Source organism: Anguilla anguilla, chromosome 11 (genome assembly GCF_013347855.1).
Source record: "Anguilla anguilla isolate fAngAng1 chromosome 11, fAngAng1.pri, whole genome shotgun sequence".
NCBI classification, from domain to species: Eukaryota; Metazoa; Chordata; class Actinopteri; order Anguilliformes; family Anguillidae; genus Anguilla; species Anguilla anguilla.
The window spans coordinates 38217676-38335175 of record NC_049211.1 but is presented as its reverse complement, the minus strand read 5'-3'; the positions used below and the strand labels follow the sequence as shown (position 1 = coordinate 38335175).

The following is a 117500-nucleotide window of genomic DNA, read 5'->3' as shown; positions in this document are numbered from 1 at the left end:
AGAAGCTCCGGAGTAGGCCGGCCCGACCCCGCCGTTCTTCCTCTTCACGTTCTGACTCTCGTTATGGCTCTTTCTCTCTGCGTCTCTGTGGTTTTTTTCGGTTTGTGTTCCCCCCCCCCCCCCTCTTTTTGTTTTCTGGATCGGTACTTACTTATGCCTGTAGTGGTATTTGTAGTGCATTTTTAGGGGCGACAGCTCAGAAGGTAAGAGCGGTTGTCTGGCAGTCGGAAGGTTGCCTGTTCGATCCCCCACCCTGGGCGTGTCGAAGTGTCCCTGAGCAAGACACCTAACCCCCTAATTGCTCCCAACAAGCTGATTGGTGTGTGAGTGTGTGTGTGTGAATGAGAGGCATCAATTGTGAAGCGCTTTGGATAAAAGTGCTATATAAATGCAGTCCATTTACCATTACCATCCATGAATTCCTTGCAAAGGTCTCTCTTAACCCTTTAAAGGGTAATTATGCCCTACAAGCAGCTTGTGCAGTGAAGTTATGTCTCCTGAGGTTGTTCGTAAGCATATTACTCGATTATTCTTGAAACAAGTGCAAATCCACAATAGCTGCGACCGCACACGCGCATGCATCCATGTGCGCACGCATCCACGCACACACCCTCACACAAACACGTGACCTCTTCTTTGGCTCATGACCAAGCTTTCCACAAAACCTTGTGCAAATCCGTTAGTCCATTCGGGAGTTATGCGATTTTTTGTGATAGGCCACGCCCCCTCTTGGTCAATCGGCCTGAAAAGTTACTCAGCTCTACCTTCGATCATGACCAACCTCCATGCCAAATCTCAGCCTCCTGGGGTGAAAACTGTGGCCGCTACGGGGTGGGACACTTTTGTGGACCAACCGACCAACTAACCGACCGACAGACAGAGCTATAGCTCTGAGCTATATGCGGTTGGAGCTAAAAATGACTTTAATTATGTATTTTTTTGGGTGGAACAGTTTTCTCTGACGAATGACACGTGCGTTTTCTCTACTCAAGCGCAGAAGCATCGGTGTGTTATAAAACCTGACGTTGGTGTTGCCTGATGGGTGACTGACCTGCGCTCTCCCTGTCTCCCTGCTTCTGGTTAGGCATGCCTGTGCTGTACTGGTTCTCTGGCAGGATGACGCTGTGGGGCAGCATCTCCTTCAACCTGGCCGTCTTCATCAACCTCATCATCGCCGTCTTCTACCCCTTTGACTCGGGGAAAGGTTAGGGAAACCGAGTGGTGGGAGAGGGGGGGGGTGAAGATTAGCGGTACAGTAATAATAATAATAATAATAATAATAATCATAATCATAATCAAATGTATTTGTATAGCACCTTTTCATACGTGGAATTCAGTGCAAAATAGTTTACAGTAGACAGACATGTATGTGTGAAATAACACTTTATAGTAACAGTAAAAAGAAAAAAAATAGGTTTTTAAAATAGCATTAAGAACACAGTAGACAGTTAAGTTAAAAAAAAAGAAAATGACGGTCATTGGTCATTCAGGTGTGTGAGCTGCTGCCATTGTGCCTGTGCGTAGGCTGAAAGCTGCTGATTGGCTGATGTTGGGTTGGGTACGTTAGCAGGGCCCGTGGACTCCTCCGTGCTCTCCATGCTGTTTTGGGGGTTTGCCGGCCTGTCCGTCATGGGCCTGTTCTCCCAGCGCTACGGGCTGCGCCCCCTCACCATCGCCCTCATCCTGCGCTCCATATACTACTTCGGAATCAGCCCCACTCTCGTCGGGCTGGGTGTCCTCAACGTAAGCTGGGCTCGCGCCGCACCGCCCTGCAGCACAGACACACTGCAGCACGGACACGCTGCAGCACAGACACACTGCAGCACAGACACACTGCAGCACGGACACACTGCAGCACGGACACACTGTAGCACAGACACACTGCAGCACGGACACACTGCAGCACGGACACACTGTAGCACAGACACACTGCAGCACAGACACACAGCAGCACGAACACACTGCAGCACAGACATACTGCAGCACGGACACACTGCAGCACAGACATACTGCAGCACGGACACACTGCAGCACGGACACACAGCAGCACGGACACACTGCAGCACAGACACACAGCAGCACGGACACACTACAGTACAGTCTGTATCCGCTGAAACTGCAGCACAGACACACTGCAGCACAGACACACTGCAGCACGGACACACTGCAGCACGGACACACTGCAGCACAGACACACAGCAGCACGAACACACTGCAGCACAGACACACTGCAGCACGGACACACTGCAGCACGGACACACTGCAGCACAGACACACTGCAGCACAGACACACTACAGTACAGTCTGTATCCGCTGAAACTGCAGCACAGACACACTGCAGCACAGACACACTGCAGCACGGACACACTGCAGCACGGACACACTGCAGCACGGACACACTGCAGCACAGACACACTGCAGCACAGACACACTACAGTACAGTCTGTATCCGCTGAAACTGCAGCACAGACACACTGCAGCACGGACACACTGCAGCACAGACACACTGCAGCACGGACACACTGCAGCACAGACACACTGCAACACGGACACACTGCAGCACAGACACACAGCAGCACGGACACACTGCAGCATGGACACACTGCAGCAGGGACACTCTGCAGCACGAACACACTGCAGCACAGACATACTGCAGCACAGTCTGTATCCGCTGAAACTGCAGCACAGACACACTGCAGCATGGACACACTGCAGCACGAACACATTGCAGCACAGACATACTGCAGCACGGACACACTACAGTACAGTCTGTATCCACTGAAACTGCAGTACAGACACACTGCAGTACCTGCAGCACAGACACACTGCAGCACACACACACAGCAGCATGGACACACTACAGTACAGTCTGTATCCACTGACACCTGCAGCTCTGTCTCTTCTCTCTCCACTCAAATCACAGCTGAGACACTGCAGCACTGACCAGGCACTCTGAAGGCTAAATTTACCATCAGTTGGCAGCACATATTTCATATTTACTGATTACTAATGGCCAAACACATAATTCTGGCTATATTTATACTGAACATGCAGGAGGTATTGTGAGGGCTAGGAGCTGTGTGGACATCATATTTCAGTGTAATTGCTGTATAATTGCTGTTGTGTAGTGTTTCTCTCTCTGTCTTCCCTTTATCCTTTTGATTTAACTAACAGTTTCTGTCCTCCGTGTCTCCTCTGTAGCTCATCAATAAGATAGTTTTTGTGGTGAGCTTCGTTGGAAACAATGGCACGTTCATCATGGGCTACCGAGCCATGGTGATGGATATGGAGTTCGTTTACCACCTGGCCTACGTATTGACCAGCGCCCTGGGACTGTGTGTGCATGAGCTCTTCTACAGCATCCTGGTGCGTATTCAACACACACATCTACAGCATCCTGGTGCATATTCAACACACACATCAACAGCATCCTGGTGCATATTCAACACACACATCTACACAGCACTGTGTATTAAACACACACACACACACACACACATATCTACACAGCACCGTGTGTTAAACACACACACACACACACACACATCTACACAGCACCGTGTATTAAACACACACACACACACACACACACTTCTACACAGCACCGTGTATTAAACACACAAACACACACATCTACACAGCATTGTGTATTAAACACACACACACACACACACACACACACATCTACATAACACTGTGTATGAAACACACACATCTACAGAGCACAGTTTATATACCACACATATACAGAGAATAGCGTTCTGCGTTCTGCGTGCAGCTGTTCGATCTGATCTACCGGGAGGAGACCCTGTTCAACGTGATCAAGAGCGTGACGCGCAACGGTCGCTCCATCCTGCTCACCGCCCTGCTGGCGCTCATCCTGGTCTACCTCTTCTCCATCGTGGGCTTCCTCTGCCTCAAGAACGACTTCATCATGGAGGTCGATCGCCTGCCCAAACTCGGCGAAGGTGCGAAAGCCATGCGAAACTCAAAACATCTAGTGTAGTGTAGTGTAGTTCTGCTGCTGCTCCTACTTCTGCTTCTGCTTCTGCTGCTGCTGCTGCTTCTTCTTCTTCTTCTTCTTCTTCTGCTTCTGCTGCTCCTGCTGCTGCTGCTGCTTCTTCTTCTTCTTCTTCCATTTTTGCCTTCATTCGTCTCACGATAAAGTCTGTACGTCGAAACCAGTGGTTTGATTGGAATTTTAGGGAGGAACAAAAATATTATAAAAAACGTCATTTCGCAGTAGACGTTTGAAACGGTCAAGCCGTAATCATGCAGCAATAAGCTGTTGTTCTGCTGTAATAAGATGGTGTTTATGCTGTAACCAGCTTTAATTATCTTCTAATGGCATGCATTACTTTAACAAGCGGCAATTTTGTTGTGATTATATGTACTACTTTAATAAGCCGTAATTATATTGTAATTATATGTACTACTTCAATAAGCCATAGTTATGTTGTAATTGTGTGTACTAGATTAGTAAACTGTAATTATGTTGTAATTGTATGTACTACATTAGTAAACTGTAATTACATTGTAATGAGGTGTAATAGACTGTAATAAGCTGTAATTATGTTTTACGGAGGTTTAATAGACTGTAATAAGCTGTAATCACACTGTAATACGCGTGGCTTTGCAGACACTGGGCCAGATGAGGTTTCCAGGGACGTCCTGAGCTCCTGCAGTGCGGATGGGGTCAGCTGCAATCTGGAGGAGAGGCTACAGGAGGGTGAGGACCGTTCAGACACAAGCCCTCGTTGCCATGGACACCTGTCTCCCCATGTCCCGGCTCACACTGTTTGTAGTTGTAACGTGTGTGTGTGTATGGGGTGTCTCGTGTGGCACAGCCCGTAGAGCGCTTTCCATATGCTCATTGCGAGCCGCGACGTCGGCGGTTCGAGTCCGACCGCCGACCTTTATCGCACGTCTCTCCCTCTCTCTCCTCCTAGTTTTTCCTGTCTCTCCACGCTGATCTGTCAAACAAAGCTGAAAAGCCCCCAAAAAGAATTAAATAAAAAATAAAAAATTGTGTGCGTGTATATAGATCATCATTAATGATGATGAATAATGGAAAAGGATGAACTTGCTTTTTGTTTAGTCATATAGCAGACATTAAGATCGTGCAGAACCCAGAATAAATCATAAATTGTGTTAATGCTCATCCAGGAGTGCACTGGGAAGGTGAACTGAACTTCAGTGATTATTCGCTCCACGTAGAGGAAGAGGTTTATAGGTTCAGGGTTTGGAGGGTTAATAAAGCGTTTCCGTCCATATTTCCTTGCAGAGGAAGAGGACAATACGGAACGTACCTGTGACACCCTGCTGATGTGCATCGTCACGGTGATGAACCATGGGCTGCGGAATGGGGGCGGGGTTGGCGATGTTCTACGCAGACCCTCTAAAGACGTGAGGACACGCCCTAACAAACGCAAACGCACACGTCATTTAGCCAAGAATGTGTCATTCTGCATGCAGTACGCAATTGTGTCTGTAAAGCGTGCGGTTCTGCCTGTCCTCTAGGAGTCGCTCTTCACGGCACGTGTGATCTACGACCTGCTCTTCTACTTCATTGTCATCATCATTGTTCTCAACCTCATCTTTGGGGTGATCATCGACACCTTTGCTGACCTGCGTAGTGAGAAGCAGAAGAAGGAGGAGATCTTAAAGACAACCTGCTTCATCTGTGGTGAGGGGAAAAGAAGCCAGTTAGAGCACAGCTCTAACCTGTGTTCTGTGTCCTGCCTGTGCTGTTATAGAGCACAGCTCTAACCTGTGTTCTGTGTCCTGCCTGTGCTGTTATAAAACACAGCTCTAACCTGTGTTCTGTGTCCTGCCTGTGTTGTTATAGAGCGTAACTCTAACCTGTGTTCTGTCTACTGCCTGTGCTGTTATAGAGCACAGCTCTAACTCGTGTTCTGTCTACTGCCTGTGCTGTTATAGAGCGCAACTCTAACCTGTGTTCTGTGTCCTGCCTGTGCTGTTATAGAGCGTAACTCTAACCTGTGTTCTGTCTACTGCCTGTGCTGTTATAGAGCACAGCTCTAACTCGTGTTCTGTCTACTGCCTGTGCTGTTATAGAGCGCAACTCTAACCTGTGTTCTGTGTCCTGCCTGTGCTGTTATAGAGCACAGCTCTAACCTGTGTTCTGTGTCCTGCCTGTGCTGTTATAGGGCACAGCTCTAACCTGTGTTCTGTGTCCTGCCTGTGCTGTTATAGGGCACAGCTCTAACCTGTGTTCTGTGTCCTGCCTGTGCTGTTATAGGGCACAGCTCTAACCTGTGTTCTGTGTACTGTCTGGATGTAACACACAGTATTTTGTCCTAAACCAGGCCTGGAGCGGGACAAGTTTGACAATAAGACGGTGTCCTTTGAGGAGCACATAAAGGTGGAGCACAACATCTGGAACTACCTGCAGTTCATCGTGCTGGTGAGAGAGAAGAACAAGACGGACTACACCGGGCCCGAGAGCTACGTGGCCCTCATGATCAAGGTGATGCCCGTCCCGTCGTCCTGCTTCTGTACCTCTGGCTCTTTTCCGTAACAAAAATAAAAGTTCCGTTTTTTGGGCGCGCTGGGCGGGTTTGTCCGGCTAAGGCACCACTCTCATTCTCGCGTGCGGACGAGCCACACGGCCTGGCATCGAATCCTGACCGCGCTCGCCCCGACTCGTTAGCTGCGGTTTAAGAAATAGCGGCGGCTGACATTGCATGCTTTGGAGGAGAGCACATGCTTATATGCGCTCTCCCGATTGGCAGTGGAGGTAGCAGCACTGAGCATCGATGAACAGGATTGGTCATTCTAAACTGGAGAGAAAAGGGGAGCGATGCATTAAAGAAAAAAATGCAAGGGACATGCCTTATACGAAAGCATAAAGGATGTGTTTAACATGTTTAAAATGTATCCTGTCATATAAATTACTGGTTGGCATTCACTTAAATTCACTTAATTCAAAAATTTCACAAAACTGCATAATATTGCTCAACTAAGGCCATTGGTCCAGAGCTGTAGAAGTAGTTTTTAAGAAACTTTAACGCTTCTTTGCAGTTGTTTGGCTGTGCATACAGATGCTTGACCTGATGCCTAGGCGTGCCTTTAGTGTGTGTTCAAATGGTGATTTTTCTTGTGGTTCTTCAAATGGCCGCCAGAGCAAGAACCTGGACTGGTTCCCGCGCATGCAGGCCATGTCGCTGGTGGTGACGGACAGCGACGGGGAGCAGAACGAGATGAGGAACCTGCAGGACAGACTCAGCTCCACCATGAAGCTGGTCGCTCACCTCACCTCTCAGCTGAGCGAACTGAAGGAGCAGGTAATCCTGCTGCATTGAGCGGTCAGATAAAGCAGAGAGACACACAAACTCATACACACACACATACACACACTGACATACAGATACACACGCACTCACACACAGATATACACACGCAAACACACACACACAGACACGCATACACACAGACACACACACACAGATTTTGTCTAAAGAATGGAATGGAAATTTAAATTGATAAACTATTTATGAGAAACATACTAACTTTTCTGCACAGTCAGAGGTTTATACATGATTTATAAGATCAATGTTGTTATTTTGTGTGTTATTTCGTATGTTGTTATTTTTGTGTGTGTGTGTGTGTGTGTATGTGTGTCTGCGAATGTGAGTATTAGTTATAAATACAATATAGAGGAAACATATAGCACAGCAGTTGCAACATTGAGAACAGACTGTTTTCAAAGCTTCAGCTGTAAGTAAAAATAGCTAGCTGTACTCAAAACCCAGAAATTCCAGAAATGTTAAAATTGTAAGCAGTACTGTAGGAGTGAAACAGACTCAAACAGGTGTGTTTCGCCCAGCGCCATTCCTGTTCTGTCAGTGAGTAGCAGTGTCTGAGCCTGACAGAGTGTCTGGTTTCCTGTGCGGCAGCAGAGCCATAATGTCTGGTTTCCTGTGTGGCAGCAGAGCCGTAATGTCTGGTTTCCTGTGCTGTAGTAGAGCCGTAATGTCTGATTTCCTGTGCTGTAGTAGAGCCGTAATGTCTGGTTTCCTGTGCAGTAGCAGAGCCGTAATATCTTGTTTCCCATGCAGATGACAGAGCAGAGGAAGAGGCGGCAGAGGATGGGCTTTGTGGATGTGCAGGCGGGGTCCAACTCTGTGGCCCCTACAGGGGCCGGTGGGAGCAGTCACCAAATCATTAAAGCTTGAAATCTGCAATATCACGATGTTCTGGAAGAACATGGATCCTGCTGTTGCTCTGACACTGTTGCAACGTCACTGAAACACTGGTCAGACATTACACATTGGCTTTGAGCTTTGTCTCAGGAACCCCTAGTGGACAGCTCAGCGACTGGGGCTTTCCTGGTCTTTAACCCTTTAAGATGGGAGATCATAAATGTGTGATTAGAATGTTCTTAACTGAACATTCTAATTCTGATGTAACAGTCACTACTGGTAACTGAAAGCAATGGAGTTCTAGAACATGGACATGGAATTTTGAAAAAGCATTCCATGAAGCCTGCTCTTCAGAGAGATAAATTGACTTGCTCAACCCCCTGTGGTGGTTTCTGACGAACAGGAAATGCTCTGGACTTTGGTTCTCACAAAACATTTGTGAGAACACAGAGACAGGACCACAACCACATGTCACAGAACTGTGCGCACTTTTCCTATAATTGCTACCTGATGCAGTTCCCAGTGCAGAATGACTTAACACTGACCACTCCTTATGGAAACTGAAGTACTAAATGGTTAGCAAGGTTACATACTGTATGTTCAAGATCTCTATATATTTGTTTTGTTTTTTTGCTACTGAATGTGACACCATTCTGTGTTTGTAAATGTGAGTTTTCCCAATTTTCCAATGGGATTCGATTCTTCTTAGGTTCAAATGTAACACTGTTTTTCTTTCAAAGGAGAGGTTCACTAATTTCAAGGCCCCCAATGGTTTTTCATAACTTGCTGTGGCTTGTATACAGTTGCCATCTTTGTGTTCTGTTGCCCAAGCAATGAAAGTTGAGTTCAGTGGTGAAGCTTTAGTTAAGAGTCTTATGGTGCGTTGCGGTGTTGAATGTTTTTTAGTGTTCACTTTAAACGCACTTCCTGTGTTCAACACCCTGGCCTTATGGGCCCGGCATTCTGTTCTATTCTCTTTTTAACAACTCTGTGTGTGTGTTTGTGTGTGTGTGTTTGAGAGAGAGAGTGAGAGTCAGAGAAGGAGAAACATTTATGTGGCCTTGCCAATAAAAATCTTGACATTTGAGAAAATTTGCCATACTGCTTATAGCTCATTGGGAACAGTGGTGAGAACTGCCTCACCTATGCTGTCTGTTCATCTGGGGCTGCATTCATGAAACACATCGTGTATCGTGGTATTCAGAGGTTTTGTTCATGAACCAAGAAGTGAATTGGCTATTGGTAGCAATCACTTAAATTTCATGATCGCTAACCAGCTAACAAAAAGCAATCTTTGTGGATAAAATCAGTTTTCTTGCTGCCAAGTCAGTTTGAAAGCTCAACATCAGGCTTAGCTCATAACGCTATGTAGTTATGTTTCTACGTTCAGGGTACATCAACAGCAAGCAAGATAACACGAGTTAACATATTGTTTAAAAAAGCAATGTGCATTTTATCTCACTTCAATGCTTTTTAGGGTTGATTGAGTCATGTTTCTAGGTCACGTTCCCTGCCTTCCCTTAAGATAACTCAAGTTCTCCTTTAAGTAGGAGCAAAACAAGTATATCCACTGTCAGTTTTTTTTTTTTTTGTCTGGGCCCCTACATCCAATCAGATTATTCCATTATTGAGGACTTGACCTTAAACCCTTTACAGTGTGGGAAATCACCTAACTATTTAGGAAAGACATTATGGAGAAGGACATTTTAACACTCTTAAAATTTGGCATTTCAGTCTGCCCTCAGCTCATCGTTGTGAACTCACCTACCCACAAGTCTAAGTCCTGCCTTGAGTGACCTAACTACCAGTCTGTCTTCATCTGTTGGCATTCAGGGGGGTATGTACAGCCCCTCAAAAGGCCTGGGCTAGAATGTTTGCTTTGGGAAGGGGTACCCCAGAGACTGCATATGAACAGAGCCCAGAATTATGTGCGACACCCCTGATCATCCAATCATAGATGGCTCGGGTCATACAAGGCTGGGTCAAAACAGGTGGCCGGACACCTGTCTCCAAGGTGAGGGGAACTCCAAATAATAAACAGGAAATCCACACCGGACCAGGGCGTCTCGAATTCATTATTCTGTACTGACGTCCCTCTAAAATGGAAGCACAAAGTAGACAGTAAGGTGTGCGTTTCCTAAACAAACACTGAGTGGCTTTGCGATATCTGTGTCATGACCTTATTTTAGCACTGTGACCTTCATCATCTGCATAGTTCAAACATGTACTTTTTAACCTGTTGTCTGTACTACTCTGAAAGAAATCCTGTTGTGTACAGTTGTCATCCATTCAGTGTATATGCAACAATATTATAAAACTGCACAGATAAGATAATGGATAGTATATCATAAAGGTACAAATTAACCTAAGTTTGAACTTGTGTAATCACTATAAAACCAGATACCTTAGCCTTTTGCTGTCTCTGATAGATGTATGCAGTGTAAAAATGAATGCACTACATAGCAACTGTAATGCTATCTGTAAAAACACATTATCGTGTAATCCTGTTTCCAGTGCGGTGACTACATGAGAGGCATGTACTCTCCTCGCCTTTAAAAGCAAAGGCCCCTAGCTGATGCGCTCGCACACGAATGGCAGGGGGTGGGTGAGGGGTTGGGGGTTTACAGTTGGGGGGGGGGGCTTAGGGATGGGGGGATGCCCTCTGTTGGCCTTGGTGCTAGGTACAGCAGAGCGGTATGGAGTTACACTCCCAGTCAGCTGTGAATACTAAGCTAAGGAGAGGGCTAAGAATAGCCGGCTCCCTGCCAGAGTATTGACAGTGCATGCCGAATCAGGGCTCTATTCTGACACAGCAGAACAGGGCACTGCTGCACAAATCGCTTTCTCACGCAACTGCCATTACCGAAAACACCGTTTCCCATGAGCCAGAGCTGCGTGTGGGAGAGCTTTCTGCAGAAGTGGATCAACACTGCATGCTGGGATGGAACCTGCTGTAACTTTGTGCAAAGCGCCTCATGTAAACTGTTTCATTGAATACTCATGGATTTGAACATTTGAGTCAACCAATGGTGGCTTGAGAAGGTAATTGAAAGGGGGAGGTTCCAACATCAGTGAATTTCACATACTATAGTACACATGAGTTAAACCAATAGCAAACTGGCAAAAAATAAATAACTGAAATTAAACAATCTGCCATTCCTTGCTATGTCATCTCCCTTTGCAGAAATGCAGGACCAATCACATATCATTGAGCTCAAGCCCCTCCCCCACCCACCGGTGATTAGTCCGGGCCTTTTTATAGTCAGCCTGGGAGAGACTTCAGCAGCTGCTGCCTGTCCTGCGTCTGCTTTCTGTCCCGTTCTTCCTGTCTGCAGCCACTTCTCTCCTCATAGGCTCGAGCCAGCACCCCATGCGCACACAGAACACACACACACACACACAAACACACGTGCGTGCCTACATCCACCAGACCAGCTATGGCAGACAACACTGGAGGGCAGACTGCTGGTCCAGTTCCGGTACAAACGGCGGAGAAAAAGGTGGAGATGAAAAGTGAAAAGGACAAAAAGCCAGACCAGGCAGGAGCTGAGGGGGCAGTAAATGGAGCAGCAGATGGAGCAGTGAATGGACCAGCAGATGAAGGAGCAGTGGAGAATGGGGAGTTTCTGCTGGAGCCCTTTGACCTGCCTCCACTTGAAGTCATCGCTGGGTGAGTACAGCATCACTGTCAGACCTGTTACACACTTACCTGAGTGAGTACTAACACTGTCAGACCTGTTACACACTTACCTGAGTGAATACAGTATCACTGTCAGACCTGTTACACACTTACCTGAGTGAGTACTAACACTGTCAGACCTGTTACACACTTACCTGAGTGAATACAGTATCACTGTCAGACCTGTTACACACTTACCTGAGTGAGTACAGTATCACTGTCAGACCTGTTACACACTTACCTGAGTGAGTACAGTATCACTGTCAGACCTGTTTCACACTTACCTGAGTGAGTACTATCACTGTCAGACCTGTAACACACTTACCTGGGTGAGTACAGTATCACTGTCAGACCTGTAACACACTTACCTGGGTGAGTACAGTATCACTGTCAGACCTGTAACACACTTACCTGGGTGAGTACAGTATCACTGCCAGATCTGTTACACACTTACCTGAGTGAGTACTAACACTGTCAGACCTGTTTCACACTTACCTGAGTGAGGACTAGCACTGTCAGACCTGTAACACACTTACCTGGGTGAGTACAGTATCACTGTCAGACCTGTTACACACTTACCTGAGTGAGGACTAACACTGTCAGACCTGTTACACTCTCACCTGAGTGAATGCCAGCATTACACACTTACTTAAACATGTACTAGCACTGTCACCTGTTACACTCTGTTCACTAACTGTAACTCCAATGAGTTGGCAGTTCCATGGTGAAAATACAAGCTGAGGGATGACTGCGCCTGTGCTGTCTTAAAACTCATTTTTATTTGACAGCTTTTGAGTGTCGCTGATTAGTTGGTTTATAAATAAATCTGATTGATTTATTGATTGATTGAGACAGTGAATAATGCCTTCATGTAATAAACACCATTCCCTGTGAATGCTGAAGTGCAGCCAACAATAAGGACCGAAGGAATTAACTCTATTAATATAGGTTTGGCATTTGAGTGTGGGCTGGGAAGAATGACTCATTCAACTGGTTGGCGCCTTGCTAGTTAGCCCGTCTAAGAGAAAGTCAACAAGCCACTTCAGCTAAAAACAGCCGATACTCTTCCCCAGAGAATCGGATTATCACCATAGAGCCTCGTCTCAGCTGTCTGCCCAGATTCATTCAGAAAGCTAAAATTAGAGGTGCAATGTATGATAAATGAGTACGCCTAATCATAACTGTCTTTAGCGGAGATTTGCGGGCAGCTCTGTACTGCCGGGGTGACAATACTGATTGGCTAATTGTTTTGTAGGCCAAGGGGTCTAATGCTAACATTTTTTCCAAGGAGCATATGTGCTCCTAAATAGAAAGATTTGCACTAATAATAATCTCAATTTGTTGATGCACAGGGGACAGGGGGTGACTGGGGAGCAGGGTGTAGGAACTGGGAGCGCTGGGGGGAGGCGGGGTGAGCTGGGGGGGTGAGCTGGGACCACAAGGGGGGGGAGGTGAGAGGGTGCAATAGCAGTACAAAATTTTCCTCTGCAAGAACATCTGTGCATGAAGAATTGCTGCCAGTGGGAGAGGCTGGCAGTGTAATGTTGATGGTTCATTTCTGCACCTTATGCAAAACTCTACGTGTTTCTCCTATTTAAAAGCTATTTTTGTCCCTTTTTAAACAATTATTAAAGCTCGTCACGTCTTCCACAGGCCCAGTAATGGAGGAAAAGCAAGTTAACCTTTTCTCTCACCTCCTGTTTTTTTTTTTTTTTCCCTCCAGGGTGAGGATAGACCCTTTCTCCTTCAAGTTCCAGTTCAGGAACGTGGAGTACTCGTCCGGCCGGGGCAAGATCTTCCTGTGCTACATGGTGGACTCCGAGGGCAACGACAGCCGCGGGCTGCGGGGGTGCCTGGAGGCGGAGCACCTGGGCCCGCACCCGGAGGAGGCCTTCTTCCAGCGGGTGCTGCCCGAGTACGACCCCAAGGTCAAGTACCTGGTCACGTGGTACGTGTCGTCCAGCCCCTGCACGGAGTGCGCCGCCAAGCTGATCGAGATCCTGCGGGCGCGCCCAACCCTGCGCCTGGTCATCTACTGCTCCCGCGTCTTCCTGTGGGAGGAGCCGGAGATCCAGCAGGCCCTCAGGGCCCTGGCCGGGGCCGGCTGCAAGCTGCGTATGATGAAGCCCGCCGACTTCCTCTACATCTGGGACGCCTACGTGGAAAACGAGGGCAAGGCCCTCGACCTCTGGGAGGACTGCCAGGACAACTACGAGTACTACGAGACCAGGCTGGCGGACATTCTGCCCTGAGGGTGAGTCCGAGCCGGAGGTTCTGGAGAACGAAATAGGATGTGTGAACACAAACAGTGTGGCCCGCTGATTGGGTAGCTTTCATGTCTGAGCCAGCTCAGATTTGTTTACGCACCCCTGTCAAATCACCATATAGCAGGGGTCCTCAATCTTATCCAGAAAGGGCCAGTGTGGGTGCAGGCTTTTGTTCCAACCAAGCAGTAACACACCTGCTTCTACTAATCAACCACTAGAGTCTTTGCCAAGGACCTCGATTAGTAGAATCAGTTGTGCTACTGCCTGGTTGAGATAAAAGCCTGCACCCATACCGGCCCTTTCTGGATAAGATTGAGGACCCCTGCTATATAGTTTGTCCCATTTTTTTACAAGTCACATTCTACAGACATAATTATCAGAGGTGGAATCTCCAGGGGTCAGAAAGTAAAAGTCCTGCCATGTGTTTCTTCCACCCTCAAACTCAACCAAATGATCTCACTAATTAGTTCTACCTCCTGGTTGAAGAACTGTGTTAAATTAGCAAATACAGATTATTGGAACAAAACACTATGGAGGGCTTTTACTTTCTGAACCTGGATTTTCTACCTCTAATAATTATATGAAAATAAACAATTGCACGTAGCAATACTCCCATTCGTCCAAATTCATGAATTAATTTTTAACAGTGAAGTTTATGGGTTTATGATCAGCATGCATGGGTCATAAAATTTTGAAGGGGAGTGTACACTGGCATCATTGGGTACACAGTTCTGAAATTTTACATGAGCATTATGTACACAACAGCTGCATACATGCATCTAACTAGGCATACAAACCTTTCGATTAAAGAACGCTAAAGTTAAACTGGGCTAGTGTACTTGGAATTTTGTTTGTGTATATCTGTAGTGTAAAGTACACTGAAGTCTATGTACTATAGTCATAGTCAAAGAATGGTTATTGGTACCCCTGTTTGGAACACACACACGTATGCATATAAATGCAAAACATTTTCCTGCACAGTCCAAATCGTATCTTATTCTAAAAGTATATTTTAAAATAAAAATTAAAACTTTGCATGACACAACTCAGAAAGCATAACTCTGTGGTCAGTTTGTATTCCTGAGCGTCTCTGTCACTGGCGCCCCCCTCTGCAGGAACTGAGTACTGCAACAGCATGTTTGACATACCAATGCACAGTAATGGTGATACAAAGCAACTATGCACCTCCAAAGACCAGGAACTGGTCAGCGCATGAAGGACAGCACTGTTTTGAAACGGGGAATGATTTCCACATTATAACACATACACTGTGTCTTATCATGGAGAATGATTCCCACATTATAACAGATACACTGTGTCGTATCATGGGGAATGGTTCCCACATTATAACAGATACACTGTGTCTTATCATAGGGAATGATTCCCACACTATAACAAATACACTGTGTCTTATCATGGGGGTTTTTCTCATTATAACACATACACTGTGTCTTATCATGGGGGGTTTTCTCATTATAACGCATCACTGTGTCTTATCGTAAGGAATGATTCCCACATTATAACACATACACTGTGTCTTATCGTAAGGAATGATTCCCACATTATAACACATACACTGTGTCTTATCTTCAGCTTTGTCTTTCTCAGGGCTCGGGAATCCCAGCGCACCAGAAGAATCTCCGTGGTGCCACCTTTCCCCCCTGTGTTTTCGCTGGGCCCGTCGCTCCTCCTAAATCTGTTCCCCCTGACTGGTGACCTGTCCGGACTCGCTCGCCCAGGGGATTTTCCGGTGCCCTTGCCCAGGAGATTTTCCGAGCTCAGCAGTGGAGCCTCCTATTGTGGCGGGAGTTTATCGCTCAACAGTGCCAACTTACGCTCCAGGAATAATTCGGCATTTGCGATCTGGGCTTCTCCAGCGGCTGTACATAGAATCCGACACTGATCACACTAAAAAGGAACTCGGAATATCAGCAAAAAATAAATAAATAAATAAATAAAAAAAGAAAGAACATCAGAAATTCCCTTACTTTTTCTAATCTTGGCTGTGCTTTTAAAGCCCGTCACTTTATGTGCCAAGAACCTTGTTTTTTCACATTTTGTGAATTCTTTAAAGCTATAATCTCAGAATTGGACAGTAGTGTATCTGTCTAGCTTGTGCAAGTTAATTTTAGTAGCAAGACTATATTATTTTGTCTCACATCAGTCAAAAGCAAAAGCCGAGAATGCACTTTTTAAATGGCAAATTACAATTAACAAGTGACAACTGCTGTGTCACGAAGTATATTCTTCAAAGATTAAATGTGCAATAAATCAGATATTGTATACCACATGCACATTTTATTTCTTAAAATCAAGCTGAGTAAATATCGGATTATAGTTTATAGTCATGTTTTATAATACTTTCATAATACTTTTTTTTTTAGCACCTTTCATACAAGGAAAGAAGCAGTAGAAGGTAATTCACAGTCGGGGAAAAACCCAACATGAAACTAAAAACGGAAAACAAAGGTGAACTAAATACTAAAGTTCCAGAAGAAATAGTTTGCTTGCCATCTCTGCAGGAAATACCTCTCCCTCCCTCCTCTCTCCTTTATCCCATCCATTCCCATTCCCCTTTTCCTTTCTCTTTTCCTTGCACACCCCATACCTTCACAGGATTCGAACAATTAACATTTACACAATACAGCTGTACTAGTAAAACTCAACAATACACAGCTGATTATCAATATTTTGTGAAATTAAACATCTACAAGATTAATACCAGGTTGTAGTCTAAAACATAGTGTTCTATAGAACCAGTGGACAGCTGCTACTAGCTATCCACAAAATGGTCGTGCCCATAACCAAAACAAAGATAGTAGTGCTCATGTAATTGAGCCTAGCTAAGGCGGCTAAACTACTAGCTGAGCCACCACAATATTCACCAGCTAATATGGCAATGTGCTTAGAGTTAGCTGGCAGTCAGGTGCGACGCATATTTAGCCAGCAGGTTTGTATTTCAATATTAACAGTATTAGATTGTGCTAGGTAAAACAATGTTTAGTACATAACAAGCTGTGCTACTCTTGCACTGGCAAGAGGCTCTCTACCTTTTCCAGCTGATTTAGAGTTTGTAGTAAGTAGGAAACCTAGTTTTTCAGCAAGTTGCTACAAGTTTATCCACTATCTTGCTTATTATGGTTTTATATCAAGTTACGACTAAATGGCTTTCTATCTATTTTAGCTGTAGTTAGCAAATTAATGCTCAAGCTTCTTTTTAAATGACGGGAGTTTATAGCATGTTAATACTTAGGACTACAATATCTCAGAGTAGAGGTAGTAAATGTAGTTTGTCATCAAGATGGCAAGAATTGGGCAATTTTACTGTATTTGCATGGTAGCTTGCTAGCAAGTATTAGACTCAGAACATTCTTAGTTACCATGGTAATTATTGAGTTTATTTAGTGGCCAGTATGGAATTTTGAAGTGAAGTGAGCATGCATTTGCACTAATATGAGGCAATGGAGTATTTTTAAAGCTTTAAAAAGTATAAAGGATCTTGTTTAACTACATACAAATTATGTAACAGGGGTCGGGAAGTTTATGGTTGTGCAATTTGGTATGTGTAGCTTAAAAAGTCAGTTCAGAACTACTATAATAATAATAATAATAATAGTTTTAGTAAAGATTCTATTGGAAAACAGTAGTTTATGCCTTCCATGAGGAGACTAAATATATTAAATTCAAACGTATCCTTTCAAATTCTAAAACAAAATCTTCATCACATGATGCACAATGTACATCTACAAACAGTTTGAACTGGTTCCACAGGTCTATACCAGATCAAGTTTTTGGTAGCAAGTAGCATTAAAATATTACGCCTAGTTTAGAACTAAGACATTCCTAATACGAGCGCAAACTATTAAGATCTAAATATAAAAACCAAATTTTGCCTTGTTCCAGTTTTATTTATGCTCAGAGGACAATGCATAATCTTTTTTTTTATTTCAGCGAACACATTCTTCAATACATGCATACAAAAAATTTAAATCACAGAGCTCGCTATTAGAATAGCTGAAGAACACCTTGTTCTCTACGTTTGTTAAAATGGCTGAAGATCACCCCTGACTCAAAGCCACGTTGCATTAGACAGGCGTTCCGCAGTGATGAGACCAAGGCCACACACTGTGAGCCGTTTCTCTCCTGCTTAAGCTCTCGGTTATATCCGATTCGCTTGATTCAGCTCCTAATTGAGCATAGGACCGGGGTTCAATTTTAACATGTCACTTATTTTGTAAACGGTTTATTAGACCTGGTGTACCATTGTTCCGTATGCAGTCATCACCAGCCTAACTTTTTTTGCAGGTCTTGTGAAATCTGGCTGAATGACCTTCAGGCCACTGAATGAGGTCAGTGGGTTCCTTGCCATGTTATTTGGTGAGAGAGGGCAATTTCTCCCATCAGTGAACGTCTTCCAACAGTATCCTGAACTCTTAAGCAATCTGTTGCATGATACCAAGGGCTTTACCTGGCCTCACACTACTCATCTGGCGGTCTTATCCTGGCCTGGTGGTGTGTCTCTCAAATGTTCTCTAAACCTTGTTTTCGTTCTCGGATATTTGCCAGTAGTGTGCACATCTTCAAAATGCGCATCATTTTGGATTTTGGGTAATCTTCGTTTTTTTTGTTTGTTTTTTAAAAAAAATAAAAAAATTTATCCCAGTATATTGTAATCTTTGTTATGTGGTCTAAGCATACATTGCAGCATGTACAAAATTAATCTGTCAGCATGCAATACAAAATAAATGTTGGGATACAATATAACTCCATCTTAGCATTGGTTGTACATTCATGTTTCATTTCTCAACACTGTCTGTAATGACTATCACTTGATTGCTAAACTTAGGGTTCCACAGATGACAGAGGGAATATATATATAAGATTCAAGTTGATAGCCCAGATGGACATGTGCTCTATTATTTATCAAGGCCCACCATACAAATGAGGGTACATTTAGACACCCAGTTAAACTTGCATCAAGTTCACCAGTGTAAGACCTGGTTTAACAGATTACAGTATGTGATGAGATGTTTTGATTTTGTGGGCTTGGATACAACATGGATACACATTTGCTTGTTCCCCCAACCATATTACTTAATGAAGTTAGCAGTCTGTGTTGCTTTTTACAATCAGGAATTTATGTCCAGATTATCTGATATTAATTTCAGAGGTGGGGACTGTATTGTCTATGGCTCATCACACTTTAGAGACTTGTGACTTATGTTGTGAGAATATTGGTTGGTCTCGAATAACTTGGCCTTGTTTATTTGATAAGACAATATGATTTGAGATATTTCAGACATATTCCATAGGATATGTGAGCAGAATGTTCCTGAATTTATGAAAGCAGTATTTTTATCCACCATCATGCAGTAATTGTCCAAGAGCAGCGCATTTCTGCTTGGTGCACAAGGGACCATTTTGAAATTCACCCATGGAGAAATTCAGAGTAACAGCATGTGTTAGCTGGCTAGTGTAGAGCCGTGCTACCGGTCATATTAAGAGCACTTCCTGCCCAGAGCTGTGACAGTGACGGTGGAGAGACTATGACTGCGGTGCCGACATCTTCACCAAACATCCTCATGCGTAGTTACAGGGACTTCACCATCCAGCCCAACAGGTGTTCGGTGCTAAGCAGGTATTCAGCTTGTTGAGGACATCAAACTTTGTGAGGCACTCACACGAGGCTCCATCAGAACAGGTAAGCTAACCTTATCTTAACAGTTATGTGGCTAAATTGGTAGCTAGCTATTTTATAAACACATAAACGTAATAATCTACTTGATCTTATTACACATTAGCTCTTGGTACAGGCAAGCCAAAGTAACTTAGTCTCTCCTGCCCTTCCAGGTCTTTATAGATTGTTCTTGTCTTGTTATCACATATTACAAAAAGAAATGCAGCAGATATTTTTATGAGCTCCTTTAAAATCGTATCAACATTAAAATAAGTTGGTTGTAAAAGATAAGAACACAGGTGTTTTCTTGTATTTTCACTTGGTGCAAGATTTTAAAGCTCAGTTTGTCATCAGGTACTATTTAGTCCTCTCAATATCCACACCTTAAACAGAAGAGCAGGTAATGCATACCTCCTTTGCGCAACATATCAAATGTCATTTTAATGACACTTGTTGGATTTTAGACACTTGCTCTTACACATTCTGAACGCAAGTTCCTGTGTGTGCCATAATAGCTGAATACTTGGTGGAATTTTCACACCCAACAATCAGGGGAAAATAGTGTACAGAGAAGCAATTACAGAACACAAACACACTGAATCAATACTGCTCATAAAATACCACCATGAAAAGGCTTTTTTTAATATAAAATAATTAAGGATTGCCACTTTAAGACACCCTTACTGTCTATATATTTAATAGACTTTGTGATCACAGGTTTTCACCGATCATTTAGAATGTCACTGTTATACAAAAGTGCAAAAGGCCACAACTTCCAAAATCAACTACCCGAACGGTCTCGACAAAAAATGAGCAATTAGCAATCAAAACAATTTTGCTGAACAAATAGTTTGTTCTAGTTATTTTAACATTAAATAAAATATTTTCATTAATATTGAAAACAGACATTGGCATTCATTAGGAGAAAGGAAGGAAGAATGAAAAGAAAACAACTTACGAACATTTCGTATAAAAGTTCAAAATCATGAGTGGCATCAAAAATAGCAAAATTACAAACTGTTGTGGTTCTGACCACATAAAAGAAACTCACAGAAATTAGGTAATCGACTCGTTTAACAGGACATTGGAAAACAAATGCACTAAACTGACTGAAAAAGCCTCATCAGCTCAGAAAAACCTCAGTCAAAATGCTGGACAGCATCAGATTCAAATGGCAAGAAGTGTCCAGTAGAGGTCAGGCCTTGATCACACTGGGACCAGTCCGGGTTCTCCAGGCTCGGTATGTGTACAGTGTGTACACTGCAGACCTGGCTGAAATACGCATTTGTTTTGGATTCAAATACTTTTCTGTTCTCTACTGATCTTGCCTGGTGTAATCTAGCCTGCCAATATGACCAGAAGGCGGGGTTTGCACTTTTTAAGAGTATTTAATTGGTTCCAATAAAATGCTTGTTCCCCCCTCCCCCCCAATATTATTTAATGACAACATCAGTAAACATAGAGAAGTATTTGAATCCAAAACAAATACGTATTTGACCCAGGTCTGGTACACCGGGACGGTCCGAGTGCTCCAGGCTCATAGTGTGTACACCGTAATGCAAATGTCCGTGTCTCCAAAGACGTCCTCAATCATCAGAGACACGTTCTCCCACTTCAGACGATCCAGTCCACAGCCGATTCTAAGGAGGAAGCGGAGATACAATTTCAGTTTTAATTGGAAAATATTAGTGGTTGACTCATTTCTGTTAACTGTTACTGTGATGCATATGTTGTGGCAACGAGAGGTTACCCAAGTATCCTTATTCCTCCACAGAAAAAGTCACAATATATTTTTTGCAACACGTACCAGCTTGAACAAGTGCAAAGGTACGTAGCAACGGCCTACGGGATCTCCTAGCTACTACAACTTGTAAAGCAGCATCTCCTTATCGTGTAAATATTTTTATGCGAATGAGCAAAACAGTACACTGATGGATGCAAAAGCAAGTGTATCACCCAGGAAAACTAGCACATGTAGACGATTCCCTGACAGAGATTATCTTGAAGAAAATATACAACATAACTGTCTCCAGAATCAAATGTGTGTGTGTTACTTCCATCAGAAAGCCTGTGGTGTAAAGCTCAATATTGGGGTTTTGTAAATCTCAGCATTGGGGTTTCGTAAAGCTCAGCATTGGGGTTTCGTAAAGCTCAGCATTGGGGTTTTGTAAAGCCCAGTATTGGGAATTTGTGAATCTCAGTATTGGGGTTTTGTAAAGCTCAGTAGTGGGGTTTTGTAAAGCCCAGTATTAGGAATTTGTAAAGCTCAGTATTGGGGTTTTATAAAGCCCGGTATTGGGATTTTGTGAAGCTCAGTATTTGGCTTTTGTAAAGCTCAGTATTGTGTTTTATAAAGCTGGGTATTGGGATTTTGTGAAGCTCAGTATTGGGGTTTTGTAAAGCTCAGTATTTGGGTTTTGTAAAGCTCAGTATTGTGTTTTGTAAAGCTAGGCATTGGGGTTTTGTGAAGCTCAGTATTGGGGTTTTGTAAAGCCCATTGTCAGGGTTTTGTAAAGCTCAGTATTGGGGTTTTGTAAAGCCTGGTATTGGGGTTTTGGTGTGTACCGCGGCATGGATAGACGGGTCACGCTGTTCTCCAGGCAGTGCCGCTTCATGGCCTCCAGGCTTTGCCGCAGGCTATCGTAGGTGGGCTTCTGGCTGGCTTTTTTCTTAGTGATCTTATAGTGAGACAATAAATACAAAGAAGGGGGGAGAGAGTGAGGGAGGGGGGGGGGGAGGGAGAGAAAGAGAGGGAGGGAGGGAGGGAGGGAGAGAGAGAGAAGGGAAAGAGCCAGAGAAGGAGAGAAGAGAGAAAGATCAGTTATTAGTTAGGTTAGGGGTTAGTGAATACCAGGGCTGCCCAACCCTGTTCCTGGAGATCTACCATCCTGTTTCTACTAATTAGCACACCTGTTTCTACTAGTTAACAGCTCACAGAGATCTCTAGCTGTTGAATGAGGTGTAGGTACCATGGCCTACAAAAGAGTGTGAACTGCAAAGCTCATATATCTACCTCAGAGTGACTCATGTAACCACGCCCCCTTCAGCACCTCTCCTGTAACAGTATTGGCTCACTGTAAATTCGAAACGCGCAGCCTTCAATAAAAATGGGAGATTGCCGGTGTTTCGTTCTCTTTTTTTTTTTCTCTTTTCCACTGCTCTCTTTTCCATTCCTCTCGGTTCCTTTGTCCTCTCCCTGGACTCGCCACCTCCCACGTGAGTCCACACGCCAGGAACAGTTCGCAAGGCCTGCAACGGAGCCAGGCCCGAATATCCTCGGTGGCTGCTGGCGGAACGAGGCGCTATGAAGCGCTATTTTTAGAGGTGGTTCGAAGAACCAGGAGGGCCACGCGCGACCGACGCATCCTGCAGAGCGAGTCCCAAGAAGCAAGCGGCTAGCGGAGGATCCGGTTGCGTGTTTTGGGACAGAAAGGGCGACCAGCTTCCCCTTTCCACCACAACCTCCACAGACTTCGCACATTTTTTTCTAACAACCAACCCAAAGCAATGGACACTCAAGTAAGGCTGTAACTCTGGGCTTAGTACAATTAGAGACGGACCGAATTTAGCCACATTTATGATTGGATGTATGTAACTGTGACGGTTATTGTGTTTAATGATTAATGTAAACGTTCTGTTTGTTCGGTTGGCTCATCCACTGTGCTGCGTTAGTTTTAATATATGTCACGCACAGAACATATCTTGCATGTGATCTATTTTAATTACTAACCAGTCAAAACACGACATGCTGATCTCTATTAAACATCTATAGATAGCTATTCAGTTACCCTATACCTGTTTGGTATGCTTCATATGCCATTGCTTCTCACTATCTTTGTCTATATTCAAAAACCCCTCCATTCATACTCCATCTTGTTCCTTTGGCCTCCGTGAACACGTGTCCGCGGTACACAACCCCCCAGGTAGGAGAACATCCAACATTCCTCACTCACATACTCACACGCACACATACGCACACACAACACCTATACACACATGCACTCATAGTTTGTTATACATCATCGTAGAGAACTGTGCTTTGCCTTTTCGGTACTTTGTGTTTAATAAACCTTATTATATTTACACAGTTGTCTGTATTTATATTACCGTGTATTGAATTCAGTCAGCCGCTGCTAATTCAAAGAACTTAATGAATACCTTCGCCCCTTAGCTAAATCATTTATATTAATTTAGTATTAGCTGAATGATATTATGATTTGGTTAAGATTGACTATAATGTGTAATTTTAATAATAATGAATTGAATTATTAATTTGAATTGCTAATTTATAGTTTGTATAATTATCATGAGACTGATTATTACATGCTGGCGCCACCTGTGAGGATATTTATGTATATCTTCTACAGTTTGCTGCCCCACTATGAGAAGTAGCGGCATGTCCCCTACAGAGGTTTGTTAGGGTTGGAGTAAAACTCCACAGGCAGTAGATCTCAGGGTTAGGCAGCCCTGGTGTATACTATACAGTTGGGCAGGGCTTCATGCCAAGGCTTACCCTACCCAACCCCCCCCCCCCCGCCCCCAACGGTGACAGAGCCTCGCCACCTGTGCCAGGTGCCCTCTTACCAGGTAATACACCCATCGCTCGCCACGCCTCAGCACCGCACAGTCTCCAGGGGTCTTCTCTGCGTAAGACAAGGGACACGTTTTACACAGATTTTTTATTACTATTATTTTACATCAGCCACACCCATTGCTAACAGGTGCACAGCATCAAGCATACAGCCGTACAATCTCCAGAGACAAACACTGGCTGTGGAATGGGTCGTACTGAAGAGCTCAGTGACATTCAACATGGCACTGTCATAGGATGCCACCTTTCCAACAAGTCAGTTTGAAAAATTTCAGCCCAGCTAGAGATGCTACGGTCAACTGTAAGTGCTGTTATTGTGAAGTGGAAATGTCTAGGAACAACAGCTCAGCCGCGAAGTGGTAGGCCACACAAGCTCACAGAACGAGACTGCTGAGTTCTGAAGCACTATCGAGTTCCAGACTGTCTCTGGAAGCAACGTCAGCACAAGAACTCTTCGTCGGGAGCTTAAGGAAATGGGTTTCCATGACCAAGCAGCCGCACACAAGCCTAAGATCAACACGCGCAATGCCATGCGTCGGCTGGAGCGGTGTAAAGCACACCGCCATTAGACTCTGGAGCAGCAAAAATGCGTTCTCTGGAGTGATGAATCACGCTTCACTATCTGGCAGTCTGATGGACGGATCTGGGTTTGGCAAATGCCAGGAGAACGCTACCTGCCAACCCTGGCCTTACATCCAACATCAGTGCCCAACCTCACTAATGGTCTTGTGGCTGAATGGATGCGAATCCATGCAGCCATGTTCAAAAAATCCAGAGGAAAGCCTTCCCAGAAGAGTGGAGACTCTTATAGCAGCAAAGGAGGGACCAACTCCATATGAATGCCCATGGTTTTGGAATGAGATGTTCAGTAATTACATATGGGTGTGATGCTTGGGTGTCCACATGCTTTTGGCCTCATAGTGTATACACCGCATGTTCCCAAACTGACATTACAACCAGTTCCTGAAACCACCACTTCCATACACCTCTACAGCTCTGCTGTGCTAAAAAAATAAAGACTGAGGAAGCGCTCTGGGACTCACGTTGAGCTTTCAGCTCAGCCACGCCTGCAAATTTTTTCTTGAAGATGGTGGCGATGCCCGCGCCCATGCGGCAGTCTTCGCTGATGCAGTGGGCCAGCGCTTCATCGGCGGGACTGGAGAACAGGTCGCCTGTCACGTGGCACAGGCTCCACCCCTTGGAGGCAGGCGGGAGAGGCTGGACGGGGGGGGGACCAAAACAACAGTTACCGCACCTGCAGTTCTGAATCCCGTATGTCTGTCCACCTACAGAAATAAGAATGACATCTGGAAAGGCTTTTAGCAATGTGAACAGAGATATGTGCAGGGCAGTGGTGAGGGCACGGAAGAGCACACACACGCCTATTAGAAAATGATCACTTAATTAGTCTGAACAGGAAAAGAAAGAGCACGTGGATATACACTCTGCGAAGAATGAAGGGAACACACAAATTGATGGAAGACATGGCGAGATATACCCAGGCTGCAGCAGGGGTGTCCAATCAAAATGGAGGTCTACTGAAGTTGCAGCTTTTGTTGTAGTCCAACACTAAAATTAAAAAGTGAACCGAATCGTCAGCTTGGAGTTTGCAGCTAAAGCACTAGTTCAGGGAGTACCTAACCCTGGTCCCGAGTCGTCAGGTGCGCTGGTTCTTTGTTGATACTCAGAATTTGAGGGATGGGTGTCTTAATACATAATTTTCCTCTGCGTTTTCCCTTTGAGCCAGGATTATTTTAAAATTAATCCTTTCCATAAACCCAGTGTTGTGAATCCCTTAAAAATTAAAAGTTGCAATGTAAATGTAAAGCAAGAAAACCAACTTCAAGGAAGTCCCAAAGCAGCTTGGAGGCAACTTAAACACCACTGCAGGTGAACTACGAGTAATATGACCGCGACTAAAAAGCTTGATTGTGAAACCGAAAGTATTCTGGTTCGTACATAAAGTGAACTAACGAAACGAATTCGTTTGCAAATAAATTCAAGATACGTTAATGTGTTCTACCTAAAAGAAAGCGGACAAATGAGCTTCAGTAAAACTCAACCAAATGCCTAATGGACAACAAAACTGTGGAACTCGGAAAAGCTACCTAGTTTGCTCTTTAGCATGCAAATTCTTGCCGTTTGCTATTCTAACTAGCTAGTAACTTACGTCACATTTGTCTTCCTTTTGGTCACATTTGTCTTCCTTTTGGTCACATTTGTCTTCCTTTTGGTCCTGAAGCGCTTCAGAATGCATTGCACTGAACTTTGAGGGTTACGAAGAGATTACTTCGATAGCAACATTTATCTGTCACAAATTAAGGCTAGTTCACTTCACGGTTACACTCTACGGATAGTTAATTTGTCCATGTTTTAGGTGGACATGCCTAAAAAAGGAAGCACATTATTTAACTTCCGGTGTCTGCCACGAGCGAAAAAAATTCAAATAGCGGCCTTTGTGGACTGATCTGAATTGTTTTAGAAATTATTTTAAATAATTGTCTTTGAGAGTTTACACACACTGTTAGGCCAATTTATAATGTTAATTTATTGGGGGTTTTAATTTATTTTAATAGCCTATTATTATTGTTTTAATGTTGGTTTATTCTTTAATCTCAGAAATTAAATGAGGGCTCATTCCATCAATGCATCACTATTTCAAATATTTCTTTAATTAAATTCCTGGAAAATGTTCTAGCCTTTTTCCATTTTAACGTGAGTTATTACACAGAATGCACGTAAATAAATTCTACAAATGAACTGTTGGCTATTTGAAATCCTGCAGGTCCGACCACTTACTGTGTTTGAAGGTGCAGATGTTCCCTCGCTACCGTGTATGCGTACAAATTTTTCAAATATGATTAATCTTTTAGGAAAAGTAAATTATTTAATGTTGAACAAACACTTCTGAGGTGACCGAATAACAATTTGTAATAAAATTCTTGCATTAAATTAAAAATAATTTCTCTTTTATTGAAAACAGACCTGCACACTTTCAAAACAAATGTGCTTTAACACGCTAGATAAGGAAAATACATTTTGTGTTTCAACACACTATGTAAGTTCCCCCTTATAACATAAATTGTACATTTGTAATGCAAAAGTAGTAACTGACACAAATTGTGTTGAACATGTTTAACATACAAAAAGTATGCTAAAAGGCTATCCTAATAGGCCTGTACATTCTTCTTGAGTGTAAACATGGCTTGAATGTGCTTGACATAAAATAAATAAATCTGTATTTAAATGTTGCTTTGAATGTGCCTGTATATTTTATATTTTGACTGATAAAATAAATTTGTAAATAATTTTATTTTTACCCATAGTTGCGTTCAGCAGTTCAAAATACATGTTTCAGCTTCACTAAATTATAGGCTAGAATGGGCCTGCTAGCTAAGTTATGTTTGCTACAAAGCTTGAGCGCAAGGGCAACAAGATGGCTAACGTCAGTGCACCTAACTGAAAGAATGTAATTTTCAGGTTAGTCTGACTCAGTCAGTCAGGTTGTTACTGGTCCTCATTCCTTGACGAATAATTTCTGTTAACTTCACCATCAGCTATTATAAAGCCATTTACAGTATAATACTTAAGGGACTCAAACTGGGGAACCATTAAAATGATCACTGTAGTTATCCCCTGTATGATCTCTTTGACGAGATCTCATGTAGCGCAGAAACAAAGGCAGTGACCTCAAACTGCAACAAATTTAATAATGATGGTATGGCTATCTTCTGCCAAAAATGGTGGCTCATAAACTAATGTGTCAGTCAGTGTAATGATAGCTAGATCTCAACAAAAGTCTGTTCATTTAATTTCTGCTTGTTGCTTATCACAAGTTACGCATCTTTTAATTACCAACTTAAACACTTTTTTGAATTCACCATTTTTTGGTTGTCACTAGCTCTGCAAACCACTCATACTTCATAAAAAGCAATACTTGTCTGACATCAAAATGGAATAATATCCAACAGAACATGTCACTTCTATGAGAACAAGGATTTATACCAAGTACACCATAAAATTTAGCCTTGTAATAATGACAAAACTCATTTTCTTCCATTTCTTCTTTGCTTGGGTAGCCAATACATTCCTCTACAAGCCTGTGTCACTGATAAACTGCCTGCAATATAAACAATTCCGGGTATATAAAAACAAACAAAATATCTAATTAGATTGAAGAACTATGCTCCCCAATAACCAAATTCATCAGAATCAGAGGTACTGCGTGGATGCAAAATGCAAACAGGAACCATCATTTCAAAAATGTCCACAGTGTGCTATGAAGCATTTTAGACGAATCACCAGCTGCTAGAATAGTATGCCACAGCAATAGCATTCTGCTGCCATGAACATGTTTTCTGGTGGCTAAGTCACCGGTTTGGTTGGTGCACTGTGCTATTGCAGGAGCATGGGATGTGGTTCACATTCTGCCGCACAGCTCACAGAAGAGTCCGATTACGACTCATTAAGAGTGCCAAAGCGATGCTGCTTATGCCTGCACGAGGCCTGACTCCACCGTCAGCGCAGGAAGAAAGGGAAAATGCTACGGGTTACGCGCTGCTGTCGATCATATCATTCTCTAAGAGTTTTCCCTGGTGGTCAATGTTTAAGGGGGTTATACGAAGGACAGTGACCACGTGGGTTTGCTCTCGTCTTTAAGCCTGATCAGTGCTAACGGAAAGATTAGAGTAATGGATAACTACAACGTCCCACACTGTGGTTGATACATGCAAGCCAACACAATATTTTAAGACTGTAAATGGTAAAACATCTTGAGTTCTTTAGGTTCTAAAATAAAACCCAAATTATTGGAGCATCAGTTTTTTTTTAAAAAAGGGGACATTGTATTAATTAAGAGTACTAACACAGGATTCTTCTTTTTTTCGCTTACTTGTGAATGAGTTTAGTTCCACCATCTAAAATATTAGCATTCCTGACATACGTTTACATGAATGAGGTCAAACAGAAGAACTCCGAGAAGTTAATCTTGTACAGGTGGGCAAAGATACCAGTCCTAAATTATTTAAAACAGGAAAATATTTATCACAGAACTTGAAAGCCCCAAACCCCTGAAAGTTGCACATTATGTGCTATAGAGTATATGCAAATTATTAAAGACACTTTACCTTGCCACACGATTTTATTTTTCAGTTTCAGTTTGTGCCACGCAAGTGCTGCTTTCCATCTCTAAGCACTCATTAGCTCTGTGTATCTATGTGAACAACACAAATGGCTGTAGATCAGTACTTAAGCACCTGCAGTCAGCACCCTCTGTTGAAAGGGAGCAGTCCTCCCTTGGTCCTCTTTTCAAGCCGCTTTAGTCAATAGGTGATTTTATTGTGGGCACACATAGCATACGGGCTCTGGGGAGATGTGCAATGTAAAGAGTATGTGTTCTAAGTAAGCACATTACTGTATTTTTCTGACACACCATAGCAGGTCATCGTGTTATGTCAGTTTATTCTGTGCATTCATTTTTCTCAACACTGTCCACAGCACCCAGGTGGGAAGTTAGATTCGCCCGGCTGGGGCTTCCTTGTGGACAGGTTGATTTTTATCCCCGTTATTCTAGCTGATAACACTGTTTTTTTTTTCCATTCACAGTGAGATGGCTAACCTCAGAGTTTATGACCCGCGAGGTCAGCCAAACGAGACACTACAGAAGATGCAGTAGACACAGTTATGAGAAATCAAACCTCTTCCTGTCACTGATGCAAAAAGTCACGCATTGCACATTTCCCATGATACAATTATAAATATTATCAGAAAGGGCGACTGAAAAAACTAATCTGCAGCTTAAATGTAGTTAATTATTTCTGTTAGGGCTCAGAAGACGTCTTGCATTGTGGTGTGGTTCCTGCCTTACCGTACCATAGAGCCTTGTATTAGTCCAGTTATGTCAGTCGTGTTTCTTACAGACTGACGGATTGGGAGCGGGTGAAGATAAGATATGGTACCCGAAGTAGGTCAGTGTGGGAGAGGTAAACGACCTGAGGATTACTGAATGAATGAGGTGTCACTTTATGAGTGATTTTCGATTATTTATGATGACCATGTTTAAGCAGTGTGATGTGTTACTTGGGGGTAGTTGATTTTTAATTTTGAATCTGGTTCAAAAACTATGTGTATAAAGTTCTTTCATATTTTTTTCAAAATATATTTTACAGTAAATATCAAAATAGTGAATCATATTTTAAAGTTTTTGTAAACTATCTGAAGTGCAATTTGAAAATATTTTGTTTTCTTTAGAAAGTATTAAAATTCAACTTTTTCAACTTATACATATTTGAATTAAATTAAATTTCATAAACCCTGTTCATCTTTTTTATCTGAAAGATAAGTCTCTCCTTTTAGTAAATTTGTCTTGAAATAATTGCCGATTGAATGACTTTGTCTCTGTGATACCTCTTTCGACTGCACTTCACTGTGCAAAGCAGTCTGTTTTAACATATGCACACAAGCATGCAACGTGCAAACCCAAGCACTTCATATTGAACAAGTTCATCATAAAGGCTAAAGCATGTGATCCCATTTCCTGTCTGCAGTGCCAGAGCGTTCTGTTTCATGATGACCTCATCAAAGTGATAAGTACTTATCAGTTCAAGGATCCCGAAGTCCCAAATTTAGTTGTTGATTCCAATCAAGTAATCCAATGGTTTGTGCTCATGACCTGCACTTCATGATCTGCCCCCCCCCCCCCCCCCCCCCCCCCCCCCCCACCCGTGGCCTACTGTTGCCTAGTGATGCGCGTCTGCAAAGCTGCTCAAGCAATCCTATTAGGAGTCCAAGTCAAACCGGTCCATTTTGCCAGCTGCTCTGAATTAGCGAGCCGTTCTCATTGGTCATTGGTTAAAGTGTTATCCTATCACACTGGTGTAACCTTACAGACTAAAAGCGTCACGGTGCAAATGTGTTTTAATGAACTGAGCCCTAGGAAAAGCTAGGAGTCAAACTGTATTGTGTGAAAACTAGTAAAACAGTGTTCTGGCTGAAGCATACTAAAACTTAATAGTACACACTCTTAGTGGGTTTTGGCATATTTGTTTATTGTATGTTGTTGTCAGCATTATGAATGGTAATGAAAGCACGCCCGCAGTTAAATAATGTTCTGTAATATATAATGACATTTTTATGGAAAAAAATGTCATTTTCATGGAATAGCACTGATGCAGGACAAATGCTATGCAAGAACATATTTTTATTGGCAGCAATCATTTTGCTTTTTTATCCAAAATATATATTTACATAATACTGATTAAAAATAATTTCAAAGAAGGAATGCATTCAGAGGAAATAAAATTATTTTGGTTTCGGGCCACAGCAGCCACACAAAAGCATGTACAAAATCAGCATATCTCTGGAAGCAGTGGTCAAATTCCTGAATCTCAAGCAGACACAAATCTGTGACTCTCTGTGCTCCGATGAGCTTTGATTGAGTAACACAGCTGCTGTGGTAGGATAAAGGCATTTATGTTTGCCATGCAAGCCATCTTGGTTTGGAATTGGTGTTGGACAGCACAATATTTCCGGCATACATTTTACCTTCGTTTTTTTATGTATGGTGTTTTTACTCCACTGTGAAGCACTTTGATTTCCACCTATTAAAGGGGAAAATAAAGTTTAAATTTGTATTATTATTGATGTTGTTCTTATTATTGTTGTTGTTGTTGTTATTGTTGTTCTTATTGCTCTTATTGTTGTTGTTGTTATTATTATTATTATTATTATTATTATTATTATTATTATTATTAAGGGAATGTGTGGGATAGACACATCTTTAAGGAGTCATGAATAATTAATTTATCTTTACTGTTGAACTGTGACCTCATTCTGTGCTGTACTGTACTGGTTCAGAGACTGTCTCATTGATGATCTTTGGCTCGTTTCTGCTGAAATGTCAGCACATAAAATCAATTCAACGGCACAGGAAGGGTGACTGGCCTGTTTACCCTATTTTCTGGCTGAATTATGGGGTGTCCTGGATCCGCCTGTTGTGGTGGGATCATTGCCACGGCAAACACAGCCATTGGCTGAGTGAGTGGAATATGTTCCCCTGTCTGAGGCGACTGCCCTTGTTTGGTCGATGCCGCGTCGGGCTCAGTCATCAGTATCCGCAAGTGGAAGACGGTCAAGGTCCTGAAATTGTTATTTATACATGTAACCTTTGATTTGATAATGATTTAAATGTTTATATTATGGGCTGAAACACTTGTTGCAGTCAATTCTTGACTGGCCTGAAAACATGTATTGCATTTTTAAAATTTAAAATTTTTAAATGTATTTAATATGCATGAAAAGAATTGGAAAGAATAACCTTTTCTGTGAATTTCTTGTTGTCACAGTACAGTTGCTATTATAAGTTGTTTTATTACATTCTTTACATTCTTGTTGTTGAGCCATCTTTTAGCAGCACTTTTGGCATTGAACAGAACTACCTTCTAGTTTCTAAGTGAAATATAGGGTTTTTGAGACTTAGAGACAAGACAAATTTTCCCTGGCAGGGCTGTTACCACAAGGACAGACCTGAATTCAATTATATTCAATGAAATGGAATGAGGCTGTTCTTCTGTTCTAACCCTATCCCTAACTGAAACACAATGTGAGAGACGCAGAAGCACTGATTCTGTCTCACTGCCTTATGTGCTTTGAGAAGATCTGACTACTCATATTAGGGGTTGGCTGAATTGAAAAGGTTTCTCTGGCTCATTTTAAAACATAATAAACGCAAGCGATGTAAACAATGCATCATGCAGCTACAAACCTTTTGCTATGCAGCATAAACACATTACTGGCACATCAGCTAAATTAGATAAATAAGGGATTTAATTTAATTAATTATTTGAAATAAGTGCTGTACTTTTGCTATCATAATCCAGGTTTGTCCTTCTTCCAGTTTATTCTTTCACATCATTAATTGCTTTCATTTTTTATGTTGTAGTTCCTTTCATTCTAGTTTAATCTCTGAATTAACCTCATTATACCAGAAATAAAACGAGCACTGACAAATAGAGAGTGCAAACTGAACATGTACCGTCAGTAGGCTACCAGTTTACACCCGTGTGTCTGGCTACAGGTCTCGACCAGCGGAGGAGCAGACGTGCGGAGAGAAGGTGATTACCGTGCGTGTGAACTTGAGAAGGCTGCGGAACTATGTCAGGAAACCGAACGCAAATTCAGGGAGACAGGGGTCACCTGCCTTCCCGAGCTCGCCTCTGTCCCACACGCTGGACGGGGATCCTTCCTGCTTGTGTGATGCCGAAGGTGTGGATCCAATTTTGCAGGATTGTGGATTAGCGCGTGCAAACTCCCGGGTTTTACGAAAATCTCGTTAGGGGCTATTAGCGCCGCTAATCGGATGTGCGTAGCTGCCTAGACCCTTCCAATCCCCCTCGGGCGTGTTGCCAGCTAATCTTAGAAATGAAGTTACGGCTTTCTGTCTTCCCACGCTCCCTTTTATGATGCAAATGATATTTCAAAAGAATATTTCTTATGTTTCGGTGTTGGCGAGTTGTCGACATGCATTGGCGACAGTCGTACCTTCATGAACCATGTGTCTGCCGCATGGTGTAGATGTGCCCGCAGGATTCCTTAAGCAAGGTCAGCCCACCTTTTCTTATATGCGCAGGTGGCTCCCCAGTTATATCTGAGATGCAGGCCATTGGACAGTGCTTAAAGCTAAATTGCACGGTCACAGGTTTCTCTCGGTTCTGTGAAGGTTTCTGTGCAATGTAGACAACAAAACGGCATTGATGCAGTCAAATAAATAAACACTGTAAATGTTAATCGCACCAAAAAGGACAACTTCGTCCAGCAGATAAACTAAGATTGCAGTTGTTACTTTTATGCCTCAGGCAATTAGATATGTTTGCAAATATGTGGCACAAATTTCAAGTTAGTTTTAATTTGACACTGCATTTCCTTTCTGTAGGCTATATTTCAGGTTCACTGTGATTTGAACTCATTGGCCACTGGTAATAGGACTGTACGGTGTTCTTATGGATCTACTGAAATGCATGCAGGTTTTACTTTGCGATCCTGATCCTGTGCTGTGCAGTTTATCGTGCCGCAGAACACTGTAGCTGCCGCTGGCAGACTGTATGGTAGATGGCCACTGCAGGAGCCAGTTTCGAGCAGATCCCTGCTGATTGGAGGATGCCAATTACGTCTCTGTGACTGGGCCTGTTGAGCACAATTAGATCTGGCATGGACAGGGTGTGATTACAGACCATGGGGTGCCTCCTTCAGCACGATATATTGGCTCACAGCCCACTATAAATCATTTAAAATTCAATATAACCCTGTCCATGTTGACAAATTAAGTTAATTTATTTGTTCCATTAACTTGTCTGTACACAAGACATGCTTGCTACTTCAGAAAGCACTCAGCGTGTAGTTATTGTTTACTTTTTCTTTCAAACATGTCATCAGAGTTGATAGAATCAGATGATAGAATCACTCAGAAAATGATCCGTTGAATTTAGACTGTGTCGCCCCCAGCCAAGTGCTGGCATGCACTGTTCATAAAATAAAGTGGCCTGTTTGGAATAATAATACCTGTAAGCACTTATCATCATAGTTAATGTATATTTTAGAGCAGAAAACAAATCCACTAACTCTGTTATTAGTATCTCCAAGATAGCAGACAAAGTACACGAGACTTCCATTTTACTCAGACTCCTGCAAAAAGTGGCCCAGTTCTGATTTTTATGCTCTTATGTGACATGTGTGAGTGAGTGGAGTACACTTACATGTGTATACAACATGATACTTAAAGTGTGAGTATAAAATAAACAATACAGACCTGTATTTACTGTAATAGTTTCTTCTTCATTAATTTCTGGTGTACAACATATGATCATATCATATCACCCTCAATTGGGTATACTGGATACTATCTGAATTAAAGTCGCCCAAACCATATGACAAATTTAAGATTTATGATTGTAACAAATAACATAGGTTTTGATTTTTTTTGAAAATGCTGTGCTCTATAGCACAACCATGAGCTTCAATTGGGCCAATACTTTAGGTTTATGCTCTTGATGGGAGTGCCAATATAGCTACTAAGTTTCATCAATTTATGTCAATCTGCTTGGGAATTATTATCATTTTTGTGATAAGCCACACCCACCTTGATATTTATTAGCTTACTGTGGCCATGTTTTTTGGATTAACTTTCTTTCTTTAACTATCTTTATTTCGAAGAGGGCCTTCCAGTGAACAAAATGGCAAATGTTTCATATTGGCATGTGAAATCGTTTAGGAGATGGTTTTAAAAGGTTTTTTTAAAATTATTATTATTATTACTTTTAATCGAAATAGCAGACAATCCAATATGGCAGACATCATGGGTTCTATGGAATTATTTATTGTTCATGAGAAGTCTTATCTATTGACATTGGTCTCATGTATCTAATGGGGCAGAAGTATTTTTTTTATATATATTTTGCATTTAACTGTCCACTATAGTGCCATCGTGTGGCAAGTTGGGGTGAAATTCACTGCATGGCTACTGTCCCCAAGGATCTCCCATTGTGAAAAATCATCGTTATGAAGCGGTTTTGCTTTAATTGCCAAAAACTGCACAAGACATAATAATAATACCAGCAAAAACAATAGGGTTCATTCAGCTTCACTGCATAGACCCCTAATTACCTGAGAACTGTGTTTTAAATACCATTTATTGTAAGATTATAATACTGTTGTTTTGCTGGAAGAGTAGCATGCATGTGCAAGGTAAATAATCATAATAATGATAACAATAATAATCATAATAAATCTTTATTTACATAGCATTTATACAAATCAAACTTACAAAGTGCTTCACAGAGAAAATAGAGAAAATATTTCAAACATTGAACAAATAAAATATGAAGAATATTTAAGTATTTAATGAAATAATGAGATAATTAAATAAAATTGTATTATAATCTTAGAATCAATGGTGTTTAAAACACAGTTCTCTGGTAATTATAACTGTGTTATAATAATAATAATACATCTTTATTTATATTGCACTTCCAAATAACACTTACAAAGTGCTTAACAGAGAGAACATTTAAAACATATTTGTAAAAATATCTAATGAAAAACAATAATGAGGATAATGAAATAAAATAAAAGACAGAAGCTAAAAGCAAACTGAGAAAATAACAAATATAACTATATAAGAAAGCTAATTTAAACAGTTTTTTCAAAAGCATATATTCCCCATTGTACATGAGAAAAGTTAAAGCACTTAACACTTAAGCTTAAAAAGAGGCTAATTGTCCTGTGGTAATGCATGCTGGGATATATGCAGATTAAATTTAAAAAATGCCATGTGCAGTTCTTCCAGAAGCTACAACCACAAATGTTGTTCTTTCACATTTCACACTGGCTTTTAAACATTGGTTTTTGTGTTTAAAAGCCGTCATCCTTCTAGCACCGTTTCTCACTTGCCGATCTCCAAATACAGTGTTTCAAGTCACAAAAGTGGTGTACTAAAGTAATTACTTTTCACAGAAACTGGACAATACTTCCAGCTTCCAACATTAGCTCACTGCAAGTACATCAGGTTGCACAGCATGCTAACTATGCTCACAACACTGGTTCCAGGAGTGACAGGTGCACGTATACAGTGAAATGAAACCTTTGTAATCTAAGACATTTTTAAATTTAGGTTTAGAATACTATATCTTAAGGATGTTTTCAAGTTTTTTTTTTTAAAGTACATCTTATTATAGCCTTAGGCCTACCAATATCAGTGGGAATCTACAACAGCACCTTATCTGTCACAGGAAGAAAATATGTTGGATCTTTTTTTAAATAGTTTGTAACAAACTATTTAAACAATTCATGTGGTAACGGTAAATGGCACTAGAATTCGGATTCTGCAGAGTTGTCAATTAGCTATCAAGAACATGAGAAAAGAGAAAAGACATTTAACAATGAAAAATGAAGCAACCATTAAGTATTGCTAGGATGCTATTTTACTAGCTTCTTCTACCACCTAACTAGCTGCAAGCCACACACTATATCACTATTAATATTTATAAAAATTTAGCATAAAATAAAAAATGTTATAACTGTTATAAAAGAAGATTTTCAATTCAAAATTGGCATACTATTGTATGAAGTGCATTTGGCTACCGAAATTGTGAAGTGTTATTGCAGCCAATCGGCTGTGTCAGTCACTCTAATCCGCATAACTATGGCATGTTAATATTTCCAAATTTACTGCACCCCTGACCACAAAAATGCTTTGCTAGATATAACATGTTGCAACTAAGATATTTGCCTGATAAAATGCTTTTTATCCAGATATTTAACCTTATTTATTGGTTTTGTAAATTGACTGTTATAACCTGTTGCTAAGGTTGCATTTTCTTTTGTTTATTTGGGATTATGGATACAAAGTTTCTGCATAGTGATTTTGAAATGTAGCGAAGCAAAGTACCTGGATTACTGTACTAATGCACACTTTACTGTGCCTTTCAACAAACATAATGCATGGCTGTCAACCAATCAGAATTGAGTACTTATCCAAGCCATGTTTTAAATTTGTGAATATGCATGGTAGTCTGGGTACATTGCCTCATTGCTGTTCAAAATCAGTATGCAAAAACTTTAAAATTGTTCTAAAGTTTTATCATAAATAAGTGAAATAATTACCAGCTTAGAAATCGAATAAATCTCAAAATGGCTGACACCTTCAATGTTTCTGCGTCCATATCCCCAAATCAATCAATGGAAATGTAGCATCATAGCACCATGGGTGATATGGGTGTTTCACCCATGTGAAAAAGTAATTGTCCTCTCAGTTATTCAGTCAACCAATGAACCAAATGGAATTGATAATTATATTCAGCTGATTGAACACAGTCAGGCTTGACTGCAGTCAATCATGTTGAATATAAACCTCACTCATATTCAACCTTACCATCAGTGAAGTGGTAGTGAAGTGGTCACCACAAGTTTCTACAATGCCACGATTAAAGGAAATTCCAGAAGAGATGAGGGAAAAAAAGTTGTTGAAATTTATCAGTCTGGAAAGAATTATAGAGCCATTTCGAAGGCAATGGGACTCAAACCGGACTGGGACTAAAGCCGCAGTGAGATCCGTTGTCTCTAAATGTAGAACGACTGGAACGAAGGTGAATCTTACCAGGAGTGCCCGGCCTGCCAAAATTTGTCGAAGGGCACAGCAACAACCCATCCAGGAAGACAGAAGATCCCAGAAGAACTGCAAGAATTGCTGACCTCTCTCCCCTCAGCTCAGGCTAGTGTTCATGACTCCACAATAAGAGACTAATGGAGAGTAGCAAGGCAGAAACCACTGCTAACCAAGAGAAGCATCTTACATTTGCAGGAAAAGTACTTGAATGATCCCCTAGTTTTTTGGAGTAATGTTCTATGGACAGATGAGTCAAAAGTGGAACTTTTTGGACAACATGGGTCCTATTATGTCTGTCATGAAGTAAATGCAGCATTTCACAATACGAAAATCATGCCAACCGTCAAACGTGGTGGTAGTGTGATGGTGTGCCATTATTCACAGAACCATGAACCATGACAGAACCATGATTTTTTCTCTGTACCAGAAAATTATTTCGGAAAATGTCTTGTCATCTCTCCATGCATAATTGGGTTATTCAGCAAGACAATGATGTAAAGCACAAAAGCTATTCAACATCTGAATAGCTGAAAAGAAACAAAATAAAAGTTTTGGAGTGATCTGACTTGAACCCAATAGACATGCTGTGGCAGGACCTCAAACAAACTGTTCATGCTCAATAATCTATTGGCTTATCTGAATTAAAGCAGTTCTGCAAAAAAGAGTGGGATAAAATTCCTCTACACTTATGTGAAAGACTGGTAAAATTACAGGAAGTGTTTGGTTGAAGTTACTGCTGCTAAATGTGGTGCAACCAGTTATTAAGTTTAAGGGGGAAGTTTCCTTTGGTTAAATGCGTGTTTGGTAACTCTTTTCATTAAATGAAATCACTTTTAAAAATGTGTTTTCTGTTTAGTCAGGTCCCCTTTTGCTAATATCACATTTTGTCTAAAGATCTGAAACCATCAATGTGGCAAATATGCAATAACAGAGGAAATCAGGAAGGGGGCAAGTACTTTTTCATGGCAATATATGGTGACAGTATTCAAGTGCCACTACCAGCTGCGTCATTGGCCACCTGGTGTCTATAAAGGTAGGATGACCTTAAGTAGAAATTAATGCTTAAGATAAATTCAAACAGCAAGCAGTCCAGCAAAGAGTGTTGGGTCTATGGATATGACTAAATCCATAATGAAAATGCAGTGCATGTTCTATTGGATTTGGCACGCACATTTTAAAAATATGTGTGTATATACCTCTGTATTTGTGAACTGCATCTGTACTGTTTGCAGCAAAAGCAGCAATAGGAGTGTCATTTGCAGAAACATCATTATGCTCACACAAAAGCAGATCAGTCCCAGTTCAGAATGAGGTAGCAGAAAAGCACTCACAATACAATATTATATTGAAGAGGCCAACACATTCTGGAACCGTTTTTAAAATACTTGAATTGGAAATGGGGGAAACACATTAGTCAGACAGACATCTTACATTCATGTCTGATCATTCAACATAATTTCAAAACAATCAAACCATATGATTGATTTCTTACTATGCCTCACATTTGGGGTTGACAACACAGAGTGTAGCCTGCATATTTTCAAATGCACTGACACTTGAAAAATGAAATCCCCCTTCTCCCAATTAATTAAATTCCATTTCGAGCAGTTATATTATGATTCTTCACTGTTTTAAAGTATGTGTATTTCTTGTTTTCTTCTTTATATTAAAATGCTTGAATTTGAATGAGGGTAGCAAAGAAGGCATTTTCAGGAAAAATCTGAGGAAGTTTATTCAGATCCTACATGAATGCAGCTTAACATCCAACTCGCAAAGCCTAGATTGGTAATCATGTAAGAACAAGACTCAAGAATGAGGACAAGGAGCTGAGGACAAGGAGCTGACAGACAAGGAACTGACAGACAGATGGACAGCTGCTGTCATGTCCATGCCAACACCTCATTTGCTCTCTGCAAATCTCAGTGGCAATCCTTGGAACGCAAAACCAGAAGTCTCAACAACCAACGTGAATGTCAAATGGCCGATTATGACCAAACTTAACCCTGTCAGTTTGTCTCAATCTCCTTCTTGCTGGCAACCTCTGTGTATAATCCCCAGTGAGACTTCTTAGTAGAGTATAAAACCACACTCAGGGTACCTGGAAAGCACAGGACTGGCACACCACAAGAGCTGACAGTCAGAGGAGACCTGACGTCCCTTCTCCCCTCCATAGATCTTCTCCCATCCTTTCTCAAGAGCCCACACAAGCCAAGATGAACGGCACTGAGGGTAAAAACTTTTATATCCCCATGTCCAACCGGACGGGGTTGGTGAGAAGCCCATTTGAATACCCCCAGTACTACCTAGGAGAACCGTGGCAGTACAAGATGCTGGCTGTCTACGTGTTCTTTCTCATCTGCTTTGGCTTCCCCATCAATGGCCTGACACTGGTGGTAACAGCTCAGCACAAGAAGCTTCGGCAACCTCTCAACTTCATCCTTGTCAACTTGGCTGTGGCTGGCTTGATCATGTGCATCTTTGGGTTTACAATAACCTTCTACACCGCCATTAATGGCTACTTCGTCTTTGGGCCCGTGGGCTGTGCCGTTGAGGGCTTCATGGCAACTCTTGGAGGTGAGACCATCCTCTAGACTCCAGAATTCCAACCTGCTGTGCTGATTGTTGTTGTGCTATATGAATATGTAATAGCAGACTTAAATGATTCTTGCATTCTATTCTAGTGCGTTTACAACTTATTGCTGGATGTGTGTTTATAACATAACCAATGGTGAAGGGCATTAAAACCGAGGTGAAGCATCTTTGAGTAAATTAAATTAATTGAATTACTGTCCTTTTTGGACTGCAAAAGGATTATATCCCTTCTCTATGACATTGTTTCACTGCTAATGAAAGTTTTTGAGCAATCAATAATAATCACACAACAGAGTGGAAAACCAGCCAGGCTGCCACTGTCAAGGTTGAATTGGCAATCTCTTATCAGTCCCTGCTGTACATTGTTAACCACCACCATCTCTCTTCCCTTGCACAGGTGAGGTGGCTCTCTGGTCCCTGGTGGTGCTGGCCATTGAGAGATACATAGTGGTTTGCAAACCCATGGGCAGCTTCAAATTCACCTCCACTCATGCTATTGTTGGTATTGCATTCACCTGGATAATGGCTCTGTCATGTGCTGCCCCACCCCTTTTTGGCTGGTCCCGGTAAGTCAGGCATTTGATGATAAATCAGCGGCCACACTGCATTTGTATTTTTCTATTGAATATGTATTTTTACAATAGCAACAGTTAGGTGTACAACTTCACAAAGAGACCTGACCTTTCCTCCCGTTCAACACAGGTACATGCCTGAGGGATTGCAATGCTCCTGTGGACCTGATTACTACACTCTCAACCCAGATTACCACAATGAGTCCTTTGTGATATACATGTTCGTTGTTCACTTCTTTTTGCCTGTCCTCATCATCTTCTTCGCATATGGCAGCCTGGTTTGCACAGTCAAAGCGGTAAGAATCACACTAAATTTTTTGGGGCAAGTGGGAGCAAAGAACACATTTGTGGGAAGTGAAGTCATTGCTGTTGTTTCCTGTAAATATAGGAGCCCTGAGAGAGCGGCGCTCCCTGCAAAGATTTTGTATGTTAGCTTGGTTCCATGAGCGACCATATTACATCACACCTATTGCCCATTTATTTTTTAAGTACAAGTTTTGGTTTTACAAAATTAAAAGGTGGTAATATATAATTTTGTGTGACAAGCAGTCCGATATAGATTGCCAGTATAAGGTGCCTGTAGCAAACAATACTATTTCTTGTGTGTTTAAATAGTTGACTCTGTTGTACGGCTCTCTTGACCTTGTGTGTCTGTCCTACTCTCTTCCTCCTCAGGCTGCCGCCACCCAGCAGGAGTCTGCCTCCACCCAGAAAGCAGAGAAGGAAGTGACACGCATGGTCATCTTGATGGTGCTGGGTTTCATGGTGGCCTGGACCCCCTATGCTACCATGACTGGCTACATCTTCTTGAACAAGGGAGTAGCATTCACTCCCCAGAGCATGGCTGTACCAGCCTTCTTCTCCAAGAGCTCAGCGTTGTACAACCCCGTCATCTATGTGTTGCTAAACAAACAGGTGAGTCCGGCATTCATGGCAATATAGATTATAACAGACTCTCAATCCCAGGTTTCCACAAATTCCAGGTTATTTTTCACTTTTTATACTGAATGACTACTCAACTCTGGACCTGGAGGGTTCTTTAAACCAGTAACATTCAGTAATCAGGGATCAAATGTGTTCAGTTCAGACTTGTATCAGGTCATTATGTTCCTGGGCAGAATAGAGCCTTGACGATAGCAGCATAAGAACCTGTAGTGCTGATATTTTAACGTCTTTCGTTTCCTTTAGTTCCGTAACTGCATGCTGACTACTCTCTTCTGTGGAAAGAACCCAATGGGTGAGGAGGAGACCTCTACAACCAGCAAGACAGAGGTCTCTTCAGTTTCTCCAGCATAGAAACATCCCTCTGTCTCCACCTTCACTCAGCTCTCGAAGTTCTCACCCTTTTTATTATTTTATGAACTGTATCAAAGAAACTTCTATTTCTATGATTTAATGGATATATGTATGTTTTTTTAAATATATATATATATTGATTTGACTTTGAAATGAAGTGTTGATATTTTCAAGAGATATGGCATCCTATCTTTCAAATATTATATAATCATCTTGCCCTGACCTGTAGCTCTCCAAAGCTCTGGCTTTCTGTTAGCATAAAGGGAATTTGTGACAACAGCTTTCTAAGGAACAAAGCAAAATTATTTCTTTTTTTACTCTTTTGTTACTTGCTGTTATGGGAAGCAATGTCATTCCAGTTCACAGACATCTTCCATGGGTTTGTTGCTCTTGGTCCAGGATGCAAAGCTAGCAGAGCCTTTTAACAGGATGGGCAGTGAATATCTTCACCTGCACCAAAGAGTGACAAAGAAAGTGGGCAGCACAGGACCTAAATTAGAGTTAAGGCTCAATTAGAATCTACTTCTTGGTGGTTTAAACTCCAAGGCTGAGAAAATAGAGTCTGCCCACAAACACAGGGGCAGGGCAAACCCAGCATAAGAGATACATGATGCAGCCTCTTAGCTAATCTACACGAAACAAGGTAAAGTTGAAGATCCAGAGCTGGTCTTTTACATTTTTCATGTTATGCCACACAAATTGGGAGCGTAGTTCGCCACAGCTCAATGCCCTCTTAGTGGTGAGGCATTAAGGGAGACTGACGGGTCCACACGCTTGACTCAGAGGACTGCACTAATGTTTCGGTTGGTTTTGATGAAGTTTGTGATTTTATTTTTGTGTAATTATGGGGCTGTCAATTCTTTTGCTGGCCTGATCAGGCCATTGATTGCTGTACATATTTTATAAATGAATATAAAAAATAGTAGCCTACTAGACTAATGAATTCATGCATCACAAATACCTGTCTCTTGTTGTTTATTGAAGCATCTGCAAATAATTACACATAATTATATTCCAATTTTCAAAATTTGTTCTGAAGAAATCGTGTTTAAACCGTTTAAAATTATGTTACACCTTCACTTCAGGCAATTTAACTGTAGTTGTGATCTTTGCATTGAACAACCAAGTACCGCCAAGTCTAAATCTTCTATGCTACAGAATCCGGATAGCTGGGCCAAATGGTACAACTGTCCTTATTCAGACACAACAAAGCTGTCCAGTTTATGAGAGCTACTACCTGGACTACGTCGTTGGGCTGTGTTACTTCTCTGGACCCGTGCCTCAACTCCGACATGTCCAGCTCGCTCTGGCCTGTGGTTTCCGGAGTTCAGGGAGGAAGTAGCCAATCTCCTCGTGTCTTGGGAAGCTGTAGCCACCCTTGGCTTGGCCAGGTTCCCTTGTCTGCTAATCCGTGGTGCTGCATGCTCCTTTCCTGCTTGCTCCTGCCAGCGCCCTCTGCTGGTTCCCACTGGTGCTTGCAGGCTTGACAAGGACTACTCGCTGAGCCCAGGCTGTCTTTCCCTGCCGAGTCTATACGGATGTGCTCGTGTTAAATCACGACTGAAACAGAGAACACACGGCCCTCCCATCCGCTGTTTAAATTCCCAAATGATTAAACTACTGCTTTCTTTGGGCTCTCTTCTAATACCCCTCAACAGCCAACATGGAAGCGAAGTACCCCATGTTGGAACTGCTCAGTCTACAAACACGCTACTGCAGGTTTCCTTCTACACCCCGGCCGCCCAAAGACTTGGACGTTATTCTGTGCCCGAAATATCTCCACCGTGGCAGCTCAACTCGGAACTTCTCATATCACAAGTCAAACTCTATTCCACCCTTCTGGTCTATGATGCAAAACTGACCTCAGCTCTCTGCGACCAGTTCCTCCAGCACCCGCTCCATTTTCAAACTTTCAAACTGTTCAATGCGTGATCTCTGAACATTAAATCCCCCTTGATTTGCGATTTCATAAATGACAAACATATAAATGTATTGTGTTTGACTGAGACATGTCAACTGCATAAAGAATTTTTTCATCTGAATCAGGCAACTCCGATGGACTACCCTTGCATTTATAAGCCCCGCACTACTGGCCGAGGTGGCGGTGTTGCTGTTATTTATTGTTGTGATGTCAAAGCAAATGTAACTATGCCAACTGGCTCGTCTTTTGAATGTCTTGTTTTTAAACTGTCTGGTTCTCAGGTTGGCGGGTGGTGGATGTTAATATCAAGCCCTGTAGGTAACACCGCTTTAAACACTGGAAAAATGAGTCAGAATGTCCAACCTTAGCCGACGTTTTATAAGATTATTTTGATATCAAGCTGCTCATTATCCATTGTAAGCTGACAAATTGGTCAGCATAAAAAAATAAGCCATATCTTTGCTGTCACTTGATCCTTGTCTTGGTCCACATTTGACTTTTGACATTTTTATGAATATAGCACACAGTAAAATTCCTAATAGAAAACATTTGATCACACATTCCAGTGTGGTATCAAATGCTATCTGCTAAGAGCTGAAATAACACTGTTAGAGCTGAAAGAACACTGGACATTTTACTGTGCAGCTTCTCAGTGCCAGGCTGTATCATTTATCCAGTGGAGTACTCACCCCTGAGGTGAGTACTAATTAACCTGGGAAGATGCTGAAGTGTGTCTATAAACCTGTGCAATGTAGTCTAGTACTTTGGTTCTGGTAGAAGGGCTCCCATCTTCTCAGCATTCAGTTTCAGGCCATCACTATTAAGTCAGTGACCAAATATAGCTAATATAAAAATGTCCTGATGTTGTATTTCTGTGGTGTCTTAGACTGAAAATACCCAGGTATTTGCCATTGCAACATCTATTTCTTCAACTGTGCAAAGTGGGTTGTGTGCTCTTTTGATTGCTTTGTTTATGTCTTGATCCAAATGATTTGCTTGACCACTGTAACTGCAATTACTGAACCTTTCTATTCAGTGCAATTCCTCTTTATACTTCGCTTTGTGTACTATAAAGACTCTCCTGGGTGTAGGAAAGTTCCTTTAGCAACTGGAAGGACCTTGACACCAACTTCAATGTGGTGGTAAACAGGTAAGCGTCCCAACTCTGTGAATAGATCTTTAAAATAATGGAGAATATCATATGCTACACATTTGAACTTCACTTCAGATTTTCTGCATCAGGCCTAGCTGCTGAAAAGTGGCACATCCCAATAAGGTTGGAACATCACTTTTCATGAATGGCAGCTGAATATCACACTTCCTCCTGTGTTCACAATTCAGAACTATTTGATCCAGTGGTGAAATCTGGTGGCCAAAATTGCAAAACAGTCTGCATTCAAACTCAGTGAGCCAAGAGGATATTTAAATTTAACTTACATTTGTGTTTATCCATTTATCCAAAATTTTGAATACCATGTAATGAAAAAATAATGCTGAATACTCTGGTCGTATAATAATAATAATAATAATTCATTAATTTAATTATTATTCTGTTAGGGATTTGTCTAGCCTAGTCATTAGCTTAAGCTCAGCCACAAGCATCTGTATCCACTCAAAAATATTTTAGGTGAAAGAGTAATTTGAGTAATTATGACTCTTAGAAAATGAATTCCCAAGGGTTACCTTTCAGAAGAGATCAAGATTATATCTGTAGTCAAAAAGGTTCCAGAACAGTAACCATTTTATTTTTGGTATGTCCTTTTCAGGCTTCTGTTAAAAAAGCGGACGATTGAGAAGGGGGTAAAAATACTGAGAAATAAAATCACTATAGGGCTCCTATATTTTCTGGAAACAACAGCAATGACTTCACTTCCCATGAATGCGTTCTTTGCTCCCACTTGCCCCTACAAATTTAGTGTGATTCTTACCGCCTTGACTATGCAAACCAGGCTGCCGTATGTGAAGAAAATGAGGAAGACGGGCACACAGAAGTGGCAGCTGAACATGTACATCACATAGGACTCATTGTAGTCTGGGTTGAGAGTGTAGTAATCAGGCCCACAGGAGCATTGCATGGATGTATCGGTGAAAGTGTCCACCTAACCATTTTTTTTAAGTAAAAATATATGTAGCTTATATAAAAATACAAATACAGTATGGGCTGTTGATGATCATCAAATGCCTGACTTACCGGGACCAGCCAAAAAGGGGTGGGGCAGCACATGACAGAGCCATTATCCAGGTGAATGCAATGCTAACCATAGCATGATTGGAGGTGAGTTTGAAGCTGCCCATGGGTTTGCAGGCCACTAAATATCTCTCAGTGGCCAGCACCACCAGGGACCAGAGAGGCACCTCACCTGTGCAAGGGAAGAGAGATGGCGGTGGTTAACAGCAGGGACTGTTGTCAATTCAACCTTCAACAGTGACAGTCTGGCTGGTTTTCCACACTGGTTTTGTGATTATTATTGATTGCTCAAAAAATTTCATTAGCAGCATGGACTGCTGGTAATGCCATAGAAGGCAAGATAATGTCATAGAGAGAAACTATGCATATAATTTGTATGCAGTCCCAAAAGGAAAGTATTTCAATTTAAGCAAGGATGCTTCACCTGAGTTTTAACGCCCTTTAACATTAATGATTTTGTAAACACACAACCAGAAATAAGGTGTAAACATGTTAGAATAGAATGCAAGGATCAGTTAAGTCTGCCGTTAAATATTCATATAGCACAAAAGTCAATAGGTCAGCACAGAAGGTTGGCATTCTAAAGTGTGTAAAGGATGGTTAAATATCTCACCTCCAAGAGTTGCCCTGAATGGCACAGCCCATGGGCCCAAAGGCAACATTGCTGTTAATGGCAGTGTAGAACGTAATTGTGAACCAAAAGCCAAACCATGATCAAGCCAGTCACAGTGAAGTTGACAAGGATGAAATTGAGAGGTTGCCTGAGCTTCTTGTGCTGAGCAGTTACCACCAGCGTCAGGCCATTGATGGGGAAGCCAAAGCAGATGAGAAAGAACATGTAGGCAGCCTGCACCTTGTACTGCCATGGGTCTGCTAGTTAGTATTGGGGCTATTCGAATGGGCTCCTCACCAACCCCATCTGATTGGACATGAGGATATAAAAGTTTTTATCCTCTTGAGAAAGGATGGGAGAAGATCTATGGAGGGGAGGAGAGAAGTCAGGTCTCCCCTGGCAGTCAGCTTCTGTGGTGTGCCTGTTCTGTGCTTCCCAGATACCCTGAGTGTGCTTTTATACTGCTCTTAGTCTCAGTGGGGATTATACATGGGGGTGGGGGCTAGGGGGTTGTCAGCAGGAAGCGGATTGAGAAGAACTGACGGGTTTAAGTTTGGTCATAATCAGCCATTGGTCCGCGTTGGTCATTTGGCTTATGATTTTACCTTCCTAGGATTGCCACTGAGATTTGCGAGGTTTAGAGCGCAAATGAGCAGTTAGGGCATGGAAAGGACAGCAGCTGTCTATTTCTCGGGTCAGCTCCTTGCCCTCATTCTCAGATCTTGTTCCTACATGATCGGAAATCTGGGCCTTTCAAGTTGGATGTTAAGCCGCATTCATCCAGGATCTAAATAAACTTTCTCTGATGTTTCTTGAATATGACTTATTTGCTACCGTCCTTAAAGTTAGGGAATTTTAAAAAAGAAGAAAACAAGAAATACACATACTTTAAAATTGTGACCATTTGTTAATTCAATACTGTTTGAAATGGGATTTCATTAATTGGACCAAAGGGGATACACACACACAGACACACAAACACACACATACATGTATTTGCGTGTGTGTGAGCGTACGTGTGTGTGCAGTGAACATATTTTTTGGGACAAAGACATATTTTTCTTCTTGATTTGGCTCTGTACTCCACAATTTCAGATTTGTAATCAAATAATTCAAATGTGGTTTTTGCATATGCTTTGCTTGCAATGCTTTGCTTGCAATGCCTGCTTGCTTGCTGGCAATGCCTGCTGTGACCCAGACACATCACCAGGTGCTTTGCCCGGCCTTTGCAGCAGCCATCTATAATTCCTGCTTGTTTTGTGGTCTAGTTGTTAATAAAGTTTTCTCTTCAGCATATGAAACACGTGTTCAATTGGGTTCAACTCAGGTGTATAACTTGACAAGCCAAGGGTTTTTCTATTTTTGGCTGTAAAAAACTTCATCAATCTGTTGAATGATGCAGCGTCCAATGAGTTTGGAGCCATTTGGTTAAACTCAAGTGGATGAGATGCTTCTGTACCCTTCAGAATTTATTCTGCTACTATCAGCAGTTGCATCATCAATAAAGAAAAATGAGTCAGTACCCGTGGCAATCACACATGCCCAAACCATAACACTCCACCACAATCTGTGTGGAATTTACCTTTTGCTAATTTACATTTATGCCCCTTCCTTCTACTAACAGAACTCAACCTGAAGAATCACTTGCAGCTCACTTTGTTAATCCCTTTTATGAATTTAAAAGCCTCAATCAAATCACCCCCGCGTCTCCTTAAAGTTTCAAGTTTAGTTCCTAAACTTGAAGAGGTTAAGCATCTGAAGTCTTCCCTCGTGCGAGGCGGTTTATGGAAGTGTGCCCCGAAGGGAACCACTTTGTTTACTGCGCTGACGGGGAGTCAGCAGGCTCTGATAAAGAGACTGCGCTCAGCCGTGAAACATCTCACTCAATCACATTACGTAAAGCTACGTTTCTTCATAATACAGTGTAATCGTGTTTTGTATTGTTGGATACCCGATGTCATGGGGAACAATTTGGTGTCTCAGCAACAAAGGCTAACCCAGTGTAATATGCCTACACAGATAGAGCAAGAAGGGTCATTGATCTGCACTGTTGTGTTAAGATTATGTCCTCATTTGATGACTTGGTGTTTGGCTTTAATCTTTAAATATATGTATGGGAAAGGTGCAGTGGTTCTGGGAGACTCACTAATATGACCTCCTATGCACCATACGCATCTATCCATCTCACTGCACACACTCTTTTGCATCTGTATATTGTCATTATTAAAATACTGTACAATAAATTGCATTTACTTTAACCTGGTGTTCCACTTTGACTCTTACTGCTGGGCCTAGCAGTTTTAAGGTCCTAACATACACATAGAACTAACATACACATAGGATATCTGCACCCCGTAGTCACTCGCCTATACACTAGTACAGGATACACAACTGTATTTATGCAGGCTACACAAGCCAGACACACGTCCTGCATCTACCAAGCTAGATAGCGACCCGTATAGAGCCACACTACTGGCAGAAAGCAGTGTCCTGCTTCTATGCATAACAGTTAGCACAGAAACATTATTAAAACCTACTTTTGGAGTCAGATAATTGAGATAATTAAATGAATCCCATTGCAGTAGCTCCGGATAAGACTACATGCCTTCCTTTGCCATTCAGATGCTTCTGCGGTTTGGTGTATCTGAGGAGTTTCTTACACTCATAACTTTTATCTTTCATACCAGGAACCAATTTGGTTGCTATTCGTTGAACCCTTACCAGTGTCTCTATACCTTTTTTTGTAGTACGGTCCCCGGAACTTCACACAATACTGTAAGTGAGATCTGACAAAGGTACTCAAGAAGATAAGTATAACTTCTTCGGGAATGGTGTGTGTGCTCTGCAATGGATTGGCGATAGATTGTTCTAACAATCTTAAGCTAAAGGTTCCAAGAGATAATAAAAATGAATATAGAAAGAATTAATAAAAATAATAAAAAATAAATGTAATAATATTAATAAATAATATTAATAAGTAAAATTCAAACAGTTCAATTCAGTCAGAACATTTGCATCCAAAGGTAACCAGTTTCTTGATCAGAGTCCTGAATCCTGCCCAGTTTGATTTGGCAGCAGTGTGAGCACATAACAGGAAGCAGGGCAGATATGGAGTGAGATTGGTCTCAATATTATTGATAAATTTGTGTATCATGATCCATAAATAAGAGACAAGTGTGTTTTACTATCCACAAACAAGTATCATTCAACTTGTGTCCTGTAAATTGACATTTCAATGAATGTGCACTGATTTGTACAAACGCATACATATTTGTGAATACATATTTTCTCTTTTACACAAAGGCCTCATACTTCATATATGAGGTATGAGGTATTTCTCCATTGATACCAGGGTTGGGTATCAATGCAGATCAACACAGATTTCGTTGTTTAATTTCAGTGCTGTCTGCACTAACTCGCTCGGTCGACTCGTTAGCAAGCTAGCTAACACTCAACTCGGTCAAAATGTCAAAAGCAAAACTGTCAAAAGTGTGGCTGTATCGAGCCATCTGTACCCAGAAGGATTCAAACAATGGGACGCACCTTTGCAATAAAAATATGTTCTTTATGTCATCGTTCCTTTTACAGAAGGTAACTACAAGTTCAGGTTTCAAAAGTGTTCTTTTAACAGGGGTATCACTTTCAATTGTTTGTCATTTACAGGAAAGGAAAAATGACTGGATCCATGCCTATGTGTTTCTCGGAGCCAGAATGTATGTGTGCTTGCACAAAGTGCCTTGTATGTGTGAGCAACTTGGCCTTTTTATACACTGAAAACAAAACATTTTTCTTCAGCTTTTACATCACCTTAACCAAGCAATGGAAGGAATGTTGCTTCAGTAATCCTCCTCCAACTGTCAAATGAGAAACAAGATCTATTTCTATATAGGAGACCAGGTCTTACTTGTAGTTTTTCTTTATTAATTTATCAATATGGATCTTAAAGTCAGGTTTCTATCAATCCAGATGCTCAGATATTTAAAGTGTTCAAATTGAAAGTATTTAAAGATTCACTCAATATGGGCACCATTAAGTGTGCACATCTGCAGATCAGTATAGTCTGTCCTGTTAGATCTGGTAAATAACGTGTTTAGTTTTGTCTGTATTTAAAACTAGTTTGTGTGCTAAAAGTGCCTTCTGCAAGACAATGAAGGAGACCTGCAGATTTTTGACAGCTTGGGTCACAGTCGAGGCAGAGCAGTAAAATACATTGTATCACCCATTTATAAAATTTGTAAATAATGTGGGACCTAAAACGTAACCGTGAGAGACACCTTTAGTTGTATTAAGGACATTAACAGTAGTTCTACACTGAGACCCGTCAGATAGGTTGTTTTGGAGCCAATTACAAGCAGTTGTATCCAGCCCAATGCAGTTCAGCCTATGCAACAACGTGGATTGAATGGCCATATCAGATGCTTTAGCAGATCCACAAAAAGGGCAGTGCAATGTAGCCCATTATCTGGAGAGGTCACTATCTCATTTAACACAGAGTTGTAGCAGAAATTGTACTATGATCAAGCTCTGAATCCTGATGATTGATTGCTCAAATGGAGTACCTGGGGAGAAAGGCTTTAAGCTGATTCTTAACAATGTATTCTAGAACTTTAGCCAAGCCGGACAGTTTAAAAATAGGGCGATAATTATTAAGGTCACAAGGGTCACCACCCTTATGGAGTAGTAACACATGAATAGCTCCCTGTACTTTAGGGATAACACCGGAGAGAATAGTGAGATTAAAAATATGAGTCAGGGGCTCTACAGTCAGAGGAGCAGAAAGCCTAATAAAAAAATGGGCCAAGTATTTGGAGAATCAAGAGTTGCTTCAGATGTAGGCTCAGACAGATATAAAAAGCCAATATTATTATTACATTCTCAGAAAAGATGCAACAAAATGCCAGTGAAATGCATCGGCTACTAAACTCTGAACCGAACCAGTGTTTAGCCTAATTTGGTAAGGCAGCAAATTAGGACCTTTTTAGTTAACTGTTTTCCAGAACATTGCTGGATCAGCATGAGAGCCAGCAGGAGCAACTTAATTAATTTACTGATTTGACATTCCTTTCAGAGGTGGAGCATTTGTTTCTTAATCGTCTGAAGGCTGGATAGTCCAAGGAGCTACAGGTGCATCTGGCTTAAGCTTCATTTCTCAACTAAATCAAGTCGGTGAGCTCAGATGTAAAACAGGGATTGAACTCTTGAACTCTAAGTCGTCTCGGGGGTGGATGTTTGTTTGTCAGGGGGACAAATGCAAATAAGAAATGGAGAAGAGTCACCTCAGAATCGGGGATACTAGAAATACATGACGAATCGGCAGGGTACAGATCATGCAGCAACCCTTGTGCCTCAAATTTTTAGAGGCTCCTCTTTGTGATAAAATGGTATTTTGATTTCGGTAGTCTAGTCTTAGAATTACATCAGTATGGGTAGATTTCGAAAAGGTCTTTCACATGTATACAGGTAGGAACACTAATCAGTTGACTAAATCCCAGATCAATACTGGTAGACTTCAAACAATCCGAGGATGGGGACAACAAATTGAAGTAAATATCTCTTAAACTACCCACCTCAGAGGACAGGAAAAGAGCCAATATATCTGCTGTAATATTTATGACATCAGCAGCTGCAGATGATGGGTGATAGACTGGCACCACAAGGAAGCTAACATTATGACTTAGTTCTGTTTTAGTGACTAGCAGTTCAAACTGTTTTGGAACAGATACCCTCAGTGATTTAGTTGTATGTAGGTTATTTTAATCAATCAATTCAATCAATTACATTACATTACAGGCATTTAGCAGACACTCTTATCCAGAGCGACTTACACAACTTTTTTTTACATAGCATTTTACATTGTATCCATTTATACAGCTGGATATATACTGAAGCAATGCAGGTTAAGTACCTTGCTCAAGGGTACAACGGAAGTGTCCTTACCCGGGATTCTAACCTGCGACCTTTCGGTTACAAGCCCAGTTCCTTACCCACTGTGCTACCTCCGTCCTGTCTAAATTACATTTATTTAATCAGGGAAGGCCAGTTGAGAACAGAGCTCTCGTTCACAATAGTGCCCTGGCTACAGAGTAGGGCAGATAAAGGTAATAATGAAGCAGTTAAGACGTTTTCTAGGCCTGTTGCATCCGAAAACATTACATCCCTTTGACACAATGGAATCATCGTCAACAGAACTGCTTAGCCACGTTTCAGCGAAAACAAAACATCAAGATCAGTATTGTTGTTCAAAATGTCCACTAAATCAGTTTTGGGAAGAATTCTGCGAAGATTAAGGTGCATCCATCCAAGCCCTTGAGGGCATATACAAAGAGGGGAGCAGGTAACAGAACTAACAGGTGTAGGATTTGGAAGAATAACTGAAATGAGGTTACTGTGTCTCACACCACTTTGTCTGGATACGCTTCTGAAGCTGTGCCGATGTGCAGAAACAGTGGATAAAATAACCTGGGGTCTTTACTTGTCCAGGGAAGTTCTTGGACCAGGGATACACTCTAAGGGGATAGAGCCCTGGCATCAATAACAGTCATAATTCAATCCTTGACTAATATTCCTAACAGGATGCAGGGGCCATCAGGGCTGGGATGAAGACCATACAGCTTCTACAACCCAGATTGTCTCCAGAAAGGGGGCCAGTTATTTATAAAGCACCGTTATGAGAGCAGTTTAAAGAGCCTGCTGTACATTTAATCACCTTCACCTGCAGAGAGAGGCCAAGATAAGATGACCTCTTGGCACATTTTACATGCTTGCTTGAAGGCAGAGGCAATGTTCATTTTCAGAATCTCGGACTGTCTAGGTGTATATCATTTGTTCCAACATGTATGAGTATTTTTGGGAAAGTTGATTATTTCTGTGATAACATCTTCAATTTTGATTTGATATCAGGGATGGGTAGTATACAAAGGATGGTCCAGCAGTTTCAACTCTCACATCACAAATGATGGAGTCTCCAATAATGAGAGCCACTGGAGAGGGAGTCTGACTTATGGAGGAAGAAGCAGGGGAGAAGGTTTCCTGGCGGGGTTGTGGTGGAGGAGGGGAAGCAGGAACCCTGAGTGGAGAGAAACATGGTGACAAACACCAATAACCATCAAATGCCTAGAATCAAGATGAGATACTGAAAGCTCTCTAATACCTGCACTAAGGAAACAATTAAATATACCAGACCAATCAAAAGCACAGACTAAGCCATTGGTCCCAAAAGTCCCAAAACCTCTGGCACGGCAACTTAGTAAATATGGAAAACACTATTTGTCTCATTGGCATCTATTTTTAAAAAAAGAAGCAATTCCTTAGTAAATATGCCCAAAAGTCTCCATTAACTAAGCTTATAGAAATTAAACATCTTAAGTCTTTCCCCATAACTTTTATCTTTCATACCAGGAACCAATTTAATTGCCTATCTTTGAACCTTTTCTAAAGCCTCTATATCTTTATTGTAGTACAGTCTGCAGAACTGCATACAGTACTCTCAGCTTGTTCTGACGAAAGTATCATATAACATTGAATTCCTTGAAATGATACTCAATACTTTTGGCTATATATCCCAGCATCCTGTTGGCTTTATTTAATGATACAGCACAATTCCTAGAACCTGAAAGGCTTCATTTCAATTTTGTTCCTCCCATAAAGTAGTCCTGCCTAATGTTTTTATTTCCCACATGTAGAACTTTACATTTAGCTGTATTGTGTTTTATTTTCCAGCTTTTCCACCCACTTCTGAATTCTGTTTAAATCTTCTGGGATTACTTTAGTTGATTCCAAATGGTGAACTGACCCTCCCAGTTTTGTGTCATCTGCAAATTTAACTAATGTTCCAAACAGTTGATTTTAGTTAGCCTAAGTTTTGGCTTATGTCTCTGACTGCCTTTTTCTTTTTTCTCAGCATCACAATATGGCTTCCTTGACTTTCATTGGTACAACTCTGGTTATCATGTTGACAAAGACTAATCACAGACTCAAAAGGCAATCAAAAGCCTAGAATCAAGATTCGAGACTGACAGCTGAATAACAAGCTTTGAATGGAATCATCTGTTCTCAGAGTTGTGTCATGTCATTTGAATTTTACAACACCGATGAATACACCATTTTGTTCCAAAGGACACTGTTGATGTTGTCAAAGACAAAATGACAGTGACTGTGTGAGTTAATTCCTGGGTTCATTGGCCAGTTTTGCTGAATATCTATCCTGGTGGATTCCTGATAACCAGTTTGAACTGGTTTGACCAACACATGAAAGAGGAGACAATTCCGGCAGCAAGTATAATAGAGGTACTAAAAGGTAAACCATCAAATATCATTTAATATTTTATGAAGTTTGTTGAAATCTCAGTGGGTTGAGATGGATTCAGCGGAGCCGGCCAGAGATTCAAGCCAAATGAGGCCCAACTCCAAGGCTGGATTAGAACTGGGCCAATGGCGGATCTGCACTGGGCTGGATGTGGCCCACTTGCATTTTGGTATCTGGGTTATGTTCACACAGATCAGTAAAAAAAAAAAATACAGATCAGTTCTGGTTTAGAATGAACTAGCAGAAGCAGTCACAATACAATATTATATTCAAAAGATGTGAATGGCGCCTGGACAGTTTTGAAATATTGGAAAGGAAATTGAAAAAATATAGGTGAGACAGACAAATACTACATTTGTGTCAGATCTTTCAATGTGATTTCAGAATAATCAAATCATATGGCTGATTTTTTTTTACTATACCTCACAGTTGAGTTTAACAACACTCAAAGAGTTTTGACAGCATATTCAAAAATTTGAATGCGTTTCAAAAACATTCATACTTAAAACAATCAAATCTTCTTTGTCCCAATTGATGAAATTCCATTTCAGTTATAATGAATGAATCTTCAGAATTTTAAATTATGTGTGTTTGTTCTCTCCTTTTTAAAAATGTCCTAACTTGAATGAGGGTAGCAAAGGAGTCATATTCAAGTAACATCAGAGAAAGTTCATGAGTGTAACAACACTCCCCTTTGGCCCAATTAATTAAATCCCATTTCAAACAGTATTGAATTAACAAATGGTCACAATTTTAAAGTATGTGTATTTCTTGTTTTCTTCTTTTTAAAAATTCCCTAACTTTAAGGACGGTAGCAAATAAGTCATATTCAAGAAACATCAGAGAAAGTTTATTTAGATCCTGGATGAATGCGGCTTAACATCCAACGTGAAAGGCCCAGATTTCCGATCATGTAAGAACAAGATCTGAAAGCGAGGGCAAGGAGCTGACCCGAGAAATGAACAGCTGCTGACCTATCCATGACCTCAGTCATCTTTTCCTCACTAAACCTTGCAAATCTCAGCTAAAATCCCAGGTAGCTAGCATGCTAAGCCTTAACAAACAACATGTAGGTCAAATTGCTGATTATGAAACTTTAAACTTAAACCCGTCAGTTTGTTTCAATCCCTTTCACGTTGACAACCCACCCTGCCCATATGTAATTCCCAGTGAGACTACTTAGAAGGGTATAAAACTACAGTCAGGACACATGGGAAGCACAGGACTGGCACACCACAGGAGCTGACAGTCGGAGGAGACCTGACTTCTTTCCTCCACTCCATAGAGCTTTTCCCATCCTTTCTCAAGAGGCCACACACACCAAGATGAACGGCACTGAGGGTAAAGACTTCTATGTCCCCATGTCCAACCGGACGGGGTTGGTGAGGAGCCCATTCGAATACCCCCAGTACTACCTGGGAGACCCATGGCAGTTCAAGATGCTGGCAGCCTACATGTTCTTTCTCATCTGCTTTGGCTTCCCCATCAATGGCCTGACACTGGTGGTAACTGCTCAGCACAAGAAGCTCCGACAACCTCTCAACTTCATCCTTGTCAACTTGGCTGTGGCTGGCTTGATCATGGTCATCTTTGGATTCACAATTTGCTTCTACACTTCACTAATGGGTTACTTCGTCTTTGGGACCATGGGCTGTGCCATTGAGGGCTTCATGTCAACTCTAGGAGGTAAGACATTTAACCATCCTCTAGACTCTCTTGAATGCCAACCTTCTGTGCTGATCGACCTAGTTCTGTTTGTGATCTATGAATATTTAACGACAGACCTAACTCACCCTTGCATTCTCTTCTGGCAGGTTTACACTGTATTGCTGGATGTGTGTGTGTACAATATAATCAATGTTAACAAGCATTAGAACACAGGTGAAGCATTCTTGCGTAAATTTAATTCATTGAAACGCTTTCCTTTTGGAACTGCAAAAGGATAAAATCCCCTCTCTATGACACTGTTTCACTTTCAATGCAAGTTTTCGAACAATCAATAATAATCACAAAACTGAGTTAAAAACAAGCCAGACTGCTGTTGTCAAGGTAGAATTGGCCATCTCTTATCAGTCCCTGTTGTTAACCACCACCATCTCTCTTCCCTACACAGGTCAGGTGTCTCTCTGGTCCCTGGTGGTGCTGGCCATTGAGAGATACATAGTGGTCTGCAAACCCATGGGCAGCTTCAAATTCACCTCCAACCATGCTATGGTTGGCATTGTATTCACCTGGATAATGGCTATGTCGTGTGCTGTCCCACCCCTGGTTGGCTGGTCCCGGTAAGTCAAGCATTTGATGATAAATCAAGAGGGCTCATCGTATTTATTTTTATATTATATATATTTTACTATAGAAATGATTGTATTCATTGTAAATGAAGTGTATTCTATTCTCATTCAACACAGGTACATCCCTGAGGGCTTGCAATGCTCCTGTGGGCCTGATTACTACACCCTCAACCCAGACTACAACAATGAGTCCTTTGTGATGTACATGTTCAGCTGCCACTTCTGTGTGCCCGTCTTCCTCATTTTCTTCACATACGGCAGCCTGATTTGCACAGTCAAGGCGGTAAGAATCACACTAAATTTTTTGGGGCAAGTGGGAGCAAAGAACACATTTGTGGGAAGTGAAGTCATTGCTGTTGTTTCCTGTAAATATAGGAGCCCTGAGAGAGCGGCGCTCCCTGCAAAGATTTCGTATGTTAGCTTGGTTCCATGAGCGACCATATTACATCACACTGCCTATCTTTTATACTAGCATCTATGTAAGTTTTTGGTTATAATTTTGGTTTTACAAAACAAAAAGGTACAAGTATTTTACTTTCTGTGACCAGCAGTCCAGTATAAATGGCCAATATAATGTGTCTGTACCAAACAGTACTACAGTGCTTTGCCCTGTAAAAAAAATATTTGCCCCCTTCCTGATGTCCTCTATTATTGCATATTTGCCACACTGAATGGTTTCAGATCGTAAGACAAAATATATCAGACAAAGGGGAATTTTCGAAAATTATTATTTCATTGATTTAATGAAAATGTTATCAAAAACCCATATCACCCATGTGAAAATGTAATGAATTAATCAACCAATTAATCAAAATTAATTTATAATTAAATTCAGCTGATTAAACACTGCCAGACTTGATTGCAGCCAGCCCTGTTAAATCTAAAACTCACTCATGTTACCTTATCATCAGAGTGAAGTAGTCACCACAAAGCACACTATGCCACGATCAAAGGAAATTTCAGAAGAGATGAGAAGAAAAAAAGTTTAAATATATCAGTCTGGAAAGGGATACAAAGCCATTTATAAGGCTCTGGGACTCCACTGAACGTCTGACCTCTCTAGCCTCAGCTAAGGACAGCTTTCACGACTCCACAATTAGAAAGAGACTGGGATTCATGGGATTCAAAAATGGGATTCATGGCAAGGTGCCTGGATGATCCCCAAGCCTTTTGGGATAATGTTCTATACAGATGAGTCAAATGTAGAATTTTTGGATGACATGGGTCCCATTATATCTGGTGTAAAGCAAATACAGCATTTCACAGGAAGAACATCATGTCAATAGTCAAACATTTTGGTGATAGTGTGATAGTGTGGGGATGCTTTGCTGCCTCGGGGCCTGGACAACTTGCCATTTTTGAAGAAACCATAAATTCATAAGAAGAATGTGCAGTCTGCAAGTGTAATTGGGTTATGCAGCAAGGCAATGTTCCAAAACACAAAAGCAAGTCCACATCTTAATGGTTGAAAAGAAACTAAATTTAAATTTTGGAGTGGCTTAGTCAAAGTCTTGACTTGAACCCAAGAGAGATCAGGGCTTGAAAACAAAAAAGGAAACAAAAACCAAAACCAGAAACAAAAGGCATTTTTGCAGTAACAGAAACGAAAACACACACAAAATCAACATTACTGTTCCTGAGCAAAAACTTTTAGTGAAAATTTTTTTGTTTTCATTCTGTGCAATTTAACAAATGCCTACATTTCTACTGGCCCAGCTGCCAAAACAAATGACTTTTTAAAAAGAGATTACAGACTGTTTGTATTCAAAGGTGTTAAAATGTTGATCTACAGTACTGATAAAAATAAAATTGTATTCTTTATTAAATATAAATATCTGTCAATCCAAATTATGGGTGAGTTATGGATGAGCTTTATCTTTCTGAGTGGTTTTGACCAATCACAGACATGAAATGTTGATGAATCTGGATTATTCTCTGTTGTCAGAGGATTTTGAATTTCGAAACAAAACACTTGCAGTTTAACTAAGGATAAAACTATTATAGCAGTAAATATATTATCAGCTAATATATAGTCTAGTTAGTTCATTCTCTTAGTGCCTTCACTTGGTAGCAATAATACAGGTAGATGTATTATTTATGATTTTAATGTTACTTTGTAATGGTGCACTACTTATTTACCTGATTGAGACATTTGTCTGTAGGCTACAAAAATTGAATGAATGATAAAGCCGTACCATTGTTATTTATAAGCAATTTTCAGTAAAGAAAGCCTGGCTGTAGTGGTAAATGGTAAATGGACTGCATTTATATAGCGCTTTTATCCAAAGCGCTTTACAATTGATGCCTCTCATTCGCCAGAGCAGTTAGGAGTTAGGGGTTAGGTGTCTTGCTCAAGGACACTTCGACATGCCCAGGGTGGGGTTTGAACCGGCAACCCTCCGACTGCCAGACAATCGGTCTTACCTCCTGAGCTATATCGCCCCAAGCGAGTGGTGGGATCAACATTAACGGATGATCAAGATTTAACCTCGGTTTGTGGCAAGCGGCGATACATAAATGATCAAGTTGTAGCATAGCTTCAGTAGAGCCATCCTTTGCTCTTTGACCCGCGTAAGACTTATTTAGGCTGGGTAAGACTTAATGTAGCCTAGTATACATCGTTTCCTGGCATGATGGTGCAAAATCATGGTGGCAGCAGGCACCCCCAGTGTTAATTTCCCAAGTTGAACTTCTAGATAGCGAGACAGTTTGATTTGGCGAGACTGCCTTCCTGGCTTGCGGGACACAATGGATCGGTTTAATTAAAGTGGGTCTACAAAGCGTAAATGGACTCAGCAGCAGTTCTGCAGAAGGTAACCCAACCCTGCATCAGCAGTTTTTTTAGTTGGTGCTGCTACATGCTAATGCTACAGACGTGCATATTAGAGAAGTGCTTACTAATAGACTGGAAGGCATATTCAGTACTCAGAAAGTCTTATCAGATATTGTAATAGAGGATAAAGAAGTACTGCATTAATTACTTAAACTAAAGACAAACCAGGCAGCAGGTACTGATGGCATATACCCAAGAGTACTCAAAGATCTAGCTGGGATCATTTTTAAACCACTGGCAGGTATGTTTAGGCAGTCCTTAGAAACTGGAGAAATACCTGAGGACTGGAAACATGGTAATATAATAAATATATTTAAGAAAGGGGGCTGTACTGATCCAGGGAACTACAGGCCTGTAAGTTTAACTTGCATAATATGTAAAATACTGGAATCTATCATTAGAGACAAGTTGTAAGTATTTCTTGAAAATAGTAACATTCTAAGGGATAGCCAGCATGGTTTTCGTAAGGAAAGGTCATGTCTGACAAACCTTCTAGTATTCTTTGAAGAAGCTACCAAGTGTTTTGATTATAGCAAGTATGATTTTATCTACTTAGATTTTCAAAAGGCATTTGATAAGGTAACACATGAGAGACTTGTTAGTAAAATGAAGACAGTAGGAATTCGAGGATGTATTTCAGCCTGGATTCGGAACTGGCTACAGGGTAGAACACAAAGAGTAGTAGTAGGAGGGACATTATCTGAGCAGGGAGCTGTTAGAAGTGGAGTCCCACAGGGATCAGTGCTGGGACCACTGCTCTTCCTCATTTATATCAATGACCTCGACAGGGACATAGAAAATGCATTAGTCAAATTTGCAGATGATACAAAACTGGGAGGCCCAGCTAATAGTTTGGAAGGTACTAAAGTGATCCAAGAAGATTTAAATAAAATCCAGAAGTGAGCAGAAACCTGGCAAATGAAATTTAATATAGCCAAATGTAAAGTTCTGCATGTGGGAAATAAAAACATTAGGCAGGATTACTTTATGGGAGGAACAAAATTGGAATGTGCTCAGTTTGAAAAAGACCTGGGAGTAATGGTTGATCAAAGCCTTTCTGGTTCTAGGCACTGTGCTTTCACAGTAAAAAAAAAAAAGGCCAACAGGATGCTGGGATATATTGCCTAAAGTATTGAGTATAAATCCAAGGTTATCATGCTTATCTTATACAATACATTTGTAGACCACACTTGGAGTATTGTGTGCAGTTCTGGGGACCGTACTACAAGAAAGATATAGAGGCTCTGGAAAAAGTCCAAAGAAGAGCAACAAGATTGATTACTGGTATGAAAGTAAAAGCTATGAGGAAAAGACTTAAGATGCTTAACCTTTTCAAGGTTAGTAAAAGGAGACTCAGGGGTGATTTGATTGAGGCTTTTAAATTCATGAAGGGGATCAACAAAGTGAATTACAAGAGATTCTTAAAGTTGAGTTCTGTTAGTAGAACAAGGGGACTTTAAAATGGAAATTCTACAAAAGGTACATTCCATACAGGCATTAGGAAGAATTTTTTCATGCAGAGAGTAGTCAATGTGTGGAATAGCCTGCCAGGTCACGTAGTATTTTACGTAGTAAAATATGCACATTTTAATAAATATTTTCCCAAGACTTCTGGACCAAAACAGCCATTGTTTCAGAAACTGCTGCACATAATGAAACTTATGATTCCAAAAAACAAACCAATGAGGTTTTCTTTGGTTATGAAATCATCTTGGATTTCTACATTGAATTCAATGGGCAGCAAGTGCTTTTGCCCTCAAGCATGCGCAGTAGAGGCCGTTTCCCGCTACTTTCTAGGCTTCACCGCCTGGTCCCTCTTACTGGTGTGGGCGGACCGATTCTTCTCAATGTATCAAATGTATCAAACCTTTCAAACCTCTCGAGTTTTGATACTTTTTCTAAAAAATGGCATCAGTTTCTACATGATACTACATCAATTTGTCGTTCTTCCTGGGCAAGTAGCAGACGTCCTAGTTTGAGAGAACGGTTCATTCGATCTCGTTCAGTGAGTGCACCCTATCTGTCTCAACTCAAGTCCGATTCAACTCGCTCATTCATTGACGTCCTATAGTTCGAGACAGCGGTTCATTCGATCTCGCTCATTCATTGGTTGTTCCGCTTGCTATCATTCAAAAAGATTAATTCTTTCATTTTCGCCCACCACTACCTCTTACCGTCTACAGTTCTTATGTGTGCACTATGGCCTGGCCCCTCCTACCCTCCATAGTTCCAATGTGTGCTCTATGGCTGCTACCAGTGATTACACTTCTGCTAGCTTGCCAATTATTAGGCATACGCAAACCACAATGGGACAGCAAGTGCCTTTAGTTTATCGATGGACGAGTCAGAACTTGTCATGAAGCTGGATTTTGAGGATATCCTTTGTGACCGCTTTTGGTAGGAGAAAGAAGACCTTCGAGGGTGAGTCACATTTTATTTATATCATGGTGATTTCATTTTGCATAGCCTAATATATTATTGGTAATGCTTTACGCGTACCTTCGGTTTTCTTACTGAAAATGAGTTGGCCAGTCAGTGCAAGTTATTGCTACGAGTACAGCTCCGAGTTGCTGTGCTGTTGCTCCGTTGTGTAACAATAAAGCTGGGTGATACAATATAATTTTTAATTTTAGGCTACTGTGTAAGTTATGTCAGTAGATTTGATGATGCTAACTATTAGCTCTCAACGTGGATAATGCTGACATTGCCATCCGTTTATGTTCATGTTGGATGTAATTAATGTGATTTATAAAGCTCGTATTTCAATTACCTCTGTACTACCCAAGACCTTGTAAATACCTGTTGATCAGATTATTTGCATGTGATGCCGTGAGTGATTTGACAGTAGAGTCTTTTCCAACAGAATTTCCCCCTGTTATTTCCCTATATCAAAGAAATTTGCACATGGTTATTTTGTCATGGAGCTGTAATGGCCATGCCAGGTTATTCAGTGCTAATGCAGTGTGATACTGTCTGCCCACTGTGTTTTTCACCATCCATAGGTTTCTTTTTCTAAACCGTGGGTGGTAATGGGGTAGGGGCTTCATGTAGGCAGTTGTGGTTAATACAGCAGTCAAAAACCACATGCATCTCACAGAAGGACTGCTGCACCTCTAAAAAAAATAACTGTTCCCTTTATTCTTCTTTATCATTATTTTTGGAAACATGATCACAAACAGGTTTTGAGACAGGCAACTGGGCTGGTCTCAATGCTTGCCAGGTGGGAGAAAAGGAACAAAACTGACCAGTTTCCGTTTCGTTCTAACCAGTTCAGAAACATTATGTTGCGGGTGGAACAAAAGAACAGAAATGTTAAAATTTTGATTCTGTAAAGCGCTTTGGATAAAAGCACTATATAAATGCAGTCCATTTACCATTTACCATTTGCTCGAAGCAAACAGATCAAAAAATAAATAAATCTGATAGAGATGCTGTGGCAGGACCTGACATGAGCAGTTCATGGTCGAAAGCAGTTATGCAAAGAAGAGTTGGCCAAAACTCCTCCATAGTGATGTAAAAGACTGATATCAAATTACAGGAAATATTTGGTTGCAGTTATTGCTACTAAAGGTGGTGCAACCAGTAATTACATTTAAGGGGGGAATTGCCTTTTCACATGGGCGATATAGGTGTTGGACAACTTTTTCAATTAAAAAAATGAAATACTTTGTATGTTTACTCCCTTTGTCTAATATTACATTTTGTCTAAAGATCAGAAACCATTTTGTGTGACAAATATGCATTAATAAAGGAAATCAGGAAAGGAATGTACTTTTTCATGTATTTCTTGTGTGTTAGATGGTTGGCTCTATTGTACGGCTCTCTTGACCTTGTGTGTCTGTCCTACTGTCTTCCTCCTCAGGCTGCTGCCACCCAGCAGGACTCTGCCTCCACCCAGAAAGCAGAGAAGGAAGTGACACGCATGGTCATCTTGATGGTGCTGGGTTTCCTGTTTGCCTGGACCCCTTATGCTAGCTATGCTGGCTACATCTTCTTTAACAAGGGTGTAGCATTCACTGCCCAGAGCATGACTGTACCAGCCTTCTTCTCCAAGACCTCAGCCTTGTTCAACCCCATCATCTATGTGCTGCTAAACAAACAGGTGAGTCCGGCATTCATGGGAATATAGACAAAATAGACTCAGTACTTTCTCTGCCTTTAAAAAAAAATCCTGATTATTTTTCACTTTTTGTACTGAATGACTACTCAACTATGGACCTGGAGGGCAGCAATACAGCAGGTTACTGGTTCTTTAAACCAGTAACATTCAGTAATGGGTACCAAATGTGTTCGTGTTCCGTTCCGTCTATGAGTTCTTGTATCAGGTCATCATGTCAGAATACAAGAAAACACAGAATAGAACCTTGAAGATAGCAGCATAAGAAACTGTAGTGCTGATATCTAAATGTCTTTCTCTTCCTTTAGTTCCGTAACTGCATGCTGACTACTCTCTTCTGTGGCAAGAACCCAATGGGTGATGATGAGTCTTCATCTGTATCTACAAGTAGCAAGACAGAGGTTTCTTCAGTTTCTCCAGCATAGAAACCTCCCTGTCTCCACCCTCACTCAGCTCTCCAAGTTCTCACCCTCAACCTATTTTACAAACTTTTTCAAAGAAACTTATATTTCAATGATTCAATGGATATATATATGTTTTTCTAAATGTATAAATATTGATTTGACTTTGAAATTAAGTGTTGATATATTCAAGAGCTATGACATCCCATCTCTCAAACATTACGTAACCCTTTTACCCTGAACCTTGTTGATCTTGCATTCACTTTCTATTAGCATAACGGGACTTTGTGACAAAAGGAACAATGTTTTCTAAGGAACAAAGCAAAAATGTTCCTTTTTTTACTTTTTTGTTGTTTGCCATCATGGGAAGCAACGTCATTCCAGTTCACAGACATCTTCCATGGGTTTGTTGCCTTGCATATAGTGAATGCAGGACATCAAGCTGAGCCGTTGTACTGTGATTCTTGCGGTATCCACTGCTGACACCCCTCCCCCTTTCTAAGCAGTCCCTTTAAGACTGCATCAGCTCTTGGTCCAGGATGCAAAGCTACATTAGTGCAGATCCTTTCAAGCAGATGGGCAGTGAATATCTTCACCTGCACTAAACAGTAAAGAAGTAAGTGAGCAGCACAGGACCGAAATTAGAGTTATTGCTCCATTGGAATCTACTTCTTGGTAGTTAAAACTCCAAGATTGAGAAAGAAAACAGAGAGGTAAGGCAAACCCAGCATAGGAGATACACAAGACAGCCTCTTAGCTGTTCTCCATGAAGCGAGGTGAATTTGAAGATCCAGAACTAGTCTTGAAAGGTCCACTGTTCCTTTGAATACTCTGTAAAGAATCGGTGGACCTGCCCTCATCAAGGGAGACTGCCAGGTCCACAAGCTTGACTCAGAGGACTGCGCTAATGTTTTGGTTGGTTTTGATGAAGTATGTGATTTTATTTTTGTGTCATTATGCGGCTATCAGTTCTTTTGCTGGCCTGATCATGTCATCGATTGCTGTACATATTTTATAAATGAATATAAAAATAGTGCTAGACTAATAAATGAATGCATCACAAATACTTGTGTCTGGTTGTTTATTTAACCATTTGCAAATAAGTACATATAACTGTATTGCAATATTAAAATTTTTTTTGAGGAAAACATTTTAAATTAACAGTTTAAACAGTTTAAATTAACTTCATGCCTTCAATTCAATGGATCTCATTTTTTCACCATTTCGGGTTCAGGCCATCACTTCTCTGGGGTCTTAGACTGAAAATACCTTGGCATTTGTCGTTTCAGCAACTATTTTTGCAACGGTTCAAAGCCCTTAGTTTTCTCTTTTATTTGCTTTGTTTATGTGTTGGGGATCGATGCATATCCAAATGACTGACTTGACTACTGTCTCGCAGTGACTGAACCATTCAGTGTAATGCTTCTTCATTCCTCAGTTTGTTTGCCATAGGAACTTTCCCGGGTGTGTGTATAACTGGGAAAAACCTTACAATTAACTTCAATGTGGCAGTTACCTGGTGTCTGCTCCAGATAGTGGGATTGACAAGTTGTCCAGATCTACTAAAATGGAATTCAGGAAATCCTGGATTATCGGTTTCAAACTCAAGGATCAGCGACAGCCTGTGTCACTTACTGTTGCAACTTACGCTCTGCTAGTGACCCGCCATCTGACAGGCCATCTGACGCGGAAGGTCAGACTAAACCTGACCTTCCGCGTTGCGCTCGGTGAGGTTCGTTAGGCAGACACTTTGCTTTGCATGTGAACCTTTTCTGATCATGCGCCGTGAAAAAAAAAAAATAATAATTTAAATCCTGTAAGAAAATAATGTCAGGAAGGCAGCAATGTCGCCAGTGAAAAAACATTTCATGAAGAGGGGAAAAAACTGTGAAATCTTGTTCTTTTATGGGATGGCCATTAAAAAAAGTGTTATTTCTGTTATTCTACATGAGCTTGACAGTGGTTTGAAGAAGAAGAAGAAAAAAACAGTGAAATACAAACATTTACAGTGTGGTGTGGCCTTCCGGGGAAAACCCTATAGATACGATAATCATTTGCCAGGCTTTACTTTGCAAAAGACCCCAAATAGATATTCTAGCTAGCTCATTCAGAAGCATGTATTCATGAATCCTCATTCGAGGCAACCTGTCATTTATCAGTTAACCCCCAAAAGCCTCACATCTCCAGTGTCCCTCCTGGTGGTTTTGCATTCACTCCCCCTAGCATTGCCTGGCGTTCTCTGCCTGTGGGAGCTTGACTGGGACACTGCAGATGCAGAGCGCATCGGTAAAGCAACGGGGTGCAGTATAAGTGTGCAGGTCATGCACTGTTAATCCGAAGAATGTGTGACACATTTAATACCCGAACAGCAAGTGCGCACAGGTGTTCAGGAAATGATAGTTAAACGCCAAATTTACCAATCAGTCTGTGCCTGATCCCAAAAAAGGTTTCAAACATGTTTAGATGATTCAACTCCTTGCCGGGTTTCTAAAGTGTTACAGAGAAGTGCTTAAGTCTGTGTTCAAATCCTTTTGGTTTTACAGTGCGGTAAAATATTATGAGCCAAAAATTCATACCTTGCAGAGCTATCCTTCATTTCAGTTTACCATGCAACGTGTTACTCTTCTTTACTGCATTTCCAATGCCAGCCACCTCACAACTAACGTGCAGCTCAAATGGCCTGACTCTGGGAGTCCACCTTGTTTTGTTGATATGAAAATGTTATGCCACTTTTCATAGAGTTATACATTTTTTGCATGAAATCTTTAGTGATGTACGTAAGTGAATTTTTAAAGTTTCCATTGTGAAACCTATGCTTTATGTACCATGTGAAGAAATAGGACAGTTTTTTGGCCTCCTACTTGGAGACAGAGGCTACCTCTGCCAGGCTTTTGCGATGACGTCCTACCCTGTCCTGTAGGCTGGCCCACAAGCCCACTCCAACTTGGCCCATAGCAAGACGCGAGCCAGGGTGGAGGTGACGAAAGGGAGCCCCAAGGTGTTGGCTCAAGGTGTCACCAAAGCGGGCATATGACAAAATTGTGTCAGGTGGTATACTACACAATATGGCAACCATGAGAGGAGAGAGAAGCCCCACACCATCACTTGATGAAGGGGATGATGATTCCCTACACCTCATTCTAGATCACACAGGTGGCAGGCTGCTGAGGGACGGCATTTGAAATAATCTCTTTAACTGTTGGCTGCACGTCATCACCACAATCCCCTCCCTCCCCCAGCAGAATCTGTTTCTAAACAAAATGGTGTCTTTTCCCCTTTATTTCCTGCAGATAAAATTTTTTAAAAGCATGCTATTTACATTAGCAGTGACAAAATATATGTCCAATGTGTCGTGCACAGTTTCAACCGGAGTTGTGACAAAATGCTAAAACCGCAGGGTTTTCAATCTGGGGTGCCAAATGTAAAGTTAAACACATCACATTTTTACTGTGTTTTTCCCCCTCAGATTTAGCCTAAATATGGCATTCCCCAAATATTTATGCCAAATTGTATGCGTCTTTCTCAGATTTAATGCTAAATAAGCCTTTTAGTTCATGCTTTCAGATTTAATCCACAAATCTCAAAGTATATAGGCTAAATACATAACTTAAATGTTAAATTATTTTTTAAAAAATATTTAAATAAAAAAATAATGTTTAACTTATACGTTATATCTCTGTTTTTAAGGTAAAATATTTGCACAAATTTACAGGATTTCATTCTTTTTTTCCAAAACACTGTCAAAGTCATGTAGAATAACCGCAGATACTCTTATTTAATGGCCATCCCAAAAAAGGGAGATTTCATACAGCCCCCCCCCCCCCCCCCCCCCCCCATTCTTCATTTAATGGTTTTTCAAAATTTGAAAAATTTTTGCCATTCTTGTGACTGTTTTCTTGTGGTATATTTTATTTTCAACAGGGAATGAGATACATCAGATAGTTCGCCTGTGAAGCAACGCGTCTGCCTAATAAATCTCATCAAATGCTACAGAGGAGGTAAGATTTAGTTCAAGACAATTTAACCAGGTTAGTTACTGATCATGAGTTTCTTGAAGTTGACACGAGCTTTCTCTGATCCTCTTGTTTGGAAGCAATAATCCAGGATTTGCCTAAACTTGGATTTAATAGATAACTTGTCAACCCTTCTATCCAGAACAGACACCAACCAGGTCACTACCACAATGAAGGTAATTTTAAGGTTATGGCACACAAACTGAGGAAAAAAGAGGATTTGCACTGAATGGTTCAGTCACTGCGAGACAGTAGTGAAGCCAGTCATTTGGATATGCATCGGTCCCCAATACATAAACAAAGCAAATGAAAGAGAATACTACGGGCTTTGCACCGTTGCAGAAATAGTGGCTGAAACCCCAAATGTCAAGGTATTTTCAGTCTTAAGACCCCGGAGAAGTACAAGAACAGAACATCTGAGATTAGCTGCATTTGGTCAGGGACTTATAGTGATGGCCTGAAACTGAATGCTGAGAAAATGAAAGTTTAACTGTTTAAACACATTTTCCTCAAAACTAATTTAGAATATTGAATTAAACGTGTAATTATTTCCAAATGGTTCAATAAACAACCAGACACAAGTATTTGTGATGCATGAATTTATTGGTCTAGTCCTATTTTTTATATTCATTTATAAAATATGTACAGCAATCGATGACATGATCAGGCCAGCAAAAGAATTGATAGCCACGTTATGACACAAAAATAAAATAACAAACTTCATCAAAACCAACCAAAACATTAGTGCAGTCCTCTGAATCAAGCTTGTGGACCTGCCAGTCTCCCTTGATGTCTCACCACTAAAAGGGCAGGTCCACCAGTTCTATACAGAGCATTGAAAGGAACAGTGGAGTGGAGAGGAGAACTGTAGTGAACCCCCATTTTGTGTAACATAACTTAAAAAATGTAAAAGACCAGCTCTGGATCTTCAACTTCACCTTGCTTCATGGAGAATAGCTAAGAGGCTGCCTCGTGTGTCTCTTATGCTGGGTTTGTCCTGCCCCTGTGTTTGTGGCCAGACCCTGTTTTCTCAGTCTTGGAGTTTAAACTACCAAGAAGTAGATTCCAATTGAGCCTTAACTCTAATTTAGGTCCTGTGCTGCCCACTTGCTTTGTCACTGTTTGGTGTAGATGAAGATATTCACTGCCCATTCAGTTAAAAGGCCCTGCTAGCTTTGCATCCTGGACCAAGAGCTGATGCAGACTTAAAGGGACTGCTTAGAAAGGGGGAGGGGTGTCAGCAGTGGATACCGCAAGAATCACAGTACAACGGCTCAGCTTGATGTCCTGCATTCACTATATGCAAGGCAACAAACCCATGGAAGATGTCTGTGAACTGGAATGACATTGCTTCCCATGATGGCAAACAACAAAAAAGCAAAAAAAAAAAAAATAAATAAAAAAAAATAACATTTTGCTTTGTTCCTTAGAAAACATTGTTCCTTTTGTCACAAAGTCCCGTTATGCTAATAGAAAGCCAGAGCTTTGGAGAGCTGCAAGATCAACAAGGTTCAGGGTAAGAGGGTTACATAATGTTTGAGAGATGGGATGCCATAGCTCTTGAATATATCAGCACTTAATTTCAAAGTCAAATCATTATATATATACATTTATAAAAACATATATATATCCATTAAATTGCTGAAATATAAGCTTCTTTGATACAGTTCATAAAATAATGAAGATGGTGAGAACTTGGAGAGCTGAGTGAGGGTGGAGACAGAGGGAGGTTTCTATGCTGGAGAAACTGAAGAAACCTCTGTCTTGCTACTTGCAGATACAGAGGAAGACTCATCATCACCCATTGGGTTCTTGCCACAGAAGAGAGTAGTCAGCATGCAGTTACGGAACTAAAGGAAAAGAAAGACATTTAGATATCAGCACTACAGTTTCTTATGCTGCTATCTTCAAGGTTCTATTCTGTCCAAGGACATGATGACCTGATACAAGAACTCATAGACTTAACGGAACACATTTGGTACCCATTACTGAATGTTACTGGTTTAAAGAACCAGTAACCTGCTGTATTGCTGCCCTCCAGGTCCAGAGTTGAGTAGTCATTCAGTACAAAAAGTGAAAAATAATCAGGATTTTTTTAAAGGCAGAGAAAGTACTGAGTCTATTTTGTCTATATTCCCATGAATGCCGGACTCACCTGTTTGTTTAGCAGCACATAGATGATGGGGTTGAACAAGGCTGAGGTCTTGGCGAAGAAGGCTGGTACAGCCATGCTCTGGGCAGTGAATGCTACACCCTTGTTCAAGAAGATGTAGGCAGCATAGCTAGCATAAGGGGACCAGGCCACCAGGAAACCCAGAACCATCAAGATGACCATGCGTGTCACTTCCTTCTCTGCTTTCTGGGTGGAGGCAGAGTCCTGCTGGGTGGCGGCAGCCTGAGGAGGAAGAGAGTAGGACAGACACACAAGGTCAAGAGAGCCGTACAATAGAGCCAACCATATAAACACACAAGAAATAATATTGTTTGGTACAGGCACATTATACTGGCCATCTATACTGAACTGCTTGCCACAGAAAATGATATATTACCACCTTTTAATTTTGTAAAACCAAAACTTGTACTTAAAAAATAAATAGGCAATAGGTGTGATGTAATATGGCTTCTCATGGAACCAAGCTAACATACGAAATCTTTGCAGGGAGCACCGCTCTCTCAGGGCTCGTATATTTACAGGAAACAACAGCAATGACTTCACTTCCCACAAATGTGTTCTTTGCTCCCACTTGCCCCAACAAATTTAGTGTGATTCTTACCGCCTTGACTGTGCAAACCAGGCTGCCGTATGTGAAGAAAATGAGGAAGACGGGCACACAGAAGTGGCAGCTGAACATGTACATCACATAGGACTCATTGTTGTAGTCTGGGTTGAGGGTGTAGTAATCAGGCCCACAGGAGCATTGCAAGCCCTCAGGGATGTACCTGTGTTGAATGGGAAGAAAGTACACTTAATCATTTCTATAGTAAAATATATATAATATAAAAATAAATACAGTGGGGTCTGCTGATTTATCATCAAATGCCTGACTTACCGGGACCAGCCACCCAGGGGTGGGGCAGCACATGCCATAGCCATTATCCAGGTGAATACAATGCCAGCCATAGCATGGGTGGAGGTGAATTTGAAGCTACCCATGGGTTTGCAGACCACTATGTATCTCTCAACGGCCAGCACCACCAGGGACCAGAGAGACACCTGACCTGTGTAGGGAAGAGAGATGGCGGTGGTTAACAACAGGGACTGATAAGAGATGGCCAATTCTACCTTGACAACAGCAGTCTGGCTTGTTTTTAACTCAGTTTTGTGATTATTATTGATTGTTTGAAAACTTGCATTGAAAGTGAAACAGTGTCATAGAGAGGGGATTTTATCCTTTTGCAGTTCCAAAAGGAAAGCGTTTCAATGAATTAAATTTACGCAAGAATGCTTCACCTGTGTTCTAATGCTTGTTAACATTGATTATATTGTACACACACACATCCAGCAATACAGTGTAAACCTGCCAGAATAGAATGCAAGGGTGAGTTAGGTCTGTCGTTAAATATTCATAGACCACAAACAGAACTAGGTCGATCAGCACAGAAGGTTGGCATTCAAGAGAGTCTAGAGGATGGTTAAATGTCTTACCTCCAAGAGTTGACATGAAGCCCTCAATGGCACAGCCCATGGTCCCAAAGACGAAGTAGCCATTAATGGCGGTGTAGAAGGTAATTGTGAATCCAAACATGACCATGATCAAGCCAGCCACAGCCAAGTTGACAAGGATGAAGTTGAGAGGTTGTCGGAGCTTCTTGTGCTGAGCAGTTACCACCAGTGTCAGGGCATTAATGGGGAAGCCAAAGCAGATGAGAAAGAACATGTAGGCAGCCAGCATCTTGAACTGCCATGGTTCTCCTAGGTAGTACTGGGGGTATTCGAATGGGCTCCTCACCAACCCCGTCCGGTTGGACATAGGGATGTAGAAGTCTTTACCCTCAGTGCCGTTCATCTTGGCTTGTGTGGGCTCTTGAGAAAGGATGGGAGAAGATCTATGGAGGGGAGGAGAGAAGTCAGGTCTCCTGTGGTTGTCAGATCCTGTTGTGTGCCAGGTACCCTAAGTGTGGTTTTATACTCTTCTAAGTAGTCTCAATTGGGATTATACATGGGGGGGCAGGGAGGGAGAGGGTTGTCAGCAGGAAGGGGATTGAGACGAACTGATGGGTTTACCTTTGGTAATAATCAGCCATTTGACCTACACCTTGGTTGTTAAGGCTTTTGATTTTGCCTTCTTAGGATTGCCACTGAGATTTGCAAGGTTTAGTGAGCAAATGAGGAGTTAGGGGATGGAAAGAGAGCAGCTGTCTGTTTCTCTGTCAGCTCATTGCCCTCAATCTCAAATCTTGTTCTCACAATCTCTTCATGATCTAAAATCTAGGCCTTTCAAGTTCGATGTAAAGTTGCATTCATCCTGGTTCAGAATAAACTTTCTCTGATGAGTATGTCTTCTACCCTGTAAAGCATCTTTGTGACAATTCTCTGTAAAAAAGCACTATACAAATAAAAACACAGCCCATAACGGCACTTATACATGCACACACAATGTTTGAAACAAAGACTTTTTTATTATTTGGTTCTGTACGCCACCATTTTAGATTTGTAATCAAACAATTCAGTGGACATTCTCAGCTTTTATTTCAGGGTATTTTTTTAATACATTTTGGTTTCATCGTGTAGAAATTACAGCACGTTTATAAATAGTTTCCCCCTTTCAGGTATGGAGGACCAAAAAGGCCAAAATTAAAAATAAGTAAACAAATAAATTACTCAATAAATGAATGAATTAATAAATATAATGTAAAAAATGTAAAATGTAAAAAGATAATGAATGTACACACAGAAATAAATTAATTAATAAAATCTGACATAAATGGGTATTCCTGTATTTATTTATTTCTTGATTCATTTATTTATTTTAATTTTTGTATTTTTTTGTTCATATGATAATGAGTGGACACTACATTTACATTCAGGCATCAGTTCCTAGATAAGATATCTGATCGTCCAGAACACCGGTTTATGGCCGAAAAAAACTTGAGCTGTGCACCATACCACAGTAGCCTAAATCCAGTTGAGATGCACTCGTACATCTGGGTGAACTTTACGTGACTGGAGGCTTTTGTTGCCCTAAAATCTCAGAATCACCTGCTCTGGCATCTGGAGGTAAACTGTTCTCTCACCAACCCCAGAAAGAGTGCCAACGTTGTGGACAGATGCACCAGCTAATGAATGACTCTCCACAGCTTCCACAGGCAGCATGTGAGAAGGGCATTCAGGCGATGAGCCACTTCCTCCAAATTGCAGAACACTACAGGGTCAACCTCTGTGATGCATATAACTGGAACAAATTGTCAAAGCATCCACGCGAGAATCCAGGACTAGCATTTTTAGCTATGTCAGCAAGTCCCAAACCTCTGGCTATCTCTTGCCAGCATAGACATTCGGGTAGGGGAGATCAGGGAAAACACAGACTTTACTCTATTTATTGATTACATTTAAATGTTTCTCATAGCCTAAAATATGCATTCAGTGAAAACTTATCACAAGACTGTACATTATGCTCTGGTTCCTGTTCGATGTCTTCCCTTTTCAATCCAAAAAGCTATATCAGTTCACACATAAAGATTAGCTAAGCTATTTCTCACTGATGTTAAATTGAGTTAAATATGTTTTATGAAGATAAGGTCTGAGCTGAATAACTGCAATCAATTAGGTAGACAATAGTCTATCGACAACAAGCTGTTAATTTAAAAAAAGTTTTGTTTTATTTCCAACATATCAAAGACCTCCCTGGAGGCCCATAATGGTTCTCTTTCTATTTCTTATTTTCTGAAACCAAATACAGACTACTTTTTTGTCTGAGCTAATTATTCTGCATTGTGTAGCTACATGTTTGTATGTCTTTCACTGTGTATAATTCACACTGTTATGTACATTGTAATGTATATAGAAGCTTAAGAGATGTCATGATGGGATCGATTGAAAACACTCTAGTTGGCCTACTGTATTTTGTCATTGACAGCATACAATTTATTAGTGGAAAACTCTGCTGCTACAAGTACTTTCCATCACTGGCGGCATATGAAACACTGCATTAGATTTAACCCGCCTGGGATGTGTCTGCACTTTCGACTGGCTAGCAATCCCAGCAAGCTGGCATGCTATTGTAAAAATCCCCTCAGATACACCAAACAGTGGAAGTGACAAAGGGCGTAGTCTTACCTGGTGCTTCTGGAGTGGTATTTATTTAATGATCTCGATTATCTGACTCCAAAATAATGTTTTAACCTTTCCTCTGTGCTAACAGCTATATATAGAAGGAGAATGCAAATTATCTGCCAGTAGTGTGGCTCTATGCAGTCCGATACCTATCTTGGTAGATGCAGACGTGCCTCTGGCGTATCGATACTATTGTGGATCCTGCTACGTAAGAGTTAAAGTGGAAGGCCAGATTAAAGTGAATGCAATTTATTGAACAGTAACGACAATATATAATGGTGCAAAATGTGTATGTAAACGCTATACTCAAATGGCATGCAGGAAACAATGTTGACGAGTCGAACCATTCCACTTTTCCCTTATATATCCAGCCATCAAATCATCAAATAAAGTAATCAAATAAAGGCACAATCATAACAAAGCAGTACATGAAAGATCCTGCTTGTGCTATTTCTGTTAGCCTGTCACACCAAATTGACCTTCATAGCTGGCTGGGCGCTGACACATAGATATCAATGTCTTCAGTCAGCGCCCACTATACCACACCATCTAAGACACCAACTTATTCCCCATGACATCGGCTTTCCGACAATACCAAACATGATTACACTGTATTATGGAGAACCAAAAAGACGGTTTTACGATAACATACATTTGGATTCCTTCACATACACACAATACAGCACCTGGAAAATACTTCATGGTAAAAAAAAAAAAAATCTATTACATATACCCAAAACAGACTTTTATTTTGCAATTTTATATCCCAAAATATTCATTGAAATTTCTCGCTGTTTGTTGGAGACAAAGAGAGAGAAATTTTGAGTATTTAATTTGAAATGCATTATTCAAGCTCCGATGCAACCACTTGTTCCACTTGTTTAACACAAAAATTTGTGTTACATTTTGCCCCGCTCTCCCCTACTATAGGGCAGGAATAGTGACTTTCAATTATTTTACAGATCGAGAGATCGCATAATGTGCTCAATTCCAAACTGATTCCTAGCATGAGTAAGCATCTATCCTTAGAACACATCTTGGCCAGGCAGCACCTCTGGTTGTATAAAAAATTCATGAATGCAACGCATAACAATGCACATCAGTACCCAAGTCTTTCCATCATAATACAGTCTTAATGTTTAGTTTATTGTGTCAATAAACAGTCAGTGTTGAACATGACACACAAAAAAATTATTTTCAACTCACAAATGTTGCACACCCACAAAACCAATACACAATGGCTTGGCTGAATACGATTGGCTGGGACATGTGTATTATTTCTCCATCTACCACTACTATGGAGTAGCTCCTGCAAAAGTTCAATCATTGTTCTAAATGAATCCGATAAATCCGGTCTAACTCGATAAATAAAGTGGAAATTTGTAAGAGCAAGCAAGCCAACAGTTACAATATCATACTTGCAATAGTGAAAGCTCGATGTCCATGAACGACTGTATAGAGATTAGCTATGCTAGTTACAGATTTACTGCGTTTATAGTTCAGCCTCTGTTTCAAATATAAATCGGTAGTTGACTAGATAGCAATTAGTGATTTTAAAAAAAAAATGCTGTGACACCATTTTGACCTAAAACCGAACTGAATTTTAATATTAGGTAACCCAGTTGAGGCAGTCAACTGGTAAAAGGCGTCCATTGCTAAGTGCTAGCCTATAGGGTATGGGATATTTTCTAGAATACTTCAGTAGGATAACGTTTTCTTTGTAATTGAATCACATATTTTGAAACGCATGCTTTCATTACAATTGATGGAGGTATTATTACAATCATTACAATCTGCCTCGGGCAGTTTCCCTCAGTGCAGAGCTACTATGATAAATTATGATAAATGATAAATTAATAAATGGAGCCAAGCTCCAACACATAGCCTAGCCTTTGTGAGAAAATAAAAAGATAGAGTCGGCATGTATCTGACGAGTAATCGATCAATTCATTATTCGTATCCTTCCCTATGAATCCTTCCCTATGAATATACAAAATCAGAGTAGATAAAGCTACTAAATAATAAATAAATAATAAAGTGCACTCACAGTTCAGCAATGTTACTTTTTACTTCAGAAGAAATTATTATGCTAATTATTATGGTAATTTGTTTACATGCAAATGTATTTATCACTTCACCAAAATCAATGTGATTATTACAAAAAATTTAAGCAAACTGAAGGCATTATTACAAATTTTATTACAAGAAAAACTTTTTTTTAAAATTTTGATGTTAATCTGTTATTATTTATTCATATGTTGGTATATTTAAGTGTCTTAAAAACATTACAGCTACCTGCGTCCTCAGGGACTTAAAATTCTACAGCCATTTCAGAAGCAAAATGGCACCAAAATTTTTTTTTGTTTGAATGGCGCTCACTATCTTATTCAAAAAAAGCACGGAAGGGGTTTTGTATTGGTGAAATTAAAAGTTATTCAAATTGTGGCCAACCCCTGTCTTCACTTTATCTCGATTATTCAATTCCGATTCATCCAAGTTATGGCGGGAGAGAGGCCCTGACATGGCTAGACAGCTGAAAACAGTAAAAGCAACCAGTGTTGAAGCAAGGCATGTGCAATCAATCTACACACTATGGTATTCATCAACCAATGGAAATAACAATGACACTATGACATACATTGATTGACAGTCCCCTCATTATCATATGGATGAAGAAATACAGAAATAAATTCATAAAGAAATAAACATATACAGAAATAAATGAATCAAGAAATAAATGCGGACAAAAATCAGATATAAACGAATTGAGAAATAAATACAAAAATTAATATATAGAGAAATGAATGAATCAAGAAATAAATAACTATGAAAATAAATAAGGGCAGAAATGCCCATTTATGTTTATATTTAATCCATTCATTTATTTATTTCTGTGTACATTCATTTTATTTTTTTTTACAGTTTTCTTGCATTCATATTTATTTATTCCCCCCCCCCCCCCCCCCCCACCCCTATCCCAGGGTCATTAGGGCTCACTGTTCCTTATTGCACGTATGAAATGATGGCCACTAACCGCTTTTCGATTATTGATACTCTAGTTCTTCCGTCTATCCAGCCTGATCAGACTTTTTATATATTTCGCATTTTTAGAGGTGACAAGTATGATGTCCTTTCCTAAAATCCTGAACTTAACCCAGCTCCTGTGCCCCTCCCCAACTCCAACCACACTTCCTTTTATAACTATATCTTCCCCTTCTTAACCCTAAACCTAACCCCACTTTCCTTCCTCTAATTCTCACCCTAACCCCACCCCTTCTTCTAACTCTAACCCTGACCCCACCCCTCTCTCTAACCCCCAAAGTTTAACCTTTGACCACTATCCTTAGCACCGCCCTCACTCAGCGCTTATCCCCACGTACTTTTCTGACTCTAACGTGGACCTTTCACTAGCTCGTATCTAGTTTGCACCGTAAGCGTTGGTTGCGTTGCGATGGTGACCTTATTGGAAATTCCGGGTGTACCTATAATGACTGGCTTGGTTGCGCTCCCTGTCGGGGTTATGGCCAGTGTTTCTGGGCTAATATCTTCTTCCCTTTCCCCTGGATGTGACGGGTATTCAACAGGCCCGTGCAATTTAAAGCTGAATGCTCTTTACAATAATGAATAACAAAAGGAGTTGCTCCAATGGCTTAGTTTACATGAATGAATGTTAATAGATTAGTTCATTCTCTGTTCAGGTTAGTTAATGAATGAACTCATGCTGGTTAATGGAAACTTATTGTGAAATGTTACCAAAAAAGTGGATCATCCAAAATCTGTTTTATCATCATTTTCCCAAACTACCTCCCTGTACAATATTCTACTGTGTTTGAAATTTGCTAAAATTGTTTTTATGATCATTAAACATCAGAATATATTTTGCCACCAAATACTTGAACTATTATTTCATTGTGTACAATACAGTGATTTAATGGTAAATTCTACTTCTACTGTATTGTACTTCTAAGAGCTTTTTTCTGATGTTATATTCTTTATTCCATAAAAATCATTTTCTACCATTTTCACGCACCATATGCTCCAAATAATTAAGAGAACAACTAACAATGACTTCACTCATTAGTTTATTTGTGCCTTTTAAAATGTATTCATAAAATGTATACATGAATCAAGTATGATTTTGATTCCTCATTCTTTGTAAACCTCTTTATTTAATAACATATTTAATTCAGTTTTGTATTAATATCTTTCAAAACCTGGTTTTGTTGCATATGCTCGTAAACTGTGACAATAGTCGGGAAACTGTAGACTAAAAAAATGTGTAAATAAGTGCCTAAAGAAACTAAAAATAAGTAAAATAAAAAATAATACCTCCCTAAATATTTAATTCAGCAAGCACTATAGTGAACGCACAGTCAGAAAAAACTTACGGATTAACTTAACCTTGCGATTTTTTGTTCCCACGGCAACTTGCTTTCCTTTGGTGCTGCTGATGTATTGCTTTTTTATTTATCATCTCCTGCTCAGTAGGCGTGAAAAAATAATTAACGGTGTTTCACGGACTCAGAATCTATGTTGAATAATTTTTTTCGACGGGAGACTGGACATAGCTTTGCCGTGAACTCGAATGGTTTGGGCTTAACCTATCCGAGTTTGATCGATCATCTCATTTGGAATCCGCTGTTGCGGTACCAAGAAATATGGACAGGCGAAATATGACTCACTCGTGTCAGGCTTCATGTTTGAGCTTAAGATTTCTTGAATCTACTTTCTGGAATGGACCACTGGTAAGCAACCCATCCCTCTGAACAGACCTTGAAAAGCACAGAGAATATATTTTTCTACGCATTTGAACTTCACTGATTCTCTGCATCAAGCCTAGCTGTTGAAAAGTAGCACATCCTAATAAGGCTGGAACATCATCTTTCATGAATGGAACTGAATGTCAAATTTTCCACCGTTGCGGTCACATTTCAGAAATCTTTGATGAAATGGTTACATCTAGTGGCCAAAAAAGGTAAGGAGTCTGCATATGCAATTCAATCAAACCACACACACACACACACATATCTTGTCTTTCAAGTTAACATAAATCAAACAAACCTTAATGGTGGCCTCAAGACTGTAAATTTTAGGAAACTGGGAAAGGTATAGCTTTAAAATTGCATGGGCTGGAGAGGGGGCTTTTCATGAAAAGCAATTGAACTTGCCCCTTGCAAAGAAATTTGTCTCTGTTCTCTCAAATATTTGGAGCACATGGTATATAGAAAATTATTTTTATGGAATAATGAATATGAGAGAAACAAGTATTCAGAGTAAAAGCTATGGGAAGTAGAAGCAGAAGTAGTAGAATTTACCATACATTGTGTTCTGTATTGCACACAATAAATTAATAGTTCAAGTATTTGGAGGCAAAATATATTCTGATTTTAATTATTAACATTTTTAGCAAATTTCACATATATTAGCTAATTTCAAACACACAGGTAGCCTATTGTACAGTGAAATGCTCAGGGAAAATGATAATAATGGATTTTGGATGATCCAAATTTTCTAAAAATTTTCTTTTTGTTCTGTTGTAAGAAGATCTATTTTGAGTGAAATTTCTCTTAATAAATTATTTCAAACACATTTTCTGGTGATTATTTTATTGAGATGATTCCAGTTAGGTTGTTTTTCAGCTATTCTATGAGCAAAATCCAATTTTTAAGAGTTCTCCAGTGGCTAAAATTTGGTTTGGTGTATTCTGTTGTGTTGTGTTTGCACTGTTGTACATTGTAATTCAACAAATACAGGCAATACCAAAAACTGCATATGTGTCAATATATGTATATGTTTAGTCCTGGGAATATGGTATTCACCTTTCTAATCTTGTGTTTTTCGATCCTACATCTGTCCTGTTGTCCAGTGAGCATTTGTTTGAAAGCTTGATATTTGTGTCTGTGTCTCTATGGTTTTTAATGTAATATATGTGTTCTAATCATATTCCCCATCTCTCCTTCATATTTTATGTCACAGTGATTATACAGTGCAGTGCAGTGACATATATGCAGTTTGTTGTGTTGACTGTGTTCAATTAAGTATGTTGTGTTTGTTGTGTTGTTTTTGACTGTAGTGGCCTGTTTGTGAAATACCAGGTTTTGTGTGGGTACAGTGTTGATTTTAGGGAGTTTGCTGCTTACCACATGGTCCTTGAAGTTCTTGAAGTTTCTTTTGTAGGCAGAGATGATCTTGTAGTCCTGGAGTAGGTCCGTGATTTGTAGGATCCTGGCCAGGTTGTCTTTAATTTTCCTGTTTGCTTCTTGGCTGAATGACATGTAGACAGTGATACGGTGCTGTAAAAAAAAAAGAGAAAAAAAAGAAGTATTTGCCCCATTTCTGATTTCCTCTATTCTTGTATATTTGTCTCACTTGAATGGTTTCAGATCTTTGTAATATGTAATATTACAAAATGTAATATTAGGCAAAGGGAAACTGACTAAACCCAAAATACATTTTAAAAATTATTTCTGAATTTATTTAATATCACACATGTTTAAGGAAATTTAATTGATAATTAGATTCAGTTGATTGAACACAGCCAAGCTTGATTGCAGCAAACCATGTTGAATCAAACTATTGAACCTTACCATCAGAGTGAAATAGTCACCACAAGTTTCCACAGGCACACTATGCCAGGATCAAAGGAAATTCCAGAAGAGATTAGGGGGAGAAGGGCATTTCTAAGGCTCTGGGGCTCACCAAACCACAATGAGAGCCATTATCTGCAAATGGAGAACACTTAGAACAGTGCTGACTTTTCCCAGAAGTGGCCAGCCTGCCAAATTTTCTCCAAGGGCGCAGCAACAACTCATCCAGGAAGTCACAAAAGATCCAAGAAAAGCATCCAAAGAACAGCAGGTCTCTAGCCTCACTTAAGAGCAGTCATCATGACAAAAACACAAAAACAAAGACACTGGGATTATGTCCTATGAACAGATGAATTAAAAGTGGAACTTTTTGGCCGAGCACGGGTCCTGTTATGTTTGGCGTAAATAAAATGCAGCATTTTACAGTAAGAACATGATACCAGCAGTCAAACACGGTAGCAGTATTGCAATGGTGTGGGAATGCTGTGGGAATGCTTTTCCACAGGACCTGGACAATTTGCCAGTGACCATGAATTCCGCTTAAGGAGAATGTCTGGTCATCTGTCCATGATCTGAAGCTAAATCGTAATTGGTTCATGCAACAAGACAATGATCCAAAACACAAAAGCACATCCACATCTGAATGGCTGAAAAGAAACAGAAATTAAAGTTTTTTGAGTGGCCTGGTCAAAGTCCTGATATGAACCCAATAAAGATGCTGTGGCAGGACCTGAAACAAGCAGTTCATGCTGGAAAACCTACAGATTTGTCTGAATTAAATCAGTTCTGCATAGATGAGTGGGCTAAAATTCCTCCACAGTGATATGAAAGATTGATGGGCCAGACTGCATGTGGTCCTTCGGGGTTATTGTGGCCGTGGTTCCGGTTCCGGTCGCTGCACTGCCTTGGGGTTCCACTGCTTCTTCTGTCTCCCATGATTTCCTGCTGCTGTAGGGCTTCCAGGGGAGTAGGTCTACCTCAGCCTCAGCCACTTCCTCTGGTACTGGTTCTCGTCTCGGTACGTCTACCTCAGCATCAGCCACTCCCTCTGGTACTGGTTCTGGTCTCGGTACATCTATCTCAACATCAGCCACTCCCTCTAGTACTGGTTCTGGTCTCGGTACATCTATCTCAACATCAGCCACTCCCTCTAGTACTGGTTCTGGTCTCGGTATGTCTACCTCAGCATCAGCCACTCCCTCTGGTACTGGTTCTGGTCTCGGTACGTCTATCTCAACATCAGCCACTCCCTCTGGTACTGGTTCTGGTCTCGGTACATCTATCACAACATCAGCCACTCCCTCTGGTACTGGTTCTGGTCTCCATACATCTACCTCAGCTTCAGCCACTCCCTCTGGTACTGGTTCTGGTCCCGGTATGTCTACCTCAGTGCCAGCCACTCCCTCTGGTACTGGTTCTGGTTCCTGGGTGTTATAGTAGCAGTTCGTCATGTTGTAGGTCGTGGTGCTATATGATTAGACACAGACAATAATTTACTTTGTTAAATTTTACTACATGCTTATGTATTAACCATGTACTTATCAGATATTGAATTAAGTATTTTACGTATCAGTAAAAAACTTTTTTGTTTATAAAAGCAGGGACTGTCCCAGTTTTCTTCAGTTCAGGTTTGTTCATCTTGGCGTTTGTAAGTGCCAAACTCTTTCTGCAGAAATAAATCCTATATATATATATATATATATATATATGAATATACCTGTGTCTGGTTATTCTAAGGGAAGAATTTTCTCTGCTCAGCACAGAATAAGAAATTAAACACAATTTTCTCCAAAACTATTCAAGCAATATGTGATTTTGGGAAATCCCCCATTGACTCCATTACATTACATTACAGGCATTTAGCAGACGCTCTTATCCAGAGCGACGTACAACAAGTGCATTGGTTCACGATGTAGAGGTGCAAAAGAAACACTAGAGTGAAGTAAGGATCGTAGTGCCAGAAGTGACCACATCGATCAGGACTCCAACCCTGTAGAGTAAGCTGTTCAGCAAACAAGAATCCTACCTCCCCCTACCCCTGGCTCCCATTCATTTTCGCAATTGCTGTGCTTTGAGCGCCCCCTCTTGGTAATTCTGAGTGGCATACCTTCCCTTTGAAGGTATACAAGTTTGTTCAGAACACTTTCAGTCATATCTGGGCAAATTTCCTTCAAAACCCGACCGATACAATAAATTATATCCTGCTTCAGTTTTTTGTTCCACCACCCTTTTGCTAACAGGTCTATGCCCAGTTCAGCTAAAGGCAAATAAATCTTTTGGTACCTTTTGGTTACGAGTTGCTGAAATTCCCTCTGAACGTTGTCCTCTAACCAGACAGATTGCACCTTGTTGCACTGAAGTCGCAGATTTTTAAATGTGGCATGGCCAATTTCAGCTTAGCCTACCAGGTTTTATAATCCTGTAAGGGACGTCTGCAGGACGAATTCATTCATTCATTCATCATAGATGATAGGGGTGGAGGGAAATACCACTAAAAGCACCAAAGCATAATATATTTGATATAACTGACACCATATCTGAAGAGTGGCGGCTCCCAGATTTTCAAAACACCCAGAGCAGCAGAGCATGATATACTGCATATTATGTTTTCATCTGTACAAACAATATGTGCTAATACGCTCTAATTCGCCTTGCCTACTTAGTCACATTTTCATGAGCTGCATAGCTGATGTTACAAGGTAGCACAGAATGTTGAAGTAACACATTTTAAATTACTCTAATTTCTCCCTCACCTTTCAGTTAATATCATGTACGAGTGCTGTATTGGATATAGTAATAACACTTAAAAGTAACAGTATATCATTTTTATTTCTCCATTTAAAACATTTCCTTGATGTCATTGTTAAAAATATAGAAAAAAACCTGGGAAAATGGAGACACTATTTGCATGTAATTTATGTAATTTTGTTAAATATGTATTGTTTTACAATGTCTATGTTTAACATTTAAGTTGCTTTAATATTGTTCAGACAGAAAATAAATAGTTTATATTTTTAGAAAAACTTCGATGTTGCTTTAATTATTTCCATTATATTGAACGCAATAATGGTTTTTGACGACTTTTATTTTGACATTTTCAGACCCTTGCGATACGCCTTTTTGTCGCTGGCTTCATAATGCATAGTAATGTTTTGGGCATGACTACGGAAGAGAGCTGTCATGTTGAATTGTTTCTTTGATTACTTTCGACTATTTTGATTTCTGACCATGTCGGATTAACAGCCCACATGATTTCATACAAATACAGAAATGAGAAAAAAATGAGTCATATATTAATCCTCCATTGCTGTTTCGGTCCTGCGAACTGAGTTAGAGTTTGTTTAGATCTTATTTACAAATATGAGTCGGTAAACCAGTGTAATTTCTTGTAGCTAACTATAGGCTAATCATGGATTTTGATTCCTCCAACCTTTCTTTGGATTGCTTGATTTATATTTTCGCATTTCTCGATGAAGACGATTTAATAAGAGCTTCAGAGGTCTGTAAGGTAAAAAGAGAATACATTGAAAGTTACTATTTTATTATCTATAGCTATAAATAATATTTCACATTAGAATTCTTGCTACTTATATTGGTTCATAGATTAACTTTAGTGGCCTAGATATAGAAGCACAAATATTTTAGTTTTTGCAAAATAGCTTCGCTACAACGTCACAAGTCAGTGGAACAGGTTCTGCAACGAAGCTATATAGCTGCCTGTAGGCCGACGTAATTTTTATTACTGCATATTAGTAATATTAGCGGAAGGTTGCAAGCTAAAATAGATACTTTAACTGAAATGTTACTCTGCTTTAGGTATAACATAGTATAATATTTACTTTTGCAAACGTTAGCAAGTCTCTTCTGTGGGATTTTGTCAGTGAAAATGTTTTCCTTTTTTAAAATCCCGAATGAAATTCCGGTTCCGTCCGAAGTTTTGGCATGAAGCTGCGGTAACGCCTTGGTTGTGGAGGTGAGTTTTTAATTTCTTTGGCAAAAATTCGGAGGCTTGCCACCAAATTACTTGCCTGCACAACACCAGAAATTTGCCTTGTTTGCCTGCTTTGAGTATTTCACGTTTTCGGTAACGGTTTGCTTTATTGTTTTATTACTTCGGTAGCCTTCGCCTGTGTGCACATTCGACTACTGAACTGTGTATTAATTTATTGTAAAGCATTTCGGGGGTAATTATTATTATTATTAGGGGTCCAAGCAGTGAAGCTGCAGGAACCCTATTGTTTTTATATTATTATTATTATTATTATTATTATTATTATTATTAATAATAATAATAATAATAATAATAATAATAGGCTAATAATAATAGTCATTATAATCATAATAATAATACTACTCCTAATAATAATAATTATTATTAGAGGTCCTAGCAGCAAAGCTATTATTATTATTATTATTATTATTATTCGCTAAAACGAAATGGGCATCTAAAACAAATCATAGAGCTTTGAAACTTGTCAGGTATGTTGCTTTGCCTCCCCACTACTCAGGTTATCGCAATGACGCCTTGTGGCCAGATGGTGGCGCTGTAACTCAGCAATTTTATGTTTTGGCCCATAACTCCTTTACCGTGTGGTGTAGAATCAAAATGATTCTTTCCACAGATTCTGTGGCTCATTCTGAATAAAATTCATATTCTCGATTTAAAAGTTTCCGTCATTTAGCATTTTTGGCAAAACCTACTTTTGCGAATTAGTCTGGGGCCGTTTGGCCTATCATCACGAAATTAGGCCAGAACGAATATGTGGATGCTGAACCTCAATAATTATCAAAAAAATGTTGACATTTCAAAACAATATGACCGGCACTCGTCAATCAATTGTCATGGGCGTGGCCATGTTTTACTTAAACAGCTGTAATTCATGAACGCTATGTCTGATCCTCATGAAATTCGGTTCATTAGTAGGCTACCGCATATGATTCCGAGGAAGCATACCAATTAAAAAAAATAATCGAAATACCTACAACTTTTCAACCATTTGACCAATCAGGCTAAAATTTTGCATGCTGCATCTCTTTGAAAGCCCCCACCAGTCACTCTAATGACCCAAAGATAACTTAAAAAACATGGATGCCATCAGCTAATCAGCCATCAGCAGCCATGTGACAAGCTTAGCAATGGCCGATTATCATGAATTTTGGTGAGTATATCGACCTCTTAATTTGGTACTCCCTTCTAAAATTCGGGAACCATTTTGTTTTTTCGCCATTTTCAATTTTTTGCAAAAAACCTACTTTTGCAAACTAGTCTGGGGCAGTTTGGCCCATCATCAACAAATAAACTTAAAAGAATCCCTGGAGTCTGAACCTCAATTGTTTGAGCAGAAAAGATGAATCTTTACATGCTATTCTTTGTGTCAGTCTGCCATTGAATGTACAATGAAATGGCTATGTCTGAAAAAAGGCCATTCTCACACATGCACTTGCTGTATATCAGGTGCAGGTAATGCGCTACACAGCACGTAGACCATAGGCTGTATAAAAAATATGGACAGAGTGACTGTGACGTCACCCATTGACTTTCTATGGGCTTGTCAAAATCAAGTTGAAACCGCAGAAGTGCAGTTTTTGGTGCCAGTGACTGCGCAGTGGGGAAAAAGGGGGGTGGGGGCGGACCCCGTATGGTCATGAAGTCCAGGCTGCGTCTGGGCAGTGTGATTGACAGTCCGGAGACATTGCTAAGCACAGGAGGTGCCACTCCCCCAGAGTGATGCAAACCGTCCGCACCGGCGCTACTCAGCAACAAGACCAGGAAGTGAGCTTCAAAAACAAAGCCTGGCTTTGGCCGCCCTCTAGTGGACAACTTTAAATATAGTCCCATCTAGTGGACAACTTTAAATATAGTCAGTGTCAAAGTAGGTTAAATGTAGAATGTGACAGAACCCGTTATATCTCTGGTGGAAGGAGAACATTGTGTGTCCTGGTACTGAAGTCCCTCTTAATAAAACTTAATAATAAAACTTACCTGTAATGTATAAATGGCTTAATGACTATTGGCATCCAAACAGCACTGACTTGTAAATATGCCTCACCCAGACAGATGTGTCTGCAGCAGTGGACCTTCTGCAACGTGGCCCGGTCGGAGAGCGGGAAAGGAAGCTGGAGGAGCTACTTCCTGCGCCGTGCGCGGCTCGAGCGCAGAATGGAGACGGGGCGGTCGGGCGCGGACTACACCTGCAGGAGCCTGAGAGGGCACACGGGTACGATGTTCCTGTTCTGGCGGCAAATTTAAAACGATCCCGTTTGATTTACACGACAATCACATCTTATTTCTGTTACAAATACATGCCAGTTTCAGGCATATAAACAAAAAGAAAAATTATGTCTAGAAACCAGTCCATTCATTGTAACGTGTATGCTGTTAACTCTTTTTTGTACCTTATTTTGTATTCACTTCAGGATGAGTGGTGCTTATAACTAGGCCAGATGGATCACAGAATAGATGCATAAATTCTCTCTAACAGAAGTGAAATAGTGTCATTGTTTAAAACATGCTATACAAAATATTTGTATGTAAAAGCACCACAATAACAGGGATAGCAAAAGTGCTTGAACAGTCAGTTCTTGTTTGATGATGCATGGTTAGGTGGCTATCATAATTCGGTTCACATTCGGATATTTGAGCAAAAATATGTTGTATTATGTGTCATGTCATATGGTGAACTGCACCTAGGAATCATATGAGCATGAGTTATATTGCAGATGGACAGGTTGTATTTTTGCAGAAGCACTTACATTTCATAAATCACCTTAATGACATGCAATTGTAATGCAGGTTGTCATGGTAATGCTAAAAAAGCCTTTATAATCAGACAGAACAGGGTCAGCCCCTACCATCATGGAAACACTGGCTGTGAATTTTCTGAATTCAATTTTGCTTTCGAACCTTGGGCATACTTAGGGTTACAAAATCACTTTTTCAAAGTTTACATTTTCAAAATGATACATTTTCCATGGAAATAAACTGGAATGGTAATTAATGGTTGGTTTTTTTCCACAGAGATTGCGGTGTCTCTCGTTTCCTTTTAGTCTTTTTTACTATCAGCGGAAATGCACTTTTCAAGACAAATAAGAATGCGCATTATAAACCTTTTTATGGGGTTGCTGGCTGATGTTAAGACACTATTCCTCTTGTAGTGCATATATGGGCCCTAAGGTCTCAGATTGAATCTGGAAATGGCAATACCAATGCAAATTTTGTCATGCCAATAAAGCACTTTTAATTTGAATTTGAATCCCAACCAGGCCAGTGCTTTGGCCTGTAGTCCTATAGAGTGACGCGGGATCGACAGTAGCATCTTCCAGATCTGCATCTCATCATGCTCTAGCGACCCCTGCTGGTCGATCGGGGGCCTGCAAGTCAGCCTATTAAGTTGCACTCAAAGCAAATTCCTCTAACTCGTCTGTGCATTGTGATGTGAAGTCAGGGTTGGCACTGTATGCTTAATTGATCATGAAGGATCCAGTAATGAGTCATCTTGATCAGTCCAAATTGGGTAGAACTTTTTTTACGTTAGCCCTATAGCTTTGAATTCTAAAGTAAAATTGAATGTTACAACACTGCATTTTCTACCATTCTTTATCTTGCTTTATATTGTTTTCACCTCCTGCACCTTTGTTATTAGGTAAAGCCGAATATAAGCAGAATATAGTCCGCTCGTGCGGAAACAGCTGTGCGTGTGATCTAATGGCGGACAACTCTGATCCTGGCGGACTGTGTCTGCAGGTGCTGCGGTTCATTTTCAGTCAGCAGCCAATCGAGGCCGTGAGAACAATGCGTGTGGAATCTTTGGCCAATCAATGATTCAGATTAATTACTGGTACTTAAGCACACAAAAAACCAGCCAATAGTGTGGCCCTTGCACACTATTGACCCTGCCGTGCATACATACAAATAGTAATAAATTGAGCTTCACTATGTTTTGTATGTTTGCGTGCAAGTTTATACTGATTAGCAATTACAAACGTCAAACTGTACTCTAAGTAGAAAATCTCTACAATGTGCACATATTCCATCATATTAAGAAAATATATAACATGGAACTTAACTGGGTAGAGTTTTGACAAATAGCATCACAATATCATATTTAGATTATTTACGCTATCACCACATTCACCAGCGATAATTTACCTCCACAGAAGCATTTAGCTGAGTTGAATAGTTGCAGGAACATCGCCGGAACCTTCCATTTTCCCAGTGTGCCTTCATGTTCAGTCATCTTTATAGGTTCCACAATTACTCATCTAAGATGTCAGAACTTGTTTGAACACTTTTGTTCTTGGAATTTCATGAGTTGAAACAATCCAAGTGTGACGATAAAAAGATCCAGTGAATTGTTTAAATATTACTCATTTCACAGGAAAATCTGACTGAAACAGAGAATACAGAATTCTCAAGTGTACAGCATTAAATAAAATGATTAATTAATGAATAATATAATAAATAAATTATTAATTAATTTTCAAAGTTTCTGAGACAAAATTCCCATGGAAAAATGTGAAATTTATCAGTAATGCCCCCCCCCCCCCCACAACCCTTTTCATACTGCAAGGTAAAAATTTGGGAAACTAATAATAAAAATGAATTGTTAATTTGGCTAAAATAAGAGCTTGCATGTCTGGGCATGGAAGCAGGTGTTATTATTGAATGAATCACAGTGCTGTCATTTTTTAAAACGCATTTTAAAAGGCACTGCTCTTTTTTACCTCACAGGGAGTGTAGTTGGTTTGGTGTACCTGGCTGGAAGTGATGCTGACATTTCAAGCTCCGCGTCGGTGGTGTGCAGTGCATCCACAGATGGGACGGTACGGGCATGGGACATCCAGCAGGTAGGTCATTTTTCTTTACGATAAGAAAAATGATTTCATATAATGGAGATGAGAATTTCATGATGTGATTGGGATATATTGGTGTTTGTCACAGAAGTCACAGGTGCCGTGGATTCTGTGACTTTACCCATATTTGGACATTTCCATGATCTTCATTTTTTGTGCTTTTTTTTTTCTATGATTTGTTTTGGCAGTTTTGGATGGTAACTGTCAACCTTAACGTAGACTACAGACGGTGTTATTTGTATAGGCTTATGCATTTTAATTATACCCCATTGCTAAATGCTGGGAGAAGCAAATTGCGACAATGCATACAGATTCTGGAATGCACTCTGATCAAGATTCCCATCCTTTTCAGTTGTAGCCATCAGATGTTTGACGGCCCCTGTCAACAGTGTTCATGCCCAGCGATCTTTCCCCTGTGCGGTAACATCAGTGACAACAGGCGCTCATCAGAGACTCAAACCTCACAATGTTATTATATCGTTTTTAACATATTGTACCAAAACAAACTTTGAAGAAATAAAACACAGCACCTGTGCGCTTGTTTTATTTCAGCAATGTAGTTTTGACCATGCCCTATTTCTAACAGCCTTCTGTTAAATTGAACTAAATAAGCATGCTGCTCGTTGATTTTTTTGAAACTTCTAGCACTTGTTACTGTTGCTACAGTTGCACGTATTATTTCAGCCATTTCCCTCTGCTGAACTTGAGATCTATGAATTCATTTAATTAATTAATTAATGTTTAAAAGCACTCCCGCTTTTTTCAGTTTTCTGGGATTTTCAGCAACTTTGCCGTGACTGCTCCGTAACTTCAGCCAATATTTTCCGTGACAAACACCCAGCCTTACTGATCAGTAGTCTGTAGTATTTTACCTCTTAGAATTCACCAGAAATGATAATTTCACAGCTGATCTTTAAAAAAATGTTTTTTTTTAAATATCTGGGAGGGCATGTCCCCGGATGCCCCTCAAGGGTTGCAGTTCTCGGGGTCTATGCATTTCAACCCCCCCAATATTCAAACTAAAGTTAGGCCCTTGAGGTAGTTCTTATGCGTGATGTTGTACAGTGGGAGGGTATTGTGTGGTGCTGAATACAGTGGGAGGGTGTTGTGTGTGATGTCATACAGCGGGAGGGTGTTGTGTGTGATGTCATACAGTCGGAGGGTGTTGTGTATGATGTCATACAGTGGGAGGGTGTTGTTTGTGATGTCATAGAGTGGGAGGGTGTTGTGTGGGACTGAACCTCCTCACTGCGCTGTTGTTAGGGGACGCAGCTGTGGGCCACGCCTGCTCAGAGTGCTCTGTGTGACATCACCGTGGATACCAAGCTGGGGACCCTGTTCACCTCAGACACCGCGGGGAAGATTTCGGCCTGGGAGGGGCTCTCTGGGAGGGAGGTGGCCTCCTTCTCCACCTCCTCCTCCGGATGCAAGCTGCTTGCTTACAGCGTGGAGAACCAGTCCGTCCTCATGGTGAGGGTCTCCAGTCATAAACACCATTTTGTCTATGGCAGGGGTGTCCAATCTTATCCAAAAAGAGCCGGTGTGGGTGCGGGCTTGTGTTATAGCCCAACACACCTGATTCTACTTATCAAGGTCTTGATTGAAGGCCATGATTAGTTAATTAGTCTATTCAGCTATCATAGGGCTGGTCTGAAACAAAACCTGAACCCACAGCAGCTCTTTTTCGATAAGATTGGACACTCCTGATATAAGGGTTATATTTTGGTGATGTAAGCACAATGCAAAAAATGCACTCAAACTCAAGATGAACTTGACTAGTTCTGGTAAAAAGAGGTCAAAACATTATCTGGTTAACATTACCTCCCCCCCCCCCCCCCCCCCCCATATTATATGTGAGGCCCAACTTACTGCTACAGCCCACGTCAGTTTGAGGGTTAAAACAGTATGAAAATGGTGAGGGCACGTGCCGATGTGACCGCGCTGACCAATCACATCACACGCCGCATTCCCTGTGCTTTCTTCCTCGGTGTCATCACAAGCAGCCCCTCTTCATTACTTAGCCTGTCAGACCAACTCATTTATTTTAGCCACAGCAAGTTAGTTTTAGCAAGCTAGCAAGCCAACTACTCAACCTCAGCAGTCGGTGACAAAGCTAATTAATGAGTGAATGTACGTTATAAATGGTTACAGGAATATTACCAGATGGCTGTGCTGCATTGTAGCATCAAACCAGTTTAAATGTGTGAAACAAATCGTGACTACTAATTAAATTATTAAATTAAACAAAGCTGTCCAACTAATTGGATGTATTGTAATGAATGAACTTTACAAAACCTTTTTCTTTTATAGGCTGGGACTGGTGGTGGTGCCCTCCACACCCTGACAAGCCCTTCCCTGACACAATTGTCACGTCACATGTTATTCGATACCTTCAAAATCAACCAACTAATTTTGTCTCCTGACAGAAAATGGCTTTTTGTAGGGGCACAGGAGTGCATCGACACAAGTCCAAAGGTAATCCTAGTGTTTCAGGAGACTGAGGCCAAGGTCTCAGTGAGACACAGTGTTTCTCCAGTTTAGGTCTCAGTGAGACACAGTGTTTCTCCAGTTTAGGTCTCAGAGAGACACAGTGTTTCTCCAGTTTAGGTCTCAGTGAGACACAGTGTTTCTCCAGTTTAAGTCTCAGAGAGACACAGTGTTTCTCCAGTTTAGGTCTCAGTGAGACACAGTGTTTCTCCAGTTTAAGTCTCAGTGAGACACAGAGTTTCTCCAGTTTAGGTCTCAGAGAGACACAGTGCTTAGGTCTCAGTTCTTGTCCTCCATTTTGCAGGTTTTCTTCAGTGAAAGTCTGAGCTGTCCCTCTGAGGACGAGCCCCCACTGCGCCAGTCCTTGCCTGTGTCAGACTGCTGTGCGGCTGCTTTTCTACCGGCGGACCCAGCCAGATTGGTTCTGATCCACAATACTGAAAACCGTGGATACAGTACCCTCTCCGTCTTCAACATCTCCATGAAAAAATCCAAATATCAAGTGGACATTTTAGGTGAGGTTCAGTTTCTAAAGAAATGCACGGCAGTTTCACAGCAGCAATGTTTTATGTAGCATGTAGTGTTTAGTTTTAATTTTCATTTCAACATTTAATTTTCATTTCAACATTCCAAACACGGTGTCATATGGCAGTACTGCTTACACGTATGTGTATATGCTCTTTTGTATGTGGGTGTACATGTAGGTGGCAGTGTAGTGTCACGTGACTGGGAGGAGTCACGTGTCTGCCGTCTCCTCCTGAAATCAGTAGGAAGGGTTTCTGGCAGGAGATCAGCAAGTTTGGTTGAGTTTGGGGGTTGGGATAAAATGGGACAAAATTTAATCAGAAGATTCACCTTTCAGTTTAAGTGCAGAAACCAGGCTTTTTGGAACATCAAATTAGCAAGTCACGATTAGAGTCACGATCAGTCATCAGTACTCACCTCCATTTGCAGGTGCCATTCTGTGACCCTGTGGTGACAGGTGGAACCGAAGCCTTTGTTCTGTCTTTGTTTTGTAGTTCAGCAAGTCGAGACGTTTCAGTTGGAATTCGGGGGAAGGCGTCCAGACGTCCTCCTCCAAACCCAAGGGAGTGACACTCTTGTGGTTGCCGTGGGGAACAGACTGAGAGTTTACACACTGAAGGGCGTCGTGCTCGCTAGCTTTGAGGACCACACGCAGCCCATCGCAGCGCTTTGTGTGGTAAGCCTCATCTGACCAGTTCGTGCTGTTCGGCGTCCATGCAGGCCGTTGCACGCATCTCATTGGTCTAAACCCATGACCCTTCTCATTCAGGACAGCTTCCGGGTCGTTACGGCGTCACGTGACCTCTCCCTCAGAGTGCTAACATGGAAGAAGGAGAAAGACAAAGGGAGAACCCTGCAGAGCAGATTCCACCTGCTGGGAGGGTCTCACACCATGTCGAGGTACTGAACACCAGCCAGTCACATACATTTTTCATTCATAAATAATGTCGTAAAGGTCATGAGGCAGCAGTCTACTGTTAGGACTACTCTCATGTACACACTTACCGCACAACATGCAGACTTCAACCCTATGTGTGTTTCTCCCGTTTTAATAATGTCAGTCAGGGCTGCCCAACCCTGTTCCTGGAGATCTACCGTCCTTTAGGTTGTCTTTCCAACCCTGACATATCACACCTCATTCAACAGCTAGAGATCTCTTGGAGCTGCCAATTAGTAGAATCAGGCATGCCAAATTAGGGTTGAAATGAAAATCCACAGGACGGTAGATCTCCAGGAACAGGGTCGGGCAGCCCTGGTGTGTGTGTATGATTACCATTTGAAGCAGTACAGTTTTAATAATGTGTTACTGTCTGTTTTTTTTTCAACCCCACAGAGGATTCACAAAAATGGCTTGTGATTATGTGAGCATCGTGGCTTCAGTGCAGTCTGTGAATGGAAAGGATGTCCTGAAGGCGTACTCCTTCAACTCCTGAGGTCATCACCGCCTGAACCCGTCCCCACATATTTAAGGATGCAAGAAAAGGCAGCTCTGACTTAAAACTTTTGTTGCACTTGATGGAAAAAATAATCCTCAAAAAATGCAGTAGTTTCATCAACCTACGGTAATGCAGTTCAGTCCAAATAAAATTAATCCTATATTCCTGTGGCCACAAGTTAGCATCTATGTGAAAAACTTTAAAAGAAATGACTAATACAGAAACACATCCCTGACTGCAGTAACCTCACTGAATGAAAGTGTAACTGATTTTCTTTTCTAAATATCTGCTATGCAAATATAATGTGTTTGGAGGTACTTGGCTGCACGTTAGACTGAAGTCATTTTGCCTTCAGTGTATTTCTGTTCAAGCCAAATCTGGTGCAAAGACTTTCTCAAATGGGAAGCAAGCTATAATACAGCAGACAAGAGTCTGTTGCAAACCCATGGCAGTCGGAAAGGCATGTAAACACACAAACACAAATTAGATACACAAGTCATACGCACATACGTATATTACTAGATCCGTTCATGTAAGCGTACATAAGACTAAACTGGGCTACAGCCATGTCTGTTCAGTCCAACCGATCCTGGTTTTGCTAGTGCAGTCAGCAAGCATTCAATCCAGCCAATTCAGAACACATAAGGCATGTTCTCCCAAGAAAGTTCAACGGCATATATACGGTACACATTCAACTCACAGATCAGAAAAAGTGTGTTAGAACTTTGGAGCATAGTATTGGTCCAGGCAAGTTGTTTAACCCACACTAGCTTGTTATTTCACCATCTAAAATGAGCCATGGTTTAAAAGCTGATGGCTTAAAACAGTGAGCAGTAGTTTAAGATGCACTGTGTTGAGTTTGTTTCTGAATGGTGTCTGGGTATCTGACCAAAAGCATATTCCACACCCAGAATCAAGCTTGGACCTTTTATTTGGATGTATTCTTGTTTATGAACTAATAATGAGGGTGCACAGCTGGCAAATAAACAGCTGAGCAATGACTGTTGCTTTCCTAAAATGGTGGATTATCTGTAATTCCTGAACGGATCACTTGATGTGGATGCAAATACCCTCACATTAAAACTGACATTCTCCACTTTATCCTCATATTCATTGTGTGTGTGTATATATATATATATACTCTGTGTGTGTGTATATATATATGTATATATATATACACACATGTACATTCATAATGGGGTTATTAAATATTTACAATATTTACATTTAATGAGACTAAAGAGAATAAATAAGTTTTTATTTATCTTTTCTTTGTCTACAGTTCCCTAGAATGCAGTGGTCAAATCTGACAAAGTGTATTCTTGTAGTATTCTGAGCTCGATTAAAGGCATTCTTCTGCTACAGCCCCTCAAGAACAAGAGAGGCTGAGGCAGTCAGTTTCTTTCAGGATAGAAGAAACATATCGTTAATAGACAATTCTTCAATTTAAACTTTCTTTTTCTCCAATGATAATTTACATTAAAATTGTACCAAGAAATGCATTATGATACTGTGACAAGTGTCATGATATAGGCTGCTATGCACAGTGTAAATGAATGGCCTTCAGACGCTTAGTATGGTTTCATATTCATAAAAAATTGTATACCAATTCATATTATAAAATGGGTTGTTTTGAACCTGGATGCTGATTGGCTGAGACTGCATTCTGTAGTGATTGTAAATCCGATACAGTAACAATTATCCAAACAGCCCGTTTGTAAACGGTACCACTCCGCACGCAACCACTAAATATTACAAAAATAAATAATACTACTACAATTAATTGTCTCTACATTTATATATACTGTATATACACATTATACATAAATACACTGTAACCAATAAGGCACTTGAGGCCGTGCTGTATTGTGAATACTCAGTGCGCGGTAATAATATTTAAGAAATATTCACAATTTTTTTTTCCCCCTTACGCACTGAGCCAGTTTCGCAGTGTACTGCAGCGAGCACAGATCAATAAGTGAGACGCCGTTTCAGCAAAGGCCAGATGCTTGCTGCACAGTACTTATTTATTTTAGTAACATGGCCGCCGGCCGCTACCGAGCTCACTCGAGCGAAGACGCACAATGCACAACCAGATGTTCGGCGCACCCGTTGGTTTTATTCCCGTTTTTTCCCGGAAGGAGGAGGTGTGACCGGGAACAGCCGATTGTTGCTCAGGACAGTGCTAGTTACTTGGGAAAACACAGCACACAATGCTGAAGCAAACAGGCACACGTGTTTCAGAGTAATAAACCGTACGCTCCGAGTTTGTGCAAATGGACTGCGTTTGTATAGCGCTTTTATCCAAAGCGCTTTACAATTGATGCCTCTCATTCATCCATTCACACACACTCACAGGGACACTGCGACACGCCCAGGGCGGGGGATCGAACCGGCAACCCTCCGACTGCCAGACAACCGCTCTTATCTCCTGAGCTATGTCGCCCCTGTGTGTACTGATAGCAAAACTAATAACAGATCAGTATTCGGTTTGACCAGTAGTCTTGACATGGAAATGAAGAGGAGCAGTGGGCTTTCCCTGGGGTGTCGATCAAGTGCAATCAAATTTTATTTATATAGCGTATATCGCAACAGTTGTCACAATACGCTTCACAGACAACCCTGGCCTAAACCCCCCACAGGAGCAAGCCTAAAAAGCAACAGTGGCAAGGAAATACTCCCTGTGGCAGATGGGAAGAAACCTCGGAAGGAACCAGGCTCAAGGGGGGGGGGAACCCATCCTCCTCTGGTCGGCTCAGGGTGTAGATTGGTGACCGACACGCTCAGTCAGTCAACGTTTACATCGTTCAAATGTATGACTCAGCGTGAGGGCTGAGCTTGTACCTACAACAAATTTGATGCCTTTATCTAGCCGACCCTCCCTTTTAATATGGGGTAACCGGTTAAGCACACCCCCCTGGGCTGTCCATGTTGTAATTAAAGGAAACCCAAGGCTGCACTGTTAATTACAAACGTAATGGTGTAAATAAAGCGCTTACATAAGTAAGTGATTGTGTGTGAGAAAGACTCTATACACCTGTGCATTCGGGTGCAAATCTACATATACAAATAATTTCAATTATACAGCTACACTTTACAAATCAGCCTGTCAGCAGAGGCTCACGGCACGGAAGCATGGCATTATTGGTTTGGCATGATTGTAAGGAAACGCAGTAAAATGCATTCATCAAACAGAAAGAGAACGCCCCACACACTTTAATCCCCAACGTATCATTTATTTGCCGACATTTTGGCACCCAGGGCCTTCGCCACCCTGACAAAGACACTGTGTACCGAAAAACATTGGTAAATATTTGGCAAATGATTTATTGGAGCATAATCGGTGTCGAGTTTTTTCATTTTTAATTATCCGAGTACCGACGGCCAGCACTTCCTGAAGCCAGTGGGTTTTTACTTTCTTTATGCACGGAACACATCAATCAAAAAGAAAATACTGAACACGAAGACGAATGCATCGCAGCGCAGACAGATGCACTGTCCAGACTCCAGTCTGAAGCGTTACAGTGAGGGACAGACAGCCACGGCACCTGCGTCCTCTTCCTCTCTCTGTGCCTTCATCTCCTTCAGAACCAGGGCCAGGACCCTCCTCATGGTCTTATACACAATCCTCCCTTCTTCCGACTCTCCCGCTTTCATCTAGTTTGGAAGAAACATCCATCAGCTTTACATTTAAGGCTCCATGCTTTCGTATTGCCAGGTATAATAGAGTAAAACTACTTTAGAGCCCCAAGATTAAGTATATATGCAGTATGGTTCACCCACCAGACCTGAGACGATCTTTAACTCATAAGTGCCAAAAAATTGTGAAAACTCTGTCATATCCCTGTGAATTCTCAATGAGACGCATTAATAACCAAAAAGATACAATACGAACGATGGATTTTATGTAAATTCAGTCTGCAGAATATGTACAGGTACGCTATCAAAGCAGATGTGTTTAAAACAACACATAACGTGTCATTTTTTTAAACACACCTCCATGGCTCGTTGAGGACAACACATTTTGTTAAACGGCCTCCCTTTGTAACACATGTAGGACGGAGTGTGGCACAGTGGGTAAGGAACTGGGCTTGTAACCGAAAGGTCGCAGGTTCGATTCCCGGGTAAGTACACTGCCGTTGTACCCTTGAGCAAGGTACTTAACCTGCATTGCTTCAGTATATATCCAGCTGTATAAATGGATACAATGTAAAGTGCTATGTAAAAAGTTGTGTAAGTCGCTCTGGATAAGAGCGTCTGCTAAATGCCTGTAATGTAATGTAATGTAATACATGAATTGTATATTTGTAACACAAAAGCATTAATGTTGACACAAAAGTAGAGAGTGTATGTGAAGAAACAGTTTGATGTTTTTAGGGCAAAAAATTTGACCCAGGTCTGGCACCATCCTTTGGGCTCAGAGCTAAGTAATGCGTCTAATTTCGGAACTGTGCGCTCGAGCGAATATGTATCAACGCGCAGCTCATTCAGGAACTCTGTGCTTAAGAGCAGATGTATCAACGCGCAGCTCATTCAGGAACTCTGTGCTTAAGAGCAGATGTATCAACGCGCAGCTCATTTAGGAACTCTGTGCTTGAGAGCAGATGTATCAACGTGCAGCTAATTTCGGAACCCTGTGCTTAAGCAGAGCTATCTTGACGTGAAGCTAATTTCGGAGCGGAGCGGTGAGGCGCGGGCGGAGCGGAGCACGCCCACCTTGGTGAAGGCCTTTATCGTTCGATCGAGGAAGGCGGACTCCACCGACGGGGCCATCACCTGGGCCGCGCAGTGCAGGATGCACGTCAGAGTCTGGCGAGGACCCTGCAGAGCACAGCGTAACCAAGCGAGAGAACAGAGTAGACAACGGTGCGTCGTGCAACAAAGAAGGAAGACAAGATTTTTTTATTGGTACAATAATTACTTCACTAGCGGTGTAAGAGCAATCTTTTCAAATGTTCACACAACGAAAAGGGCTCGTAGGCTGGACCACGTCCTTGACTCTGAGGCAGTCACAGCACAGACCATGGGAATCACAGATTCACTGGGGATTAGAGGCTAAACAAAAAAACAAGATGAGCATTTGTTCTAATAACTTTGCTTGATCATTAACATTGTTCTAATAATTTTGTCAGTGTTAAATGCCATAAACTGATATACTCAGATTATAAGGCTTGGTCTGTATGATGATTTCCTTCATGTGAAGTATCTCATTCTTTGCATAAGAATGAATTATGTTAAAAATCCTTTATTTTAACTAGGGAAGATCCATTGAGAACATGTTTCTCTCTTTTAAGGACGCCCTGGGAGAAATGCCAGAGAGAACAGCTGCAAGTGGGGAGAGAGAGAACGGGGGTAAAGCCTGTTTTGGATTTTGGGCTAAGGACCGAGGTCCCAACGGCAGCGTTCTTTCTTGTAGGGACCCCAACTTCATCTCTCCAGATACAAGTCAGCATCCCTATATGCCCACCAGGGGCTCGAACCAGCAACTCCACCAGCACACGACCACTAGGCCACCCTGCTGCCCAAGTTAAATATGTACAGTTACATATGCATATTGACACAAAGCTCTGACCTTGTCCAGCGTGTTAAAAACCCTGCTGGGGTCTTTGGGTTGCTCCTCTAGGGCCTGGACGTCCCGTCGGCTCAGAACGGGCTCCTTCAGCTGCTCCAGCCAGGACCACATGAGGCCGGACAGGACGAAGGGGTCCTGCTCCGCGCACACGCTGTCCCAAACGTCCCCCCCAGAGTTCAGCTCCATCTGCAGGACCCCCCAAAGCACCAGGGTAAAGGGGCTGCATTTATACAGCGCCTTGTCCAGCAACTAAGGCTGCAGGAGAGTGCTTTACAATGAATGCCACTCACTCACTCACTCACTCACTCACTCACTCACTCACTCACTCACTCACTCACTCACTCACTCACTCACTCACTCACTCACTCACTCACTCACTCACTCACTCACTCACTCACTCACTCACTCACTCACTCACTCACTCACTCACTCACTCACTCACTCACGTACGTTATGAATTGCTATACTTGTGAGGACTTCTGAGTGATTTCCATTGACTACATTCATTCCGTAACCTCTAACCCTAACTCTAACCCGATCCACTACATGCCTAACCTTAACCCTAAAACAGACTCTTGGAATTGTGAGGACCAGCAAAATGTCCTCACTTCCTGTAATTTTCCTCATCTTTCTATCCTTGTGAGGACATTTGGTCCTCACAAAGATAGTAGTACATGTCCACACACACACACACACACACACACATACACACACACCAATGGCCATGCCTCTCATTCACCCATTATCACACACACACACACACACACACACACACACATACACACATACACACACACCAATGGCCATGCTTCTCATTCACCCATCATCACACACATACACACACACACCAATGGCCATGCTTCTCATTCACCCATTCTCACACACACACACACACACACACATACACACATACACACATACACACACACCAATGGCCATGCTTCTCATTCACCCATTCTCACACACACACAAACACAAACGGTGAAAGGCAGCCATGCAAGGCACCAGCCAGCTCATCAGGAGCGATTAGGGGTTAAGGGTCTGAGTTGAGGAAGCTAGGTGAAAGTGACGATGATGAAAATATACACTTTGCACATCTAAGCAATCACATAATATGACACTGATTTTCAGGTTATTTCAGGTTGGTTTGTTTAAATTCAAGTAATACTTTATATAATTTGTTGAAATAATGCATTAAAAAGCAATCACAGTACGTAATATAGAAACACTACATGAACACCACGTTAATTTAGTTCTTATTAAATTAACAGCTGCTAGAACATGGCCCCAAATATCCTCGTGTGTCTTTAATGTTGCGAGAGTATGCCACTCCCACATCTAGGCTACTTTTATTGCATACTTTGGCATGTAGTGGGGTGGCGAACATTGGCAAGAATTTGCCTGACCTCATTACATTAGACCTTATATTAGATCTTAGTACAGAGTAACTTGCGCCAGTTATCTTTCTAAACCTAGTAGCATCTTTTAAATGCTTTATTTTAAATGCTTTATTAAATGCTTTTTCCCCCCAGTTTGTCCAATACTATGTCCGATAGGTGGCAAAATTTTTTTTTGCAAAAATAGATTGCCCATTTGAATACTGGTTTTAAAAAAAGGAACTCAACAACTCGCAATATTGGTCATTATCTCACACAAACGGAACAGCGCTATTTAAAGCAACGCAACATGACAGTTTTATTTTTATCCATGTAAAATAGCACTGTATTGTACTGTGCAAGTGCCTTATCAAGATGTGGGAAATTGTGGGGGGAGGCGCCAGGAATTTAATTTGGCTGTTCTGCTGAACATAGCGTACATTCCAGCCGTCACGCTGTGCATAACATGCGAAGCTGTGTGCAGGTGCTGCGTGCAGGTGTGTGCATTCACAGATGTGTGCATTCACAGGAGTGTGCAGGTGTGTGCATTCACATGTGTGTGCATTCACAGGAGTGTGCAGGTGTGTGCATTCACAGATGTGTGCAGGTGCTGCATGCAGGTGTGTGCATTCACAGATGTGTGCATTCACAGGAGTGTGCAGGTGTGTGCATTCATAGGAGTGTGCATTCACAGGAGTGTGCAGGTGCTGCATGCAGGTGTGTGCATTCGCAGATGTGTGCATTCACAGGAGTGTGCAGGTGCTGCATGCAGGTGTGTGCATTCACAAATGTGTGCATTCACAGGAGTGTGCAGGTGCTGCATGCAGGTGTGTGCATTCACAGATGTGTGCATTCACAGGAGTGTGCAGGTGCTGCATGCAGGTGTGTGCATTCACAGATGTGTGCATTCACAGGAGTGTGCAGGCATGTGAGGGAATGCACAGACATGCACGGATGCAGAGGGATGCACGTGCGCAGGCATACGCATGCGCATCATTACGCACGCGTGTCCTGGCCTGCACAGGAACGGTTACCTGCCACCAGGACACTCTCCGCCTCTGCTCCTCGCCCCCGTCCCGCTCCAGGTCCACAGCCAGGGCCTGGGCCACCAGCAGCCGCCGAGCCTCCAGACTGAGCTCGGTCTGCAGCAGGATGAAGGGCACCTCGGAGGGCCGCTCCTCGTCCTCGCGCCCGCCGCCGCGCCGCTCGCCGCCCCTCCTCGGGGACGGCGTCCCGCCCGCGCGGTCCCGCGGGCGCTCCACGCGCCGGGGCGGGGGCAGCTGGTCCCAGACGGAGCTGGTGGAGCTGTGGGGGGAGTCCGAGGCGGGGGGCCATCGCTGGAGCGCGGGCCCATCGTCGGGCTGGCGGCCGCCGTCTCTGAGGTCCTCGTGCGATAAGCACAGTCTCTTCAGAGCCCTCGGCTCTTTCCCCGCGTCCCCCCCCGCGCTCCCCCCCACGTCCCCCCCCGCGTCGAGGGTGGCGCCGGGCCGCCCGCGGTCCCGCTCGCTGTAGCTGAGGCTCCGCCGGACGTAGAACAGCGGCGGTTCGGGGGTGCGCAGCGGCACGGTGGCGGGGCCGGGGAGGCTCCTGTGCGGCGAGGCCGGGCCCCTCCCCGCGGCGGCGGCGGCGGCCTCCCCGCGCCGCCGGCTCCACCCCCCCCGCGCCGCGCCTCTCCTCGGCCACGGGCTCCACCACGTCCAGGACGTCCTGCTGCACCACCTGCCGGTTCCGCGCCACGTCCAGCAGCAGCTGGCACGCCAGGGCCACCACTTTGGGCGTGTGCCGCAGCCGCCGCGCCTCCGGGCCGTGCAGCAGGTGGCGCTGCCGCGTCAGGTACTGGGACAGCGAGACGGCGGCCGATTCGGGCTCCGCGCGGGGGAACACGCTCCGGAGCGGGACCAGGAACTGGGCGAACTGGCGCACGCAGAGCAGCTGCGCCCGGGTCTGCACGGAGCCGGGCCGCTTCTCACGCACGAACGCGATCGCCTGGTCAGCGCTCATCTTCGTGGTAAAGACCAAGTGACAAGCCAGCAGAACACCTTTAACACAGACACAATGCAGTCGTTTGTAACATCGGTAATTACTGATTAATGAAAAAATAGCAATGCCCTGTAGCAAAACAATGCTAATGTGATGACAAAACCAAGCTATGAAGCAACAATTAACAATATTTATCAGCTTCAAGTCAATACAAAATGCATTTTGCACATATTTGATTTTTGATTTGATTTTATTTAGCACAATTAAAATATAAAACAGAAACAGAAGAGATTTAGAAACAGTGAAATAGTGCAGGGAGCGGCAAGAGACCCAAGGGGCTTATACATGGCCTCACCCTAAATAAAATGACAACTCAGCAAAAACGTACAAAAATAGACAGAGTATAAATAAAATATGTGTGACGACTGAGTAAGGGTTTCGATTAAAAATGTGATAATGCTCGATCATTACTTCGGATCAACAGAAGAGCTCGTGCGAGAGCAGGAGGGTTGGCGTTTTTGTTTTTCGGAAAATCGCAGGTCATTCTGCCGCACCTGTCCTTCCGAGCCCGGCGTGGCAGTGAACGGCGACTTTCCCCTCCTGGACGGCGAACGACATCACCTTCGCCATGTCCAGCACGGTCGCTAGGGACGCCACGCCGTAGTCCCTCCACGCGTAGTTGTAGTAGTAGACTGGGGTGGGGAAAGAGCACAGTCTGCATCCGTTACTTTCTCCAGAACTTTCTAAAAGACAAATTTGCCTTCCTAAGTGCAAGAGGGTAAAACAACCCTAGGGTAAAGTAACTCTGTGAAGTGAGGACTGAAAGCAACCAATTCATACACTTCTTTCTAATAAATGTGCAAGAGTAAGCCAAACTGAAACCAAATAAGAACCTGGCAGAATCCTTAAATAAATTAATTAAATATTGAAATAAATAAATAAAAATGTGCTGTATGCTCATTTTCTGTGTTTGTAGCTCTGTGCATTAAATCACATCAGTAGAATAATTCTGAAGTGCTTCATACTGTGTGCGCTGTTATATTTGTGGCCTTATTCTCTGTGCTTTATGCACTGCTGTGGTCATTCATGGCTTGTCGGAAGCCATTCTAGTTTTGCTGATTGGGGAACTGGCAGAATGTCATTGGCTGAAACGCTAACTGGACTGGGCCAATGGGACGGGAGCGTGGCTCACTGCCTGCCTCCATAAAGGCCTCGGGCCGGTAGGTGAAGCCGCTCTCCTGTTCCAGCTCGTTACCGCAGCTGGCGTGCTCTCCCGGGTGCTGCAGGTTAATCAGCGTCCTTATGCCACACCTGGAGAGAAGTTAATTAAAAAAAAAAACCGTCAGAGATTCTTCACTGTCTCATTATACACTCCCTGAAAGCAGGCTTTTGGCACTTTATGAGATTAGACTCAGAGTTCATCCAGGTGTCAAAATTATTCTGTGTGCAGCGCCCGAATATTCACTCAATAAAATACCGTATAAAATGATTATCTAAGAACATTCAATCGTTTAATTGAAATACAATTTAATTGATAAAATAATGAAATGAAAATGAAATCATCTACTGTTTCTATTGAGCTTCCTTGATAAAACAGTTATGTGCAACTTTGCCTCAACTGATTTTTATAATAATAATCTTTTCTTTTGGATAATTATCCATATCCTGAGGTATATCTCTCCTGATTGGATTAATAATTAGGGGATTTACGGATGAATTACAATGCAGAAACCAGGCTATGGATTCATGACTGAGTGGCATGAGATATTCTGAGCTGATTGTGTCATCGTCTATAATCGCAGAGATGTGCAGCTGGATTTAGGAGAGCACATGAGGACTCCTGGACATCTGCCATTTTAGGGACAGACAGACACTAATACAGAGACCGTCAGCACAGAGTCAGTCAGAGCACAGAGATCTGAATCAGGGCACAATCATAACACAGAGATGGACAGGGCCCAGAGATCTGAATCAGGGCACAGTCATAACACAGAGATGGACAGAGATCTGAATCAGGGCACAGTCATAACACAGAGATGGACAGAACCCAGAGATCTGAATCAGGGCACAGTCATAACACAGAGAACAGAGCACAGAGATCTGAATCAGGGCACAGTCATAACACAGAGATGGACAGAACCCAGAGATCTGAATCAGGGCACAGTCATAACACAGAGATGGACAGAGCACAGAGATCTGAATCAGGGCACAGTCATAACACAGAGATGGACAGAGGACAGAGATCTGAATCAGGGCACAGTCATAACACAGAGATGGACAGGGCACAGAGATCTGAATCAGGGCACAGTCATAACACAGAGATGGACAGAACCCAGAGATCTGAATCAGGGCACAGTCATAACACAGAGATGGACAGAACCCAGAGATCTGAATCGGGGCACAGTCATAACACAGAGATGGACAGAACCCAGAGATCTGAATCAGGGCACAGTCATAACACAGAGATGGACAGAGCACAGAGATCTGAATCGGGGCACAGTCATAACACAGAGATGGACAGGGCACAGAAACGGTCAAACATAAAACATTTTATACTTAGACCTTTGAAATTGCTCAATGACGTCGTATTTCTGTATGATTTCTGTTGAAGGCCGGGCCATGGCCAGGAGCTCGTCTGTAACCCTGGAATGAGGAGGACACCCACAGCTTTACCCAGAAGCACCTCGCGGCCGACCGTCGAACAGGGCTGACAAACACACGGTATCTCTCAGGGTTTCCATGGCAACAGTGGGGTCGAGACTGCCCCTTCGAGTGCTTTCCCATTCATAAGCACTGGTTATCAGTGCTTGTTTAGTTACCATGGTTACCATGGCGTATTACAGTTGGAGCTACCTTGTTTTCACATTGGCACGTAGCGAAAGCGATTCATGAAATGAGGAGCACATATATGTACATGGTCTAAGGCATACTGCAGTTGTTTAATGAGTCGATGTGAAAATATATACATTAAATATATTATATTTGGCAGGCAGACTGAAATTTGGTTCATAGACTGCAATGTGCTTTTGAATGCCTGTACAGTACAGAGGGCAGTTTGTATATTAACCATTGCTGCAGTCTTAGGCTAGATCATAACTATCCAGAAACCAGGAAGTAAAACAGGAAACTTTTACCAATTTCCAACTAACTAGAATGGCTGAGTGGTTCACCATTTGGACTCTGCTTTCAATTGTTAAATGTACATTCAAATGTCACTCTACAGAACATATTTTACATTTTTACATGCCTGTTGCTATGCATCTGTGTGAGTAGGTGGGGGGTGAGGGGTGGTTACCAGGAGGAGTAGAGCCCTTTGATGGCCTGCATGTCCTCTCCCCAGCGCGACGGGTCCTCGTACTTGCAGGAGCGCCCCCCGCAGGCCATGGAGCACTGCAGGTGACTGGGGATAACGTAGCGTAGCGTCTCCCCCACCATCGTGTACTTGGGCCGGGGAGCTCTGCCTCGCGCTGTGGGGTGGGGGAGGGGAGGGCGGGGGTGGCAGTGTAGGCCTGTTAGTCTGCACCAAACTCACACTGAAGGCCATCACTAACTCTGTAAGCCCAATGTGTTAGCCAGGCTAATTATTTATTTCTCTGCTGAAATACAACTTAAAAATGAGAGGCTGTAGTGAAACTTGAGTCCTGAAGGGCCACACTCTCTGCAGGGTTTTGCAGTTTCCCATTAGGAGCCAGTTTAGGCCTCGGTATCTATGTGTATATATGTGGCCTCTTTAGCCAATCAATGTGTGTGTGTGTGGACTCTTTAGCCAATCAGTGTGTGTGTGTGTGTGTGTGTGTGGACTCTTTAGCCAATCAATGGCTTAAGTACGTAAGTGGTGAAGGCACCAAAAAACCAGGAGCCATTACATTCATCCAGGGCTGAAACTGAAACCTGCTGACAGAGTGGCAGACCAGGACTCCAGTTAAACTAGCAGACACTGAGTCAGCCCAGAACTGGACTCCAGTTAAACTAGCAGACACTGAATCAGCCCAGAACTGGACTCCAGTTAAACTAGCAGACACTGAGTCAGCCCAGAACTGGACTCCAGTTAAACTAGCAGACACTGAGTCAGCCCAGAACTGGACTCCAGTTAAACTAGCAGACACTGAGTCAGCCCAGAACTGGACTCCAGTTAAACTAGCAGACACTGAGTCAGCCCAGAACTGGACTCCAGTTAAACTAGCAGACACTGAGTCAGCCCAGAACTGGACTCCAGTTAAACTAGCAGACACTGAGTCAGCCCAGAACTGGACTCCAGTTAAACTAGCAGACACTGAGTCAGCCCAGAACTGGACTCCAGTTAAACTAGCAGACACTGAGTCAGCCCAGAACTGGACTCCAGTTAAACTAGCAGACACTGAGTCAGCCCAGAACTGGACTCCAGTTAAACTAGCAGACACTGAGTCAGTCCAGAACTGGACTCCAGTTAAACTAGCAGACACTGAGTCAGCCCAGAACTGGACTCCAGTTAAACTAGCAGACACTGAGTCAGCCCAGAACTGGACTCCAGTTAAACTAGCAGACACTGAGTCAGCCCAGAACTGGACTCCAGCTAAACTAGCAGACACTGAGTCAGCCCAGAACTGGACTCCAGTTAAACTAGCAGACACTGAGTCAGTCCAGAACTGGACTCCAGTTAAACTAGCAGACACTGAGTCAGCCCAGAACTGGACTCCAGTTAAACTAGCAGACACCGAGTCAGCCCAGAACTGGACTCCAGTTAAACTAGCAGACACTGAGTCAGCCCAGAACTGGACTCCAGTTAAACTAGCAGACACTAAGTCAGCCCAGAACTGGAGTCTGATGACCCTTCCTCATACTGTAAACACTCACGGCTCTTGGATGGTTTTTAATAAACCCTTCCCCTCCCCAATCTCATCTTTCTTCTCAGTTTGGAATCGCTGGTATCATATATCGCATCTCCTCACGTCGTATGTAAATTTGGAAGAGTGCAGACCAGCGCGTGTTCTCTTCCCGAGTGCATGTTCTGCCTGCTGCTTCTTTTCGTTCTGTGGGTCTGCAGTCATTTTACTGGAGGTCTTGCACGGCAGGCAGACCACAGGCAGTCTGCAAGCACGCAATAATTCACCACATGACACACAACGATGTCATGATGTTGCATGATTTCATGGAAAATTACAGTATATGGTGACCTGCAGTCACAGCACTGGACTTCCATGTACCAGTCGAGTGCCTTCGATTATGAAAACTTCAATACAAAGACTTAGGTGCACAACATACGGTAGCCACAGACATGGTTACAGACTAATTTAATGCACCTGCTGAATGTTGTTTAAGGGGCCTGACCAAGCACAACAGTGCCTATGGATGTTTCGATGTCCCGGAAACCAGGTAGCTGACCAGGTAGTCCATAATATGCAAGCGGTAACTATTCTTCCCGATTCCTGATATTTAATTCATATGAAGGTGATGTCATACCCAGCATCATATGGAAGCAGACTGTTTTCTTCCGTTATGATGTCATAGCTGACTCCATGTGAGAACGATGCAGTGTGCTTTCACGACCACGGTGGGACCAGCCAATCGGCACTCTGCGTCCTGTTACCATGGTTGGGCCTGTGGATTTCAGACAGGACAGATAGCTCAGAGCAGGAGGAGTCCAATTGTAAGAATCCCCACTGACACCCCAAACAGTGGAAGTGCAAAGGAACGCACGTAGTCTTGCCTGGTGCGTATACCTGGTGGATAGAGCAATAGTCATACACACAAATGGCGCGCAGGATGTCGTATTGACAAATCTCCTCGAACCATTCTACTTTTCCTCTTATATACTCCAAATAATCAGACACAACAATGGCCCCTGCTTGTTATCTCAGTAAACCTATCACACCACATTAACTACTTGCAGCACAGCTGGCTACCGACTCATTATTTGCATTAGCTACTGAACACCTTTTTTTCTACCATTTTCTCCTCAATTTAGTCATTATACCAATTCCCCGTGTGAATCACGGTCCTGGTCGATGTGCTATCCTCTGTTGGTCTGGGGAGGGTGTAGAGTAGACTACCACACGCCTCCTCCGATACATGTGGAGTCGCCAGCCACTTCTTTTCACCTGACAGCGAGGAGTTTCACTGGGAGAGCGTAACTCGTGCGGAGGTTCACGCTATCTCCCCCAGGTCCCTTCCCTGCTGAACAGGCGCCCCGACCAACCCGTAGGAGTCGCTAATGCAACGATCAGGACTCATACCCTCACCGGCTTCCCACCCGGCTACTGTACACTTTTGAATGGCGTTCCAAGAGCTTTATACAGCACCCAGTGTACCACATCATCAATGAACACCAACTTCCCCATGACACCGGCTTTGCAACAACACCGAACATGACTAAACTCTATACGGAGAACCTAGATAGATGATGCAAGTGCAGCTCTGTAGTTCTGGGAGCGTTCCACAGAGGCAGTAGAATGGTTGCAACAGTACTATTGGGGCAATAGCACTATGGGGGCAATAGCATCGTCTCTTTACCAAACCATGCCGACTCCCCACCAGCACTGTAGACCGCCTGTTCTCCTTCGGGGGTCTGTGACCCACCCTACCCTAAAAGGGCAAACGTGGGTACAGGCTGCTGTTTTAGCCCAGCACTATGACACCTGATTCAACCAATCACCTAGTCATAGTCTTCTATCAAGACCTTGATAAGTAGCAATAGGCATCTTAGTGCTGAGCTGAAAAAGAAAAAGCTGCACCCATACCAGCCCTTTTCAGATACGATGGGACACCCCTGGTATAGATGGCAGCTACAGACAGCACACGCAGTACAGACATGTACAGCGACCGGTGTGCTGAGTCTGAATGTTTTAGGCATGTTAAAACATGTATGTTGAGTATGTATTAGTGTTGCATTTGGGATCTACAGATCTTTGAAGTTTGTGGGTCCAATGTTGTGGGCCCAAATGAAAAGGACAAGCCATTAAAATGACCAGATGATCAGGAACAGACAGATGCAAAACTGATGAGGCCTTGGATTCAGTTATCCTTTGCCATGTTAGTGTATATGCAAATTCACACAGTATTGAGTGATTAAAAATCTTTTGCCTTAAGTGATTTAGTGCAGTGACAAAAACATGACATCGCAATAGCTACCAAAAAATTCTCCTGACTACATACGTTTTATAATTTATAAATTAAAACCATAATAATGAAAGTGCATGTTAAAATTCATCCTCATTCTGCATTTTGTTATGCAAAAGCTAACAGGGAATCAAAGTTCCTACAAGAGAAATTTCATTTGGCTCAAATGCGGTTTTGCAAATTGACCCCTGGGTCGGCCAAACTGGAATGTAATCCAAAGAATTGAGGTGGTTTTGAATTCAGTCATTGTGTTGCTCAACCAGAATGTCTGCTCCAACCACAAAAAGAAATCAAAACCTTGAAATCAGGAACTGAGACACCAAATTTTGGCACCAAGCTGACATTCTTGATGAAATAAGTACTCTTATCCACAGTAAGAACACTAAACACGCAGCAAGATTACACCCACTACAGGTCTAACAATCTGCCCCTCAAGCACTAGGTGTTTTTACACAAAAATAAGCACTACTTACCCGAGACAAACAAAGGAAGAGGATATGATTATATTACAGTCAACATAAAGCGAAATCCCAGCACACAGACCAGGACAGAAATGTGCATCTTCAGAGTTGATGTTTCCGGTCTGAGAAGTTGGACCCCGGCAGCACCACCCCTTCCCTTGGTTCGCCCTCAGGGAACGCAGGACACCTTCCCAGCAGCAGACCCCCCCCCCCCCCCCCCCCCGACACGCTGGTAATCCAAGCGGCACTGGGAGCAGACATCCCCGCACCCTACGAGGGGCTCCTTCCACGTCAGCCTTGCTCCCCGGGCCCGGGTGCAAGAAATTAGCCTGCTATTTCTGACCACTCCTGGATTAACCCGCTAATCCCCTTACTCCACAAAACACCGCCGAAGCAGGCCGTCGGGGCTCGAAGGCGAAAAAACTACTCAACTTAAGCCGCGTTTCCACCAAAATTACCCGGAACTTTTAGTCCCAGGAACTACTTTTCAAGGAACTAAAAGGTTCCTTCAGCCCATGGTTGTCTACGCTTCCACCGCGGTCTAAAGTCCCGCGAAGATTAGGCAAATTAGCCCACTGACGTATGAAAAAAACGACGTTGTCGTCGGTCCATCTGTCCTATGATTTCTTCTGTAACCCCATACTACCACCGAAGTAGCCTACATTATTTTCTAATAACCGGGACAGCCCAGAGGGGTTTATTCCACTTATATACAACGGGTTACCAACAATGATTATATATGGTTACTTTTGTATTTTTTAATCACCTGGAATTGAAATATTCTTCTGCAGCCGTTTGGGCTTATTTTACCGTTGTCAAGCAAAACTGTCGTTGGTAGTTGAACTTGGACCGTTGTTATGCAACAAATAGGATATAACAGGCCAACAGTCAGATTGTAACTGTTTTATATATCCTCTCAAACACATTCATTATGTTTTTATGCGAACATTCGCTTTCATGTCTTGACATCCGAAGCGACCGAATGCATTCACATTTATATGTATAACTGGCAACAACAGCAGAAAACATGCACACGTTGTAAACAATTTGCTGTTTGATTACTTTCTCATCGTCAATTCCATATCGCAAATCGCAAAATGACAAGAATAGAACGAAAACTCGGACTTGCGTGAAACTTTAAATTAGTAGTGGTACAGCCACCGTTTGCTTTCCTTCGAAGTTACTGCTAGCCGAGCAGCGAAGTGTGTCCTCCAGATGCGAACCATGCACCATAAATTAGTCCATAGTCTTCCTGGTCTTTTTGTGGAATTGAAGAATGGCAGAGTAAAATTACAGCAGTCTGAAAAAGCTAAAGGGACGATTACTAGAATTAACCTGTTATTTAACCTGACAAAAAGTGCGGAAGGTGATTTCCAGTTTGCTTTTACTGTATCACCTATGTGAATTACGCAGAACTACCGCATACCTCACATAACTGTATCAAACGTTTTGAGTCAATTACAACGGGCTAACAAAGAAAATCCGGAAGAAAATATTCAGCAACCGAATGTTTTGGTACGTAATATGCTGTCCCAGCACGAAAGCTTTTTATAAAAAAAAAAATTATAAAACAAATACTAAAGCAAGAAAAGAACAGAAGAGCACACGTTATAATTCCAAGACGTTGGCAGGCTATAACCAAAACTAGGCTACTGCGCCGCATAACATACAAGTTTGATTTGAAGTCATTATGAAAATAAATTGGTTTGCGGCTGCATATTTTTAAACATGGCGGCTGAAAACAAAAAACACAAAAAAATGCTGCGAGTACTCGACCAATCAGAAATGTTCAGTGCTGCAAGCTCCACCCAAAAGGTTCTTGTACTTTCGGAAAATACTACCCCCCGAGCAGGAACTTTTTGGGGGGTAAAATAAAGCCCCCGGAACTAAATTTAGACCCGGGGTAAAGTTCCTGCGGTGGAAACGCGGCTTTACACTCACTCAAAGAATCACTGATACACCACAACACTGTGATAAAGTTCATTATTATTAAAGCACTAAATAAAAGTATAAATAAAAATAACTACTTCGGTTCAGTGCCATTTCTGTTTTTTAATAAAATATACGGTTTCATGTGACCAATTGGGTCAAACACGGCAATCGAAGATTTATTTTTCCAGTTAAAATTTTTTTTTTGATTTCACTAAAATATAATTCATTGTTGTAGTTCTGCAACACCTTCCTCCTCCAGTTTTAAAATAAATATATGTATACACATTTCTTGACCAAAATCTGTCATTTAAAACTCATGTAAGGCTTGCCAAGCATGCAGAGAGAGAATCAATTCATTGGTTTTCCTATATTTTTAGATCACAGGAATTATGAATGTATTATATGAAGTGCACAGCTCTGTATGTACTGTATATTCATAATAAAAACAGGGCTTAACAATGTGTCATGCGAACTTGCTATGCTACCTGAAAATAAAAATATATATTTTTTTTAAATAGAAATTGAGTTGAAAAAATTGAGCTCTTCCGGGGTGGGGTGGGGGGGGCGGAGGGGGGAGACATCAAGGCTTCCAACCAAGCTCAGCACCCCGCCAGGGTGTCTGTTCACCCCATGCTCAGTAGGGGTTGGTTTGCGTCCAGGGTCATTTAACAGACAGTACGGTAGTCTGGGAAAGATCAGCGGTTTGGAGGAGGCACTGTCCACTCTGGATTTTAGGGCAAAGAAGGCTTACCTCCCTGATCTGGGACTCAGAGGGGGCCTTGGGCCTGGCCAAATAAAGAGTTGATTGGCTTACTGATAATTAAGCTGCTTCAAGGCAGCTTCTTCTCCGGGGGGGTGGGGAGTCCCAGCACAGACGACTGATATGATTAACTGCAAAACCACTGACCCCCCAGCCACATCTGCAGCCTGACCCTGTGACGCACCGTAACCACTGAAATCGTCCCTGAGAAAGCCCTCGCTTTGAGCTTTAATGGCACGTGCAACGTAACCACTGAAATCGTCCCTGAGAAAGCCCTCGCTTTGAGCTTTAATGGCACGTGCAACATAACCACTGAAATCGTCCCTGAGAAAGCCCTCGCTTTGAGCTTTAATGGCACGTGCAACGTAACCACTGAAATCGTCCCTGAGAAAGCCCTCGCTTTGAGCTTTAATGGCACGTGCAACGTAACCACTGAAATCGTCCCTGAAAAAGCCCTCGCTTTGAGCTTTAATGGCACGTGCAACATAACCACTGAAATCGTCCCTGAAAAAGCCCTCGCTTTGAGCTTTAATGGCACGTGCAACGTAACCACTGAAATCGTCCCTGAAAAAGCCCTTGCTTTGAGCTTTAATGGCACGTGCAACATAACCACTGAAATCGTCCCTGAAAAAGCCCTCGCTTTGAGCTTTAATGGCACGTGCAACGTAACCACTGAAATCGTCCCTGAAAAAGCCCTCGCTTTGAGCTTTAATGGCACGTGCAACGTAACCACTGAAATCGTCCCTGAAAAAGCCCTCGCTTCGAGCTTTAATGGCACGTGCAACGTAACCACTGAAATCGTCCCTGAGAAAGCCCTCGCTTTGAGCTTTAATGGCACGTGCAACATAACCACTGAAATCGTCCCTGAAAAAGCCCTCGCTTCGAGGGCACGCATTTACTTGACATCACAAAACTCAACCGTCAAGGATAAGCAGCAGGGCTGTGTAAGTAAAATGGTAAATGGACTGCATTTAAACAGCACTTTTTCCATCAACTACAACACAAACCGCTTCACGTGCCTTAATGCCTTTCATTTACCCATTCGTACACACACACACACACACAACAGCCATGCCTCTCATTCACTCACACACACACCCCAACGACCATGCCTCTCATTCACCCGCTCACTCGCACGCTCTCTCACACACACACACACCCATTCGCATGCACACACACACATCATAATTAAACTGCTGGGCACAGGCGTGGCTGAGGTGAACTACCTCTATTCTTACCTTTTAACATGCGAGTGAAATGGTTTCAGAACTGGGGGGAAGTAAAGTTAATAATGGGGCCCAATACTGATGAAGGCTGCAGTCACAAAGTTCAGGTACCATCGTTTCAAAGAGATGGAATATAACAATATTTACCCTTTATTTCTTTACATTTTACTATGAGTACAACTTTGATGCACCGCGTACCCAAAACCGAAACAATATTGAGCAATTCAGACAGAGACTTCCCCTCTGAATACAGGGATAGGGAAGACCGTGTCACTTCAGACACTGTGGAACTGTGGGACTGTTCATTGTGTGTATTCACATACAGCAGTGGTTCTCAAACTCAGTGTGTGCTGGTTTCATTCCAACCTCAACAGAAATCCCAGAATTTTAACAAGCTGTTAATTTTTCTTAATTAGGTGCTTTTCATGTTTTAGAGCTGGGGTTCCTCACCTTAGCCAGAAGGGGCCAGTGTGGGTGCACACACCTGATTCAACTAATCAAGGTGCTTAGCAAAGACTCTAGTAGCTGATTAGAAGAATCAAGTGTGTGCACCCACACTGGCCCTTTCTGGATAAGACTGGGGACCCCAGCTCTTGAACATGAAAAGCACCTAATTAAGAAAAAATTCTGGGATTGCGGTTGAGGTTGAAATGAAAACCAGCACACAGTTTGAGAACCACTGACACACAGGGTACTTCAACGGTCATGTCTTGTGTGTACTCGTATAATGCGTTTGAGTTATGTCTTGTGATTGCACTCCTGGCACTGGTATGTCTCGACATTGCACCAGTGTCCATTTTTTCACCGACCTTTGTATCAGCAGGACAATTTCCCTACGGGGCAAAGAGATCTATCCACGAACTGTTGGAGGGACAGAAAGAAACCCTCAAATTAACCAAACCCAAAAAAAAAAGTAGTCTGTATGCCTGCAAGTGAACTTGAAGCCTGTTACATGAGGGTTCATCATGTAACGTAAAACTTTAATACGAATAAGCTTTTCATTGTCTCCCACACCACATTCCACTCTCAATGTTTGGAAACATTTGGGTTAACCCGGTTCACCAGACACTCAAAACAAAAACACTTCAATTTAACAAAATGTTCACTTTATTGTTTTTTTCCCAAGATGACTGATCCAGAAGAGAGAAATAAGCACTACAATGTTTTTTTTTGTTTTTTTTGTTTGTTTGTTTTTGTTTTAACTTTGTTACTGGGAGTTCTAAAATGGGCAAATGAAAGAACAATGATAATAATACAATA

General features: G+C 41.7%; 9 protein-coding genes and 1 pseudogene across 15 annotated transcripts in view; 5 read left to right on the top strand and 5 right to left on the bottom strand.

Moving 5' to 3' along the window:
* The window catches only part of itpr3 (inositol 1,4,5-trisphosphate receptor, type 3), a 77064-nt gene extending 66491 nt beyond the window's left edge, over nt 1-10573 (top strand). Inside the window, exons 48-58 of the mRNA XM_035382559.1 lie at nt 1-12; nt 1085-1204; nt 1568-1743; nt 3202-3366; nt 3779-3968; nt 4640-4729; nt 5285-5406; nt 5521-5686; nt 6330-6490; nt 7146-7307; nt 8082-10573. The exon at nt 1-12 is cut by the window's left edge and continues 181 nt beyond it. Of these exons, the coding sequence (XP_035238450.1) occupies nt 1-12; nt 1085-1204; nt 1568-1743; nt 3202-3366; nt 3779-3968; nt 4640-4729; nt 5285-5406; nt 5521-5686; nt 6330-6490; nt 7146-7307; nt 8082-8198 (1481 nt within the window). The 3' untranslated portion in view covers nt 8199-10573. The remainder of the gene's footprint in view (nt 13-1084; nt 1205-1567; nt 1744-3201; nt 3367-3778; nt 3969-4639; nt 4730-5284; nt 5407-5520; nt 5687-6329; nt 6491-7145; nt 7308-8081) is intronic.
* Nucleotides 10574-11448: 875 nt separating this feature from the next.
* LOC118207531 (C->U-editing enzyme APOBEC-2-like) lies at nt 11449-18748 on the top strand. Of its 2 annotated transcripts, none has more exons than XM_035381201.1 (3): nt 11449-11835; nt 13568-14098; nt 15720-18748. In XM_035381201.1, exons 1-2 carry the CDS (start codon nt 11603-11605, stop codon nt 14094-14096), a joined length of 762 nt encoding a protein of 253 aa, XP_035237092.1. In that variant the 5' UTR covers nt 11449-11602; the 3' UTR covers nt 14097-14098; nt 15720-18748. The 2 variants fall into 2 exon arrangements, with proteins under 2 accessions (XP_035237092.1, XP_035237093.1); XM_035381202.1 differs by having other exon boundaries at nt 15705-18748.
* Nucleotides 18749-20395: 1647 nt separating this feature from the next.
* On the bottom strand, nt 20396-33935 carry oard1 (O-acyl-ADP-ribose deacylase 1). 4 transcript variants are annotated; one of them, XM_035381455.1, is made up of 5 exons: nt 33917-33935; nt 25423-25597; nt 24373-24431; nt 22354-22466; nt 20396-21428 (listed from the first exon to the last, which is right to left on the bottom strand). In XM_035381455.1, the coding sequence occupies exons 1-5, from the start codon at nt 33920-33922 to the stop codon at nt 21326-21328; spliced, it is 456 nt and encodes a 151-aa protein (XP_035237346.1). In that variant the 5' UTR covers nt 33923-33935; the 3' UTR covers nt 20396-21325. The 4 variants fall into 4 exon arrangements, with proteins under 4 accessions (XP_035237346.1, XP_035237344.1, XP_035237345.1 ...); XM_035381453.1 differs by lacking the exon at nt 33917-33935 and adding an exon at nt 26550-26788; XM_035381454.1 differs by lacking the exon at nt 33917-33935 and adding an exon at nt 26571-26788.
* Nucleotides 33936-40397: 6462 nt separating this feature from the next.
* LOC118207659 (green-sensitive opsin-1) lies at nt 40398-43443 on the top strand. Its single transcript, XM_035381452.1, has 5 exons — nt 40398-41108; nt 41524-41692; nt 41829-41994; nt 42374-42613; nt 42887-43443. Exons 1-5 carry the CDS (start codon nt 40748-40750, stop codon nt 42992-42994), a joined length of 1044 nt encoding a protein of 347 aa, XP_035237343.1. The 5' UTR covers nt 40398-40747; the 3' UTR covers nt 42995-43443.
* A 3659-nt stretch (nt 43444-47102) lies between these two features.
* Nucleotides 47103-57015, bottom strand: LOC118208047 (annotated as a pseudogene).
* A 310-nt stretch (nt 57016-57325) lies between these two features.
* LOC118207665 (green-sensitive opsin-3-like) lies at nt 57326-66708 on the top strand. Its single transcript, XM_035381460.1, has 5 exons — nt 57326-57707; nt 58135-58303; nt 58430-58595; nt 65008-65247; nt 65571-66708. Exons 1-5 carry the CDS (start codon nt 57347-57349, stop codon nt 65685-65687), a joined length of 1053 nt encoding a protein of 350 aa, XP_035237351.1. The 5' UTR covers nt 57326-57346; the 3' UTR covers nt 65688-66708.
* A 4683-nt stretch (nt 66709-71391) lies between these two features.
* Nucleotides 71392-83958, bottom strand: LOC118207664 (green-sensitive opsin-3). Its single transcript, XM_035381459.1, has 7 exons — nt 83872-83958; nt 82091-82243; nt 73323-73723; nt 72727-72895; nt 72451-72616; nt 71832-72071; nt 71392-71526 (listed from the first exon to the last, which is right to left on the bottom strand). The coding sequence occupies exons 3-7, from the start codon at nt 73681-73683 to the stop codon at nt 71410-71412; spliced, it is 1053 nt and encodes a 350-aa protein (XP_035237350.1). The 5' UTR covers nt 73684-73723; nt 82091-82243; nt 83872-83958; the 3' UTR covers nt 71392-71409.
* Nucleotides 83959-85664: 1706 nt separating this feature from the next.
* Nucleotides 85665-96945, top strand: fbxw12 (F-box and WD repeat domain containing 12). 3 transcript variants are annotated; one of them, XM_035382992.1, is made up of 10 exons: nt 85665-86036; nt 86473-86510; nt 88592-88755; nt 91269-91384; nt 92654-92860; nt 93701-93865; nt 94182-94392; nt 94897-95078; nt 95172-95302; nt 95736-96945. In XM_035382992.1, the coding sequence occupies exons 1-10, from the start codon at nt 85947-85949 to the stop codon at nt 95833-95835; spliced, it is 1404 nt and encodes a 467-aa protein (XP_035238883.1). In that variant the 5' UTR covers nt 85665-85946; the 3' UTR covers nt 95836-96945. The 3 variants fall into 3 exon arrangements, with proteins under 3 accessions (XP_035238883.1, XP_035238882.1, XP_035238884.1); XM_035382991.1 differs by having other exon boundaries at nt 85666-86045; XM_035382993.1 differs by lacking the exons at nt 85665-86036; nt 86473-86510 and adding an exon at nt 87018-87696.
* Nucleotides 96946-99053: 2108 nt separating this feature from the next.
* LOC118208044 (protein tyrosine phosphatase domain-containing protein 1-like) lies at nt 99054-110681 on the bottom strand. Its single transcript, XM_035382308.1, has 10 exons — nt 110206-110681; nt 108062-108233; nt 107329-107409; nt 105959-106077; nt 105321-105458; nt 104393-104825; nt 103821-104304; nt 101411-101596; nt 100555-100659; nt 99054-99495 (listed from the first exon to the last, which is right to left on the bottom strand). Exons 1-10 carry the CDS (start codon nt 110213-110215, stop codon nt 99358-99360), a joined length of 1866 nt encoding a protein of 621 aa, XP_035238199.1. The 5' UTR covers nt 110216-110681; the 3' UTR covers nt 99054-99357.
* Nucleotides 110682-117329: 6648 nt separating this feature from the next.
* Nucleotides 117330-117500, bottom strand: part of prkar2aa (protein kinase, cAMP-dependent, regulatory, type II, alpha A) — a 38000-nt gene continuing 37829 nt past the window's right edge. Inside the window, exon 10 of the mRNA XM_035382726.1 lies at nt 117330-117500. This exon is cut by the window's right edge and continues 636 nt beyond it. The gene's annotated coding sequence lies outside the window, so the exon portion shown is untranslated.

Excerpts from the sequence above, each read along its gene's own strand:
- LOC118207531 (XM_035381201.1), top strand. The coding sequence starts at position 11,603 with ATGGCAGACAACACTGGAGGGCAGACTGCTGGTCCAGTTCCGGTACAA. Across the intron at positions 11,836-13,567 it reads CCACTTGAAGTCATCGCTGG|GGTGAGGATAGACCCTTTCT; the intron begins GTGAGTACAGCA and ends TTTTCCCTCCAG.
- oard1 (XM_035381453.1), bottom strand. The coding sequence starts at position 26,636 with ATGCATTCTGAAGCGCTTCAGGACCAAAAGGAAGACAAATGTGACCAA. Across the intron at positions 25,598-26,549 it reads AAAAGGAAGACAAATGTGAC|CCTCTCCCGCCTGCCTCCAA; the intron begins GTAAGTTACTAG and ends CCCCCCGTCCAG. Across the intron at positions 24,432-25,422 it reads GGCTGAGCTGAAAGCTCAAC|AGAAGACCCCTGGAGACTGT; the intron begins GTGAGTCCCAGA and ends TGTCTTACGCAG.
- LOC118207659 (XM_035381452.1), top strand. The coding sequence starts at position 40,748 with ATGAACGGCACTGAGGGTAAAAACTTTTATATCCCCATGTCCAACCGG. Across the intron at positions 41,109-41,523 it reads CTTCATGGCAACTCTTGGAG|GTGAGGTGGCTCTCTGGTCC; the intron begins GTGAGACCATCC and ends TCCCTTGCACAG. Across the intron at positions 41,693-41,828 it reads CCCCTTTTTGGCTGGTCCCG|GTACATGCCTGAGGGATTGC; the intron begins GTAAGTCAGGCA and ends CGTTCAACACAG.
- LOC118207665 (XM_035381460.1), top strand. The coding sequence starts at position 57,347 with ATGAACGGCACTGAGGGTAAAGACTTCTATGTCCCCATGTCCAACCGG. Across the intron at positions 58,596-65,007 it reads TGATTTGCACAGTCAAGGCG|GCTGCTGCCACCCAGCAGGA; the intron begins GTAAGAATCACA and ends CTTCCTCCTCAG. Across the intron at positions 65,248-65,570 it reads ATGTGCTGCTAAACAAACAG|TTCCGTAACTGCATGCTGAC; the intron begins GTGAGTCCGGCA and ends CTCTTCCTTTAG.
- LOC118207664 (XM_035381459.1), bottom strand. The coding sequence starts at position 73,683 with ATGAACGGCACTGAGGGTAAAGACTTCTACATCCCTATGTCCAACCGG. Across the intron at positions 72,617-72,726 it reads CCCCTGGGTGGCTGGTCCCG|GTACATCCCTGAGGGCTTGC; the intron begins GTAAGTCAGGCA and ends CATTCAACACAG. Across the intron at positions 72,072-72,450 it reads TGGTTTGCACAGTCAAGGCG|GCTGCCGCCACCCAGCAGGA; the intron begins GTAAGAATCACA and ends CTTCCTCCTCAG.
- fbxw12 (XM_035382991.1), top strand. The coding sequence starts at position 85,947 with ATGGATTTTGATTCCTCCAACCTTTCTTTGGATTGCTTGATTTATATT. Across the intron at positions 91,385-92,653 it reads GGGCATGGGACATCCAGCAG|GGGACGCAGCTGTGGGCCAC; the intron begins GTAGGTCATTTT and ends CGCTGTTGTTAG. Across the intron at positions 93,866-94,181 it reads GCATCGACACAAGTCCAAAG|GTTTTCTTCAGTGAAAGTCT; the intron begins GTAATCCTAGTG and ends TCCATTTTGCAG.
- LOC118208044 (XM_035382308.1), bottom strand. Across the intron at positions 104,826-105,320 it reads CGCCGGGCTCGGAAGGACAG|GTGTTCTGCTGGCTTGTCAC; the intron begins GTGCGGCAGAAT and ends TCTGTGTTAAAG. Across the intron at positions 100,660-101,410 it reads TTTTTAACACGCTGGACAAG|GGTCCTCGCCAGACTCTGAC; the intron begins GTCAGAGCTTTG and ends TGTGCTCTGCAG.